The sequence below is a fragment of the Strix aluco genome, chromosome 2 (assembly GCF_031877795.1).
Source record: "Strix aluco isolate bStrAlu1 chromosome 2, bStrAlu1.hap1, whole genome shotgun sequence".
Classification (NCBI taxonomy): Eukaryota; Metazoa; Chordata; class Aves; order Strigiformes; family Strigidae; genus Strix; species Strix aluco.
Genome location: NC_133932.1, coordinates 72,966,534 through 73,110,712, shown reverse-complemented (window position 1 = coordinate 73,110,712; position 144,179 = coordinate 72,966,534). Strand labels below are relative to the sequence as shown.

Sequence of the window (144,179 nt, the reverse complement as noted above, 5' to 3'; positions counted from 1 at the left end):
CCAAATTTTTAGTTGGCTAAAAGAGATCCCTCACTTCATGAAAATGAGGTAGTGCAGTCATTTTGAGAACCAAGATTAGGAAAAAAGAGGTTGTTTTCTGAAGAAAAGGCTTGATTTAAAACAGTTGCACAGGATCTGACTGCAATATTACTACTCATACATTTAATTAGAAATGTCATTTTGTAGAAAGAAAGAGTTTCAGGGAAGAGATATGTGCAAAAGTCCTATGAAGCTCTTGTATTCCTGAGATATTTGACTACACACAGAGTAGTTTCTCCTGAAATATGACCCTCGTGTTCTATGTCCTCTCATAGTACAAGACAGCAGTCCTAAATGGGATCATGGCACTTTGGAAGGTAGCAAGATTGACAGGGGAAGTTTCATCCAACAGTTATCCTGGGATTTGGAGGTCATGCCAGATGATCAGTTTTCTGTATGTGTCCCTACCAGAAACATTTCAGAATTGCTAGAGCAGCTCATTACCCCCATGAGCAGTACAATGAGACTGAGAGAGCAAAAGGCTGTACAGCAAGTGCAAGAGTTTGCTTAATGTTATTATTTTCTTGCTGTCCATCTGGTTTTGACCCTACCTTCCTTCATACCCTTCCCTCTCCATTCTTGCCATAGATACTGGGTCCTGACTGTAAAGCTTTTGTGCCTGGCCCCTGAGCACTGTGGTGAGAAGATCCTTCCGTGACACCTTCTAGCCCTTGCTGTCTCTGTGATGTCTGCGCTGCATCTTTCATTGTGCAAAGAACTGTGAAGCAGAAATGACAAATGATGCTTCAGGAAAAACTCAGCACCCAGAAACCTGCCTATATTTTTGTACTCAGGACTTGCATTCTTGGACTATTCTTGCCTACTCCACCATTATGTCTTCTAGCCCCAGAAGCCCTAAACATACTGAAGCATTGTTAATCTTTCTTAAACCCAGATCTACACAATAGCAGCATAATCTGTTCTGAAAGTGCTATGGGATGCACCTCATACTTTGCTTCACATACCATGTTAAGCATAAATAAGGGGACAGTGTCCTTAACTACCAGATAGTGAACATCCTAGAATGAAATAAACACAAATTGCCAAAAGAAATCACACAAATAGCATATGCTTTTGTATTTGAATGTTAATGATTTCATTTCCAGTAGAGGAATTGATTCTGCAGATTTGATTTATTGTTAGCTCAGCTCAATAGCATTGATTTAGATATTGAGCATGATATGTGCCACTGCAGTTATTGTTTCCCTGAAATAATTTGTTTTGATATATATACATTGATTAAATTTTTACTATTTTAATGGTACCAGTCATTATACTACTGGCATGACACATGCAAGCAAAATATACTGATCTTTATTTCTTGAGCTAGTGATATGTCATGGGTCAGAGTTACCAGATGCTGTGCTTTTTACCATTCAATATCATGGCAGTCAGCAGTCAGCACCCACTGCTACACTGACTTTGTATTCTTTTTGAAAATCAAATGGAAATCACACATTCATTACCAGCTGATACAGCTAGTTAATACAACCTGATAGAGCAGGGAAGACAACCTGACAGTCTTAAAAAGGAAAGTGTTCTCTCCCTCTTGTAGAACACATTGAGTAACTAATGCTTCAAAATCCCAGGTCTCCTCTGGTCTTCTGAAAATGTCCCACTCCCCAGCCTGACTACTGCCAGGGGATCTGTCCCCTGAACCTGCTTATTCATGTCCCTTTGCCTTGCACAGCGTTCTGGACAGTACCAAGAAACAAACTCTCAACTTTGGTATCTCTTCATTGTCTTCTCATTATTGTATCTATGAAAGGAGAACACTCAGCAGTTATACATATTTTTGATACAACTGAGAGAGGTATTATCTTAATAGATTGCCAATGACTCTCTCCTTGAAAACTAATATTTTTTCTAGATGATCTAGGACTATTAGTTCTAGCATGAAGGGCAACAAGCTAGTCCAGATATTCCTTGACTTCTGATTTCCTCACAACACCATCTTTTGCAGACACTTTCCTCACAGGGCGGAGAATCATCAGATACTTTCTCTTTTCAGCCTACAAGTCTCTGAACTGATGATCTTTGTGATATTCTGTGTATGGTTCTCTGGTAAATTGCTATGTCTTTCCCTTTTTAAATTAAGAGCCTGCAGGGTTTGCTTGGCATTTGCTGTTTTTTGCTTTGCAAAATTTCAAGTTTTATTCAAAATAGAATCACTTCTCCTTGACAGTGTTGTGCACCTGCCCTCACATTTGCTACAAGCAGGTATTTGCCCTTATTATCTGACTCTGTGTGTAGTTTTCATTTGCTGCAGCTTAACTGTTCTTAAGCACTTTCACTTTAAAGAATACAATATTTACTTCTACCTGTTCTGAGCAACTTCACGTCCATTTCTCACAGGGAATGCTTTGCTTTGATCTTATTGCCAGTTCTAATGCTTTTAATTTGATCTCTAATTATTCCCTATAATAACTGTTTCAGTTCATGTGTCTCAGCTTTAATATAAGGGTGATTAAGCACTCAGTGATCCTGCTTGGCAGCCACCTTCTAGTAAAGAAACATACCATTCCCTCACAACATTCCTACAGGAGTCTAAGTGCTCTTAAATTTTATAATGATTTTAGGAACATATATCCTCCTTCATGTTCCCAGGGTCTGAGGTATAGCTCAGCACTGTGCTGAGCCCACCATAAATACCCATGTGATATACTTCTGGTCTTTATAATTGCACTTGCTTTGCAGTGCAACCACTTTTTCTTGATCTGCCTTTCTGAGTTGTTTTTAAACATTAAGAAATGATTGTGTAACACATAAGAGTGCTCGTTTAGAGAGAACTTTATATCCTGTTTTTCCCAACCTTCGATGGACTGAGATTGCAAAAGGTTATGGCCCTCTCACATGTCATGAAAAACTCTACTGACTATTGTAATGCTATGAAACATTGAACTACATACATTGTTATAGATGGGAATACCATAATGAATGGAATTAATTATAGCTTTCTAACTTTGTCAGTACATGTTTCTATAGCAGTAGCTAATACTTTATTTTTGACATAGAATAAACAATTGTAAGTTACAGATGGGAATTGAATTTATGCAGCTGTTAGAAGGCACAGACCTGTAATTTAGAGACAAAACTGAGACTCTCCTTTTTCTTTCCTTTTTATCTGGAAAGTGGTTTCATCTTTCAAAAACAGAGAGAGAATTTCACCTTAAGGATGTTTTCCCTTGCAAGATTTAAGAAAATATAAAATTCTTCTACTTGAAATTATAGATTAGAAATACATGTCAATCAAATATATTTATGCAAGTCAGAGGTACCTTTATGCAGAGCTATGCCAAAGATATAGATAAGGGTATCAATACACATGCATATTTTTTAATAAATCATTTTGTCTTTATAATCACTCTAAAACAGAAGTCATTGGTTTTGTATTGACGCTATACTCTTTACAAATAAATAGTTTTTCCAAAAGCTGCAAATCTATTTGTAAACATTTTCAAACACCATCAAAGGAAAAAGTTACACATTCTAACTTTGACACACTTTCTTTTTTCCAGCTCAGCTGCAGCTTTTAATTCCCTCTGTTGATAAATCTTTTTGTCAAACATATCCAATGGGAATTTAAAACAGATGCTTATTTCAATACAGGTTTATGAAGATGTGATAGGTCAAGGTAAATAGATTATAACAAGAAATAATATTGAAATAATGAATGGCACCTGTTCTCATAGATGAATTCTATGTTTGCCTCTCAGGGATCAAGATAAATTAATCACCTCTTATACATTCTAGACATTTCTACTTGTTCTTTTCAAGGGAAGATGAGTCAACATTTGTCAATATTTAATTATTTAATTGTTGCTGGATATTTCCCTCTGTGAAGACTGTGCAGTAGGACAGTTGTAAGTACAGCAATAAGCACTTGTGCCTGCTGCTTTACCAAAACTCTTTATTACCTTTATTCTTGCACCCATGGACAACAGACACTGTCCCCTTGTGGGGCTTCTGTCTGTCATCCCTCTCTAGACTATCTCCCAGCTGATCTTCTCTTCGTAAGGTAGTGTACCCTTTCCCACACCCTGCTGCACTGAAGAGAGCAGTCAGAAGTGTTGGTGTTGGGTATGTGCTCTGGACTCAAAGACATGGGGCTGCAGCAAATCCTGACCCTCTTTTCCAAGCCTCTGTCAGAGAGAAGCTACATCTCAAAGAACAAATAACAGCTTTCAGTCTCTTGTCAAGAAAAATCAAAACACTGAGAATTAGAGCCCAGTTCAGCAGTCAGTGAAATACTAGAACACATATGTGCTTTTAAGAGGCATTTAGATTATAACTGTTGTGCTACAAGGACCATCTCTTTGTTCTGTGTTCATATGGCTATCAGCACCACAAAGTTGCAGCCCATAATAGGAGCCTGTAGATGTATAGTCTGTTGCAATAGACAGGTAACTATTATCTTAATGACAAGTGCTCGAACTGTCCCATTGACCTTCCTCAGAGCAAATGTACAGATAATATTCTGCTCCAGCCTTTCAGAAGGGATGGTGTCAATGGTAGTCAGCTCTTGCGAAAGGAAGTCCAAAACTAGTTCAAGAGGAAAAACAGTGTGTAAAAGGAGATACACAGGCCAAATAAAAGAGCAGGTAAAGATCATATCTTGGCCTCGGTGTTTACAAGCCTATTCTACATGTAAGAGCAGGTATGACGACCACACAGTTAGCACAGTATTGTAAAAGAGTGGTGTGCATGTAAATGTTTCCAGAGAAGAGCTCACAGACCAAGCAACGGCTGCTGCTTAAAGGAATCCTCAGCTAATCTTCAAATTTCACTTTTGCAGTAACTGACTAGAAATGTTCTCTTCGGTGAATCTCTTCGGTGAATATCTGGATTTACAAGAGCACACTTTTCCACTTTCTTGGGAACTTCCTGGTTGGGCGGGAAACTTTCAGACCCATCATGTTGGGATATGTCTACTATTTTGACTAGTTTTTTTCTTCATTATAATCTCTCTCCCATTCTTCTGCCTTCAGATCTTTTATAAGCTTTATAAAGCATAGCTTCTCTCCATTGAAAAAGAAAGGAATTTCAGTTCTCTCTCACAATTTTGTGCTTCTGCAATTATTTTGTCCCAGACTCTTGCACCTCACTTTCCCATTTATGTTCTGCTGCTAGTGTCATAGAGGAGCCTATTCACCTATTTTCTATACTAATGTGCAGGTTGCTTTCCCAATCTTTTTATAACCTTCCTTCTTCCACATCAGATTCAGGTTCCTTGCTTCTGTCTTTGATGTCATATCATTCTGTCCTGTGGTAAGCCTAGTTTTACTTTTTCTATCCTTTTCCCACTATTTCACTTTCTTAGTCTCCTTCCCATCCACTTTTCAGCTTGTCTATGTTATTTACTCATGTGGTACAATTTATTTTAAATTCAGCTGGATAGGAATTTTATTTTCCTATGGTTGTAAACTGCTCAAAACAGATGAAGATATAAATGGTGTAAATATTTATTAATACTAGCTGTTACTTATTCATCACCTGCATGACTAAAGTCTTCTGCATTGGCAATAGCAGTAGGTCCTGTTCCTCTTACAAGCTGCAAATAAAAGTAGCTCATTATCAAAATTTTTGTTCTACAAGTCTTGAAAATTTTAACTTCTGATTTTGTCCTAAAATGACACCTTACCTTTTGATAGCAGCTTTGCAAAGTTCAAACCACAGTTGCATTCATACACAACCTGACTCAAGTTTCACTTGTCATGAATATTTTTGTGTTCTAAATTCATCCAGAGAATGTGGCTTTTCTGAGCAACCCAGTAACATATATCTTTCAAGTGAGCCCTAATTGCTGTTCAAGTAAAAATTCTGAAATCCTTTTTACAGTATCTGTCTAATGTCAATGCATTAATTTTAAAAGGGAGATAGGTATGACAAACAGCTACATCTATTTAAAAAGACAATAATTTATTTGTTTACAATGGCTGGATCTTGAAAAGGAGTTTTCCCCAAGTCTGCACCAGTCTCTATCAGAGAAAAATTAATATGTAGACATTTTCTAGTTAATATTTTATTACCCTTGTATATATGTATATAAACAGATATGTCTGGGATAAGTTTACAGTGTGCCCGCAAGGCTTATTCTGAAGTGTATGGGCCCAGTCTGGGATTGCCTAACAGCAAGAGAAATAGTCTTGCAGCTAAAATGACATCTCTAGCATTTTGCTAGCTATCTTTCTAAATCTATATTTGGTTAATACCTATGCCCTCTTGAAACTGGCAGAGAGTTGTTTTGATTGGGCATAGTGCCACCCCAACAGATGGTCATAGGCGAAGGCATGCCAGAGAACCAGTATGTGCATCACGTTTGAGTATTAAGTGATGGATTTCCATCCAAGAATGTCAAAACAGCAGTCAATGCAGAACATCTGAGCCTATGGTTAAGGGGATATGCTGACTATTCCCCCTCAGAGCTGGATTAACTTTCAAAATTATGATCTTTTTTTAAAAAAAAAGGGAAAAAACCTTCTCCAGCTGTGAGATTTTGGCTCTACACAAACCATGAAAAGAAGGAAAGAAAAGTATTTAATGAAATACCCACCTTTAACAGCTCCCTACACATCAAGCACCTGAAATCTCTCCAAGTAAATAAAAATAGATTTCCATGGCATGGCTCAATTTCCTGGTGAATAGTTTGACTGATGGCAGAAATTAGACCTGCAGGTTATATATCATGGTAGCCCACGTCTGCTTTCTGTTAAACACAACACAGTCCTGTTCAGGATATGTCATACGCCATGTCAATTCAAACTGGCACACACTGGTGCATAATACTGTGTTCATGCCAAGAAGGTTTAGTGCATCTATAACTGACAACACTCTGCACTAGGAAAATTGAAATTACTAGTTCAAAAAGAGTAATTGCAAATTATATATTCTACAGCTTTCTGTTCATTTCTTATACTGATCTATAGTAGAAATAAAGCCCTGAAAGAAAAGAAAGGAACATATTGAGTAGTTTCAGTTGGATCAGGGTTAACATTTCTTTTCAGAAAAAAAAGACATTGCTAATAAACAAGTTGTACAGTTCTAAGGATTACATCGTGAAGGTAAAAGCTGATGCTGTTTGAGGAGAAAAATATTAAGAAAGTTTGCATATTCTTCTTCGAGGACTTGAAAATTAAATTATTTTTAGAATTTATTTCAAAAGTCAAATCAAATTTGTGGATCAGAGAAGACACTGAATACCAGAACGAGAAGAAGCTGCCATTAACTACTGTTGAGGTCTACAGCCTCTGGGAAAGGGGGACTACTGTGCATCCTCTCAAGCTACCAACCCTGCATCTTGCCTGGCTTGTTTTGCCTGGTATCTCTGATGTTTTAGGCTATATCTACACAGGAATATCATGCTGATCTATTAATTTAAATCTAGGTGTGGCACCTTAACTCTCATAAACATTCCACTTTTCTTCCTAACAATCTATTGTCCTAGGTAATCACAGTGTCAATGAAGCTTTGTGATTGTGCTTCTTCATTGCAAGCCTTTGCTAAAAAACCCAGTGAGACTATTTGGTTCTGCCAAAGATCACTGTTCTGATTTTACTTGCCATTAGCCATAGCATTGGTACTTAAAATTATGCAAAATCTGAGGTAGAAAGTTAGGCTAACAAACTGCCTGACTGCCATTATTTTTGCCAATATAATTTCTGAACTACTAAAGCATAGTGGAAAACAAAACTCTGCTGAATGTCATCATCAGCATAATCATTGTTAAGGAGTAGATAGAGCATTTAGGTCTGCTGAGAGCACATTTTCTCACTAACAAAAAGCAGAGGTAAAGTATTGCTTTCTCAATGCTAGCCTAAACAATTAAACAAGAACAGGATTCAAGGTTTAAAGCATAGGAGGACTATGGGGGGGGAAAAAAAAAAAAAAAAGAGTACTTGCAAACTCCTGTATATCATGTATCTTTGCCATCACCCACAGGGTTAATGTTTGGGGTTCATACTAAAATAGACATCCTGTAGGACAATTCTATAAGGTGTGATCTCTGTACCATGCAGATTAAGGGAAAATGGGATTTTGTCCCATGCAGGAAAAGGTGCTCCAAACCAACGGTTTACGTAAGTCTCTTTGGCCTCCAGAGTGATACAGGCATTTTTCACCTTTTCCACATTCACTGGAAAAGTACCTTTTCACAACTCTGCTTTCACAGTTATCTGAAAGCATGGCCACCTCAGTTCCTAAAACAGCTCTTCAGCTGCTTTCTTCCATCCCTCCTTCTCTCCCCTGCAGTTCATGATGTTTGAGATGCTCTCTACATGCCTCTCCTCTCGCACAGACTGAGGAATGGCAAGTAAAATGGCAAGGGAATTGGAAAAACAAGTATCCATTGACTCCTGTTCCTAGGGAACATTTACATTAGAGTTTAAAGATGCATTTACAGATACACATGAAAGAAGTTAACACAGGTACTGATTTCATCAAAACACTTGATCCCATCAGTCCCTGTAGGAAGGAGACTGACTTTTAGCCAGGGTGCAGATGAGATTTTCAGCTGAGCCCTGTCCTGCTGCACAGCATACTGTTAGCCATGGCTGTGTTAGCTAGGTTACACAGAGCTGCTCCAGTGCAGACATCTCCTTCATCTTTTTCTGTGATGATAGTTTTCATTTCTGTAGATTTGGAATGCTATTTCCTATGACTCCAGATGTGATAATGTCCGTATTATTTCTCCCAGAATAGATTAAACATTTGGGAAATTCTGTTGATTTTAGGTAGGTGAGATAGTTGGCAAGCAGCAGGACAGTAATTGCATACTTAAACATGTAAGTTGTCTTTCTGCAGGGAGATATTTATTACCCAGAAAACATAAAAAGATTCAAACAAGGTATTCAACTCTGCCCAAAATAGTCTGAATGCTTCACAGTAGTAGTTTTCCTTGCCGTTATACTGTGTTATAGCACATAAATAATGTTCAAAGTTTTCCTTTGCAGCAGATTCTACAGAAATTTGATTTTCATATTCACATTATATGAAAACCAGGGTCCAGGTAACATTTGTCCAGTGGTCTACTGTTGAAGAGAAGGGTGAGGACTGCTTGTTATAAATGTTTTCTAGACAAAGAGAATTAAAGAAATGAGATGAATATGGAGCCATGGGAACTGAGCTGCAAGGAGAATGAGAACTCTCCTCTGGGTTGAGTGTGATTGCCTGTATGCAACATTTCTGTAACATCCCAAGTTGCTGGGGATGGAGTTTTTGATTGCCCTGACAAATTCTCTCCTGTTAGATCCCCATATCAAATAAACAATGTTGAGAAAGGTCTGGGCAGCTTGTTGAAGGCAGGCTTTTTTCATGGGGAGCTGACCACAGCCTCTGTGCTCCTGTCGCAGCACTCCGCTTTTCAGATGGCAGCGTTTGCTAAAGAATGGTCTCCAGTTCCTCATAACAGGCATGTTATCAGAGCTCCTTTTCTGCCCTCTTTTTTCCTAATACTCTTTTAGCCTTTCCTTGCTCTTCTTTCAAGCAGTGCCTGGCTCCAGGGGTGCTTCTACGTCTAGATTTGCTTTGATATACCAGCATCCACATCCTACTGAATCTGGCCTAGATAGGACTGAATGAACAATTCTCAGAAGCCCAGGACTTCCAAAACAACCTAGGTCAAAGCACATGGGAATTCATCAACGCATTATATGAAAAAAGGGGTTTCTGAGAAGTAGTTGGCAGTTGTACACTGTTACCTATGAGTCTTTCTGAGTTCTTTTCTTTTTCTTTTCTTTTTCATTGTGCAGTTTTTTCACATCTCTTCTCAAAAATGAGCACCCTGAAGTAAGAAGACACTTGAAAAAGCAAACCTTGAAGGCTCAAGAGCTGGTATGAGCCTTCTGAAGCTCTTCCCAGAGATCTGACTTTTGATAAGGACATTGTCCTCAAATGAGGTACCACTCATCATTTGTCCTGTGTCCTAATGTTGAAAAGACAAGAGCTACTCCAGAGAAGTGCCTCTTTCTGGAGGAAAAGACTGAAAGAAGAAAAATGAACATGAAAGAGAATGCACTGAGCTGCAAAAGGGCGATTTCAGGATGTGTTTATGTTCCTGAAGAGCTCAGAAAACTAGGGAACGGAGTAATTGATTAAATGTAACTGCTCTTTTACTTGGAATAATGGTGGTTCATTTTTTTCATGAAGAATAAAAAGATCTGATATTAAGGAAGCACACATCTGTTTATCTTGCTTTCATGTGTTAGAAAATGAACATGACTCCCCACTGCAGAGCTCCAGTTTTACAATAATATACCTCCACTGATTTTTCAAGCAGTTGGTAACACCTTTGAGTAAAATGGCTGTGGAACAGATACAAAATATGTGTTATTTATTATCCGTAAGGGACTGTAAATGGCAGCATATACATCCTTTAAGAGTGTGGAGCTGTGTAAAGATTTGAATAGTTTTCATAACATTTTCCCAGTTTTGTTTCTCACCTTTCAGGATTTTCATATTTCAGCAAACATTCACAAAAGAGTAAACTGCCTGCAAATCCCTGCAAAGTCAAAAAGATCAGTTATAATGATTTAACTTGACAACTGACACACCTCTACTGGAAATGATCCACTTTTAAGATGAAAACTATGCAAAAGTGGAATTCATTTGCAATTTACAGCAAATGAGAGTATTCTCTAGGTTTGAGGGTTTTGAAACTGAATCTGAGCAATGACTTCCCTGCAAAATATGCGTGTTTACTGATCAAACCGTTTACATGATTTCCTACTCCTTCATTGCACCTACTAACACTTTTTTTCCACTATAAAAATGAGAAAAAAACATTGTATCTGTGCTTTATTTATAGAAAAAATAATATAAAAGCAGGTGTGAATCTCTACTGACTACTTTTTGTTTTTTTCCCAAGACTTTTTAGTTGCTACTTTCTGAGCCATTTATAGTCTAACCTATTCACAGCACAGAATCACAATATCTAAATCCTGATATGTGAAAAAAAAATCACTTCTAAAGGCTTAAAGTACCAGCATGCCTGAGGGTGAGGAAAACAGTATGGGTCCAGTGATTTAAGGGATAAGAAAGGTTTTTCTGGATTAATATGTAGTGTATGTTTTTTCTTCCAGCATTATATGTCACTTGCCAGAAATGTCTAATGCTGTGAATTAGTTGGGATTTTTAATTTCATGAATAATTCACAACTCACTGCAGTGATTCCAGAAAGTCATAGCACCTTATCATACATTCATATCAGTACTCAACACTGAAGGGAATATTGTTTTGTTTCTAGAAAGTGTTGTGATATCTTGGAGAGTAAGTGTAGTTCAGCTAAGCATTATCAAAAATTCTTGTGTGCTTACATGCATTTTCTTCCTTCTAATCTTCTGTATAACCCACAGGTAAACATCTTTTTTAACCACAGCACCCAGTCTGAAGCTACTTCATGGCCTGTGCCCAGGATTTCATCACCTGTTGTGCATTTCAATGGCATTTCATCCATTTTCTTGAGTTATCAGAATTTTGCCTTCAGGGTACCAAACACTCAGGTATTGTAGTAGCTAAAGTAGGTGTTGCAGAACCCATCTGAAACTAAACTGAACTTCAGAAAATATTGCTGCCACCTTTCTTTGCAGATATGTACAGAGAACAAGAGACCCAAGTAAGTAGGCAGCATAAATCAGGAGAGAAAACGATCCTGAAGTGGAAGTTCTACCACTGAGAGGGCCAGAATTTTATCTCTGATAATGACAGTCTGAGCTAGTAGGGAACAGATCTTCAAATACTCAAACTATGTTTCTAAGCCTTCCTTTGTGAGATACAGAAAATCCATGCTGTTCCAGGGCAAGGGGAGATTAGATTCATGCAGGACAGGACAGAACAGGAAGCATCATAACAGAGCATGTGTGAAATAAATACTTAATAAATGTAGTTATGGACCAAAGAGAATCCTAGAAATGTGGGGCCTCACAATTCTTATTTATCCAATATCTTGGACAACTCCCAGAGTAGGGAAGCAGAAATGTACTAACTTAGAACTCCAAACTGATGGCTTCAGGGAGCACAGATGGGGCTTATCCTCATGTGTTGTGACAGATCAGTTCCCCACCACAGACGACTTGCTAAGTTCACAGTAGGTCTCAGAAGTCTGAAAGTGAGAGAGTCAGCTTTCAGCATTCAAAGAAAGACTCGTTTTTAACTTCATACAGAGGAAGAGACATATCTGTCCTGCCACAGTACCTGCAAATCAGGGTCACTGGGAAAAGTACAGAGGCTGATTATCTGCATTTGGCTGAATCATGTACAACTCAGCAAAAGGAGGGTAAAATGCAACTAAATTGGAATGGCACCATTTCATGCTTTTTTTTTGCACTGGTGCCAAAACAAAGCACAAAAAAATAAAGGTTTTAGTCCAAGATATCTAGCTAAATACCTGAAATCATTAGCACAGAGTCTCAGAACTTCTTAGTTATTCTTAACTCACTGTAATGAATTGCCTTTGTTTTCCATAGAGTCTCCTGTGTTTGGGGGGTCTTTCAGCAGTTAAAATAGTTTTAATATGGTATGATTATGATGTTAACACAGTAAAATAAGGAAAGTTAATGGAATTATTTGCCATTGATGACTAAAATAAATTAGGCACTATTTGGAGTAATAAATATCCATGCTGGTGGGTAAATGGTAGTGAGTTTCAGGGTCCATGTAAATTATTCAATGAATAATTAGGAGTCAGATCACAGTTTTAGTCAAAACAGACACAGGTTTGCTTAAGAAATTCCAAAATGCTAGAAGAAATCTACCCACAACACTGCAAAACTGTTCATTGGAGCTAGTAAGATTGACTCAAACCAGCAGACAATTGAACTATTATTCCTTCGAAAATAAAGGATTAGAAACTCTTGCACCCAGATGTGGTTTTGGATGCAACAGAGAGACAGAATTTGGTTTGATAGACAGGGAAGGGAGTGCCTCTCTGTTCCTGACTCTAAGAAGTTAAATAAGCCCCTAGAATAGCATTCGCGGCAGGTTTTCTCTGTGTGTAAGACAGTGATAATGATGAGAATAATAAATTTCCCTGGTAGGGTTCCACTTAGAACACAGTGTTCTGTTCTTGTCAATTCAGATTAAACAAGATATTGCAGGATTTGAAAAGTATAGAGGGAAAGTGCAGTGAACTATAAAGATGGAATTGTACGAAAACAAGTAAACGTGTGTCTTAGAGGTTCAGGGAAAGCTAAAGACATAACATCTTGAACATGTGTACAATATATCTGACAGGTGTGACAGTACAGTTCCTGTAGTCGTGTGCGAATGTACCCATCCATAACAGTGTTCCATAAATATTATAGACAGAAACTGAATACCAATTATGTTTAAGGTGGCCCAAATACCCATTACAAGATAATGTTTTCAGTGAATTACTAAATGAGCCATTCAGATATACAGTTTTATGGTTTTTACTTTTCAGATATACATTATACACTTGCCCCATGAAAGTATCGGGACGCATTTCTGCTAAGGGTTTGACAGTTTCCAAGAAAAATATCATGAAAATACACATTTTTCCCTATTTAGAAAATAATTTTAAAGTCATTTTACTGTCAATCTTCAGTCTTTTTCATGTACTTCAGAGTGAAGGCTTGAAATGCATTTGAGTCGTTCTGCTGTCTTTTGCTATCCCCAAGAAAACTTTCAGTGTCATAAAAGAATCTGGGAAATTTTGATCTTATGAGGACTGCACTGAGTTGACGAGGATTGTGATGGAGTTCAGAATCTTTGGATGAACAGAAGAGTCCATTTTCACTGAGCTTTTCATAAGAGGTCCTCCACATAGTCAAACTGTGTTTGCACGTTTTTGCAGAGCAAATACAACCTCTGGGATCACTTTCACCTGCAAGGAGGGTTGCTGCACTCAACTGCAAGGGGCAGTCCCTGGTACAGAGAGTGAGACCCCATTCCTTCTTCTCTTGATAGCCTCCAGGTGTGGAGGAAGATAGTGCTGGATGAGAGGTAGATGAGCAGCAAGTAGGCATCATAGACCAGGAGAAGATTTGAACCTGTAGATATGAGCTGGGGATTGGACACAGAGCTGGGGAGAGAGACAGGGAGGAAGAGTGGAAGAAGGTGGCAAAAGGTGGGCTAACAGGGAGCCTGATTTGGAGAGAAGGAAACTGAGTTGAAGAACAGGAGCTGTGTTGAATGACTGTTGGGTAGGAGGAGAACAGGGATGGAGACATGCTGTTTGCATAGGGAAGATTGTATATAGTGTGCTCTTTTCCAGAACTTGAAACGGAACCCAGAGGACATGTCTGTGCAGTGTGTGACAAAATACATTGTTCTATTCCATTCTAGTCTAATCAGCTACCTAAACAGCCATTAAGGGCTCACAGCTGCCACTGGCTTTATCGTTAGATGATACAACAGAAACCTAGGCAGACAGGAGTCCAAACACTGTTCAGTAAATCCCAGATGAGAACCCAGTATGATTCTGTCTGATTAGATATCTATGGGAAAGGGGCTGCTTTTTCCTGTGGGTGTTTTATCAGCTTATTTTTAGGTAAAAAAACCTTACACCTTTTAAAGAATTTTAAGCTTGCAAAGTCAATTCAAACGTTGAGAGAGACCAGAACTAACATTGCTTTTGCAGTCTGGTTTTTACAGTATCTTTAATTACAGGATTACATATCATCTTCTACAGAGCCCTTGTCTCAGTTAGGATGGACATGATATGTGGATGAACCAGGATGTGTGGGAATTGAGTTATGGTGCCATTAGTGTCTGAGTGTGGATTCAGACCACCCTGATTGCAAAGCAAAGTACATGTATTTAAGACACTTGTCCTGAGAGCTTAAAGATACTCAGTGATGAAGGTTAAAGGGTGAAGATTAAGCCAGCAATGTACAGTAGATACCTTTACTTAACAACAAATATTCCCATATTTGAATTAAATTAATGGTGTATGTTTCAGTTTTATCTACAGGCCACCTTCCTAACCATCATTAACTGTCTCATTTCCAGAGTCACAACAGCAATTGTTCCTGTGGAGAGTTTTTAAGAGGATATCCCATTATACCCAATAGAAAATGTCCATTAAGTCACTAATTGAAAAGACCTCTATCCAAATTGCTCATTTCTCTTGAATGCACCATTTTACCTAACAGATCCAGAAACCTTTACCCAAGATCTGCGTGCATAAAACACATTTTCTTTTCATTTGAAGGGGAATACTGAACTCCAGGAGCTGAGTTCAGCTTCCAGTTATCATTTTTAAATTTAAAAAAATCACAAATTAAAAGAAGATGCAGAAGGAACATGGAAATTCATTTCTATTTTCTGTCCTTTTCTATCCACCCAGCTGTATTCATAGCTACAGCTGGTACAGAGCCCAAATAAATGTTCCTGCAGAGAAATGTATCCATTTTAGTGGAGTAGCTTGTGTGATTTCTCATAAATGCTTTACAATAATGACAGCCACAGCTCGGAAGCTATCATGGTCTCTTTCCCTGGAGAGCAATATGTGAACCATACTTAGTGTTTAACCTTTTCTGAGAGGGTAAATGAAGAAGGAGTCAGGCATAATCAAGAACTAGAGGGGGGAAACTATATAATCAAACACATTTTTCAAAAATGTCATTCAAATAGTTTGTTCTGGTTTATTTCAATGGGTCCTTTTCTTGATTTTGTTGGGGGACAGGGGGGCTGAAAAGAGGGGCACTAGTTGGAAAAACACTTCATGACACATCAAAAAAAATAAAGCTTTTCCACACTAATTTCCATATTGACCAGACAGTTACCTCACTCGACTGAATCACGGACTTCCCTTTGGAAAGTCTTTCCCCACACGGGGCAGAGGTAATATCAGGTTTGTACAGGCACATGCCCTCCACCTGCATGTGTCCACGGTGCTACAGCACACTGGGGATCTGCTCACACATTTGGCCTTGCAACAGCGAAGTCTTCAGTAGGTCTTGCAACTGAGTTCAGTACATGCAAGATGAAACCACTCATAAGTATGCAAAATACCCATGGACATCTCTAAACTTGAAAGAAAGAGCTCAGACCCTAAATAAGCGATCCTAGATTCATTTGCAGTATACTGTAGTATACTATGTTAATGGTAGTCTGTCTTTAATGCTAAAGAGCACATACGAGTTTCTAATCTGAATACAGATCCTTTATTAACTCACTGCTGAGCATGAGCCTTTGTGTCTGGAACAAAGTGTTGCTGCGGCAGCCAGATACATATGAAAGACCCATAATGGCCACTGCTAATGTGTTTTACCCTCTCAAAAATCAGAGCTATTTCTATATATTTAGCAAGTTACAAATACATATCTCACATCTAATTTGACATTAAAATTGTTGTAGTTGTTATACTGGGGGGGATTTATTTGGTGGGGTTTTTTTCCTTAAGTGCTAGGGAGGTAAATGAGAACATAATTACATTGTCAAAGTCAATAATAGCAAGCAGCCTCTGTCAGGTCTTGCTGTGCTCAGCACTGTTTCACAGGAACTGCTGGGGAGCTCTTCCGCCACCAATCCATTTGGCTCCATTTAAGAACTGAGTACAGGAAGGTAGTTATTGTACAAGATTAGTTTCCTGTATGCTGCAAATTGGCAGTAGCAGAAAAATACAGGATGAATTTATTAGCTTGCAAGGTCAGCTAATAAAAAGAAAACTATGTAACTCGGACTGTTGTTTACTCTAAGTTCAATCGCTTATTAGACTTCATACAAAATTTAAACTAGTTAACTCCTGCATTTCCAGCCTGCAAAATCATCACAGGAGGAAAAAAAAAGCAAAAAAAAACTTTAATACAAAACCTCGCCTGGATGTTTCTATTCAAGGAATTTAGCAGGGTTAGAATGCCCTGCTCTTTAAAAAAACTGTACTAAATATACAGACCTTGAGATTCACAGGAACTGTATCAGTTGTGTTTTGTCACTACTGCAGAAACAATATGATGATAAAGATGATCCTATAAGATTTCACTTGTGCTATGTACACTAGTATCGAGTTTTGAGAGAGATTGATGTTGCTAATGAGATTGAGATTTTGACCATAAAAGCATTTTTTAATTGAAGTTCAAGGGGGGAAAAAAGCATAACTTTTGGACAAAAGATAGTATTTGAAGAGGATAACAACATAGTGATGTTCCTGGGGCACAATATATGATGTAAATTTGATTTATTGGTGCCTTTTCTTGCCACAGACTGCAAATGGATTGATAAAACAGTACTACCATTTCAGAAAAAAAGTAACTCTGTGCTTCAAACAGCAGATAATCGGGGTCAGTTCAGCTTGAGTTTTCTCCAGAATCTGAACACACATACACACTCACTCACACAAGTGGAAACCTGGATAAAAAGAGGGATTTTGAACTCTGCTTTAATACCTGTACAATAAACTTACTCCAGATTAGCAGTCAGAAATTCCAAGTACTTGAATTGTTTAACTGGATTTCTTTAAAGCTCCTAAATATGTTAGGTAGTCATAGCAGTTAAGTGCCCAACTTACTTTGAAGCACTTTGAAGTATATGAGGGACCTGTTTCACATCACTCGTTTCCTCGGGGAAAGATTTAGGCACGCTAATGCAGGCACTTTTCAGCAGCCCAGCACACCTAACCTGTGTTCCTCACTGAGGGATAGTTTCACCTGCTCCTTGGGCAGCAGGACACCAGGACTTAAACTTTCCATACAGCCAAGGAAGGATCAGCAAGTGCTTCTGAAAAGCACCAAAGGGAGATACGATCTCCCTATGTTAACCACTGAATTCTTGCTATTGTGGTTATAAGGCGGAACAATGGCACACATTACCTGTCTCTCTTTACTGAGTCTTTCTCATCTTATCCAGGGATCAACACTCAGATCTGTCCCTTCTAAATAAGTAGGTCGGTGTCTCTGCCTCCTCCACGTAGTACAGGCGTATATCCCTCTGCGTGTCATGGATACATCCCTGGGAAGTGAAGTGGTTAGAGTCTTGACAGATGGCAAACCATTATTATTTTTTAAATCAGAATTAATGTCATACAGGGGATGCATGCAGGAACTTAATACACAGTTTAAATATACATGTGGTGGAGAGGCAGGATCAGGATCATCAAGACTGTCAACTGCCAACTCAACATCTGATAACAACACAAGAGTTGTTAGAGATGCTGGTTTGTGGTGACCGGCTTCGTGGTGGCCAGAGGCACTGCCTGCTTTTTAAATGAAAAGACAAGGAATGACTGCTTGCAGGCCTAAAATGTTGACTGGCAGAAGTCTTAACAGCATGAGATCAAATTTTGCTATGCCCTGGTGATCTTGTTCAACTGGTCTTACATCAGATGGTTATTCTGAAAGGTATTCCTGAGCCACTGCACCTGTGACACCAAACACCCAAAGTCAGTCTTTAAGAGCAGGCATTTTCTCTGCCTCTTTCTAAAGAGAAACATCCAAACAGTTCGTCGTCTACCTCAGAAGCTCACTGCTTATCAGATTCAATTAAGACAATGAAGGGTGAAGGATGGAAAAATAGGGTTATGATGACAGTTAGCAGATCAGAGTACTAAATGAAAGCAGTAAATAGTGTGAGTTACTGTACTTAGTATACTGTTTAGGTCTGTAAGAGACTGAGCTTTCTTCTTCTTGAGGCTCAGTGTCCCAGCAGGGTGTTATAACAGGATCCAGAGCACACTGATACATCTTTGGGAATGAAAATATGGGCCACCCTGTAGCCAAGACAGTGAGACCTGAGGCAGAGCAGGCAAAGACGAGGCCGACTTTCAGTGGGAAAGGGTAAAACCAGGCTACTAGCCTCTGCTTTCTGGGTGTTAACATTAAAGTAATATAGAAAAACAAAACCAGACATTTTCCTGGGAGGAGGAACCATCGTCCTTTCTATCTGAGGAAACCTAGGACTTCAGTTGCTTATACTGCTGTCTGCCTTTCTGTTGGGTGCCTACTCTTAGAGGAAAACCCAGTTAGTATCATGAAATACAGGAAGAGAAAGGCATAAATTCCTCTGTCCTGTTTAAACACACTTCTAGGCTGACTTCCCACATGAAGGTACATACTCTGCCTCTAAGGTAAATGTGCAGCTCCATTGCTCCGGCAGCTTCATGTAGCTTTACTGTCCAGCCACACGCAGAGGAGCTTCTGCGTGCCCAGGTGTCAGGGCATGCCTTGGCTGTGCCCTGACCTCATATCTGAGTAATGCCTACCTCGTAGTGACACCAGCCTGCACTCAGGGAAAGGAAACTCAGGTGGGAACCACATCATCAGGGAAACAGGACTTTGATGTGCTCTGTGGTACAGCCAAGCAAGTAAATCAGGGCTTGGAACCCCAACTAACCCTCCAGAGACACCCCCTGCTCTCCACCACTGCGCTTTGGTGGTGAGGCTTTCCTGCCTCACTTAGATATGCTCTGAGTCACTCTCCCTACCTGAGCCAGCCCCAGGGTGGGATCCAGCCTTCTTAAACCAGGACTGGAATAGACTTCATCTTCTTCCCAGCACTGCCCCCTTCCCCCTGGAACCCCCACTCCCACAGAGGCAAGGTAAGGGGATGGTCATTTTCCATCCATCCAGTCTAAGCCTGGGTACCCAACAATGTGAGTGGTAGGGGGCAGTGAGAGAGTAAACAAGGCACTGTTCCCAGCACTGCTTATGCATTTCTTAATTAAGAGTCATCAGATTAATCTCTCCATTCAGATCCTATAGTCCTGGACTGCCTCAACCCTGAAGCCTCAGCCATGCCTCATGTACCTTGCATGCCCACCCTGCATGATTTAGTCGTGAGGACTTTGCCAGGCAGTTACTGATTTGCTGATCTCCTGCGGCAAATGAATCAGAGACGGAGTGGAATGTGAATCTGTGGAAATAAGTCACCTAACATGCAGTTTTCTGAAATGTCTCAAGCCACTTCTAAAAAAGGCAAGGAAGACAAATGCAAACTCTTTTGAGAGTAAGGAGTGTAATGCACAGCATCAGATAGCGGGGCTAAAGCAATTTGCAGCACACAGGACTTCAGTACTCAATCTCTATTACCCTTAGTCAGCAGAGGCAAATGCTATGCCCTTAGCACTATCATGCTGTAAAACTAGAGATTAAAAGTAATGGTGTCAGAACCAAACACTGACCCAGGGTTTCAAACTGTTTCACAGGCCAAAAGCACCAGCCACCCAGGGTTTCTCTTGGGGAATCAGCAACTACTTTCATTCAGGATCTGAAGATCTTCAGCAGTCTTCAGCAAAATGCAGCTTTTCCTTGACCAAGTCATCTCTAGGAAAGGAAAAAAAAAATAGAGGGAAATACTGTTTGGCACATAGTTACCATAGACCAGATATAAATTCACTGATGTAATGAAATTATTCACCAATTCCAGTTCATACTACCTGATGATCTGGACTTGGTTCCTGGGATGTCCAATGCCTTCTGGAAGATCTTGAGTGAGTCATAATGTGTTGAGAAGATTTCATCAAAAGGGATTTTAGGGGTTCCATTTTTAATGTAAACAAAGTGGATTTAGAGGCTTTGGTAAGTGAGGGCAGTCAAGAAATCAGAGGTAACTTTCATTTTCATGTGGGTTGCCCTGGAAAGAATATTGAAGAGTGTTTTGCAAATGCAAATGCAGAAAGCTTTTACTTGCACACCCAGAAAAATAAATGAAAACACTCATTTGAGAGTTACCTCTCAGAACAAGAGTTGCCCACAGCCTGCTGTGCACCAGAGCCACATGGCTGTAACCTGAAAGGCAGAGGGTAGGTGCCTCTGCCTGCTCCTCTCCATCCTGAAAAGTGGGAACCTTGGATCAGGATGGGAGTGACCAAGCATGCCCTTCCTTCCCCCATTCTCTCCCAGAGGGAAGTGAGATGGCATCTTGAAACCCTACAGTAGTGACCCACTAAGGTTTATAGGATTTTAATCAGTAATTTCATCTGGGTAAGTCTTAACAATGTAGCCAAGCTGGTCTACGGCAGGAAGTATGGTAGGTCTTCCTTGAGCCATGAGGCGCAACAAAGTGATTCCCTGTTTGGGTGCAAGGAATTGTTACAAGTCTACCTGCATCGGAGAGGAGAGTCACAAAAGAAGTGATCTTGCCTGGTCTCCAGTATGGTCAAGTAATTGTGAGCAAGCCATGACATGATGCTGAGGAAGTAAGATAAGCAGGAAATGGTTTGCGTTCACCTGAATGAGGATCGAACAAAGCTTCCTTTCTGCTGTTTAGTTATCTTGGCCCTTACAACTAAAGTAAGTGAAAATGCAGGCTCTGAGGTAGCAAGAATTTGATTCAGCTTTTAATCCTAACACAACCTGCCTTTTAAATTACAAACTAAATCCAAGTTTTATCAATCTCAGCCCCACAGTCTTGCTGAGATTTTTCACATTCCTTTGCCAGCCAGTTTAATTAGAATTTTAAGGCTTTCATGTTCAAAGTGTCCACTTTGAACTGATGGGGTCAGCAGAGTTCAAAGGAAAGGATGAAAAACTCCAAAGTCTGAAACAGAAACAAGCTCCAAGCCTTATCCCAGCTTCACAAATGCTGAGAAGGTTTGGATCTGGAGGCAGAGATTGCAGTTTGAGTTTGTAGGCAGAAGGGAAAGTTATATTTTTCACACCATGGGGCATCTCCACATGTTGTGAAGCTGATCAACCTTTCCACAAATCCTAAGCCAACAGAGTTGCTCCAGAGATATTTAGTCTGGAAAAGAGAATATAGCCACTTGTCTTGCTTGCTTAGTCCACCACTAGGCTGAAGATTGATACTTGGAGAATTTTTGTTAGCACTACAGAGGTACACATATTGATGAGGGGGCACTTGAATATAGGGGGTCATGCCAGGCATCATGTGTGAGAAATATTAGCACTATCTTCTTGTTTGTAATTATGACTTGTCACATTTTCCATTAAAAATGACAGATAACATTAAAAAGTAGAAGAAATCATTAAAAAACCAGAAAATAAATGCAAAAATTAGCTTTTACAATATAATGCATGTTCAGTGACCTGTTTGCACATACATACCCAAATTGTTACAAGTTACATGTCTGATTTTGAAATTCCTTGTGTTTATAGAGTAATATGGGACATAATAAACTTGGGTGACAACATTTCTAGTATTATTCAAAGAATACAATATAAAGATTTATGCCTACCCACTAGTGCAGAAACACAGAGCTAAATGAATAAAAGAATGAATACACACACTATAAAAAACACTCTTCCCTCTAGGCGAGATTAGATACGTGGTTAAACTGCTCTGCATGAAGTCCATCATGCGTAGTCATGCACACTCTGTATACAAAGAAAACACTCTCCTCATCCCAGCAAAGAGGGGTGAACCATACCAACAGGTTCTGAGTCACCACCCAAGACAGTCAGGTTTGGGAGTTTTTTACCTGTTCCAAATTTACAGTTCCCTGACAACTAGAAGTGGATATACCTTGTGTTTACCCTGAACCAAAGTACATGAAGCAAAGTACAATGTGCCATTGGTACATAAAGACCAATGTGTTATATCAATATACACTTTCTGTAAACACTGATGTCGTAGCAAATGTTACAGTGGAATAGTAGAGCTACATCCCGCAGCTGGGGTCAGAGCAACTTTAGTCAGGATCACTGTGTGTATACCAAGACTTTTCAGCTTTTCCTGACAGAGCTGTATCCGTCAGATATAACACTTTTTACTGCCACGGGTGTTTATCTGGCTGGAGTTCATAGTGTTACCTGGCTTAACAGGAGAACAGCCATAGTAAAGTCATCTATCTGGAGATGGAGAATATCCAGAAAGTTGCAGTACAATTACTGTCATCCCAGTTTTCCTGGTCAAAGGGCGTAACAAGTCTCCCAGCTTGTGAGGAGTACACTCGGAGGAATGCATCTTTTGGCCCTGAAAAGATACACAGCAGCCAAAGTCCAAGAAAAGGAATAAAAAGGCTAAGGAAAGATGTTGCTTGAAAGAGATATTAGTGAATATTTGGAACAGAGGAAGACTGCCAGAAGGGGAAGTAGAAAAACTCTTATCACAGTCCGGACTAGTCACATAAGACAAGTAAAAGGGATGAGGAAAAGATGTAAATGGTATGGGCAAAAGCGATATGGTTTTCTCCCTTTGGATCTATTATTCTTCTCTTCCTTCCTGTATCTCTTTTTTTCCCTTTTTTTTTTTTAATAGATTGTTCTATAGATGTGATGTCACAGATGTAAATTTAAATAAAAGCCAAATCAAAACAAGGTTTCAGTAACTGTAAAGCCAATCTATCCTGCTCTGTGGATAACTCTACAGCAAGCTGGTCCCTAAAAATACTACAGGGAGCGGTGACTCATGCTCACAAGCATTGACTGATCAATGGAAACTTTGAGGAGTCTTTTGTAGGTATTTGTGTATGAGAACATGCACATAAGAGAGACAAAGAGCAGGAATGTGTTGCTATTAGATACCTCACTGTGTCCTGATGAATCTGATGTGTGAAGGCAGCACTTATCCTGCACTCCAGAAGGCATGCTGTGTTATTCCTCTGATACAATTGTTTTGGTCCTCTTATCAGAGCATATGTTAATAGCTTTATGCTACTTACACTGAGAGCTGGAAATTGCTAAGAATTTCAAAGCTCCATCAGTAAGGAGGTAAGAATGGTAGATGCCCCAGAAACACCCTACAGAGAGATTTAGCTCCTAGCTGCATTTTTACCTTTACACTGTTTTTTCAGGCACTTACTATTTTCCTTCAACCAGAGACACCTATTTTCAGTAACATCTCCCAGTGCAGGAAAACAATGCTATGCATATTCACTTATATTAATTAACTGAGAGTAAAATCTGCTTCTAAAATAACAACAAATTAGTAGAGCAGAATAACATATTAGCTTGAACACATCAAAGTGCTGAATGAAGCTGCTCAGCATCTGTAGTAAAGCATCTTATATGCTTGCTTTGTAAATCACAATAAAGAAAAAAGTGATCTGTACAGCACTTTTGACAGCTTTTGTGTTTTCTATCATATATTTTACCTCTTTATTCCTGTCACAGAATACTGTATTTATATTATTAAAGCCTTTAGAATAATGAAATACGTATGAGGAAGTATCAGTAAATACAATTAAACACTACACAGTTGCATTAGAGCACTTTCTCAGAAAATTAAAGAAATCATGTGATCCGCAATGGCATATTTCTGTCTACCTTTTCTTTTCAGCATTTCATGCCTCCTGATCACCCACTGCAAAAATCATCCCTGGGAGGAAAAGAAAAAAATAGAAAGCTTCTTCAAAAAGTGATGAATTTGTGAGACATTATAACCCCTCTGAGAGATTTCATGGACATGTGTTTAGAAACACTGTACAGACTAACAATGTCAGCTGATGTGATATGAAAAAAAAATAGTTAATGATCCCAATTCTGTCAGGTTTAGGAAAAACTGAGGCATATGAATGCTCTTCAAGAACATTATATGTGACTGTGGTGGATAGAACAACCTCACATGCAGCTTCTTTGCATGGATTACTTCTCAGTGCAGAGTAGACTTTGTTAGATCAGGAAAATGATTCTCTCCTCAGGTAGCCCGTATCTCTGTTCGCTTAGTAGCCCTTCACAATCTCCTGGTTTGGCTTTGTATTTGAGGGCATGGGGTGGGCAGAAATCCACCCTGCTGAAAGGCAAAAAATGTGATGGATTGCCATCTCTGCTCAGGTCATTCTATTTTACCAGAAATCTTCTTTGACCAGGGTCAGCAGCAGGAGCAATTTGCTCTCTTTTAGGAAATGCCTACATAAACAATCAAATGAACCCTACTGGGGCCAGATTCAGACAGTTGTGGCTTTGATTCACTGTCCGTATGAGTTGACGCAAGAAAGAAAATGCCACATCAGGAAGTGCTACAGCAGAGGGATGGGTAATAAGTGAAAAGAAAGGGGTTGCAGACATAACCTCAGGTAAATCTGGACCTGATAATTGATCTCCACCTATAAAAATCCAAATGTCCTCCATGCTCAATAGTATAAATCCATGACACCACTGTATTTTGGAAGCTCCATGCAATTCCAGGCTATCACCCCGAGAAATTATGAGATAGCCCAGGAAAGGCTCGCAGAAAGGAAACAGAGACTGGTAAGGGTGTAAAAGGGCTACTCTGTGAGAGGAAATTAAGTTGCCTGTGACCTCTCAGCCTGAGAAGGAGGCAGAAGAATACGACAGAAGTCTTAAGAGACAGGAATGGCATAGAGGATTGAAGAGGGAATGTTATAGTACAAAAGTTATTGTTTTTTCAAAACAAGTGAGTTTGGTTTTTTTCATGTGGCACGTAATTAAACTATGGGACTTTTGGTTGCTGCCGGATGGTGGAAAGTCAAAAATATACATAGCTTTAAAACTAGCTTCGCAGACTCACAGAAGGAAAAGCTACTGTGAGCTACTAAAAGGCAAGATATCACCTTTGTGACAGGTGGACTCTAGCCCACTGCTAATGAAAGGCATAGCTAAGGAGCATTCATTATACACCTCTTGTTCTTATACCCTCCCCTCATCATCAGTTACTGGACTGTGTCAGAGAGAGGATAGCGAGCTTATCAGACTCCTATGGTCTGTTTCAGTATAGCTTGTTCCCTACATCCTTGCATTACCTATATTTACAATGCAGGAGCTCAGATGCAGCCGGCTCCCATATCAGTAGACTGGCTGTTGCTTGGACAGTAAATGACCAGGAGGCATGGTTATACCTAAAAAGCCGGTTCTTTGGCTCCCATAACATCAGAAATTGCTGGCATTGAGAAATATCTGTATATATACCACATATATTCAGTACATATCTACATACCAGTTACATCTTCGGCTCAGACCAGCCAAACAGTGTGTATGTAGCTCCAGGGCAAGCACTGATGCCTCTAGTCCATCAAGCAGCAAGCTAGGTCATGTAAGTGAGCATGATAATGAGATAATGAGAAGACAGTAAGTGATGTAGTCACAGCAAAGCAAGGAAAAGGATATGTGTAGGAGCTATGGAATTGTATTTTGGGGAAGGCAGATGTTTGATAAGAGTTTGAGGTTTTGTGGGAGGAGAAGGAGCTGTGTCTTGGAGCTTGTAAATCATTTCATTAATTAATCCCTTTTCATGAGTTGGAGAGTTCAGTTTGTTGAATTAGTATATTTTCAATCAGCATTGATATTACTGTCACTAAGAAAACAGGACCAAATCCTAAGAACATGGAATTTATCACCAAAATATTGGCTAATTTAAGTCCATTTAGCATCTATCTTCATGAGTTACCCCATCTGCAAAAACAAAAGAATTATTATACCTCGCTGTGATATCATCCTGATCAGTTTCTGTTTAAATAATTTTGAGATTTGTTGTGTTTATCAGCACTGAAATAAGCTTCATGCAAGTGTAAAATAACCAAGAAAGAAGAGAGTTCAGAACTTTAGAAAAGAGTATGTACCTTATTTTTTCCAAATAAATACTTTGATAGATTTCACATAAAAATGGCTTAGTAATTTCCCTGTTCAGTTCAATTTTCTCTGAAATTAAAAAGCACCAGAATACAGCTGAGAAAATAAGCTCTAGCTAGTTGCACTTTGTTTACATTTTATTTATGTGGATCAGCTGTAAAACAGTGTTAGTGCTATCCCTCTTTAATGAACCTTTGTACTAAGGACAGGGAGTTTATGAGGACTGAACCCTGTGAATATTATTGGACTTCATAACTAAGACAGCACAGTAGGACTAAGATGCTTTATTGGATCTTATTCACAAAAGGTTTATACTATACCGCTGATATCTTCCATTTTAATCACTTTCATGAACACAAGCCGAGCCCCTACTGCAAACTGCCACCAGAGAGCTTTGCAGTCTAAATGATACTTCACTGAAGCTTCAGAAAGTCTCTTTGTTCTGGAGAAAACATACTAAATCACAGCAACCTAACCCTCTTGGTTTCTTATTTGCATTAGAAGCTATTTGTCTCCACTCTTCTTTGGTGGGATCATATGCATGAACAGAGACGTTATTGAAATGTACCTGTCATTCATCTGTATTGCCGCAGCCTGTATTGTCTTTAGGTAACTCAGTAAGCACAAGGTCATTTATTTGCATTTCCTCAGGGCAAGAAGTTTAGTAACAAAGTTTTGTAACCTAGGTGATCTTATATTAGTAATATTATTACATCACTTTTATATTCTATAGACACCATTGTGGCACTTGTCATTGTCACAAGTGTCAATAGGTATGTCCCAATTTATGACAGTAGTTAGACCTTTCAAGTAGTGTTTATTTACACAAGCACTACTTTACTTGAATCGTTGTGTGAGCAGGGGTCTGAGGGATTTGACAGGACACCATGTTTGTACTAGGGAATTAAACATGCCATGAGCTGTACTCTGGCATCAAGACCAACTGGCCTACAACTGATCATGTTCACACACCTGAATGCTCTTGGCCTCCAGAAGATCTTGCTCACACTCAGACAATATATGGGAAATCATCCCAGACCCATAACACCCAGACAGCCTATAGGAAATGATCCCAGCCCTATAAAGCTCCCACGGCATTCCCAGAGACTGGGAAAGTGCCAGCTGATTTAGGCCAGAACCAGGGCAGGAAGCACCCTAGCAATTCAGCAGGACAAGCAGTCGCTGGACTACTAATAAAGATACAGACTTCGGCTGATTTGAGCTTGCGCCTCAGTTCTCTGTCAGGGATCGTGGCACTTCACTGGAACATTTTGAACCTCCAGATAATGACGATCATAAGGTACTCAGATGAAATAGTAACAGGAAGGGGCAGCAGGGCCATAGAGGTACCAAAAAAATAAGACACTCTGTACTGAAAATAGATGTGCTATGTCTTGTAAAAGTCACTGAGAATAGAAATACTGTCAGCTCAAGAGCTTCTTGGTAGTATAGTGAAAAGCATCAGCACACTTTAACTTGCACAAGGGTGCAGGAATGCATCTCTAAGGAGCTACAGTGCATTCAGATCACAAAGGGAATACCCCATGCAGTGCACCATTAAAGAGATTTCATTCCCTGTTGAAGAGCAAGAAGAAAAAAATGTGTACACTATCGTGAAGAGAATCTTCTTAACAGAAATATTCATTTTAATTGGCTTTTTGTAGTCATCCTCTTCAAATAACATTGAAAGTGTCTTCTGACAGTAGCAAAACTGCTCCCGCATTTATTAATTGATGATAGTATAAAAGAAAGTAATTAAAAATTCCATGAAGCCATTCATTCTGACTGTCCCACATGTAGCAAGACATTCTTTCCCACTGTGCTAAAATTAACTGTTTCAGAGAAATGCGTAAACAACATGAACTACAATCAATAACATCCTCATCCGCCAGCACCATTGCCAAGTGACAGCCAATCTAGCCAGCACTGGGACTGACCGCTCAGATTACTTTCAGCAGATTGAATCGTGGTGATCAATATCAAATATTTAACACTTGTACCTCCTGCTTTGCTCAAGCACTAAGAGGAAAGACCAAAACCAGTTTGCTGTAATGGTGCTCTCTCATTACTGGATTTATTTAGTCAAAAGCATACATTATTGGATCCCAAGAACTTCCCAAGTTTCATCGCCACATTCCACAGATTTTAGAGGGAAATAGCTGGTGAAGTCTCTAAAAAACAATCTTTGTGAGTATTATCATATATTCCCAAAGCCTGACATCTGCTTTTGCAGGTACTGTGAGTAGCCTGCTCTTTTTATTTATTTATTTCTAGTAATCCCATTACCTTTTCTACTGATCAAGGCAGTCTGAGTCTGCCCAGCTGATTAGCTATTATTATGTCAAAATACTTTGTAATCCTCTCTGATCTCTTTTTAACAGCAATGATACTCTTATTTGAATACTCAAACATGCAATCATAGGAACAACACAACATGCTTGCCAGTTTTTTATTTTTATTTCTTTATATCCAGAATCACAGACCAGTTTAGAAAATAGTATTTGATGCTTCTGACTTTCCACAGGGGCAAGACAGACTGAAAGGCTGCTCCAGAGATACCTGGGGCAGGGGGAGAGAGAACTCAGAGCTCCCTAAGTCTCTGGTCCTCAGCTGCCCACATGTTTCCTTTCCTTGGCTAACAACGCATGGGAGATGCTACTCCTTCATGTCTTCCCTTGGTGTGGAGCTGGGATCCTGCTCTTGGATCCAGAATGTGTGAAGCAAGCTCTGATTCTCTAATCCTCAGTGTTTCTATTTCTTGTGTTTCTGTGCCTCAGAATAAGTAAATCAGCAGCTGTCCTGCCTGGAAGTTACTGTTGGGCTGTTGCATCCTGGGTCTTAGCCACAACAGACAAAAGATGTAACACAAGGGGAAGAAAACAAACAAAATTTAACATGAAATCTAGGAAGACAAAAACACTGCAGTGCCAAATTCTCCTTTAGTAAATCAGCATAGATTCATTGTTGTTTACATCAGCTAAGCAGAAGAATGGAAAATGCTGACAGAATGGGAGCTCAGAGGCACATGAGTCACCACTCATTGAATTTCCATACTCTCATGACCTAGTAATGTTGTTGGGGCATTCAGCAGAAGATGCTGCTTAAGATGTTTTTATTTCCCAATTAATACATTTTTGCATTCAGGGTGCATACATGAGGTTTCCAGAAAGCTTACAAATAGTGAAGAAACAATTCGGACTATCAGCTTGAAATCAGTCAGCCTGCATCTCAGGCAAAAACTACTTGCCAGGGAGATCTGCTAGGGTAAAACAGACTCCTAAGGGAAGCAGTGGAAATTTCATATCTTGACGTATCACAAACTACCCTGGATAAAACACTAGTACATGCATAAGAAGAAACAATCTTGCTTTTCACAGGGAGATAAGTTCAAACATTGAGCTGCTGAGATACTTTGGAGACAAGTGTGATGTGAGGTCTAAAATAAACAGAGCACTTCATTGCACTATCAGCAAAGAACTGTAGAGAACTATCCTGGTGGTTGTAGTCTGCCAATAGGGCTCTACCCTGTAAGATACTGAACACTATAAATTCTTGTTAGAGAGAATATACCGCATTTTCTTGGGGAAAAGAAGAAATATCTCTGCAATTAAAAAAAAAAAAAAAAAGCAAAACCCAAAAATAATTACTTAAGTAATCACACTTCTGAAAAATAACTAAAGAGCAACCATATTAATTGAAAATCCACCGCTGAAAGAGTGTAATTTTAAAGACACTATTCTCTTTAGTGTACGTTTCAGTTGCCTTCATATATACACTTCAATTACCTTTAGTTTCAGCATGTTATTTCGATGGGATTTATGGTCAGTATGTATACATTTCAATACCTCACTTTACCTGATTCATAAAAATTCTTTCAGTGTGCAAAAAGTTTGCTCTAATTTGGGCTCATCATTCACCATTTTTAGTAGGTCTGACTGTCAGTACCTAAAAAAAATTTCTTCTGATGCAGGAGAAGTTGGAATAAATGTTCCAGCTATTTCAAAAAATTAATATAATAGAATTTGAAGGTAGAATATTGGACTGACTCCTGAAGTAGTTGCACATAGTTTACAGAATTTCTCAGTATAAAACATTTATCCTAAAATCCAGAAATCCATACAAAGTCCTTGGTTATTTTCTAATCCTTCAGTAATGCTTATGGTTGCCTGAAAAGCCTTTCAAGGAACATGGGCAAGACAGAATAACATAATTTTTGCTGTAATTAAATATGACATTGGGAACTTAAGAGTTAACATACACACAGGAGAGAAATCCCTTTTTATTTGTTCTGCTTTGTCATCATTTTTCTTCAGATAAGAGCAACCTTTCTTACCAAATAATTTATCAACGATCCTTTACTTAAACTTATACTTCCTGTCATGGACTTTGGTACATACAAAGAATATCATTACAACTTAAAGTTATAATATAATAACTTCGAGCATTTTGTGAAATAAATAGAAGTAGCAGTTAGACTTGTCCTTTGCATCATTCATAAAGAACAGAGAACTTGGCAATTCTCTGCTAAGGAACAAGAGACTGAAATAGAAAATATTTCTGAGATCCTTTCAGCTGCAGCATATATGGGTACAAGCCTTAACATTGTTATGCAATCATGACAACAGGTTGATATAGTCCCTGAAATCTTTCAGCCTTGCTAAAATTGGCTTAAGCAGTTCCCACCTTCCCTGTCCCAGACCATAGTTCCCAGCCTTGCACTACAGCTCATCATTCCCCTGGTTATGTCTACAGGACTGTTTCTGTGATGACACAGTACTGCAGTTCCATCAGTAGCATAAGGACAAGAGCTATCAGTAACAGTTGTATATTTCCATGGTTTGAGGCATCCATGGCCACAGGGAAAAAAAAATTCTCTCAAATAGATTTTTAATTTTTTTTTTTTAACTGAAAGAATGCTAATATGATAAAGCCTCGTCCCCAAAAGATGTATCATTCTAGCTACATGAAGCTGGGAAGCTAGTGCTTCTTATTTCCCATCACAATCAAGTGATATATTGGCATGACAGTGGATGAAAATATTTTTGTTGCCTTTACAGAAAAAGTTATTTACTGTATTTTCACATTTCTTACTACAAATCTTTTCTCAACTTTTTTTTTTTGAGTCAAATTAGTCTTATTTTAATCATCTGTTCCATTTGTATGCAGGCCTCCATCTGACAGTCTTCTGTAACCAACAGACACACTCTTGATTGACAGCCGGCTGAACATGAGCCAGCAGTGTGCCCAGGTGGCCAAGAAGGCCAATGGCATCCTGGCTTGTATCAGAAATAGCGTGGCCAGCAGGGACAGGGAAGTGATCTTACCCCTGTACCCGGCACTGGTGAGGCCGCACCTCGATGACTGTGTTCAGTTTTGGGCCCCTCACTACAAAAAGGACATTGAATTACTCGAACGTGTCCAAAGAAGGGCAACGAAGCTGGTGAAGGGTCTGGAGCACAGGTCGTACGAGGAGCAGCTGAGGGAACTGGGGTTGTTTAGTCTGGAGAAGAGGAGGCTGAGGGGAGACCTCATCGCCCTCTACAACTACCTGAAAGGAGGTTGCAGAGAGCTGGGGATGAGCCTCTTTAACCGAATAATAAGTGATAGGACAAGAGGTAATGGCCTCAAGTTGCACCAGGGAAGGTTTAGACTGGATATTAGGAAGTATTTCTTTACAGAACGGGTTGTTAGGCGTTGGAATGGGCTGCCCAGGGAGGTGGTGGAGTCCCCATCCCTGAAGGTGTTTAAGAGGTGGATTGACATAGCACTTAGGGATATGGTGTAGTTGGGATCTGTCAGTGCTAGGTTAACAGTTGGACTGGATGATCTTCAAGGTCCTTTCCAACCTAGATGATTCTGTGATTCTGTGAAATATTGTGATATGTCTTATGGTAGTCACTGCTATCTGATACATGCAAAATAATTTGTCCACTCCTTCCACAAACTGATAGCTTCTACCTTTCAGTAGGTGTACCCTGGCTTCTCGTCAGAATGTGCCTACTGAGTCAGTGGTCAGTCACAGTCCACAAGAGACTGTAAGAAGTCAGCCGACTGAAAATACAAAAATTGTGATTCAGCCCAGTCTCAGATCCCTGTCACTTCTATCTGTTTTGCATTGCACAGGACCAACTTATCCCAGATACTACATATACAGCAAGTAGCAAGTGTTGTTCCCATACAGCAAGTTTTTAGCCTGTGTTACACATATGGAAAGTAGCAATCTCCATGTACCAGAAGTAGTTGAGCACAGAGGGGAATCTAGTTACAGTTCTCTGAGGCAACACATTTCTAGTTTAGTTTCTCATGTTTCAGCAATGATTTGATTGTTTCGGTATAAAGTCTGCAAAGAAATATAACAATTTTTGGTTTTAAAGGAGTTACATAAAATATAAACTGCTGTTGGCTGTTATCAAGTATATAGACCTTGATTTCAAGTCATAATGTGGCTTTGATAAATTAAATGACATTCAGCAAATGTTATATCAAAAAGCTTAGATCAAATTACTCAACTGTTGCTCTGAGTGAGTGAGCACTCCTGGTACCATCCTGGCTTACCCCCCCCCACTCCCCACCTTTCTCTAGCCAGATCCTTCAGCCTTCAAGCAGTGTGTCAGCATGGAAACTGGGAGAATCTGACCACATATTTTTTTATAACGAGTATTTTACCCCTGTCCTCTGTCACCCTCCCCATGTCAATACCTGGAGATACAGGGGAGCCCATTTCTCTCTCCAGATTCAGCCAGAGCTCCAGACCCAGCAAGGAGCTGCAGTTCTTCTCTAGCCATGAGCGACTGAGCCAGGTGGAGATTTACAGAGAGCTCCAGTAAAGATCCTCTCTTAAAACATCCTGGCTCTGACAGAAGAAGCTGTCTGGACACCACACATCAAAATTCTACCTTGTACATAGTACTCACTCATTTCACAACTGACCCTCAGGTGTGTGGGTGCGTCAACCATTTGCTCTTTATATAGCTGTTAACTGAAGTTTCCTTGCTTGCCTGAAATTTCTTGTATGGATTACAAAGCAGAACTGTGAAACAATATTATGTTTTAAGCAGCAATCTGAAACACGAAGCCACATCCATGATTATTTTTTTCAAAGCATTCAGTTCAATGTAATCTTCAGACAACACAAAAAGAATAACCTTATTTCTTCTGAGCTTGATAGTTACTTTTTGTTAAAGGATTTCTCCCAGCTGAATTTTGCCCTTAGAGCAATATTTAATCAACACTTACATTGCTTAACATTGCACTGTGAATGTCTGATCATTTGACTGACTAATCCAATCTTCTCTTTCCCTGTGCAACACTGAAATGCAGGACATCTTTTAAAACGGGAAGGCTAGTCCCCTGAAGGGCCCCATTCAGGAGAAAATGCCAGTCTCTTAGTGTACAAGACTGGCAGCCACCCTAAGTGACTCAGCTGGAGCTCTGGAGAGCACCCCACCTGAAGAAGGCACAACATCCTCCATATCATAAGCAGACAGCTGCAGCAGTGTGTGGGCTCTGTTCCTTGGCAGCCTACAAACCTCTGCTGGTGGTCAGGAGGAGAGGTAGTGGGAGAGACCTCTTACCCTGCCTTCTCATTCTTCTCTCAAAGATGCTTACTGCAGCAAAAGATGCTATTGTGGCTTGCACTTTGAACAGAGGCACATAAGACAAACTTCTGCCATCGCCTTCTGCCTTCTCCTCTACGCTGTGGCATCCCCACTGACCTAGCCTAATCTTCCTACTTCTGCAGCCCTACTTCAGTCATGGAGCCATGTGGTGCTTCTCTTTACCTGTGTCTGCAAGCAGAACACTTCCCTTCCCCACAGAATGACTCTGAGACTAATGTCTGCAAATCATTTTGAGTTCATGAGGAGCAAGGTATAGTTTTAGCATAATAATATATCTACACAAAGCTCTATCTAACACTGCATATCGACTTGCTTAGATTTTCCACTTAATGTTAGTGTTCATGTAATTTACAATTAAACAATTCAGCTTTGTCTGCCTGTGGAATTTCCTTCACCCAGGTGATGAATCAGACATACACTACAAAGTATTTTGAAAAACTGACAGACTCCCATATGCACATCACTGTACAGGCACATAGAGCTCCAGAATCGTGCACTTAGAAAGGGATTTCTGCAGATCATCCAGTCCAAACCCCTGAGTTTTTAATATCTCCAAGGACAGATTTTCCAGTCATCAGGAACCTCCCCCAACTGCCATGAGCTCTCAAAGATGACAGAGAGGGACCTCATAAGGACAGCAAACAGCTCCACAAGCACCCTTGGGTGCTTCCCGTCTGGTCCCATGGACTTGTGTATGTTCAATTGGCTTAAAGGCTCCCTGTCTCTATCCTCCTTTGTGTTTCACTCCCACAGACTCTTCAGAGAAAGGAAACAAATATTTCTTCACTATTCCTTCTAACGTAAAATTAGGAGGACAGGGCTGCAAATGGGTTGAAAAAGCAATTAAAGAAAGTCATGGAATAAAAATCCATCAGGACTGTTCCATGCTGAGATACTGATACCAGGCAGTCCTTATTCCAAAGATTGCAAGACAGTTGGATACCAAACACAGGAAACCTCACAATATGGCAACCATATTGCTTTTCTTTTCCTTGTGTACCTGTGCCCAGGCACCATTCTTGTTGGCTTACACTGAAGAATAGATCTAAAAGACTTCCACACCACCAGACAACGTCCTGGACTAAAGGACTTTTGGTCCAACGCAGTAAATTCTTACCCAGTATGTTTAATGTTTTTTCTCTGCAATCTGAAACATAAGTTTTAAATCTTCCACTTCTGGTGAAGAGTTATTATTACAAGTACTTCAGCGATACAGGCCTAGATGTGAATGCCTGGTCACTCAAATGAGCAATGCAGTTAAAAAATGGTTTTATTGCTGTAGCTGTTCACCGGCACAAGCTATGTACTAACTAGACTATAGCAGCAGAAAACTGAACACATTTTTAAAAATAGGTTTTAAACAGCCAACATAAACTGCACTTGCAACACCTACAAACACTGAAGCTAATCACAGCTAGCTGTAGCCTCTTCCGCCACCTTCTCCCACCCTAGCAAGGCTTCTTAAGTAAGTGTTATCAGCCATTTGAGTGCTAGGTAATTGCAGAGGGATCTTGAGTCTTTAAAGCTGTTTGTTGATTCCTGACCTCGTCAAAATCACACAAGATTTAAATCCATCTCCACTTTAAAATATTGTCATACCCTCAAGCAACAAGTGGAGAACTCTTCTCATCTCAAAGTTAGTGGCTTCATGAGGATGGCAGAAAGTGGAATATGAGGTTGTGGTTCATACAGATAATTATCTGAAATCATAGTGACCTTTGCTGAAAGCTGCACTGAAGAATAAAGAAGCATTATATAAACTGTGCATCCTTAAGAGAAGGCAAAGGTACATAATGGCATCAAAGTCCATTAATTCCTAATAGATCCTGTCACAAAGGGGACCTTTGCTATTAAATGACTAATTCAGTCCACTGAGTTATTTTTATCTCTAAAACTCTACCTTAGCAGTAATTTTCATACAAAAAGACCTATTCTGATCTTCAGGATTTAAAAATGTGTATATTTAAAATCTCATTAATATTCTGAGAGGGTCACATGTGGAGGTCAGCAAGGGACTGTGCTAGCACTGCCCTCTTTAATATGTATATTAGTCACTGGTGGTTGGGGAGATTGCTAAGTGTACAGCATAAGCAATTTGCCAAAGCCACAACTCTCTGCTGCTCTGCCATCAAATGTAGATGAAACAGGGTTTTTCTTTACCCTGTAAAACAGACTGTCTCCAAGACTGAAAGTCAATCCAGCTAAGGAACAGGTACTGGAAAGCTGCAAAGAAAATGAGAGTGAAAGAAATATAATGAAAAATTGAAAAATAGTATTAGTGTTAGTTAGCTATATGTTATTTATTCTCTTCAGTATAGGTTTCAATGCAACATTGACGGAATACAAATTGACACAAAATTCATGTAAATTTATGTAAATGCATATATAAATGAGTTGCAGCCCTCAGGCTCCTGGCAAGTTGCCACAGTGGCTCTGAGCAGAGGAGAGACTTTGCACCACTGTAGTACTCTGAGAGGTGTTATTGTGAATTAGAGTGTGGATTTCTGAGAAACATTAGTGGCTTTATCAGTTTCTGCATGGAGTTTGCCAGGGGCAAAAGAAATACCACTTTGTGAACTTTTGGCTTCTTATCTGAGTTAGTAATAGCACTGAGACTAGAAATAGCTCATGTGTGACCATTACAAACTCTTTCACTTTCTCAGCAGAGTTTATAGTTACTGTGAGACAGAAAGATGCAGCTCATGAACATGATAAACTTCACTGGCATTTCTTTGGAATCTGTAATAGCCATGAACTCAGAAATAGCTGGTTCATGACCATTATAAACTCCTTTGGCTTCTCAGTGGAGACTTTCTAATAGCCATGAGCACAGAAATAGCTGGTTCATGACCATTAAAGTCTTTGTCAACATGTCCATTGGGAATATAATGGTTGTAAGCCCAGGAACAGCTAGTTCACAATTTTTACACATTTTTTTGACTTCTCCATACTGAAACACATCCATGTAGCCAATAATTTTCCAGTAACAAATAATGCCATCATAGGGCTTACTTAGCCATTTAGCGATAATGCAACAGAATAAAACATAATATATTAAGGTAAATGGCAGGACTAGATTTGGGTAGATTTCCAAATCTTGTGGCTTATATCTGATGATTTTCTATCTATCTGTCATGGTATTTAGCCTCACTGGATTGGCATTCACAGAATCCAATCCCATCTCCATTCACAAGGGGAAAAGACAGCTCACAGGAGGTGTCACAGACAATAACAAGAGCAAGGATGAGATACTGGCCTGAAAGTGTGATGGGCTGTGCAAGGAGGCAGCTCTTCTTATCTTTTCCATATAAAGGATCTCAGGATGAATATGACACCTCTATGGCCTGTCTACAAAGATACCTGTGGCCAAGTCTATAGGGGTACTTGCTGGATTTTTCTAACTGAAGGTATATTGAGTCTAGCTGGTTGTCTGTTGACCATATAGTCAGATTAAAATAGCTGACATGATGGCTCATTGTCTGCATGCAGACCCCTACCTCAACTCTTAACTACTCACACACATAGCCTGTGCTCAGCCATATTATGATGGGAAGGGAATCTGCTCACGGCCCTCTTTGGGTCTTTGGGTCTTTTACACCTGGTCTTTGCAAAAGAATCTCCTCCACTTCAGAAGTCTTCCAGAGCAAGTGTGGGAGGCGTTTGGGGTCCTCATGGGTCCTTTGTTAGAAACTCTGTATATTCGCAGGTGCCTACATGACAACTGAGTATCATTTGCAGGCTTTAAAAAAAACCAAAAATATGTCAAGCCCTAACTTCTAATTGTCAAAATAGAAAGGAAGCACAGAAGCCCATTTCCTTTGTGACCCTCCCCACAGTCTCTGGCTCCACACCTTTTCCTTCAAATTCCCCTAGAGCCCTCTCCTATGAGATCCTCTTGTCACTGATCTCCCAGGGCTCTCATTTGAAAATACCTCTCTGGTAAGAGAGATTTTCTGGGGGTCCTTTTCCCAGCTCACCATAGAAAGGACTGGGTGAGGGCAACAAAGTGTAAAGGTACAGGTAGTACAGGGGAAAGCATTTAAATAGTTATATGGTCTTCTCCCTACTGCTTTGGGGAATTTATTATTTCTTTTAATAAGACATGTTTGTGCAAATCAGCTCCTCTGGGGCCATGCTGTTGTAGTCTTGGGACCTAATTCTGTTCCCACTGAAGTCAGTGGCCAAATCTCTATTGATTTCAAATGAAGCAGCCCTGGGCTCTTTGATGTTTTCTCTATATTTCCCACTAAGAAACTGTTTTCTTTAAAGCTCTGACATCACATGATGCAACTCACTGTAAAAATGATGCTCTTGATGTGTATAGATGTACAGAAATGGAGGAGGGATTGTTCAATGATAATGATAGTTCTCTGTGGCACAGCGATCATGGGAGCTGAATCATTTCAGGATAGAAAGCCTCTGGAGAAAGCATGTACTAACACATCAGGCTTCAGAGAAGAGATCATGTTCTAGCAATTAAACATAAGAGGAATCAACCATTTTAATTAATTTTACCTGAGTTTTCACTGTTTAAAAATCCCCAGCCTTTGGGAAGGAAAAAGACAGATGGGGCTTTCAAGGAATTTAAGGGATGAAATAAAAGATTGAATGGGCAAATTGGCAGGAAAACAATAAGAGAAAGAGATGCCAAAGAGTGTTGTTATGGTGGTGCTGGGAAAGGACATTAGTCCCAAGAGAAGAGAGGAGGAGATCAAGGGCCTGATCCTACAAATCTTTATTTGCTTATGTGAATGATCTCATTGATCTTAGATGGACTCTGTGCCTGGGAAACTATTTGTGGAATCAAATCACAGAGTGTTAGAGAGCAAATGCTACCTCATTCATTTCCTAACCTGCAAACATTTAGCCAGAGGGACAGATCGGGGGTAGAAGGAGGAGGATGAGAAGGGGGTGCCAGCATAAGAAGATAAAGTAACACAGCTGGAGAGATTTTGCTCTGGTGTTAGCAGAACGAGGTCGGTGATGCCATCTTGTCACCTTCTAAAGATGTAAAAGAAAGGGGAGATCCAGGTACTTAAGAATGAATTTTTGAAATTAAATGCAGTTGCTGGGTTGAGGTTTACTTCACCCAAGGCTTAGTCCAAGGAGAGGTCTGAAAATAAAGTTATGAAAACCCTCAAAACGTAAGAAATCTTGATACAAATATATCTAGCCTGGTGTAAAAGCCGTGTCCTACTGATATATCATGCTAGGCTATGATGTATGATGAAACTGCTAAAAAATAAATATCGACTGAAGAAATAAACCTGTCAAAGTAAAAATTTTGTGTTAAATATTCATTTATTGCACTTACCTTGTACTCATTACACTACCTGCACAGTCCCAAATTCTAAAAATGTATTTGAATGCCTGATTCCTACTGAAACCAGTAGGAGCTAAGCACTTAAATGTCTTTGAGGGCTTGAGTTCTAGTTCACTATATTATAAATTTAACAGCGCTCTACCTATTTTCTCTTAATGATGCTTCATCCAGTTTCTGATTGTTTATTTTGTTTCACAGCACTGGTAGCACATTAATAATAGATATTTATATACAGGAGTTATCAAGAATGTTTTCCAGTGAAAAAGATTTTCACTTCCAAAAGCTTTGGTCTGAGTAATAAGTTACACACACATTAGTTACTGAAAAAAAAAAAAAAAAGGTATTTATGGCAATTGTATTTTCTATAGGACCACAGATCTATATTTGTTATTAGGTGTTAAGGTGCTCCTGTCCTTGATGACATAAAAGGTTACTTTATCAGCCCTTAGAGAAAAAGCAAAACAGTATGTGCAATGTCTTCTATTCTATTGCATAACCCGCTGCTAATCACAGAGCAGCTTAATTGCCACAGTAAGAAAGCTGATGATTTTAGGTCTAGCATTATAGACATTGATGTTTTTCAGAAAAGGTTAGAGAAAGGATTTCTAGAGATTTAAAACAAGAAAAAAAAATATGCAGAAATTTTTCTTAAAAAAAAGGTGAAAGTTGCTTAGTTTGACTATAGGATTTACTGTGCAAAAATAATCTACGCTGAAACAATTGCAATCACTTGCTGATGTGCAATCAGAAGAAAGGCAGACAGAACAAATCTATTTATAAGTCTAAGAAATAAAGAATATTCATTTCTAATCCTCTCCATGTGGTAGGCAGGTAGGACGGTGGACAGAAAAACAGGAAAAGACAGGTAGGTGACAATAGTGATTTCTTTTAAGGTCCTGAGCAGTATAAAATAAATGGGGTGTTTTTTTCACATGTAAGTTTTGTCTCAGAAATAGCTCAATAATGACATCATGCCAGAGAAGTCTGTCCTTTCACCACCTGAAGCATAGTTCAATCTGTCTAAGTCCATAAGGATAGGTTCTATTTTTAGTAAACATAATGCTAAATAACTTTCTTTGCTTTAATTGAGATCATTGGACTAATCACTAAAGATAGGAGGTCAAGGCACCGTTCCTTAAGAACTATAACTGTAGTAAATATTGACAATATTGTCAATCTTTTCTAAAATAGAAAAGTATAATATTATTGATTCTGATTTCTCCCTGGTTTTGCATGAATGTAAATGTAATTCTGTGTCCTCACTAGAGTTTCTCCACATTTACCCCAACATCAGTAAGATCAGAAACAGACTCATTTATTCACCATTCTGAGGAAAATATCTGGCTTTTCATAACTTTTTCATAATTTTTTTAACCAATATTTTTGTGACCAAACTTCTTTCATGAAATATTTATGGTTATACCAGGAGGTACAAAGTGAAACCCTAAGGCACAGTTCTCACTGAGTTCCCAGAGCTAGAATCATATATAAGAATCATATAATTTCCTGTTATCAATGTGAATAATTATTTGGATTTCTTTTCTGTTATAAGGTTTTGACTATTCAGACTCAAGATTGTCTAAATGCATAAAGTCTGAAAAAAGCACGTATCAAATTTTGACACATTTCCTTCCCTTTATCAAAAATTCTTGTCATGAGGTAGTTTTTTTCTTAAGCTATATTTTGGAGGTTTTCCCCACCTCAGCTATCTATCCTCCCTTTACTCTTGTCAATAACTAAAATACTTTCCAAAGGCCCTATAGAGCACTTGCTCACGAGTCCTCCAATTTACTAAAGGGTGCCCACCACATAAATATAGAACAATGTGTACTTGCAAAAGATGCTCTGGGACTAGTAAGTAGGAGTGGGTAAGGGATAAGGTAGAGCCATGGTAAAAGAGCAGCTTGCTCTTTCTGTGAAGGTGTATCCTGGCATTTAAAGGGAGGTGCGGCTCCAGGAACCCTTGCTGTGGTCGGTATCAGAACCACATTCAGCACCAGTTGGCAACACAGAGCTGAGCTCCACATTGTTGCCACCAGAAGTAGGCACACCGGTAGCACCTCTTTCTTTTCTGTTGCATAAAAGATGGGACACAAGATGACAAAAAAAAGTGAGTTATGTATATGCAGAACAGTTGACTGTTGCCAGTCATACTGCAGGTGAGGTGAAGTATAAAATTGCAGATTAGGCCTAAAAAACAAGTAAGAAAATTGTGCTTTGATGATCAATATAATGACCCACTGTGCACATAAGACAAGTGCTGAGAACATCCATATTTGCTGGTAAAAGCTTATTGAGATATCTGAAATGTTGTTCCATATGTTTAGAGGGGCCACCATTGTGGTGGCGATGGGCATCCTCTCAAAGACTGTTTGGAGATCACTTGACTAAACACCAAAGTCTCCTCTAGGACCCAGTCCAACCGCTGCCCACATGTCCCTCCTTGACTACTCAGAGGAAGAAATGATGGTGCCCAGGTTTGTTTTCTTTTTAATAGCCAAGCAGTTAGACCATTCAGCCTTGTGGTAGGAGATTTGGTATGCTCGTATCCTACTTAATCAATACAGCTATTCATACTTATTAAATGAAGCTCATTGTGATAAAAAGACAGAGAAAGACTTATGATGAACAGGAGTCTCCACCTCAAATTAAAAATGTCTCATTCTCTCTGTGTGCTGTATAAATCTGGCTCGTATTTTGGAAATACCTAATATGTGTCAGTTTCAGCTGAATCTTATAATGTAAATAGGCGTAAGAACATTTGGCAGATAACCCTAATTACAGCTTCGCCACTGCACTTTCATTAAAAAACAGATATATTAGAAAACTAATCTGCTAGGAGGTGTGGAACAAACTGATGCTTGCCTTTAAGCTCTTAGAATACCTGAATTGTAGAATTTATTATTACTATTATCTTAACATATTTAAATTAAAGTCAATCAAGTGTGTATCTGAACTCTAGAATGAATTATTATCAGTGTGTCACTGCCTTGAAATCTGTTAATTATCTAGGAAGGATCCATTTGGAGACTTGCTGCACAGATAGTTATGTACCTTATGCCTGATCTGAAGACTTTCACCTGTCATTTAAAATAAGATTAATCTCTTGAATATCAATACATGAGTGCAGGGCCATGAATCTGAATGAAATGATTCTAAGGCAAACTCATAATAAAATTAAATTCCAGTTTCTTTTTCTGGAGGCTAAAATGATAAGTAGACTTTGTTGTCAGGTCTGATGTTTGATTTAATCAGTAATAAATAAATAGCCCCTATCACAAGAAGGCTGCCAACTCGGAATCTGCATCAGTCTAACACCTGTGTGCAGAGTCCACCTATTTTCAAAGTAGTTTTCAAAGAAAGTAGCTTATAGGACATGTGACAAAGAGGAATAGGGAATTAAAGTCTTGCAGGGATCTACAAGATCTGGGGACATTAGCCAGTAGAGAAAGACTGGAAAGCATCTGCTCTACGGTGGAATTTAGGACATTCAACAGGCCAAATATTTAAGGTGAAATCCTGACTCCAGTCAAGTCAGCACCAAAACTCCCTTAGACTTTTAAAGGCCAAAATTTTCCCTTATCTCAATATAAGTATCTTTGAGCCCACCTTTGTAAGATGATGGACACCCAGAAGTAATGACTACTCACAGTGCCAGAGTTACGACCTGATTGCAGTTCAGGCATATCTGATACATTTCTTCACACTTTATAGGACAGGAGATGCTCTGTACATGTGGGAACAGGTTCTTCATAAACTAGCAGTAAAGCCTGTCTTCCTTATCAGGCTATTGGTTAAGTATTCAGAGGGAGGAACAAAGCCTCAAAGGAAGGAAAGTCCCCTGCACTCATTTCTTCCATCCACCTTCCTCTACCCAGGAGCAATGAAAGAAGTTCTTTTTGTTACCTGCACAAAGCAATTTTCCTAAGAACCTATATTTTGATTTTTCCTTTAACAAAGTAGAAAAGGAACAACAAGACAATTTACGTCATTGGTTACTAGTCTCCTAATTACAAAAAAAAAAAAAAAATAAAAATCATAGGACAGCAGCACAGTAAGAAACAAGGAAATAAAGCAGCTCTGCAAGGAAAACAAGCAATAAACCATTTCTATTGATTTTGTAAAACAGTCCCAATTGTTCTTGGAACCTGATTCAGGGTCGATTGTGAGTTATGGGAAAGGGAAAAAGGACAAAGTCCTACTAACAGATAGAAAACTGTTTCAAATATGGTCTTTAGACCCTGAGAGGGAAGGAAAAAAAAAAAAAAAAAAGGCAAAGGGTATTATGCAAGATGAGAAAACATGTTTTTTATTTAAAGGACAAATATGATGGATCGATTTCATTCATTGTTTACATCCCTGGATTAAGCCAGCAGGGTTCTATGCAAAACCACACAGGGTTAATTCAAAACCACACAGAACCCAGTTTCAAAATGCATTAATTTTTTGGCTGGTTAAAAAAATTCCCTAGTAATATTGTAATTTCCTGCTAACTCTCTCCTGAACAACTTCTTCAAGATGTCCAAACAGGGTACATTTTTACTGCATTCCTACTCTCACATCTTCATTTGCTCTTATTTCCTCAATGTTCAGTCTTATCTCTATTTGTTAGATCTTTTTATCCCTATCTCATCTGGGGATTTATATTCACAAACACAAAAGCTTTCACTTTTAACAAGTTGTCTAACATGGAATATTTATAAACACAGGAAGATCTCTGCTAGAACAAACCAGAAAGCAGTAGTATAACCTGTTTTGACCAGTCGTCAGCAAAACATCTCTCCTAGCTTTCTAGCACCTCTTCCCCTACAAAATTGCTTCCACTTACAGACCTTGCTAAAATTGTGTAGTAAACTAGGTGTCATCCAAAGCAACTAGGCGATATCCATGTGTCCCCACATGGTTAATTTCTCACTTGCCCAACAACAAAATGTTGATTCTATTAAGTTTCTGCTAATGTTGGCTAATGTGACCTGGTAACATACCCCTCTGCCAGCACCAACAGCCTTCGTGTTTTATGCTCTTTCCCATCACAGCAGCATCTAAGAACTCTCCTTGCCAAATCAGTCACATTAGGAAAATAATTCTCCTGTGAACCACACAGTTGCAGCTACTTTTTTTTCTCCTTGCTTTGAAGTTTTGATAGCACATATTTTATACCTTTGCTAGTTTTTAGTGATGACTTGCATGTTTCTTGGGGCTTGAAAAATAAGTCTTCATAGCCCAATAATGCCTACAATAGTTCAAAGCAGCAGACCAAATAGCCAAAGAAATTCTTCCAAGATCTTCTAAGATAGATGAAATAACCTCGCAGATACTGTTTTTTCTGAATTCCACCTAGGTAACAGTGATCCTAAAGCATTAGGGTATGTATCTTTGATATTTTTTAGCCTTTATAATGTCACTACCATGGTTCTATTCATAAAAATTACAAAGCTTTTTATGACTCCTTGGAAGCTCTTGTTTTCTACAAGAAAGAGCTCGACAGACCTGTTCAAAGAGAGCAAAAATGAATTCTAACCTCCACAGAAGCTTTCCAAAAGGATTTTGCTAAGGTTGAGGTACAGATCAAAAATTTAACCTTAACTCTTTTAATAGACCTTAGTATATTGAATAGTATAAGATAGCATTAGAAATAGTCTGAGATAACAGTATTAGTAACAGCTGAGCAAAGCATGAGTAACAGTTGTAAACTGTGCCTAGCGTAGCTTTAGTCATGGTAACAAGAAATAAGATGTCTAGAAAGCATCGGCAGTGAGAACATTCAGATTTTTAAAGCTGAATGAGAGCTTTCAATGGGTGAAGGTCAGAAAGCAGCTCTGATTGTAAACAAAGGAGAGGTCTGTCCCCTCTGGCACTGAACCTGTATTCCTGATTAGATTCCCATCTCACAGGCCCTAAAACCTTGAAACTCAAATGCTGAACTGAGGTTAAGTTAGGTAGAATGCATCATAAATGTCATACACCTACAGCAATTTCTAGAATAAATATTATCATAGAAACATAGAATGGTTTGGGTTGGAAGGGATCTTTAAAGACCATCTAGTTCCAACCCCCCTGCCATGAGCAGGGACACCTTCCACTAGACCAGGTTGCTCAAAGCCCCGTCCAACCTGGCCTTGAACACTGCCAGGGAGGGGCAGCCACAGCTTCTCTGGGCAACCTGTTCCAGTGCCTCACCACTCTCACAGTGAGTAATTTCTTACTTTAATGTAAATCTACCCTCTTTCAGTTTAAAGCTATTACCTATCACTATGCCCTTGTAAAAAGTATTTTCTTGTAAAAAGTCTATTCTTCCTTTTTGTTTATTATTCACAATTACAGATCTAATACGTTCTTTATTACTGTTATATATGTTAATAACAACTAGCCTGCACTGCATTGTTCTTTATTTGCTTATTTAATCATGTGTTTGAGATTTTAAACAAATTTCTTTTAATCTCTTACTAGGAGAATATTGTTCATCTGTGACCAGTTCCTTGACACATCTTTGTTTCCAGTCGTATCTAGGGTTCAGCACAAGCTCTCTCTTGTATCAATGAAAGACTTTAAGACTCTGGCTAACACTGCTTATTGAAAGAGATTTTATTTGCTCTATGTTTCAAATTATTTTAATAAATTAGAGAAGGAGCACTAACTCTTCAGTCCTCCAAAACATGTTCACTGTGGTGATGGAACAGAAAAGTGATAAACAACCCAAGATTTAAGGGTCACCACATCCAGAGGAAAAAATGCCTTGGTGTTTGATTTACCCTTAAATCAACTTTATCCCGAGACAGACATTATGAAACAGGTACAGAAGTAGATGCAGAAACAGTTACAAAAACCAGCTATTTACTATGGTTCAAATAGATACACACTGATTACTTGGTTGAAATTCAAATTCAAAGAAATAGAAGGGAATAATGATTATATATGTCTGTACTTTAGATCCACTCAATGACATTTTTCTTTTTTGCTTCAAATACTGCTAAGATGCTTCCATGCATGCTACTCTTAGGATGAAACTCTTCCACTCTCAGAAGAAAATCTTGTTGAAGGTAAAGACTCCTGTTGAGATCATATTCAAACTCAAACCTTTACCCCACCACAGCTACCTGTGATCTGCAATTTACTCAGAGTGATAATTTTGACACTTCTCCTGAAGGATTATTGGCCCTCCCCATCTAACCTTGAGACTTATTAATGTCCCTTTCAGGTGGAGTCATCTCGCTGTAAACAGAAACTTGCTAGGGACTGTTCTGTATTTAATATAAACAACTCATTAACCCCCTAGGGAGACAATGTTCCCTCCTGCCTGGTGTTCAAAGAATTCAGCTCCCAGTGTATATATTCTTTACAAACAAAAATCTGTATCTCATGTAAACATCTGAGAACTGTATTTTATACAAGCATATATATTACAGTGTGAAGTGGCTTATTATGTGTTGTTGACTGAGGGTGGACATAACACTAGACAAATGAGATAGTAGGTGTGAAGGTTTCCTCAATCTGGATTTTGGAGAACATCATACTGTACTTCACATTCTCCTATGCCAAGCAATCGCGGCTATGATGATGAGCACTTCTTTCATTCCAAACCTAGAAAATGTTCTTTAATATATATTTTCTAAGTACAGGTCAGTCAGGTGTAACAAAAAAGGCCCACAACGTCCCACAGAAAAATTGCTTCTTTGTTAAAGTTGGATCCCAGGAAAGGCTGAACTCTTCCCAGCTGGCACGAGTTTGCAATTTATATGATCAAAGCTGAAAACACAGCTGTCACCTTGATGTCCTTAGCCTCTTGCTGTCACTGAAAAAATTTGTACTTACATCAGTGGTTAGAAGTTCTGCTTCATCTATTGCTGAACATTACCCAGTTGTGTTCACTGCAGCCTTTACTGAAAACAAAAACTAAATCCACATAACTTAGACATTTGTTTTCTCTAATGGCAAAGCAGTGTAAAATAGTTTGTTGCTTCCCTGTCCCTGGACACTTGGTTCCCTTCTTTTCACACTCACCTGGCTCACGGCTGCAGCTCAGTGCCCTCCCAGCTCTGCCAACTGAAAGGACTGTAGGGCTGCTCTGGGCTGTGCTCTGATCACAATCACTAGAAGGATCAGAGGGATTTTTAGGGTTTTTTAAAACTACTTTTGAAGAGAGATTTTGATCATTTCAGTGATCTGGGTTGCACACATCTCTACAAATAGTTGTACCAGCACAGATAAAAAAGTAGTAGGAGAAACATTGCAGAGAGTGGGAACAGGTAGAGGAATAGTAAAAAACAGAATCTCTTAAGCTGGCTTTGCTGATGAGAAAAATGTTACTGGAAAAATGTTACTGGGATGAAGTTTTTGGGGTATGGCTTTGTTCAGCAGGATGAGCCAAAGAACTGTTTTGCTGCAGGAAAAGAGAAAGCCTGTGCTCCCTTGTCATGTCTGGACACCCACGCCTGTCGCTTAGCTTGTGCCAGCTCTGTGGCTCGTCCAGTAGCACAGAGGGACAACCAAGAAGTTTAGTGCATTCAGTTTACTAAAATGATACTAAAATTCAGTGGAATAGAAAAAGTAGGGTTGTTGGTTTTTTCCCAGCTGAGGGAGTTAGCTTAAAGAGAAAGGGAAGGGAATTATGCTTCTGAGTGGGAAAATAAATGAGAAGATGTGGGAAAGAGTCAGGGCAGGAAAAGAAAGATGTAGAGAAGTAAAAGGGTGAAATGCAGTCTGCCCCTTCAGGGCTAGCAGTTATTCATTTGGCTCAGATGTGTCAGGAAAAATTGCCATTACTCTGAAAAAATAGCAACACTAATAAGAAGATAACCATTGTAACCAATAAAAGTTGTTCACTTGCAGTCAGGCTTGTTCTAAAGACAGAACTGGAGCATTGTTACTAAGCAAAACTCCTCTGTGTGATGTTATTTTCACAGACTTGTGTGTTCACACTGCTGGCACTTCAGCAGGTGGAGACGAGGGGCTGCACCCCAACCTGGCCAGGCTGGACTTTGGAGCAGGAGATGCAACAAAGCTGTAAAAGTGTCCATTGTCTGACACCACACTTAAATCTGTCTAAGAAGCAACTTTATGACATTGAGCCATCCTTCAGGGACTCATCTTCCTTCCAGAACTTCCCAGCATACAACCTGCTTTGCCTTCAACTCCCCCTAACCTTTATTTAAGCCTGCAGTATTTGTTGCACGTGGTTCCAAAGCAAGAGCAAATAGCAAGATGCCATTGCCAGAAATCACTGCAGTGCTGCTGTTAGACAGGTTTTCTCTCCTTTGCATCACCTACCTGATTCATAATAAAGATAGACCAGGCTATTTCTTTTGCAATAGTAACAGCCTTGCATAGGAAAAGGGAGTAAGAAACCTGAAATCACTGACTTCTCACTGGTAAGATGATGTTACCATTGATAAGTTACTAAAATTCTTGTCTGATACATATCTGACATTATATGAAATTTTTGCCATCTGATTTTTGCCATTTTCATAGAAGAGACTTTGTTTTTCATTGCATGCTCCATTTTCATGCTCTGTTGCATTGAAGTTAACCCCTGATGGAGCAAACAGTAGTCAAACACACAGTAATTTAGCATGGGGTTAAGAAACCCAAAACAGATGATAGAATCCAGGCAGTCTGAGAAATGAAACTGAAGCTTTGTTTCCACAAAGAATCAAGGTAAACAGCAGCAGGGTCAGTAAATTACTGTGTCCTTTAGTATGACTGTGCAAAATAGCTTTACCTATTGGCAAAATTGTCCATGGGTCTGGAGTTCCTCGCCTACAGCTTATTAATGATAAATCCGGGAGTCATTCCCTAAAGCACTGCCTCATCCTGCCATTGGGCTTGATCCTGAGAGCATCACCTGATTTTCTATTGACCTCTTTGAACTTGGGATCCAAGCAGGGCCATAAGCTGGATAATGTTCAATGGTTTTACTGCAAACAAGTCTGCCTTCTGGTGGATTATTATTATTATTATTATTATTATTATTATTATTATTTTACTACTGTTGCTGCTTGTACTACTAGTACTACTAATACTATTACTATTACTATCATGAAGATCAGCCTACATCATTTAAAAAGATAATTTTCTCCCTGGAAAAAGTAAACAAACCCCAATAATTTCCCGTTAGGAAAAATTTCTTCACTCTCTTTGTCAGCACGCATCTGACTGCTGCTGGGGCTGACACCGATAGCCTTTGCTCTGTTTACTTTAAAGAATAAGCCACTGTTGTTTGATTTAGTTTTTCATTTTTAATGTATAAGCCCTCTCTTGATCCTGCATTCCAGAGAAAAGGAACCAGAGTTCCTTTAAATATTATGAGGGGTGCCTCTGAAGACAAGAGTTGTAGATGTAAATCTCCCTTGAAAATTTATATAACTGAGATTTGGGGGGGGGGGGGAACCCAAACATATGAGCACCAGCATTAATGTGACAGGTGTACCTCAGCCCAGCCAGTCACTTTTCATTTAACTGTCAGTATACTTGTTTAATGCTTCTAGCTGCATTGCACCAGTATAGCTTTTTATTCTAAAGGTCAGCCACCCATACCAAAGTTCAAAAAGATATTTAATGCAAACAAAAAATTAAATCGAAGGTGGTTTTCATCAGACCTGACTTGAATTATCTAGGCAAGATGAGGCTCATTAATACACAGTTCCAAATCTTAAAGAAAAAATTATTGTCAGGGTCATATGAATTGCAAAATGAATAAGATATAAAGACTTATGTTCTTCCTTATGCTTGTATCAGTTTGAAGTACTCACAGTATCAGAGATACATAAGGAGGGATTTGTATATTTGTATATGGAAAGAAAAAAACACTGAAGAATTGGACTTAACATTTCATTCTTAAGAGAGAAATAAGGACCCTGATCTTCACTCAGGAAACACAGTCCAGTTGATTAGGGTGGCCAGAAACTGGTTTTAAGTTATATATTATGAACCCTCAATCCCAGGTCCCTGCTCTCAAGTCATCGTACTGGAGGCGCCTAATGAAGCTGTGATATAGCCACTGCGTCATTTAATATCAAGAGAGTGATGATCAATCCTGAGCCCTGCTATCTGAGTCTGCCAGATTCTTCCCCCCTATCACTGAGAGAGGCAGAAAATGAGCTGCAATGACTAAGTTAGATGTCAATAGAAGATGTCTCTATACAGCTCACATAAAGCCAGTCTAGAAGGAAAAAATATCCCTTCCCTTTCCCTTTCCTTTCCTTTCCTTTCCTTTCCTTTCCTTTCCTTTCCTTTCCTTTCCTTTCCTTTCCTTTCCTTTCCTTTCCTTTCCTTTCCTTTCCTTTCCTTTCCTTTCCTTTCCTTTCCTTTCCTTTCCTTTCCTTTCCTTTCCTTTCCTTTCCTTTCCTTTCCTTTCCTTTCCTTTCCTTTCCTTTCCTTTCCTTTCCTTTCTCATCTCTGGAAGGAGGTGGCAGAGGAAGCACACCACTTCCCAAAAACTGGGGATCCTGATAGGCGGGAATATTCCTTCTCTAGCCAAATTGCCTGGGTTTTATGCTGCCAGATGAACAAAGCAGCCACTATGTCCAAGAGGATTGGAAACAGGGTAACAAATGTGAAATTAAATAGGTTTTTGTTTTAGTGTGTTTTTGTACAGGACCAAAATACAGCAACAGCTGCTGGAGATGTAAACACAGTCCTCTTTAGCATGGAAACCACTTATACAAGTTGTTTGAATTGGCTGATCCTCAGCAAGGGAAAGAAGATGTTTATATAAATCCTACACTTCATCCCAGATAACAACAATGTGACATCTTAATCCACATGACATGGGGCCTGATCTTTCAGACTCTTTGTGTGAAGACTTCCTGATGAATTCCCTGTGTCAGAAACAGGTTACTCATCTATTTCTAAGAGCATTCATCTGATGCAAATATTTACAGCTCTTCATTAGGCAGCTCCAGTCCTTGGGCCTCTAACCTGATTTCATCATACCCTGCCCACACGGTGATCCTAGAAACACCTCTAGGGGTGTACAGAAGACATATATCTGACTATGCTAAGGTAAAAGCAACAGATTTTCAGGTGGTTTTCCTGTACTTTAAAACTTACGTAGTCATGGAGCAGAGGGCTGAAGCACCTCCCTTATGAGGACAGGCTGAGAGTTGGGGTTGTTCAGCCTGGAGAAGAGAAGGCTCCAGGGAGAGCTTATAGTGGCCTTCCAGTACTTAAAGGGGGCCTACAGGAAAGATGGGGAGGGACTTTTTACAAGAGCATGTAGTGACAGGACAAGGAGCAGGGGCTTTAAACTGAAAGGGAGTAGATTTAGATTAGATGTAAGGAAGTTCTTCACTGTAAGGGTGGTGAGGCACCAGACCAGGTTGCCCAGAGAAGTTGTGGCTGCCCCCTCTCTGTCAGTGTTCAAGGCCAGGTTGGACGGGGCTTTGAGCAACCTGGTCTAGTGGAAGGTGTCGCTGCCCATGGCAGGGGGGTTGGAACTAGATGGTCAAGGTCCATTCCCCCAAACCATTCTGTGATTCTGCGACTCTATGATTTACAGCTCCAGAAAGCAGGGATTGCAAACTATCCTTCTAAAGGATGGTTTGTCTGAACAAATCTGAATATTGACCTCAGACATGTTGAACATGAGGACTTGGACTCTGTCTCAGGAGTCACCATATCTAATCTTCAAACCTTTCAGGCTGGTTTATATACCACAAAACAGGAAAAGCAAGCAAACAAACAAACGAAAATTCAGAGATTTATTTTCTCTTCATTTTCATGTATTTTTTAGTTTGGATTTAGGGCCAATGGTGATCTTTTTTTTTCTTCCTGGGTAAAAAGAGTTCAGCTACAATTTGCTTAATTTTTCATGTTTTGTGAGAATGAAAAAAAAATTCCATTTGGAAGCTTGGGTTTGAGTTTATTGTTTTTCTTCTTGTGGAATGTCAAATGATGTGAAATTTTGCTATCAACTGAAAAGCCATTTCAAGTTGAAAGCAACTTTTAGTGTAAAAATTTCATTAGTTCCCTTTTGAATGCAAATCTTCAGAATGTTTATACAAAAATTCTGTGCATTTCAAGGTGCATTCATAATTCACCTCCTTCAATAAGGCTATGGAGAGGCTAAACTTTAAGTGTTTGTTCAAGTGTTCTGCTGCAGAGGAGCCTCTGAGACCTTGATGGCAGAAGGCATTGTTGTGGTGATTTCAGACCTCGAGGCAGGAAGGAAATTGCACATGTGGCATCTTGCGAAGGACAGAAAATAACACTGGCTTTTTCGGGAAATATATAAGCAGGCTTTTCCTTGGGTTCTAAATGGCCAAATTAATGGTCATCAGCAAAGGCAAGCAGAGGACAAGAAAAATGATAGAGAAAGCGAATAACAGAAGAATAGATGTCTTTCTTCTTACAGGCTTTACTGAAATGCTTTTAAACAATTGCCTTTGGATCAAGAAGAATTCCTGAATGATTTTGCAAAACAAAGTAGAACTGCAAATGAAAGCAACTCTCAGACAACCAAAAGAGATGTTTCCCAACTCAAATATAGTAAAACAAAAGGTCTGGGGTGGGAGCGGGGGAGAGGCGGAATGTGTGACTCTATAAAAGAAAAGAAATAGAAAAAGGTTCTTAGAGGGATGGAAATGGCTGTAAAGATGGGAAAGCACTTTTATTTCCTGATGTTTCAGTGGTACATCTATATTCTCAATGTTTCACAACCCTAACATTGACTGGTGTGGTTTGTAAGAGAATTTGCGTTTTCATCCTACTGCTGCTGTTTTGCATATCAATAGAAGTGTTTTCTTCCAGCATAAGATGTCCATACATTCCTCTTATTGAACAAAGCCAGAGGACTAAACCAGTCTCCCATTGCTGTACAGTCCAATTAGAGGTGTCTACAGAAACCCAAGACCATTTGCAATGCCTTCAAACATATCTCCTCCATGCACCTGAGATGCCTGCACTTCAGCTGAGCTGCATTGGGCTACACATTGCTCAGCCTGTTTTTGTTGGGGGCTGTCTGCCACCTCTGCTAGATGCTTTTGTGAACAGGGACTCACTTCTTTCTTACTTTCTTAAGCCCTTACCCAGCCTGTAAAACCCATAGTCCATCCCTACACGTAGGGCATCTGGATTGGTTTTTTTATTTGGGATTTCTGAACAAGTGATTGTGCAATGTTTGGAAGATTTCCATTTTTGTGCCAAATTGCACATATTTCCACTGAGGACTGGCCATCCTGGACCTTGCCTCATATGTGGTTACCTCACTCAGAGGTATTGTGCAAACAGCTCTAGTCTAACAGTGTGGGGCAAAAGCTGTGCTTACCTGTGCATAGACGCCACTAGCAAAGCCAGCGAGTGTCTGAATCATAACCATCTAAGTACCTGACAAAACGCCTTTTACTGCAGACCCTTACATTAACCTCATTTTCTTTCAGACTGGAAGACCGTGGGAAGAACCACTCTGAGAAGGGCAGCAGCCAGAGCAGCTTTCAGAAGGGCAGTCATTTCTGCTGCTCTCCAGTTGTCTCCTGCCCACTACACGCACGCAAGCACACCATGCTGTAGGCTTTGTGCTTGGAAATACTCAAGACCCCAGCAGTGACCACTGCAGGGCACTGTCAATTCATGGGGAGAAGGAAGGTCCCCAAAAATGTGTGAAAATGTGCGTGTCCATCCCTCATATCTCAGTTTGGAGTGCAAGAAAAGGGAGTGTAGCCTGACTCAGACTGGAAGAGACTTGCCACAGTCAAGTACTATTACACAAACTTTTACAAAAACAATAAAAAAGAAATATATTTATTGCCTGTATTCCAGGAACCTGACTGAATAAGCAATGGATGTTGCTTACCGTAGGCCAGAGAAAATTCTCTGCCAGAATAAGATTTTATTCATGGTTTAACTACATTAATTCAAGAGATCCAGACCTGGCACTCAGAGACTTTAGTTCCACAAACACTTTGGTCTGGCACTGAGGCCAAAAGAAGCAGTCCCATTCTCCCATCACCTTCATTTTTTTTCTGACTCAACATTGCCCTCTCCTTTGTTCTGGCATCAGAAGGTGAGTGTGGATGCAGAGGACCAGAGCAGGGAACAGACCCATGTTTGAGCTAGCCAAGCCCCTTTTCCTGGCATAGCTTTCTCCTGGATGGATTTCCCTGACCAGCACACCATGCAGCAGTATGAAACCTCGCAGTGGCACCAGGGATGGCATGACATAGGGTCAAGGGGGAAGTATGCACAGGGGTAAGGAGAAAGCAGGACCGCTTATTCCAGTAGCAGGGCTGCCTGCTAGCTTAACTTGGCTGTGAATGACTGTGGTATGAGAGTCATTCTGTCTTGCTGTAGCCTCCAAATTCACTGACCTGTTTTGGAAGTGCATCCTCCACAGTGCTGTGCTGTAAATGGGTAAGAGGATGTTACTTATGCAGGATATTTATTAAAGTGACTGCAGAGAGCTTACACAAAGAAAATATACAGAACATGCAGAGAGTATGCAGCATACATATATTACACAGGTTTACAAATGGTTTTAACCATGTTAATGCTGAATATCCAAATCTGGAGCTCAAAAGGCTGCATTTTGCAATCACTGGCATAACAATATGTGATCCAGAATGGGAAATGGACCTAGGTTAAGACTGATCGTTTAGTTCACTCATCATCTATGGCTACCAATAGATACAGTAGAACTGCTGTTGAAAAAGACCTAGTGAAAAATACATGCCAAAATAATTAATCTGATTTTAACAAACAGTTTAAATAAAGAATGTTTGTTTTTCTCAGCCAAGTTCTGGAGAGTCTTTAATAAGGGGAGGAAAAAAAGACTCCACAATATTTTTCTGGGACCAAAAAGCAGCAGTTCGGCTTCTGGCAAGAGTCCCTGTAGAGTACACAGAAGAAGAGTGAAGAATTAGGCTGTGCTATTTTAAAAGGCTGCTTTCATTGACTGCAACTTTATTCACCGGACTGCAGCACATTAACACCAGGATAGTATTTGACCTTTTTTTTCAGTTCTTAGAACTTTCACATGTCCTAGTACCAGTCAGACTAAATATTACGTATTTCCTCTCTGATGCTGATTGTTCTTCTGCACTTCTTCCTCTGCCCAGGACGGACTGATCTGTTCACAACCAACTTACCTGGGCATATACTTGGGTTTACACATTGACATTTGAATCTTTCATGATACAGATACTACCAAATGCCATGTTGCTGGTGGCCCCTGGTGAGAACAAGGGTATGATGTCTCCTCATTAACACCTCTGTTTTCCAGACAATGGGAATTCCCTGGCAGACTTCACTCCAGAGTAGAGACTGCAGGAAAGTAGTACCATGAGACCTGTAACTCCAGTGCTTTCTCTTCTTCTTCCTGTCTCCTCCTCTTTTCTCCCCACACCTCTTTCTTTCTCTCAGCCTATGGCTTACTGAAGTCCCCTCTTCCAATCTGGCTTCTTGCTCTTCTCCTTCTTCTGGAAACATGGACAACCTTACCCCCACCAGTCCCCCTGTCCCTACATCCCTGGTCCCCATCAAGACACACCCTAGCCTCCTGCAACACCCTCCTGGAGAGTGGCTCAGTGACATGGTTGGGGGACAAGCAAGGGATCCCACTTCCAGTCAATCCCCATCATGCTGACGAGGTAGAGGACAGTGCAGGATACATCTTACAGATTCAAAGGTGTAAGACCAAAGAGGATAGCGGTGGGGAGAGAAGCACTGAAGGTGGGCCACATGGCTAGCACACCACAGCAGCAGACAGGTGTTGCAAAGGCTACACAAGCATCAATCAACACCTAATAATTTTCGTACTACTTGATACCAGGTATGTCTAGAGCTGCAGCATGCTGCCTAACACTTCTGGAAATAGGAGGGGGTGGGGGAGAATTGTTGCTATTGCTTGGGATTTTTACTGTCTTCTAACTGTTTTTTATTTTCCCTTGTAGTGAGCAAGTAGAGTGGTTACTGCACAACATAAGGCTGACTATTAACTGACAAGTAGGCACACTAAATCTGCTTCTTGTCCCTTCAGGCAGTGGTCCCTAACTCTTGGCTCAGAGACAACATGTTGAGCACCAGATTCCTTAGCATTACTGGCAGCCATCAGGGAAAGCGGAGTATAGCATCAGACGTCACTTGTGGTGCATTACTTCTTCAGTACATTACTGAATAATACTGTTAGTGGAAGTTGGGGTACTCTGCTTGGGCTTAGACATTGGCCAAAAAACACCAGAAAGAGAAAATAACAGAAGATGGAAGAGGAGTTGGGTGATCACAAAAACAATCTTGCCCAGTACCCGAAAGTTCATCTTTTCACTGCAGCAAGCCCTCAAAAAGAAGACTGGGAAATTCTTTGCTTTCAGTGCCTTCCACAAATTCCTTCCTTAGGTTCGTAAGAATAGAGAGATCATCTCTGCAGTAGTTACGGGCTCCTGGTGCCACACTGCATTTCATGGTGTAGCTAGGAAAGCCACATCTTTGTTTATAACAAAAAACCCCACAACCAACCAACCAAAAAAAGTCTGGAAACTTGAATTCAGATCACACAGAGCTATTCACCTGGTTTGAGATTATTTTTTTCTTCAGTTTATAAAGAATTATTTAAAATATTCTGGAGCTCAGACTAGCCCCACATGTCTATTTATGTTTTTTAGGTTTGAGCAGAAAAGAAAATTATCCATGAAATACTAGTTAGGTTGCATGATGATGGAAAGAGGCTACCTGTTCCTCTGATGTAGAGGGCAGCAGCAGTAATGCCTATTCGGCAGAAATGAAGGGCTGTCCAAGCAAAAAAGACAGATACACAAGTTTGCCTTGCAAATAAAGTACTACAGGACAGCCAAACTTGAAGTAAACCATGCATTTATGGACAGTATTGCGAGCATGCATGTGCCTGACACTCTCCAGATTTGGATTAGAAAGGTTACACACAGATGAGTTAATCCTCTTCACTTCACAACCCGATTGTGGCTAAAAGAGAGTTGATCTATCTTAAGAGATCTTATCTTTGAATCTCTAGTCTGCATTCAGGAACACTCCCCAGGCTGGGCTAACAATCTTGTATAGACCCCCTACATGGAAGAGAAGGAGAAATACCTTTAATGGCATCTTGCAGCTATCTCAGTTGGGTCAATGGCTATCTTCTCAAGTGTAATGGGCTCCCTCAGGTTCACCCTAGTACACTGATGACGTGCTCTCCTTCCTACTGAGCAACTTTTTAATACTCTGCAATCTCCATGCATCTTTTAGTTGTGCTGCAAGCCGAGTACCTGCAGCAGCACAGCTTGCCTTGCAAGTTGCCAAGGCTACCCCAAAAACTCTTCCCCCCTTTTCTCTGCTTCATGTATCCTTTTCTTGGTACGCAAATGTCAGCAGTTGTAACCTACTGTAGGGAGGCATCTGGCAGTGATGGCTGCCACAAAGGAAGAGGCTCTTGCTGAAGATGCTCTGCCAGCAGCGTTATGCAGACTCCCCTTCTCAATTCACATTTTCTTGGCACCTACACCCCTGTCTGACTGACTTTTAAATGGGCAAAGAGTCAACCCAACAGATGGGTTAGGTGGCAGGCAACCAAGACGCTATGAATGTACATTGTCTGGGTGTGGAGAGTCAAATTGCCAGTCAGGAATATCCAAGTAGCTGCCCGTCACACAGCTATGTGACGACAGCGCAGAGATATGCCATGAATAGCCAAATTTGAACGCCTTCCGTAACAGCAGAAGTCATAGACAGAAAAAGTACAGTAAAGTGGTGTTGCAGCTGACCACACTTGGGAGGAATCCAGGAAGGAATTGTGATGGAGAGGCGAGTCCAGCAGAAGAATGACTTTCCTCTCACGAAAGGACTCTTGCCATCCCGTCACGATACGTTCCAGCAACACAGAAGATTTTATGCAGGGCAAGGCAAGCAGCAGAGAAAGTTTATCTTTTGTCTCTCAGGAGCCCTTTAAAATTACTACAAAAAATCTAATGCATTAAATGTTTTTGCTAAATGGCTCAATAAGCTTTGTACGGTATGTGGTGCCCTTGCATGCATGGTGCGAGCAGACTAGCCTAGCAAGTCTAGTTACCAAGGAAACAGGTTTTAAACTTGAAACATAGGTAGTCAGGATGACAAAGAGACTTAACACTTTTTTGGAACATGTCTCTCTTCTGAGGAGGGAATGTGGAAGCCGACTTTCAAAATCCTCCTCACTGTGGTCACAGGGCTGGTGGAAAATGTTGCATTGCTGACACTGACTCATTGGTCTAGCAGAAGAGGAAACAGAATATATAACAAAAGATCATTATGCAGCATCGCTTAATGCTTTACCTTAAAAGAAAGCAAATGGGGGTGTTAATTAGACAAGGACTTCCTTTATTTGAGGGAGACAATCAATCACATTTTTTCTGTCCTGAAATGAGGAGAGTTGGGTTTTTTTGATATAAATCTTTTAAGTCCCAGTGCTATGGCTTTATAGGAAGAGGAAATTGATCTCAGCCATTCCCCGACATAGTGGCACTGAACATAAGTGTCTTTCTTTCAGAATGTATTCATTAGTTCCTCCTCAATCTGACCTTGAATGCATTTGATTAAATGATTAAAATAATTTCATCCCAAAACGACAGTTTATAGGACAAACTTAATTAAGCTCCGGGAATGAGGAACGGAAAAGTGTGTGCTACGCTTCTTGCTTTCTATGAACTCCTATGCTTAAATAACCACATAAGGGCCATTGTAAGCCCCTGCAATATGTTGGGCATCTGGCCTCCCTGATTCCTCTTCACCTGATGGGCTCTCCAAGCCCAGTCATCAACTGGTTACTGCTCACTGCCCGCTGCACTGCTCCCGCACTGCTCCCTTCCCTAAAACCAGCAACTCTACCTGCACTGTGAGCAGAGTCACTCAATAGCATCTTCCCCTTTCACAGCCCCTCCAGAATAAACAAACTGGCCACAGAGAGCTTGAAAGATAATTTGGTGCATGTAACAAAAAGGGAAAGAATTCTGCTAACTTCATTGTCATCTTATCATTTAAAAATACAGAAAAAAAGTTACACCCTCTGTAGGATAGCACAGTGAAAGTTGTGAAATTATTACTTTCTTGCCACTTTGTTTGATCTGCCTGTCTACACCATCAAAAACCTCAATCTGATTTCTCTAAAATAGCACCACCGCTTTTGGCAGCAGTGTAATATTAATGCAGATTGAGATCTTCAGCATTGTTTCTTTTAAATTTCTGAGGTTACCTTATCCTGGCAGTTTAGAAACACAGGGCTTCATTTGCTAATGTTCACACTGCATCTAATCCTTTTGCAGGGCCATTGGTGCTAGCGGTGGTGGATATATCACATAAACACACCCTTTTAAACAAGGCTTGAGCGAAAATTATAGCGGGCTTAATATGATGCTCAGTCATAAGTAAGCAATTCTATTGACTTCAGTGGGGTTGCATAAAAAGAACTGCTAGCAAAACTTGGCTCAGAAACTTAAAAAAAGAAGAGAAATCCTTAAACCACAAACAGTATGTGGTTCATTTTGCAAACAATTACTTAACTCACCAATATATCAATGATAAAAACAAACCTCCCCCATTCCCCAGCCAACAAAAAAAAAAAACAAAAAAAAAAAAGGACTAGGAAAGCGAAATTGCCTACGCAGGGTAAACGACACACAAACAAACTAGAACAGGAAAAACATATTAATGAATCTTCCTTTAAGAGGTAAACAAAATGCTGGCTTCTCGCCAAGGAGGCATGCATCGAAATCAAGCAGGGGATCCCAGAAAGCACAGCAAAGCAGCCGATAAAGCCTCTTTAGTGCTGCAAATGAGGCAGACACAGTCTGAGCGATGGCTGTGCCACACACGCAGAGTGGAGGGGCGAGTGGCGGCCTCTTCGCGGGGAAGCTGTGTGTGCGGCCCGGCCGGGGGGGGCACTGCCAGGGGCTGCTTTCTTCCAGCAGCCGCCTTTGAGGAAGGTGCTAAAATACCTCGAGAGTCCCGCTCTTGCCCTCTCAGTGGGGAGAGCACAGTGGCGGAAAGAATCAGCCGACGCTGAGTTTGATGTTTTGTGACATTCCCCACTGGTGCGGCTGGTTGGAGCGGGAGCAGCTTGAGCAGAGCCCAGCAGCTGATGCATCCATCCCATTAGCTCTCCCCGTCCCAGCGGCAGGGGAGGTCGGCGACCATTTCTACACTGCTTTGGTTCGGTACCCACCACCATAAAGGCTGTGGTGTTTCCTGTATAATGATACATGTCACTCTGTGCTTAACTGGAGGTTTTTATTTCTTCCCTTAAAAGGCTCCTGAAAAACCTGAAATGCAAAAGGAAATACAAAAAGTTTCACTTCTCTTTTCCTTGAGTCAGTCATCTTCCAGAGCTACCTTGCAGATTAATGCAGTGAGACAGGGGTTCAAAAAGCCCTTTGCAGAGCCCTCGCCCTCACTACATCTCAGTCACACAGATTAATGTGACAATTTAAACAGATGCGCTAAGCGAGGCGAACAGCCAGTAGTTCAGGCTCTGAGGCACTAAGATGAAGTCTTTGGTGGGTGAGAGAAGTTGGAGGTCTTTTTGAAATTTCTGTTTTCATTCAAGGGACAATAGATTTTCGCCTTGTGGATCTTCCGTGCTAGAGGACAAGTAAAACAGTCACTCACTTATTAGCAAAACAAAACAAACAAACAACATCCTGTAAATACATGTCAATTGGTGCACTGACATCTGTCAAGCTATATTTGAACGCACACAAAACGTGAGATTTCTTGTGTAGTAACAAGTACAATTAGGCCTTTATCACAGTATTCATTGATAAAAAGAGAGTGCTGCTTCTGCAGAAGAGAAGAACCAGGGCATTTCACTGAACAGCATGGGAGAACTTCACCCACAGAACGATGATGCACCTCCCATACCAAGAAGGTACATCGCTGCTTTACACATCAAATTGAGGTCAATCATGGTGTAAAATGACGGAATTGCTGGAGCTTATAATTTGTCACAGGACAGACAGTTCAGTGGCTGGAGAGTGTAAAAGCAAGTCCAAACGTAAATGAGGTTCTTCTGACCATGACCCCTGGATGTTTCTCCTAATCTAGATGTCTGTAAATGAAGAGCAAAGATCACAGATATAACCCGGCAATGGAATTCTCCAGGTACATCACATAACCAGTGTACTTGTTAAACAGCTAAAGAGCAGGTTTCCAAAAAGAAAATTATGCTGGTTTGAAGTTCTTGGCAGTACTGCTTTTCTGGTTTTGAAGGCATTAGACTACAGCTGCTCAATTAGAAATCTCATTTTTTTTATTCCTTTAGAACAGGAAAATCCCGGGGTCTGTTACTTTCTGAGAAATACAGACAAAATCAATAAAGTAATGAAATGTTTATATTGTCCAAGTATTTCCTGTGAAATAGTAAAAAACATTATTTGATTAAAATAATATAGAATCCAGCACTGGTATATTAATCATGCTGCATCAAAGGCAGAGAAGGAAAATATTACTCCTTTTTTGTCAAGTCTGTTACTAAGAAAAGACTCTACTCAAAGTAGAAACACTTCAATATTTGATCTTTAGATAAATAAGATTAAATTTTAACTTTTACTCTTCTGAAACCCTTAGAGAAACATTCATTTATCTGTAGCTGAAATTAATATTGGATTGCTTTATTGATTCATTAGCTAAAGGCACAGAGTAGCCGTGAAAATACTCTGCCTCCATTGACATATTGAACAGGAACAAAATAAATGTCATTTAAAAGCAGCTTAGCCTTGAGAAAATAGGCAGTCATTGTAAGGTTTGGCATTCTAGAAAAAAAAAGTGTTTTTCGTGTATCCCACTTAAGAATCGAGATACTCATATAGAACAGCTTGATGGACATGATAAATAACTGACTATAATTACATTTCTTGCTCAAAGGCAATCTTATACCACAACACAGAAAAGCCTTTAGAGGGCATAAGATTTAAAAAACAAAATATAAAAATATATAAACAACCTTGCAAACGACTCTAAATCAGAGCTTCAGTTGCAGTAAATCACCATGAATGCAATGGTGGCCTATTCCTAATCTGCAGCCAATGAGACTGGGGACCCAGGGTTTATCTTTGTGCAACAGCTTGTGATATTTAGACCGCAAATTGGCAGCAGTAAAAGGGCAATCGGTGAGTGTGTTGTAGGTGATCTGGGTGACCCTACTAAGGGCGAGTTTGGTCTGAACTTACTTCGCAGTCTCTGTTTATACCCTGATCCCATGGCAAGTGTGAGATAATTTCAGGTAATCACTGCTCTGTAGGGAGGGCTAAACACCTCTCAGTTACCTCTGGGTCAGATTATGTAAAATGATAGATATGACAGTGTAGTTGCTGTATCCCTTATTTCTCCCCTCTCTGTAGCTTGTTTAAGCATATACACATTCACATGAACCGTAACAGCTTCACCTAGATTTATCACACAGCTGAAGTAATGGCGTAACACACCACTCCCCGCACCTTCTGGTCCTTTTGCAGGATGGCAATACTTGTCTGAAAGGTTCGATGAGAACAGGCTGCTTTGTCACACAGACCAGCTTCACCCCTAATGCCCGAGGAGCAGTGGGAGCCCTGCGTGGAGGCCCCTCTCTGCCCTGAGCCTCATCAGCAGGGGGGAGTTGCCAGTCTTCAGTAACACGCAGGGTGGTTCCTCTCCCCATACATGGAAAGCACTCCTGTCTCCTGATGGGAAATGATACTGCCCGCAACTGTCAGAGAAGGCGATCATGGTGTTGCTTTGTTTTTTTGGATTCATCATGTTGAATAAGGAATTTCATCTGCAGTTGGATAACAGCACTCCTGAGCAAATGATATGAATTTTAATTGAGAGTAACCAGTCTCACCAGTTCCTTTCTCTTTTAACATCTGCATTTAAATCAGGTCAATTGCCAGTAAACGGTTGATGTTACAGAAATCATCACTATTTTTTTTCCAGGAGTAACTGCTCTGTCAAATAGGGTCATAATGGATTGTAGCACCACAAATTTAGACTGTCTTGAAGACCTCATAGGGGACACCTGGGAGACGTTTCCACAGTCATTTAGTGTACAAAGTTGTCCAAAAAAGCCATTATGCCTGGGTGAAAGTTTTTAAAGGAATTAGGAGCATATATTAACTCTACTGTTTTAAGGTCAGACTTTTCAAACAAAAATATTCTAGCGGAGATGCAGTAAATTCATCCCTTTATACACATTTCATCATTTCATCTGATATTTTGAATTAAGGGTACACTTAAGTTCTTTTTTTTTTTTTTTTTTTTTTTTAAATCTGAGTCATATTACAAGATCTAAGTCTGGACCCTTTTGCTTAGGCAAAATTTCCATGTCAGAGTTTGTCTGAGGTAGAATGGTAGGCCTGGATGTTCACCTCTGCAATACAGCTTACTCAGGGTAATGAATGAATGGGGAAGTAATAACTGCATTGTTGGGTACACCCACATTTTCAGACAGAATCCTTACTTATTGAGAAGGAAAACTATTTTAGGAGCAGTAGCAGAAATTTCAAAGGTTGAGACAGAGTAATATATTGATGTTTAATTCCTGTCAAATGTGGGATTTCAATTTGACCGGTCCATCTGCAGCAAGTGTTTGCAAGTAAGGAAATTCTGTTCCTTTATCTAGATCCTCATCGTATTTGTATCAATGGATGTTTCAAGGTGTGTCTAATTCCATCTTCTGCCTCCTCCATTTACAATATGCAAACATAGCCTGATGTTTATATCCTCCTCCTTGTGCAAGATCTAGTATTTTGACAGTAGTGCTCCTCAACTTCTAGACATACCTTTTACACTCAGTTTAGTACTTACTGATGTACTTTTATGATTGTGTTTAATACTCACTTTAAGCAGAGGGGAAAAGAGAAAATGCAAAGAGGCCCTGTAAGGAAATACTGAGGATCAAGTAAGCTTTCCAAACGCTTTTGGCAGCCACACGTTCAACACATGACACTATGTTGCTTAATAATACGAAAAAAATTATATGAGGCCATGGCTCATATGAAACAATGTTATGTGTCATATTCATCCCACAGGCCATAGTTTCCTCATCCCTAGCTTGAACATTGTAAAGCATATGTTTAGTCTGATATATAGATTGGACACATCACAAGAATAAATTAAAAAACCCACAAAACAACTGGGATCTATGTTTTCAAAAGTGAATGGTGATATTTTCTGTCCCTATTATTTTGGTAGGCCATTGAGATAGTTCAATGAAGTCCTGTTTTGACAAGTCAGATTCCCATTAAATGTCACAAAATATACTCTTAAATAAGAAATATCTACCATCAACTGTAAGTTAAATATTTGTGGCTCCTAAAAAGCAAAAACCCCATTCATTAAATCTAATCTCTGTTTGTAGACCCTTTCAGAGACTCTTGCCCCCCAGGTAAAGCCAGATGCAAGTCAGGTGAGTCTTACAGTGCATCTGGACATCTCTGCAAGAGCTGGCTGAAGTTCTTCAAGGTGGAAAAGCCATCTGGGAATGACTGAAGCAGTAGTAATATACTGAAAGACTTGGTAGGTGATTCACCTCCCACAGAACATGAAGACTTGGAGCTCTGGCCAAATCTGTTCCCTTTGCACTATTCAGCAATGCCTCTCCCAAGAGCAGACTCCAAGTTGCATTTCCTCACTCAGAATACTCACAAATGAGTTCAGAATTATTGTAACAAAGACCTGAACCCTTTCTTCTTCCCATCCTCTTTGAGAACAGAAAGCAAGTTGAACAGTAGGAATAGGTGTTGAAAAAGGCAACTTGCTTGTCCCATGTTCATTATTTAAAGGCTATTGAAAGATGATGCCTTTTATAATGGTCTCCAGGGACACTCTGAACTGGAGAATTCAGGAATGCTTCTAAGTGCCAGGGCATATGTAAGTTGTCAAGATAACTTCATTCCATTCTCAGGTGACACCTGGACATGTATCAACCCTTCCCTGAGTGCTGTACCACAAAAAGTAAACAAAGGTTCCCAAGGAGGCTGGAAGCCATAGACTGCTTTGAGATCCTTGAGAAGGATAGTCAATGGACAAGGACTTAAGAGCACCACTCTCAGGTCAGTGCAAATGTTGCTCTGCTTGGAAGCAGCCTACATCACACCAAACTGTGCTGTGAGTAGGCTGAGTATCCAAAGGTTTCCCTTATGCTCCGATTATCAGAAGTTGAACCCACCAGAGAATATGACACTGGATTTCCAATTGTCTTATCAAACACATTCTTCTTCTACGGTATTGTAAGGTATCACTCACATACCCCGTTGACAGCAGAAAAGAAGATACTGTTGGATAGTTGTATTTCTTCAGAGCAATTTGAAAGACTAAAGCAACTGCTCTTTCTCTTCAAGGATGCAGGCACAAGATCCACAGTGTCCCATTTCACCTTCCCTAGCTAAGTCTGCAGCTAAGACAGTCAGGACAGATGAGAGAAGGAACTGAATGTTCTCTCTTGGGCAGCATATACATCATCCATGATTTATGTCTGTACTCTGGCTTATATGGACACTCTGGCAGCCACAGATGATCCTGCTGCAGCAACAGACAGCATTGCTGTTTTCCATTCAAGTTGCTTTCGGAGGAAGAACCACAATGAGTCAGGTTTTGTCCTTTTAAGACAAAGTTGTATGAGTATGGTCCTTCAACCATCCCCAAAACATAAGGTGACCATGAAAGTACCAACCCACTTAGAGGTAGATGTGGCCAGAAGAATATAACAAACATGTCCCAAGACAGGATTTCACTTCAAATTACTTTAAATGTGGTACAGAGAGAGATCATGTCTCCTCCTGCCACCAGCAGGCCTTGCATGTGATCAACAAAGATATGTCACTCAGACACTCCTCAGCTTAAGCAAAGGAGATCTCAGCAAGACTCTGTTGTGAAATGGACATCAAGCTTTTTATGAACTTACTGTTGTTGTCCCCTGCCCCTCAATCACCACAATCCCTGTCATGAGTCCGTGACCCTGGATGCAAGGAAAATTGAAAAAGTGTCATTTACACATGTATACAGGACATTCCTACTGACCAGGGGCAGATTAGGCTACAGTGACCCCATGGTGTCTATGACGGTGCCCCAGAGCCCCTGCACACAAGCCAGCAGATGAAGATACCTACATACAGCATTAGATTCCTTTGCCTTGTACCAGTGTGTCTATACAGCATGTATAGGGCAAGTCTGTTCCCACTAGATCAGCTGTCAGAAGGACTCCCATAGTTTTCCACTGACTTTTAAAACCGGAATTAAAAATTAAGACCAAATCCTGCTCCTAGTTATTTCCTCAAATATACAGACTTTGCCTTTATAATACTGATTTTTTTTTTATTCTTAAACAAGAGTTAAAATGATTTAATGATTTTTCAGGAGTCTTATGTGCATTAAAAGGAAAACAGGTGTGTGCACAGCAGTAAGTTTAATATTCAGAGAAACTGTGTTTCCATTTAAAAGAGGGAATAAACCAATTTCATGTAAACAACCAGAAAAACCACCCCAGCCCTAGAGAAAACAGACACACAAATACTTTACTCCTTTCATAAATAATGTATTTTATTGCATATGGCTATTAAGGAGAGCATCCATGATCAATACAGACTAAATACAATACACTACTCTAGTTCCATTTATTCTGGTCTCCAGCAGCATCACATTTATCCTTATATACAGCGTGTACATTGGAAGACACAGCAAGATAAGTTAAGTCTCTTGTCATATCACAATAGCAAGAAATATATTTAACATCTTGATATCCAGAAACAATACGTACCCAAAAAGAAAACACTGCTTAATAACTGTTAAGGTTATATAGCAAAAAATATTTTAAATTTAAGGTAAGTCAGGCAAAATGTACAAAGACCCAATATACATTGTGAAGTTTTAGCAAACGTAACATTTATACATTTTGGTTCCATTCTGTAAACTAAATTAAGAATGTAAGTATTGCATATGCCTTTGTGAAATATACAGGATAGAGAAGAATTGACTATATTGTCAAGTTTTTGTTTTGAAGTTGCTGTATGCATTTTAGCCATTTGTTTTAGTGGCATGATTTCTTAATTGGTACAGGGGGCTACTTCAAAATAGAAGTTCAAAACATTAAATTCAGCAGATACCACACTCGGTGCTAAGGGGGGGGTTCAGACAGAATATGTCAAAGGTATGTTTTTTTTAGTTCAACTTGAACAAGCAGCATTTTAGAATGTCTTAGAACCATTTATAGTATTATTATTATTATTATTATTATTTAAAAAACCCTCAGATTAATATTTAAATTGATTTTAGTTCTAATATTGTAGTAGCCTATGCATTGCTGTGATTTAAGACCCCCAAAATTACACTGAAAAATAAAGTGTTTCATGGGGTAGGGAAGGAATTAGTTCACATTCATCTTTGTCTAGTAATACAATCCTCAGTTCTAAAAATTCAGCACGTAAGCAGGAAGACCGCATTGCCATTCATTATATTTGTAAGACACGGACTCTCGTCTTCCTCAGAAAAAAAATCCCAAAAGATAATGCATTATTAATAGTGAAGAACAGGTTCCACCTAGCACAATGATTTAAAAAAAGAATAAAAAAAGTCTCACGTAACTCAAATAACTTAGTAATACTTACATGTCTACCAGAGCAGGCACTGGGGAGGTACGCTTAAAATGTATATGAACTCTTCAACAAATTTATCGAAGAAGAAACAAGGTGGCATGACATTCTGCTAGTCTGGTGCAACAGCTGTATGTGACATTTGTGACAGCTGCCACCACATCACTCAGATTTTCAGGCTACTGGAAACATGATGCATGGGTAGCCTTGAAAAGAACTCAGGATAAGTGACTGCAATGGTTCTTCTTCCCTGTAATAATGCCTGCAGCTGCAATGGTGCTTTCCTGGTAAAAGGCAAATATCAGGACTTCCTAGATGGCAAGATAATACTGTGTTAATATTAGTGCTTGAATCTGCTCGATACCCATTATCATCCCTGCATTCCTAGCATGCCTATGTGGATTTTTGGTTACAAGAAATGCAGCTAAGAACAGGGTTAGCTGACAAAAGTGAGCTTGTAAATAGAAGAAAAGGCTTCTGCAATCTGAAGTACCTATATAAACACCTACATAGAGAGGATTAAACAAGTGTGTCAAAGGTACAGAGAGATACCCCCAATACAGTTTGATGTTTTAAACTTACGTTGCTTCAGTTACACATTTTTATATTTTTTCTTTTTTAACTACTCTGAATCCTCTGTCCCAAGTCCGATTCACGGAGTTTCATTCCATTTTAGACTTTCCAGTGCCCTGGTTAGGCTTCATCTGAGAAGTAAACCCTGCGGCTAGTGATTCACAACCCAGCAACAGCAGCAGCTGTACGCGTTGCAAGTTCAGTAAGGCTGACGACTGTTCTTGAGAGACTCAGCATAGAGATAAAGAAGGTCCTGTCGTACACCAACACCACAAATCCGGCTTTACTTTGAACTGAGGTAGTACTGTGGTAGGCTTGAAATTATGCCAGTAAATACCAGATCTTACTGCTTCAGCAGGTGTTACAGAACCCCCTAATATGCCGAAGAATAAATACAGTTTGTCTTTGCAGAAAAAGTAAATGAAGGCATTGGCCGTTAGTTAAAGAGGCCGGCAGAAAAGTTCCTATGTTCTAAAGAGCATCTCCAACTTCTGTCGAAACAGCAGCAAAATGATACCGTAGATGCCATGGTAATGAGTTAGGCAGGTTGCTTTCCCTTCCTCCCAGATTTGTTGCACAGTTCAGTCCACAACAGTTAAGTAACTGTCCGGACCAACAATAACAACAACAACAAAAAGTAAACCTTAAGCAGCTTCAGTTAAAAAAAAAAACAAAACAAAACAACAACAAAAAAAAAAAAACCAAAACAAAACAAAAAAGGTATATGCCGAGCAGCTTCTTTGAATGTTGTACTCTGTTGTTTGAGGTCATGGTGAGAAAACTAACTCCTTCACTCTGAAAAGAAAAATGAAAGAAAGTCAATAAAACCTGAAAAAAACCCCAACATATTTATGATTTAAACAACACAAAAAATACCATAAAGAGATTATTCAGAATGCGTTTTCATGGAAGAAAAAAAATTGCAATAACTGCTTTCAGACTTATATACATCATAAGGTATTGCAGAGGCTATAAAGGGAGTACTCCCCAATCCAATACCACCTCCTGTTTTTTAGAACATTTCAGGTGGTGTTCTTCAGATCAGCAAACCACAGGAAACAGAACTGGTTAGAAAACCCGACACAAAATCCCCCCAGTTCAAGTTGTGACCATCACTGTTTGCATCAGTGAAAAGGAAAAGGGGTTGCAGAAAGTAGGTACAAATTCAACTGGTTTTTTAGTCAGCTGGGTGTTATCAAAAGCTGTCCATTTCCAGACATTAGAAACAGGTTTCTTGAGACTGTGTTGTCTTTAGGGAAAGAGTCTTCTAAAAACATAAGCAAAGTATAGAAAGAACCTTCTAATTTAGTTATTTGACTTACTGAATAAGTAGTATTCCAGGAGTAAAGATATGGGTAGGTATGCAAATGGCAGGAATCTTCTCCAGATTACTGACTACAAAGCTGCTTTAAATAGTCAAGGTGAATTATTCAATAAAATAGAAACTGATTACGAAGTGACCCATCCTATTTTAAAGAATGCAGCTGACTCCTTTCATGTTTTTTCACTGCAAAGAATTAATGAATAGTATGTGCCACTACCATAAGGGGACATTATTATATTAACTCACTACGTTAAGATGATTTGTTAACATGGTTATTAAAAATCAAAATTTCCTTAGAATGTTGCTTATTGCATAGATTTTTCCTGTTTGCTGTAATATTTGGAAAGCAGCAGTACACAAACAGTAGTTATCAATGCACAAAGAGTAGTGATTAAAACACTGAGACTGTAAATTTTACATGACAAAGCATTGGCACTTCATTTCGAAAGGTGCCAACCAAGTGGTAAATCCTGATACAACATCAGGCTGCAACATTACATTCATACTAAATGCTATTAATAGTGTCTAGTTCATTTAATAGTTTATAGAAACTTTTTTTGTTGTATGTCATCCCCAAGTTTACAAGTTAGATCAAAATTTTAGTTTGAAGATGTATTACACAAGTTTTCCTAAACAGTCAAGCTATCTGGAACACTTTGGGAATTAATACTGTAACTTTGAAAAGTCTATAAAGGACATAACCCATTAATTTTGACCATATTGATACAAGAAATCTGTATTCCTGTACATTTTTAATTCCTTTGGGACCATAAAACCAAAATAAATTATAAAGAAACTTGGATGTCAAAGTAAACACAGTGCATATCTCTGCAAGTTTCAATCCATATACGCTTCTGATAAAGCAATATAAAGGCTTTTCCTTCAAGTCTAGACAAAAACAAAGGTTGACATATCTTGGCATGTATGTGAGAATTGCTTTTGAATCTCTCAGAGCTAAGGTTTACTTAAGGAATTAGTCCTGCTGGAGTCAACTGGAGCCACTATATGATCAGATACTTAGTATATTACTTAGGATTTTATTTCATGACACAGCTTGAGATGAATTAATAACTGGCCAAGACCAAAAGGAGAGCATCTCATTGCCCCCATCCATTGTCATTTATTTGCTGCCACTTTTCTGATCAGAAACTAAGTCAAAAGTACCCACTCAATCTTCAGAAAACAAACTTTCATTGTTTGGAGTAGGAGGGTGTTTCAAATCAAGAACTTGAACTGCTTTATGATGCAGTCATGGAAGCCCCAAAACTGCCACCACCATCCAGTACAGCTGTGTGGGAGAACGTGTGGCAGGTTGGATGGCTCTTGGAAGCGAGCAGAGATTCCTCCTTTGAGGAAGAGCCACCTAATAAACCACTTTGCTCCAACTTTTGTTCAGGGAAGCAGGATAAATGCATCATGTAGGCAAACAAGTGTTTAATGATACATGCTGACCCTGTGTTACTGCTTTCCTCCTTCAAATGAAAACCAATCTGACAACTAACTTTAGGTTCCCAAAAGCAGCCACATAATAGCGAAAGCCAAATAAATAAAAATAAAAACAAAAACAAAAACATGTGTACAGATAGGGAAATCAGAGGAAGATATTTTTGCACATGCAAAGAACACAAATAAGTGTGTTTCCAGAAGTATGTCAGCCTAGTGCGGTCATGACGGAGGATTATTAGCAACTGAGCAAACCTGCCATTGTTCTTACAGCACAACAGGTACTTTCCAGCCAGAATTAAACTGTAACAGGTGAAGTGGTCGATGCTTCAAAGCACTTTCACAAGGTTTTGTAGGTGGACAATGGGACTGTGGGCACAAGCTTAAGAGTCTATGATGCAATAAACACGCCATCCAATGAGTCTATCCAATGCTGACCCATAATTCAAAAACTAACCCAAACATAGTCTTCAATAATGAAACAATTTCCTATGGCTTTGAATCAAGAAAGAAAAAATAACTACTTGATCCACATAACAGCAATGTCAGCTTCACAGGAAGCCTACTTGCAAGAAGTAAGTTGCAGGTTCCATGCTAAAGTAAAATAAAAAAAAATTACATCAATAATCACTGTTAATTTTTACTTCAGTGATTAGTATCTTTTACTTATTTCAAGTCTCAGGTCAACATTACATGCTACACAGCAAGTCACACCAGCATACATTGTTTTTATCCAGGAACCAAACAAAATTCCTACAGGACACAAACATATTCTTTGATAACCTCATTCCCCATGGGCACGCACAAATCAAAATACAAAGTCCAGCACTGTGTCAATACTGAAGTTTCCTCTTGGTTTTGGGCTTTATTAAGAAAAGCATCCATGATCACTGCTGAGTTTCCAAAACTACTTAAAGTCATCTGATTCCAGCAGTGCTTCTTGGGGAATAAATCAGATAATAAACACACACAAATTGTTAGGAAACTACAAAAAACTCAAAGACTTGTTAAATATACTGTGAAGAGAATACAATGGTTAGTCAATTAAAGTAGATCTAGTCTGCTTATAGATTTTCAAAGTCAGTAAGCAATGAATAAAAATTTTCTTAATTCTTAAAAAATAATTCTCATCTGCTAACAAGCATACAGACAGAAACAGCTATTCATGTGGCTCATGGCAAAACATGTTGCTGGTTATGAATAACCAGTAAATTTATTCCACTGGCAGCGCGACTGCCAGAGCGGATCAGGCATCGGACACAGAACCCCCAACTCTGCCACAGGCTTCTGCCCTGACTCCAGGCAAATCACTCAGTGGCTTCGTCCCTTTGTTTCTGCTCCCCACACTGGCTGCCAAATCGATTAAGGCTCTGATCCCGCTAACTATCTTTTCCTGGAAGAGCAATCCTATTGATACAACCAAATCTGGAAGTTAACAACGTGTATGTCTGCAGGCATCAGGCCAGGCCATTAGACGGCACAGACCAAGGAACCACATCCCACCTGAAGGGAGATGTCTTTGGCTCCCCAACACCCAGGAGGAGATGCATGGCAAGGCACCTGGCCAGCCAGAAAAGGCAAGTGTTCCCCCCACCAGCAAGTTGCACTGCCCTCCCTACCCTTCAGCACTGTGCACTGTACCCATACCCGTACCCCGCAGGACACGGGCTTACAGGCACCTGGGCGGGTTGTAGCCTTGCACCTCAACAGCCCCTTCCCTACACCCAGAGCAGCTGGTGTCAATAAGCAAGTGGACCAGGGAGGCAGGCAGCAGGGGCTGAGGGGTGGAGAGGGACAGCATGGGTCCCGACGGTGCTAAACCCATGCCAACCTAGCCCCGACACCCAACAGGAGATGGTGCGAACCACCGTCTCCGAGGGCTTCTTCACAGGAAGGATTGTGGGATGCACATACACACATTGTAAGGTCATAAATTTGGCTAAGCATCCCAACGCGAATGCAGCCTGCCTGCTCGCCAGGATGCACAGCAGGAGCCAAATCTTGACCTCGCTCTGACTCTCATTAAGCAATTTAATGAATATTATTCTTAATATTAAGTACATAGGTAACCCTGCTAAACAACTCATGTGCTGAGCTATGGCTCTCCATAAGTAATTTCAGGGAATGTGAGCTCCGCTCAGCGGGACTGCTCATACCAAATAAAGCCGAGCTCTGCCATCACCACATGAAAAAGTTTCAATCAGGGCTTAAACATTTGCCTTACCAACACTTCACAGGAAAACATAAAGTAGTATGCTCTAACAGTTTATAAAGCCCATGAATAATATCCACCCAAAGTAAAATGTTTCCACATTTGATGGGAAAACCAAGTTAAACCATGAAATGAAAAGGCCATGTTGTTGTTGGGTTTTTTTAAACAAGTCAAGGTTGATCATAATTGGAGACATACTGCCCCAAGTAACTAGCTCTTTTGGTATGTTATTCCACTAAGAAACAGTACAAAATGTTGTTTTGATATGTCTGTTTTATGAATTTAGAAAAGTAAGCATTGGGTCATCACAGATTCTTTATGACTGATAATAAAAAAAAAAATCACTGAATTTCTCTAAAGTAGTAAAGTAGGGATTTTGTGGCCACAGTTATTTATATTAAAAGGAGCTTTATAGTACTTTTAATTCTTGCGTCAAATAGTTAAAAATCGTAACATCTTGAATTGCATTAAGATAACCATGGGGAAAGATATTACTTTCTAAAGTGGGAAACAAAACACTAGATTATCTGGAAAAAGATGCTGCATATCAGCACCTGCAAGTACTTTTTTTTTTTTTCCTAGCATACACATGGGAGTCTAAAATGTCCATCTGATGGCATGAACAAAGCCCCACAATTTATAATGAGTTGTCCTGGTTTAGCCAGGATAGGGTTAAGTTTCCCCAGCAGTGGGAGGAAGCTCTAGCCAGGTTATTCATATGCCATGCTGACGGTCATGTCCAGGGCCAGAGCGCGGGAAGAATCGGTGATCGCGTGGGTTGGCGCAGCCGGTTCTGTCTTTGCTGTATCGGTATATACTTTGCTCTGTTCATTGTTATCACTGTTATTGATATTGTTTGTTGTGTTGCAGTTGCTCTGCTGTATTAAACCTGTCCTTATCTCAGTCTCGGGGCTTTGTATTTCACTCCCTTTGTGGGGGAGGGGCAGCGGCCACGTGGTCTCAGACCCCGGCAGGGGCTAAACCATTATAACTTTGGCACTCCAACGTGGGGCTGGAGAAGACTAAGATAAGGACAAAAGGAGAAGGCGTGTTAGAGCAATCTGTTAGGTGTAATTTTTCTGTTTTTATTTACATTTGTTTGATAAGAAACGTTTGCAATGCTGGCCAATTTGCTTGCGTGGTGGGGCTGGATTAATCCTTATATCCCCTGTGTGTTCCCAGTGCTGGTGTTTGTTCTCGGTGGAAAATGTATCAAGGGTCTTGTTCTGCTCTACTGGTTACTGTCTGCTTATAATGGGCTCGTTTCGCTGCTTGTGGGGGTGCACCGCTACCTGTTTGCTGCCCGGTCTTTTGTTCGGGGTCTCACCCCCTCTGTGGGTGAGCCAGGGGAAGAGATTCTCTCGGTGTTTGAGAGTTTCAGCTATCCCTGGAGGCTCCTGGCCACTGTGTTCATGGTACAATGCTTTCTAAATGTCTGCCAGATCTTGTTTTGGGCTATGCGGTACTTCTCCAACAATAGCACCACCCGGAAGCCTGCCCTGAGGGCAGATAGTTATAAATGGCTAGGTATGTGGGAGAAGATGGGCAAGTACCTGAGTCAGTGGTCACCCCCAACGTTCTGGGATTTCACTCCCGAACAAGTGCAGAGTCCTGGTAAACTGGTGGAGTGTTTGGAAAAGGTGTGCAGCCAATCTGACAAACCCCGGGAGATGCAACTTGCTGCGATGTGCTGGGGGCTTGCCCATGCTTACCGCATCACCCTTAGCACTGATCACTGCCCTCAAGGGGGAGAAAGAGCTGCAGGATCTGAAAGTGAACCTGCTGGTACAGCAGCTGGGCCAGGGGGACAGGCAGCGCCAGTACCGGTCGCCTCCACCAGCACAGCAGCTGAGCCAGAGGGACAGGCAGTACCAATATCAGTTGCCCCGATACAGAAAACCAAATATACCAAAAAAATCCCCTCGCAGTGCACAGGGTGATAATGAACCAGGCCCATCACGAGAGCAGGAGGAAGAGCCGGAGGTAATCATCCGATCTCTATCCCTCAGTGAGTTGCGAGATATGCAGAAGGATTTCGGCCGCATTCCAGGCGAGCAAATTTGCACCTGGCTGCTCCAGTGCTGGGATAGTGGAGCTGCTGGTTTGGAATTGGAGGGGAGAGAGGCCAAGCAGGTGGGACCTTTAGCCAAGTAGGCTGGTATTGACAAGGCAATAGGGAAACAGGCTCAAACCCTCAGCCTTTGGAAGCGACATCCTGCTAGGATGATGCTCTATGTCGGTTAGGCAAGTGGACCGACATGGAGAAAGGCATTCAAAACCTCAGGGAAATGGCTGTGTTTGACATGATCTATGGTGATCTGAATGATGAGCAGTCACCAATGGATCCAGATCAGGCCCCTTGCACACAGTTGATGTGGCAGAAGTTCCTGCAAAGTGGACCAGAGGGACATTCCAAAGCACTAGCAGTAGCGTCCTGGTGGTAAGACACCCAGACTCAGACAGTGGACGAAGTGATTATCCAGCTCCAGCAATATGAGGGAAGTCTCCCTTCCTCCCAACATGCTTTGGTTTCAGCTGTAGAGGAACTGTCTCAGAGGCTCCAGAAAGTGGAACAGGACATGTCCTGTGTTCCACCTGCACGGGCCAATGTCTCAGCTATTAGAAGCAGGCGCTTCCCCACCCAAGAGAAGGGCAGTGGAAGACACACACCACGGGGCACCCTGTGGTTCTTCCTCCATGACCATGGGCAAAACATGAGAAGGTGGCATGGACAGCCCACTTCCGCCCTAGCTGCACGAGTACAGCAACTGAAAGGAAAGACCACCATGAAAGGGGAGTCTTCCAAGAGAGATGCAGCTCCAGTGTCTAGTTGGAAATCCCCCAGACAGAATAGAATGGCCAACTGTATGCTTGACCCTCTTGAGGGGACCAGGAAGTCATTCTTGCAGGAGTCACTCTTAGATCAAGTGAGTGATGGTGAGCAGGATTAGAGGAGCCCTGCCTCCAGCCAGGTGGAGGAAAGGGATAATCGGATTTACTGGAAGGTGTGGATCTGATGGCCTGGCACATCAGAACCACAAGAATAAAAGGCCTTGGTAGACACTGGCACACAGTGCACCTTGATGCCATCAAGCCACAGTGGGGTCGAATCCATCTGCATCTCCAGAGTGACAGGGGGGTCCCAATAGCTGACCCTATTAGAAGCTGAAGTAAGCTTAACTGGGAAGGACTGGCATAAGCACCCCATTGTGACTGGCCCAGATGCCCCATGCATCCTAGGTATAGACTACCTCAGGAGAGGGTACTTTAAAGACCCAAAAGGGTACCGGTGGGCCTTTGGTATAGCTGCCCTGGAGGAGGTTGAGCAATTGTCCACCTTACCCGGCCTCTCAGAGGACCCCTCGGTGGTGGGGTCGCTTAAGGTCGAAGAGCAGCGAGTGCCAATTGCTACCAAGACGGTGCATCGCCGACAGTACCGCACTAACCGAGATTCCCTGGTCCCCATCCATCAGCTGATCCGTCGACTAGAAAGCCAGAAGGTGATCAGCAAGACTCACTCACCTTTCAACAGCCTTATATGCCAGTGAGAAAACCTAATGGCGAATGGAGACTAACTGTGGACTACCGTGGCCTGAATGAAGTTACGCCAGCGATGAGTGCTGCAGTGCCAGACATGCTAGAGCTCCAGTATGAGCTGGAGTTGAAGGCAGCCAAGTGGTACGCCACGATTGACATCACTAACGCGTTTTTCTCCATCCCAGTAACACCAGAGTGCAGGCCGCAGTTTGCGTTCACTTGGAGGGGTATCCAGTACACCTGGAATCGATTGTCCCAGGGGTGGAAACACAGCTCCACCATTTGCCATAGACTGGTCCATACTGCACTGGAGAAAGGTGGGGCTCCAGAACACCTGCAGTTCATTGATGATATCATTGTATGGGGGGACATAGCTGAAGTCTTTGAGAAAGGAAAGAAGATAATTGAAATCCTCCTGAAGGCTGGTTTTGCCATCAAGCAACAGAAAGTTAAGGGGCCTGGAAGGGAGATTCAGTTCCTAGGAATAAAATGGCAAGATGGGCGTCGCCACATCCCAATGGAGGTGATAAACAAGATAACAGCCATGGCCTCACCAACCACTAAAAAGGAGACTCAATCTTTCCTGGGCGCTGTGGGGTTCTGGAGGATGCACATCCCAAACTACAGCCTGATTGTGAGCCCTCTCTACCACGTAACCCGCAAGAAGAACGATTTTAAATGGGGCCCTGAGCAACAACAAGCCTTTGAACAAATTAAGCAGGAGATTACCCAGGCAGTGGCCCTCGGGCCAGTCCGGACCGGGCAGGAGATTAAGAACGTGCTCTACACCACAGCAGGGGAGAATGGCCCTTCCTGGAGCCTTTGGCAAAGAGCAGATGGGGAATCCCGAGGCCAACCTCTAGGCTTTTGGAGCCGGGGATACAAAGGCTCTGAAGCTAACTATACCCTGACTGAGAACGAGATACTGGCAGCGTACAAAGGAACTCGAGCTACCTCAGAAGTGGTCGGCACTGAGACACAGCTCCTCCTGGCACCTCGACTGCCGGTGCTGGGATGGATGTTCAAAGGAAAGGCTCCCTCCACACATCATGCAACAGATGCCACGTGGAGTAAATGGGTTGCGTTGATAACACAACGGGCTCGAATAGGAAACCTTGACCCCCCAGGATTAGTAGAAATGATCATAAACTGGCCAGAGAGCAAAGATGCTGGGATGTCACCAGAACAAGAGGTGAAACGTGCTGAGGAGGCCCCACCATATAACGAGCTGCCAGAGGAGGAGAAACAATATGCCCTGTTCACTGATGGGTCTTGCCGCATTGCGGGAAAACATCGACGATGGAAGGCTGCAGTGTGGCATCCCACACGAGAAACCACTGAAACTGTTGAGGGACAAGGTGAATCGAGCCAGTTCGCAGAAGTGAAAGCCATCCAATTGGCTTTGGAGATTGCTGAGCGAGAAAAGTGGCCAAGGCTCTATATCTACACTGACTCGTGGGTGATGGCAAGTGCCCTGTGGATGTGGTTGCAGCAATGGAAACAGAACGACTGGCAACGCAAGGGCAGACCCATCTGGACCGCTGAAGTATGGCAAGACATTGCAGCCCGGGTGGAGAACATCGTTGTGAAGGTGTGCCATGTGGATGCCCATATACCCAAGAGTCAGGCCACTGACGAACATCAACATAACCAGCAGGCGGACCAGGCTGCTAAGATCGAAGTGGCTCAGGTGGACTTGGACTGGCAGCGTAAAGGTGAACTGTTCATAGCCCCGTGGGCCCATGAGACATCGGGCCACCAAGGCAGAGATGCAATATACAGGTGGGCTCGAGATCGAGGGGTGGACCTCACCATTGACACCATCGCAGAGATCATCCATGGATGTGAGACGTGTGCTGCAATCAAACAAGCCAAACGGGTGAAGCCCCAGCGGAATGAAGATCAATGGATGAAATATAAATATGGAGAGGCCTGGCAGATCGACTACATCACACTGCCACAGACCCACCGAGGCAAGCGCCACATGCTGACAATGGTGGAAGCAACCACTGGGTGGCTCGAAACTTATCCAGTGTCCCATGCCACTGCCCAGAATACCATCCTGGGCCTTGAAGAGCGAGTCCTGTGGCGACACGGCACTCCAGAGAGGATTGAGTCGGACAACGGGACTCACTTCCGAAATAACCTCATAGATGCCTGGGCAGAAGAACACGGCATCGAGTGGGTCTACCACATCCCCTACCATGCACCAGCCTCTGGGAAGATCGAGCGCTACAATGGACTGTTAAAAACTACATTGAGAGCAATGGGGGGTGGAACCTTCAAACACTGGGACACACATCTGACAAAGGCCACTTGGTTAGTGAACACAAGAGGATCTGCCAATCGAGCTGGCCCAGCTCAGTCAAAACTTCCATGTGTTGTGGACGGGGATAAAGTCCCTGTGGTGCGCATGAGGGACCTGCTGGGAAAAATGGTCTGGGTTAGTCCTGTGCCGGGCAAAGGCAAACCCATCCACAGGATTGTTTTTCCTCAAGGACCTGGGTGCACCTGGTGGGTGATGCAGAAGGATGGAGAGGTCCGATGCGTACCACAAGGGGACTTGATTGTGGGTGAAAACACACCGTGAGTTATACTGTGCTTTTGTTAATTTTTCTTTGTCAATGCTAATTGCTAAATGGCAGCTGGATGTGACGCACATGGTATAGAATAAAGGGGTGGATTATGTCCTGGTTTAACCAGGATAGGGTTAAGTTTTCCCAGCAGTGGGGGGAAGCTCTAGCTGGGTTATTCATCTATCATGCTGACGTCACATCCTGGCACGAGCGCGGGAAGAATCGGTGATCGCATGGGTTGGCGCAGCCGGTTCTCTCTTTGCTGTATCGGTATATACTTTGCTCTGTTCATTGTTATCACTGTTATTCTTACTGTTACTGTTTGTTGTGTTGCTGTTGCTCTGTTGTATTAAACCTTTCCTTATCTCAGTCTCGGGGCTTTGTATTTCACTCCCTTTGTGGGGGAGGGGCAGCAGCCGCGTGGTCTCAGACCCCAGCAGGGGCTAAACCACTACATGAGTGTCAACTTTTATCCAAAGGTACTAAAAATCGAAGTAATCTGTATTTGATACCCTATATTTATACAACTAACACTTATTTTACCTGCAGTCTTACACTAGAGTTTAAGCAGCTCAGTCTACAGTAGAAGTACAGATGGTGAGGAGGGCTATGCTTAGTTGATTTCAGAATCTGATATAACTTGTGTTTCTTATCATTTTGTCAAGGTTCTTACAGATTTTGTACTATGAATAAGTAAACATTAAAATGTAATTATATGGAAAATAAAGGATTAAACTTACAAATGTCATTATAATGAATTTATAGATAAAGTGCTGGTCCAGAAATATATTTCCCGTATCAATTATAATAAAAATAGGCACTTCAAATTTAAAATTAGGGAAGTAGACATGCTCATTTTTCCAGGATTAATTTAATGCAGTTGCTATCTCTTAATTTCAGAGCTACAGCCACTGTGTACTATTAAAAAAGTTTGTATAAATGTGATTTAATCCATGATTAAGGATAAAATAAATCAGACAAAAAACCCTCAACATAGTACTATCTGAGATTTGTTCAATTATTTTCTCCCTTGCAAATTGGGTATACAACTGTTCAAAAACATTACATGAAATTAAACAAAAATCAAGCTGCTTTTTCTGAGCAAACAAAATACTAGGAAAAAATGTTTAGTCCTTTTGGCCTTCCATCTGGAGGCTGTAAGAGGGACAGAAACACCCAGGCAGAAGCAGCTGTGGAAAATATATAGAGAATTTGCCACCGAAAAGATTAGTCTGTGTCAGCCAGCCAAAGAGCCACTCAACAGTTCACATGCACATGATTTAACTATTGCGGAACAAGTAGTGATGTTCTTGGTTGATGACCTTTATCATGCAACTGAAATTGCCTCCCACCTTACAACCATCACCATCTCTTTATCAGTGCAGATTCAAAACCTGCCACTGCAAAGGTGTCCTCAATTAGGCGGTTGGCTTGATTTTTACAGCTTCTTCCACCACATCAATGAGAGAGTGCAGTTCTTCCCAGGAACATATTGACAGCAACACGCAAACTCCAGCGACACCACTTTGCATACAAAGTGAGGCTGGAAGTTTCTTAAGAGACAGTTTTGCAAAACAACATGCTCACCTTACAAGTGATGAAGGGTGAGGGAGGAAGGGATTGGTGACTAATACACTGAACTACCTACCAACCCCACCTTCAGAGACACAACAAAACCAAATGAATTAGCACATCTGCCTCTACAGCATACACTAGGCAATACTCAGCTAACCTCTGCCATCCCCAATGCGTACCTCTACATCTCTGACCTACTCACCCTATGAGAAGCTAGTCATTCTAGCTCCTTATAGTCAAGGAAAAACAGGTGCTTCTAAGCAATAGTTCTTCTGCCCTATTTCATGTTAGGCTCAGATGAGTAAGAGTTATGAAAGATCTACAAGTCTGTGAGGTGTATGACTTGGTATTCATTTCAGGAGCACAGACCATATCCTTTTACACACCTTTACAATTGCTAGGAAGTATGCTCAGCTGGGATATCAAAGGCATATTTGTCCCTCTTCTAATATATATCAGTAGTCATTAACAAGGGCAACAAGATCTGACAAGAAAGAAGAGCTGTTGTAAATAGAGCTCAACATTCCCACACAACTGCCAACTGAAATACCATCAATGTTGGTGGACCTATTTCAGGCAGGTAACAGAAAGGGGGGAAAGTATAATCAGATTTCTGGTTAGATCCACAAGTGAGAACCTGACTGCCATTCTAGATATCAATGGCCAATACCAAAGTCCAGTAGCTGCTTCTGAGCCACTAGGTTACCTCCACCCACATGCCTGAACACACAATGTTAGAGAGCTCTCAAAGAGCTTAAAAGCATGCTTTTTCTCTCTCTCTCATTTGGGAGAAAAAGCAGTCTTTTCCAGTGATGAAATTGAAGAATTATTCATATTAAAAATTTAAATATTCATGGGAACAGTTGGATGAGGACTCATGTAAGTTGTGGGAAGACATGTTCACTCTCCCTGTCTATTACAGTGGATATCCATGAAAGCAGCTCCAGTAAGAAAGAACGAGAGCACTCTACCAAGGAATATATATAGCTAAGATGGGCTAGGAATGGGGAGGGAGGAAAGCGAATTGAGATTTTTTTTTCAGCCAGAAAGGTACTGCATGCTGGTCAGTCCTGGTTGAGTGTTTTAGCCATGTAAATATTGTGGGCAGGGAAACAGAAACACTTCATGCAGTTACTCTTTGAAAGACTGATCCCTGTCTCCATCATTGCCAAAAGGGCATAGGCACCTAATACCAAAAGAGGTTTCAGATTTACAAAGTCTTTATGGAGACTGAAGCATTCTTCCATCCCAGAGGAAGACATTTATCTTCCAGAGAGCACCATGTTTTAAAACACAAGGCTCTTCTCAACTTTCACAGTCAACTACCCACCTGTTTTGCAAACTGACTTTCAGAGCGCTTACCAAGGAGACTGAAACACCCCTAGCATTACATACATTCATTTATGCATCTAACCTGCCTTCTAAATGCACTGGATGGTCACACACTAAATGTTAGGCTGGCTGCTGCAGCTTTTGGACTTTCAAGTTAAGAGGTATGTCCAGAGAGATGCTGCTTCTCACAGGAGGGACACAGGGGGAGTGAAGGGAGAGAAAAAGAAAGCACGGAAGGGCTAAGATGAACAACCTAGCATGCATGGGAGGGCAGTCTTTTCCCTACTGCTTTCTCTTGTTGTCACACCCTCACTTAAAACTCTGAGCATCTGGTAGTAAGATAGAAAAAGATTTTAAAGGATGATTTTCAATTTCTGTCAATGCTTTTCTAGAAATCTTTTGTGTTCTCACCATTGTCAGTGTGAATCAGTCAGTAACAGAGCAATAAGTGAAAGACAAAGCCAGGCAAGAAGTTGCAGACTTCACGTTCCGTGACGAAAAGACACTACCACCCCATAACCTCCCAAAACTGTTTAGTGACATGAGCAATACAGCACAGAACAGCTGCACTGAAGTAGGCTAAAGACTCCTCTAATCCAGTTTCCTCTCTCTGACAGTGGGTCAAAAGCAGCTGCTTAAGCAAGACTATACAAACCAAGACAAGAATACAGAGATACCTGCCCAAATTCTCATCTATCTTCTAATGATTTACCTGCCAAGGACCTCCTGCATTTTGCTTCCTTTCATGGAAACCTTTAGTACTCTGTAGCATGGAGTTTTACATCTGAACTACAGGGTGCAAGAAGAATTATTTCCTTCTGCTTCTTCTGGACATGTCACATGTTAGCTTAATGCCCCCAATAAAGCTGAGGTCTTACTTCACATGTACAGCTAAGATTCACAGTCCATGTATCATCACATGTTGTCCTTCCTTTATTCTGTATATTCAGACACGCTGCAACAGGAACTGCAATTGCCCCGTACGGATGTTTCCTATCTACAACCTGAAAGCACAACACAAAGGCTCAAAAACACAGCGCCCAAGCACTTCTATACAACCCTGCAAAACCGGGATGAAAAGCCCTGTACAGCTGGCCAACACTTTCTGCAGGATTCTTGGGAGGAGAAAAACTATGCTCTATGTTACCTGAAAAGGTTTCTGACACTTTGATGGGAAATCAGTTGCACTGTGTACACGGACTGTGGTAGAGGGAGGGAAAAGAAATTTTCTGTGAGAAGAGAAAAAAGTATCCACACACATACAGTGTTTCTCTACCAAGGTCTCTATTTTGGCCATTTACTTAAAGTCTGCTCTTTAGGACAAAAAAAAAAAAAAAAAAAAGGGAAGAGGTATTCTCTTTTTACATAATTTCCTAATAGGTTCTCAATATTTGACACAGATAGCTCCTACAATTTATTTTCATTTTAACCAAACCTTTCTCAGTAGGTTTACACAAAGAAAATTGGTTTTCCTCTAGTTTTTTTGAGGTTTGTTCTGTCAAGTTTAAAGAGGTTTTTTTCCATGAGATCTGGTTAGGATCCTTTTCTCACACTGAAAGAAGAATGAGCTGGTGCATTTTGGGTAACATTGCTTAGAAAATGTAAGAACAGTTTACTTTCTCAATTTTGGATCTTGTGAAGTATCATCACCGAGTCATTAAACTGATATATGTTTCACTTCAGCTATCAATCTCGTTGCACGTAATATTACCCCAGTTCTTGTAAAACTATGTCTTGTAGTTCGGAGTTGTTAGTACAGCAGTACAAATCAGGTTAAGCCCATAACCTTTTTGCTTTCTTAATTGCACTTAATAATTCAAGCTTCTATATACAAATGTTTGTATCAAAAAAAGAGAAAATATTTTTATGACTAAAGCCAGAGTCTCCTTATTCTAAAGGGTTTTTTATTCTGTAAACTTTGGGGTTTTTATATTGCTGTTGTTAGAAACCTCTATTAATGGAGACTATAGTTTCAGGCACCGTGCATGAACATAGGCATAATATATTTTTCAGTAGATTAACTGAATAGAATTGTGATTATGACTTATCAAACGTATTGCTCCCATTAGCAACACATTAAAGAACTAAAAAAAAAAAAAACCTCCAGAAAAGTGCTTGAAAACAACACTGCAAAAAGAATTTGGAAGTCTAAATTTGTGAGAAAAAGCTATTAGAACAAAACCTTGTGAAAAGGTGAACTTCCTCATACTACCAGACCACTTACAAACCTTTCATGATGAGGGGGAGCTAAAGCCAAAGCACAGCTTTACCAGTTCATCACACATTAGGGACAGGGGTCCCAGTTGCTGCTCAAGCCATAACCAGCTTGTCTTCCTCCAAGCAGAGGAAGCTATTCCTCATTGCATCACCCCTGAGCACATTCCTTCACTTCATTTGCAACACACCTCAGTACTCATTCTTCTTGTGACACCCAGCCACCAGCGATCACCAGGTTCAGTATGCCATCACGGACACACTGCACAACACAAAGATGAGAAACTACCTATTTTCTGTGAATAATTTTTTTTTAACCCTTAAAAATATTTCTGCAGGAACATTATTTCTGACTGTTTGAATTACAAGTTTAGCTTATCACTGGTCAAAAGCATTTACAGATCTACTTCTGCTCCTTAGAGTATTACAGTTGCTATTTTATAATCATCTATGTGTCTTGCTGTATTCAGCTATACTCCTTACCCCTGTGGCATCTGTTAAATGTAATCTATGTAACATAAAATGAAAATACATAAATTCAGTCTTAGATTTAGACAGAGAAAGCAGTCACAATTTAAGATACTCAGAAATGATTATGGCTACACCTGAAATGAGGCAAGTGGGCTCAGCTGATAGCCCTGAAGTCCTGAGCTATAAGCAAGATAATTATGGGAAGCCACCAGAGAACTCACTGCAGTGCACAGGGACTCCCTCCCTGCCTGAGGCTGGGCTTCCCCCCTAGATGAGTACCAGGGGACAGGACAGGAGTTGGGGGATGATGCAAACCTGGGCCGCCTTCTGTCACCTTCCATGCAGTCAGAAGGGGTCTGGAGTGTCCATGCCATGAACCCAGGACCTGGAACATGCCTTGTTCCCACAGTTCAGACATGGGATTTGGGAGACACATCCCAGAGCCCAGAACCAAAAGAGTTGAGTTTAAGCAAATACTTCATAATACCTCCACAGGGAATGATCAAAACATCTTAACCTTTTCTCAGGTACACAGTGGGGCTATGATCCATCTCTCCAGATAATGTTTATAAAGGTACTCTTAGCCAGCTCATTAATGACCATGAGCTGAGCTCTCATTAACTTCCTTGGGACTATAGGCTTGCAACCCACAGCTACGCTTGGCACAGTGGATACTGTCTGAAAGCCAGATTCATAAATTTAGCGAGGTGCCCTGTCCCTTTTGATTTCAACAGCTTCATCTGCTTGAACCTTAATACTTATCACTCTACAGCAACCCAATAAGCCTTCTTGAAAACAGCCACTCTTTCTCTAACAGAGTCCCCCAGCAGACGTTTCCTACTACTCCTTCAATAAACAAATGCCCTAGTAATCAAAACAAAACAATGTCTCCAAGAACTTATTTGTAGATTTCTTATTTACAAACTGGATTGTATTCTCCCTTGCATGAAATGCATTTCTAAGAAATGTTAGAAAAATTAAAAAAAAAAAAAAATTATGTTGCATTTTTAAAACAAACAGGGGCACCTGTAACTTCCTGCTCTGAATTTAATCTTGAGATGAATTCACATTCCTTTCTGAAGCTGATATGGATTGTATTGCATACAGAAGCTAGTATTATGTTAAAACATAAAAGGAGAGGATGTATTTTTGTCACATGGGCATCATAAATATCATCCATATATCACTCCTGGAGGTTAACCGATACTCTGTTGGAAAGCAGAGGCAAAAAGCTTAGTAAACTGTTTAGAAAAGTAACATTGGTGGTTAAAATTTATCTTCTGAGAACACCAGTTTCAAAAATTGGAAGCTGGCCATAAAATAACTTGTGATAGCAGAAAGCATATAGAGTAATTACCTCCTCTGGTAATTTACTCATATTTTACTGTCTTTCTCAAGCAAGAAACACAGATTGTACTGAATGAATGAGATTGTTCCCAGCTCCATCAGATGCACCTTGAATCCTCCTCATCTGATAGTTTACTGCAGAAATAAAGTGAAGCAAGCCCACATTCATTAGCTCTGCAAGACCAAACAGATGCTAAAGCTTCACTTTTAAGAAAGGCAGCTAAAAAAGGTGAATGCAGAATGTCAAATTTTACCTACCCTAAGGAACAAGAGTATCTGAGACATGCAGTGAATCTCAGCTTAGAAAACAGCACTTATTTCATCATTTTTCAGACCTGCAGTACAAAAGGTTACCTTCCCCAAGAAAAAAAATAATATTTGTTAAAATATGAAAAATACCATGCTGCCAGAGTATAGTGTGCTTTCACAGCACTCTTCTCAAAACTTCAAAGAGACTTTAAAAAAAAAAAGACCAAAAACTTTAGCAACATTTATGTGCTATATTGCTAACTCCAGAGCAAGATGCACTTTCTTCTGTAATTACAAGAGCTCTCAGTAAATATTTACACAAACTGAGCTGTACTCTACTGTTTCACCAGTTCTGTTTTTCCTTCCTCTCCCAAGTGCTCTCACACAGGTATCTTTGTTTTGTTTTATTTTATGGCTCCCCTGATTTGTTGCCAGTAAATATGTTTATTAGCAACCAATGACACTTAGTTTTCTTAAATAGGCTCATCGGTACCTCATATAGCATTTTTGAAAAATACATTTTACTTATAGCAATATATCTGACCACACGACTATATAACTGACACTGTCATCTTTTTGAAATTGTATTATGTTGCTGGGACTGTTTCTATAAAACAGATTAAAAACTATCTTTGTCACTTAAGATGGGATACTTAAGAGTTTGGCTCTAGTCCCATGATGCTCAGCAGAGAATTCCCCTACGCTTCAGGGAGGTTTTCCAGTACGTAAAGACCTGCGTGTATTTCCTCCCATTGACAGCATCCCAGCTCTTTAAAGCTGCTTAGGACATCTCAAATAGGTGTGATGAACACTTCAGGACCTCACATTAAGGAACTTTAACTTCCTGTAGGATACCATGCAGTAAGTGAGACTTTATAAAGTGAAGATGGTGTTTCAGAAGGATGCTCTGCAAAGAATGGAAAAGGAAAGATCGCAGACAACACGCATCAAGAAATACATTGCAAAATACCAGCATTTCCTCCAAGGCATCTGTGCCTTTAAAGCCCGAGTTTGCTTCAAGTGCTAAGGCCCTGATACGACTGCATATTTCACATATTGTGATTGACCAGGAAATATATTGAAAAGCATTCAGCCAACAGTGCAGCAGCTGCATAGCTAGAGAAAACACAAATCCCTTTTAATTTCACATTTACTGAACAAGTACAATACATCATCAACTAACTAGAGTACAGTCCAGGTCAGGCAGGAATACTTAGCTATGCCAGCTGATCCACATATGAATATCAGTCTCATTTCAAGTCCTTCTGCTTAAAATAGACTCCACATAGCAAGTTTGATTTCACAAGCCACAGACCTCTGGAAGTTAGATGTTCCATTTACGCCAAGTGTATAGGCTCCCTCTATAGTCAGGGAAGACAGATTTGTGCCAATCTTCAAGTCTGGCTTTGACCAGCCTCTTCAATACTTAAAAGGCACCTGTATCCTTCCAGTGACTACTTATGGATGCCAGATCCCTATTTTAAGAGGACTGTTTCGGTAGGCTCCTATAAGGTGCAAATGAGGTGTCTACAGAACGGGCCAAACCTCTCAGTTCTACTTAAAATGCAAGAATACTGGCCAGACCAAAAAACCCACCATGTATGTGGAAATCTAAAACAGGAACATGGACCCTTAGGACATACTGGAGACACTTGACCTGGAATGTGCAACACAGGAGGCATTAAGCAGCTTCACTCAGAACACCTACATTAAAGTCCCCTAAGATTTTGAAGTCCTGTGGTCATCCTGCGGCCTCAGACGAAGATATTTCTGCCTTTTAATTATACTTTTGTGTCCATCAGACCAAAACAGAAGCCCAGCACAGCTGAATTACACAACACCTGTCAGGAAAAGCATGGATAAATGGTCTCCTCTGGAATATTCTCCCTCAGCTTGCAAATAATTCCATTGCGTCTGTGCTAAACAACCCTACCAAAACTTTTCTGCAGCAGTCACAAGATACTTGTTTACAAGGAGGAAAAACCAACCAACCAATCAACCTGAGGCACTAATAAAAGGCACAACAATTTTGAGAGTGTCTTCCACATTCCACCTATGTTTGAGACAAGAGACGACAGATACACTTTCCTATATAGCAGGAATAAGACTTGGGCAAAATCACCCATAAATTTCTATAAAACACACATAAGATAAAACCAACACAAACAGGCTGTAAATGACTAGTTCCTCCACATCAAAGCTTTCCAAATTACAGTACACGGACTACTTTATACCATATCAGTATATTTCCAGTAGCTATTTTTAATTAAAGTACATTGAAAAAATTAATTCAAGCTATTAATTATCACTATTCCAGAAAGATATTATGTGGTCACAAATGGCCCAAAAAGGGACCCAAGACAATACATGAGAAAGAGAAATGGTTCCAAGCCTCCCTATTAATATCTCGTCACTGCTATGAAAAATCTTGGAAACCTCTGTCAAATAAAAAGTTACCGCATTACAAAAGCAGAGGAGAAGTTTAAGAAAGGTGCCACCACATACACCAAGACTAACACACATACTAGGAGAAAAAAAAAAACCTCTGGTAGCATCTGACCCAATGAAGAAACAGAATTTCAGAATTAAAAGACAGATGGCAATGCTGTTCATCCGACAGTTACAGTCATAGCCCCACTATGCTGTATCCTGTACTAATATGGGTACCACTTATTTCCAGTGTTTTTCCTAAACTAAATCACAGAATTTGGACACGTTTCCTGCTCCTGGATTAACTAACAATTACTGAATAGAATTCTTTTTAGGATGAGACAACAGGCTTTATGTATCAAATACCCTTTACTTCCTTCTCCCAGATAAGAATTTGCTTTGTCTGTATCTGATGCAAATAACAAGTTAATATATTTTAAGACACACCAAAATGTGAAATGTTTCTTTGACTTACAGAAGCCAAATTAAGATCTTACTCAGGTACATACACATACACACAAAACCACAGCTACACTAATGACTGAGATGAAGCCACTTCACACTCCAATAAAACAATGGGTTTACATGATTAAAAAAAATATTAAAAGATTGCAAAGAAAGAATTTAACATACGGTTTCAATAAAAGACTTATTTGTCTACTGTTTTGCCATCTTCAGAATTTAATAGAACTTTGCCTCCAGAGCCGCATGAAGAAGCGTCGGCTGCTTAAATAGCCCTTTACAAAATGGGAAAATGCCTCAAGATGACAAGCCTGGTAAGGGGCTGGGATCTAAAGCAAACTAACAGGAAATACCAAGAACATCTTCAGAGTTAAGATGCCCGACTAAGGACAAGATGTCTACACCTCACTCTGCTCAAGGTGGAGAGTCTAAAGTTGTCTCCTACACATCAATCCTCCAAAGAGCTGACTATTTTCCAGGTACACGTTCTAAAGTCCCAGCACATTTTTTTTTTTTTTTTTTAAAACATCAACATTCTGTTCTTCCTATGTTTAATTAAGGAAACAGAGCAAGCTGCACTATAACGATATGGAAATTATTAGTAAAAATCAATACAAGTATTTTCTTTGGCAGAGTAAAAATAAGTAGAATATAGGCCTGAGTCTACATGACCAGAAACACCATGTAAATAACTCTCAATATGTTTTTTAAAATGGTATGGTTGAAATGTTACCACATTGTAAAAGCGACAATAGCCATTCTATGAGTACAAAGAAAATGGAAAACATCTACTGAGGAGTAAGAGGAATAGAAAATGTTGCAGTATTTTCTTTTAATATGACAACACAGCACCCACACGGCCAGTACGGCAAATTAAAGCTTGCCATGTTTGTGACCCATGAAACAGACTCAAGATTTCCAGAGTCTTCTGCGAGTCTGAAATGATTCCCTAAATGACTTCTCGCAACAACTCCATCAAACAGCAGCATGGTATTTAAACATCCTACACAGCTCATTCACAGCACAGACCAGCTCCCTCTGCATCCAGGCACACCAGTTTGACCATGCTCACTCAAGCTGCAAGATCTAAGTCTATTGTTTCCACTTCCTAGCATAGTCAAGTATACATTTATTAAAATAAAAGTCCATCAATTTACTTCCTGAGGGCTGAATTCTAGTTCTACTAAAAATCAATAACAAAAAAGTCCAGCTATTTCACTACTATCATGTTACGATTTTTTTTCTTTTTTTAAATAACGGATTGACAATCTCATGTTACCGTATCTTACATAGCTTTTAGTTTACTGTGACTTGAACATTCATACTAACAGAAAAAAATTAAGAGAGGACCTGGATTAGAAATCACTTAGTGCTAAAATACATTGCTGCTTTTGTATCTGGAAATCATCCTATTGGCTATCATTCAACAACTGAGTACTACCAATTTATTTATTTAGAACCCACACAATCTACTATTTATTTAAAAATACACCAGCTACAGTTAAAGTTAAAAGCTTATATTGACAGGATTTTAATTTGACAGTTAAAGATTAAAACAAAACAGTGTAGTAAGTTACCTTTCTTTAGATATCCAAAAGCAAGCAGTGTAATACTAGCACTCACTGGTGCATGTCAGAATCTCTCGGTGGTATTTGTGAGAGTAACTGTTAGAGTATTGGGATTATAATGTAGTAAGTACTAACCATTTTGAGTTTATGGCAAATTCTCTCGAGTATTCTGTGCCTCGGGATCATGTACATTTTTTATTACATGTTTATTCCTAATGCTTCTCTACACAGTCATTTCTCTAAGACATGAGCCCTAATTCTGTAACTTCATCATTGAGGGAATGTGCTGGTTTTGGCAGGGATTGAGTTAATTTTCTTCAGAGTAGATGGTAAGGGCTATGTTTTGGATTTGTGCTGGAAACAGTGTTGATAACACAGGGATGTTTTAGTTATTGCTGAGCAGTGCTCACACAGAGTCAAGGCCTTTTCTGCCTCACCCCACCCCACAGCGAGCAGGCTGGGGGTGCACAAGAGGCTGGGAGGGGACACAGCCGGGACAGCTGACCCCAACTGACCAAAGGGACATCCTGGACCATATGACATCATGCCCAGCATATAAAGCTGGGGGAAGAAGGAGGGGGGGGACATTCAGAGTGATGGCATTTGTCTTCCCAGGTAATGGTTACTCGTGATGGAGCCCTGCTTTCCTGGTGATGGCTGAGCACCTGCCTGCCAATGGGAAGTGGTGAATGAATTCTTTGTTTTGCTGTGCTTGCATGCGTGGCTTTTGCTTTACCTGTTAAACTGTCTTTATCTCGACCCACGAGTTTTCTCACTTTTATTCTTCTAATTCTCTCCCCCAACCCATCAGGGTAGAATAAGTGAGCGGCTGTGTGGTACTTAATTGCCAGCTGGGGTTAAACCATGACAGGGAATTATGTATTAAGTTACACAAGTTTAATTCCAAATCCAAACATAAATGTTCAGTTTTATGCTATATCAAAACTGATTAGTTGTAAATAATTATTATAATAAAGTGACTTTCCATAGTTCACAAACTTTTAATATTAATCACCATCAGAAATCTTTATCAATAGTTTCTGTACAAGATTGTTACAATAAAAGAGTAACTTTTTGTTATGTTAAAGAGACAGTATTCCTATAGTTATATTTCATTAATTCTGGCAGAAGTAATTGCTCAGGACTGAAACCTGTTGTAAAAGATGCAAATCCACCCTCCTATAAACTTTTCCAGATGGTTACATTGTAAAAAATGAATGACATTCTAACACAACCGAGTGCAACCACCTTACAGAAGAATTCTACCTCCATCTTCCAGATCCAAATCTCATAATTCTCTGGCAAGGAGTCTCTTTTGGGTATCAGTGAAAGTTTTGGTTAGACACATAACCTGACATTTGGTCTGCCTTTTAAAGTAAACTGGAACCACTCACTGGAGTTTTTGAAAAAAAAAAAAAAACAGTATCAGAGAAAATGATAAAAAGACTACAGAAGAAATTTATACCATAACTTCTCAATAATTCAAGCACTGGCGAGACCACGGTAGTTGAAGCAGTCAACTTGGTGATGTAAAGGGGTTTTGCATTAACTAGCAAACTGATGCAGTTTGCATCCATTTATCAATTCTATTCTTATTTATTTTAAATAATGCTAAAATGTAGCATTAACAGTTATTGCAAATAACTTTCTATAACCTCAGTTATCTCCATCAGGGAAGGCAGACTAAGCCAGCATCATTATTGCTTTCTTGTTCTTGAGCAAGTGTTCAACACTACTGTCTGCTACGTAAGGGTTAAGCCTAACTCTCCCCCGAAAGACTGTCAGGTGTCTTGTTCATTCAGTCTTATGACTTCTGGTGAGCAAAAGCCTGGATCCAAACAAAAAAAAAAAAATCTTCTGAATTCTCATTCCATACATTCGTTTGAGAATGCTACCCAATTTAATGAGGGGTTAAACCAAACATTAGGACTGCCTTAAACACTGGTTTTAAATAATACACTGCCTAGGAGGACACAACGCAAGAGGCAAATCTAAAACTGCTTAGATCTTATTTCATTGACATGATTTTCCCACTGTTACTGGAATGATTTATTGATTTGTCTTTGACTGAAGAGAAGCAAAGTCCTCTGCTTGAAGTTGCACTTACAGTGTTGTTCTTAGTCTACTTTAAAGTATCTGTGAAACAGATTTGGAAATTAAGACCCAATGGAACAATGAGTTTCATACCTTACACTCATCATCATGGCACGTATCAAACAAATTTTTCTAAAGCATCACTTGGAAAAGCTTGGAAAATTCTCCACTGTGCTCTACTGTTTCTAAGAAACTTAGGCTGTTTCTGGTATCAGCAAGTTTGCTGTTTTGGCATCATGCTAGAGCCCCAGTGCCTCCATTTCTGACCCCTTCAAACAAAAACAAGCAGCTCAACAATGTCTAATCCATGCGTCATGTAATCCTGCTTAATACTCTACAAACTCTGGGTAATATTTGGGTAGTTTTTAAATTTAGCAAAGAACATCCTGGCCTACTTCAAAGAGACCCTTGCCTTGGGTAGCGTCCCCTAGCAATATCGCCCACACTCATTTCAAAGAAGTAAAGCAAGCACTCATAAACATGTAAGAGAAATGAACAAAAGGTAAAGTTAGACACGCTGGCCTAATGACATAATAAAAACATATAGTATTACAAATCAAATGATTGAAACGGGAATGCATTATGCAAGCACCAAACATACCACTCAAACAATTAAAGAGACATTCTGACTCTCTAACAACACCACTTTGGCCCCATTTACCAGCACAAGACAGAGCCCTGCACAAGCACATACGACCCCCCGCTTCCCGCACACAAGCCTTCCTCCCACCAACACAGAGCTATTAATATAAAGTCAGTGATCACTCCGCCAGAGAAACAGAAAATCCTTTCTTTGAGACATCGTTTGTTTTCTGCAGCATCATCTTCAAAGTGGCTCGCACTGCACACACTACTGAAGAGGTCTAAATTAAATTCTATTATAATTCTTCAGTATACTGTCCTGACTGTCCTTCCTAAGATCTCTCAGACCCTCGCTGAAGGACAAATATGTTCCTATTTTGTTTAGGCTGTCAGGCAGACAGTCTCCAATCATTAGCCTCTTGTCAACAGCGATGCTGGGGTAGATTACTAGTGCGTAGTGCTTGTAATGGCAGGTGCATGGCCCTGGGGCTGCCATCTGCCAGGAAGGAAGTGTTCTCCTCTAGGATGCTGAAGAGATTGACAAATAATGTAAACAAAACACTGAATCATTCCTAATCTATGGAATCAAGCTATTGCATTACTCTTCCACAATGTAGATGTTACCATCAGAGGTGGGGGCTTAGGTCTAGGGCTTGGTTTTTCTTTTTCTTCCCTCTTAACCATTTCTGTGATTGATTTACTGAGATAAAAAACACACTCTAAAATAACTTTTATTTAACCAAGACAGGCAAATCTGGATTTGAAAACAAACAAAAAACCATCCTAGTATTAAAGATGTTTATTTTGGAAAGTACTTCCCCACTATTAGCTTGAATGCATCTCTTTCCAGAGTGTATTGCCCTTCACCATGCACAAGAACTAGATTTTTTAATTACTGGTTTTGATAAGCCTATACACAATTTTGGCCGTCATCACTGATGAAAAATTGAGAACATCTGTTTTGAAAAAATTTTTTGAAAGTAAAAAAACCTGGATAGTAACAGAACTCCGAGTATTGTTCTTGGTCTTTTAAATCGATTCCCAAAGGGATTTCTCATGATCAGATTGAACATCTTTCCTAAACAGTGCTAGTTTAGTGGCCCATTTTTCACCTCAGCTACCAAGCAACAGCACAATTCCATGCAAATGTGCACACACTTACCAGACTAGTTGCTGTGATCATTCCTATTTTTTAGGAAAGTTATTCATTGCTGTCTAACTGGCAACACAGAGGAGATTACACACTACATCCATCTTTCAGTGAGCCCCAAAAGTTACTATATGTGTTAGCACTATTTTTTAGGTGAGCCTCTGCAAAGATGTAAGCAATCTCTAAATTCATTTCTTTGTGGTTTGGATCGGGCTTGTAATACTAAGCCTTAAAAGCTTGCTTTAAATACAAACACTTACAACCCTACAACTAAGGGATTCATCCTACCTAAATTAGCGTGGAAACTGCAAATACAATCTAAACCAGTAATCCTGGTTTCCTGTTGTCCTGGTTTCAGCTGGGATAGAGTTAATTTTCTTCCTAGTAGCCGGTACAGTTCTGTGTTCTGGATTTAGTATGAGAATAATAGTGAAAATAGCGTGAGCCAAAACCAGGACACCTCTATAGCCGACAGAAATGCCAGGGAAAATTCGTGCTACTTTATAACTTGTGTTTAAAAGATGTGGGAGCAGTCACCCTTGCTGCTTCTCTTTACTGCTGCTGGTTCTCAAAAGCACCTGGAGGACTGACTAACCCAAGATACCCACATGCTGGATAGCTAAAGGCAGTCGAGATAAGCAAGAGTGTAAAAAAACAAGAAAAGTTTTCCTTTGGAAAGGCTACAGGAGGAAAACCAGTCTTTACAACAACTGTCAGCAAGGGGACAACTCAGCTAAGTTGGCTTTTCAAGGCTGCCACTCTTAACCCCCTACATACATATGCACAAAAACTTTAAAAATAACTACATGCCAGACAACAGACACACAAACAAAACTTATCAAAACTTTGGGGTCACTACACCTCTTCTAAAAACTCAAGGGATGCTACTGATTTCCATGTGTACACAGATTGCTTCTAAGCAAACACTGTAAGAAACTACAATAAAAAGAGTTGTGAAACCCTCATAATTAAACACCCCAATTTATCAAATCAGTCACTATACTCACTTTAAATTGCTATTACACACATGTCGTCAACATAATGTTAAAACTTCCACAAACTCTGCTGAAGTGTATCATGACTAATACACAACACACCTAGGCACAAAGAGAAAACATATGGACAACCAGTACAAAAGCATATTATAGCTCCACAAATTGGGGAAAAAAAAGATCCCAGATATAGCCATTTCTTTGTGTGTTTATTACTTTAAAAAGAAACATATTTATGGTGCTTTAGAGAAAGTCTGGTATAAACAGAAAATACCTGAATGTGCCTATGTTGCCATTTAACTGTTGAAGAGGGAGGAAAGTTAGATTACATACACTAACTCTAGCTTAATTTTTCTGTGGATGCTTGCTGCGTTTCAACTTTTAAACCACTTCAGCATTCCAGTGTAATTAATGCTCTTTAAAAATAATAGTAAATCAAGTGTAAAGAAACCCATATTCTTCTCTCCTTATTAAAAAAAAACAACCACCACCAACATAAAAAACATGTCCTAATACTCTTTCTGTTCAAACATTCCTTTATCCATTTTACTTACAAGCAAACGTTAGTCTCTGTAGCTATCTTGAAAGAAATCAAGTAATCAGAAGCAATCATCAACCTAAGCATTTCCTCTGCCTTGAGCAATGACTGTACTGGTTCATTTTAGAACAAACCCACCATTCAACTTGGTCTATAACAATTTATCTTAAATGACTCAAAGTAACCATGACATTCTTTCTACGAGCAGTATAGCTAAACATAATTTAAAGTATAAAGCAAAATAAAAGTCTAATAGATGTCACGCATTTTAATACTCTATCTGCTTGTAAAAAGCTGACATCCGTATAATCAGCATAATTTAAAATATCAAAGGCTTCATTTTAATCTTAGATAACTTCAGTTTACATTTTGCGTTTCATGAGTGGCACTGCTAGGTTCAGACCTAACCATTTGGGTTTGGTTGGCTGTGAAGTGCAATCTGAGAGACAAGATGTGAATTTCTAGAGGTTGTAAAAGGAAACCTCAAATTTTTAATTCTAAGCATAAGAGGTTAAAAAGAAAAATTAAACTATGTAAGGTATTAAAGGTAGTTCAGTTCCTTCCGCTGTTAATTTTTATGTTCTCACAGAACTTACCAGTAAGAGTATTAAATTACTAGAACTAATTTATTCAGAAAAACTTTAAAAGATGTACAGATTTCTAACACAGCATATAGTTCTTTCAATACTTTTAAGAAGTCATTTTAAAATGAATACAAGTTTTGTTAATGAAACAATTAAACATTCTCATGCTGCTCCGAGAACCAAGACTTCATGGCAGTTGGCATATTAGAGGGGAAAAAAAACACCTTAATAATATAACTCATTGTGCAAAGTAATCCCAAAGAAAAAGGAAACAAGGATTATGTCTTCAATAATTTAAAATGCCATTAGAAAGACACAGAAAGATATTTCTTAAGATAGGCTTTTTATTGTTTAGGTGCAATCATAAAACCCTCACAAAAGTAAAAGCTAATTGACAAGGCGGGGGGGGGGGGGGGGGGGGGTGTCGTTATTATCAAAAATCACCTTATTACGATCTTAAGTAGATGCATTACAAGATGATGACTTCTTTAAATAAATCAAGACAAAAGAAACTAACACAGGAGGAAAACAACCCTCAGGTTTTTTTGCACCATTACACATAGTATCTCTTCAATTTTAGAAAACTAGACCAGCTACTAGAAACATTTACAAGTTACAGAGCATTTTGTTAATGGAAAAAGGAAACAAAATTAAAGATAACCCATCCAAGTCTGGTGTTTTCAATTAAGCAAAATTCCCTATTACAAACCCACTAAATTTAATGGGAATTTTACTTAAGAATTTCATGATTACACACAAAGGGTAAAATCTTAACTCCACCGAAATAGAGACAAAACTCCCATTTGACTTCAATAGAACCAAGATCCATCATAAAAAGGTCACATAATTATTGGGTGCAATCTGTCATAAATATACTGGAATAAATAATTTACACTATATGAGAAAAAATGAGTGTTACGTATCTCCATAAATAATGAAAACCATACACAGTTCATATGTTTTTAAGCAAAAAAAGCAGTTATAATTTAAGAACAAAAGGCTAAGTATCAGCAAGTAACAAGTTTTAACCAGCCAGTAACAGTATTATTTTATTTACACATCAGATGAAGGCAAGTGTTTCTCCAATTCTTAAATATTTGCACACTTTTAGAACACAGAAAAACTAAACGAACCAATAATTTCAAGCAACCTTTTAATTTTTGTTTTGACAGCAGCTGTGGATGCACTCACTTGCTCTTGCCACAAGATCATACGGACAGAGATTTCCAAAAGCACAGCACTCCCTACAGCAGAGGCAAGTTACTGATAGCAGAGACACAAGCTACACGTGAAAACCAGCCACCTTTAAATGATATGAATAATTTCCCTTAAAACACTTATCCACACAAAAACACATCTACTGCTACAGACCTTAAGGAAGATTTCAAACTGTTTTTTTAAAAATGTATTTTACTCAAATCAAAATAATAGTTACTGTGAATGCAATTATAAGGAGCTTGTTTGTATATCCTGTATCTCTGAGATTCTCCTGTTCTAAATATTAAATATATGTGGAATCTCCATTGTTTTAAAATTGCTAGAAACCTCTCGGGTTTTGGAGAAGTTTTTAAGGAGTAAAGCTTCTCACTTTAAAATAAAATTTGAAAAAAGTGCAAACAACTAAGTAAACAATGCGGATTATATATAAACTGTCTCTTGTGCAAACCATTAATTTTTACAAAATTAGATTCTCTCAAATCTACCTGAATTACTACTGTGTTAAAATAATCTTGCTTATGCTCAAAATACAATTTTCTTTAAATTGCATATGTGTTTCTCTGTAAACCATTAAATTCTTAGTAGTCTCCCAAATCACAATGTTTGAAATTCAGATACACTGGCACAATACTTGGTGATTTTTTAAACAGTGGCAGAAGTCCTTCCGTAAACAAACTTTGGTGTGAAATCCCAATGAAAACCAAAAGAGAAACTGGGAAATTTGCAAAAGTTAATGACTTGATTCGACTTACACCTACAAAGTTGTCTGCGATATATTTCTCCTTTACCACACTATGACTTTTCCAGTTTGCCTGCCCCAAGTGCAATTAACCTGAAACCCCATTTTTGGTACCTAACTCTCCACACTGCTGACTGATGATGCTCGTGTGAAGTTTTTCCTTACCGCCTTGGCCTGATGTTGGCTACATTAATTCCTGAGCCCCGTAGCCCACCCCGCTGGCATGCAGGCATCTGAGGGAAGCAGGGTGGTGGTGAAGACAGCCTTGCCTCCTACAGAAAGAGTAAATCTCAACGAGCTTCCCCGCACCACTTGTCGATGTGGGCTGCGTTTAAAAGCTTAGGGGAAAGAGGAAAAATAAATATGCATGCAGATTAAACATTAAAATAAGGTAAGGCTATGACCACCTTTTGACAAATACAGAGCAGAACTGAACTCTCTCTGTACGCCGTGTACCAAATGAACACGGCTGTGTTTATTGTATTATTCTTTTGTTTACTGGATGGTAAGGACAGCAGCCGGTTGCCCCTGCTTATCTGACCGGCCGACTCTGACATTCCTGCTTTTTGCCTGGATGGTGGCCGTGCTCCCATCCACTCCAGGTTTTCTCGGTAACTGGTGCCCGCTCCCCTCCCCCCACCCCCCCCCTTTAGGGTCAGCAGTTTGGTGAACATTGTGGAAATAGCTCTTTCCCAACATGGGGCTTGGTTTGCAGTTGGGGCTGTAGGTGGCTCAAGAAAAACTCCTTGTTTTTTGTGAAAAAGCAGTTTGCAAAGGCAGGGGCACGATAGTTTGTAGGTGCCCAGGAGCGCAGTCCCAGGGCTGTACAAGGAGAGAGGGAACTGCAGCATCCGCAATGGTCTAGGTCAAGCCACAGGGATCCTGAAAATGACCCCAGCAAAACGAAAAGCAACAAATAAGGCTCTGCCCTCAACCCTTCCAGTCATTCAGAATAAGCGTTCATCCTTTCAAACTCTGACATTTCATTCAACAATCCTCTCGTCTTAATTAGGTTCAAAGCTTGCTCTGCAAACGGTGGATCTCTCATCTTTTCCATCTTCCTGTACTTCCTATCAAAAGAGAAAATATTTCTTCTTCAAAATCAGCTAGCTACTAAGAAAACAGAAGAAAAAAAAAACTGCAAGTGGTTCTTACAAACTGTGGCTGTTTGCTTATCATTGATGACCTCTATCAGCACTGTGAATACAGAAGCAATACCTATTCACCTCCAAGCAACTGCTTTTACGTGGTACGTCATTTCACCTAGCTAGACCCATAAACATGTATTACAGCTCTGTAAGCACACGGGTTTAAAGTACCATGTCTTGCATAAATTCAGGAGCAAAGAGAATCCCTACAGTGTCTCACCATTAACTTTTAATCCTTGACAGACTGGCTGTTCTGTGCCCTCCTCAACCAGCCCCCACTTTTGTACAAATTCTGGCTAAGAGGAGGCAGGCTGCTATTTTTTGGGGGGTGGTGGAGGCGTGGTATTTCTTTGTGGGTTTTTTTTGTTTTGTTTTTAAAAACAGCTTAACTAGCACCTCAACAAAGGAACAGCTACGTAATTAAAACCTGAATTCTCTCTCACCCTAAGTTTCAGATTTCTTCGGTTTGCTTTTGTCTTTGAACACCGAGCATTTGCAATCCATATAAAAGCAAGCCAACCAACTGGTCATTCACACTGGGACTGAGCCGCCAGCTGGAACATAGTTACACACCACCATAGGGTGGGCCTTCAAGCGAAATGTGCGATATAACATTCAACAGCTCACGCATATAGTGACTTCTGGAAAGAATTATATTTTTTTTCAAATTCACATTCCATGCTCACCATGATTTACTGTTAAACTTTTGCAAGAGATAAGGTATTTCAAAACGAAGATATTAAATCTATCCTTCTCATTTTGGTATGATTGACCTTCCCAGCTAGAGAGCCAAGGATTTTTTTGTGATCTGATGTCCTTAGTCCAAGAATCCTGGTTTTTAACTAAATCATTTTACATTTTTAAATAGTATTTAGAAACTGCATTAACATAAACTATTTTGGTCGCATTTTCCAAACACTTTCCAAGATCTTACATAAGAAAACTCTGAAGTACAACCCAAACACAGTAACTGTGTAAACATTAGCTTCTATTGGGGTACCCAGAAGTATATACACTCATAATAATAGCATGGTAGAATTCAAACATGAAGAAATAGCCCCAAATTAAACTTTTCCTCATATAAAAAGCCCGCAAGTTCCTCCAAAACTGTTTATTACAGGACATGTTGGGGGGGGGAAGATTTTAAGAAATCGAGGAGGAATCTGCTCTAGCCAACAAAACACGACCCCGCGGTGAAAAACAAACACTAAGCACCAACACACATGGCAGGCACTGTCAGACGTAGCTACTCACCTTTCACAGCACTTGCTTCTTTCAGGTTGTGAGACAGAAAGTCTATGCTGGCATAGGCGCTCATCTCCACTCCGTTGACGCCCCCGTTCAGGACGTGCCTGGCTTTCGACCTGGCTTTGTCACAGTTTGCCAGGGTCCCATCCACCACGTCGATGGCGATGTAGTTGAGGCCATTCTGGAAGCCAGCGGAGGTCTCCCGGCACATGGGGCTGCTACCCTGCTCCTCCTCCAGGCCTTCGCTTTTCCTGAGGGACACGTTCTCCACCGAGGCTGAGTTGTGCCGTTTGGGGTTGTGCGCGAAGGAGGGGGACACGGGGGTCACAGTGGTGGTGGAGGAGAAAGTTTCCGAGCTGTGCCTCCTGCGCCCCTGGGGATCCGCCCGGATGACCTTGGCCCCCCGGTTCGGGTCTGGGGGAGGGCTGGTGAGAATGAAAGCCTCCACCCCAGAGAGGGTGAGCCTCTTCACCCCAGCTGTGGGGCTGTTGACACGGGCACTTTCTGGTTTCTGAACGATGGGTTGGGGTGGGGTGGTGGCCATGCCAAAGGTCATCTCGGTGTAATCCCCGCCATCTGACGGGCTGGACGAACAAGCCACCCCCACAGCCGCCTTCAGGTAGCGCCCATCTGGCTGGCTGGTGCTGGAGGAAGAGCCTGGTGAGAGCGCTTCCAGGGAGCCCACCGAGACTGTGCCTGACTGGGAGGGCGACTGCGACCCAAAGTCAATGTTCATGTAGTCAGAGAGAGGGGAGCGCCTCTGCCCCGTGCCCGAGCCCAGGGAGGAGGCTGGGCTGTCGGCGGGCAGCGAGGGGGGAGAATAGACGGCAGCGTCCCCGAAGTCGATGTTGATGTATTCGCCGGGGCTCTTGGGCTCCGGCGGCAGAGGGTGCTCGTTCATGCTGGGCAGCATCGTCCGCAAGGTCTCCAAAGAAAGGCGGCTGGGCCGGGCGGCCCGCTGGCAACGCTGGCTCAGGAAGCTCTCGGTCCGGCTGTGCCGCAGGGGCGAAGGCACCGTGTGGCTGGAGGGGGCGAAGGTGCCGGCGGGCGACTGGCCCGCTCCGCACACTGCCTCCTCCGGGATCATCCTCCCCGGGGAGTTCATGAAGACGTACTGGTCGCTGTCCTTCCCCAGGCCCTGACTCTTGTAGGAGCGGGGTAAGGAGCTGTAGGAATAGCAGCCGGGCTTGGGGGGCTCGTTGGACCCGTGCCCCGAAGGGGCAAAAAAGAAGTCCGGGGGGGTGAGGGAGGGAGCCTGGGGCCCGTGCTGGGGGTCCCGAGGGGACATATTGATATAGTCGCCGTTACTCAGCCTCCCATCCGAGCTCTCCACGGACAGCTTGGAGCCGCACCACATCCGCATATAGCCGCTATCGTCGGGGGAGCTCTCCCCGGGCGAGCTGGTCTTGTAGCTGCTCCCGTTCCCGGGGGACCCGCCACTCACCCCCGCCCGGGGCTGCAGGATCTGTTTGGGGGCGGACACGCTGGTGGGGCTCATGGGCATGTAGTCATCGCTGCCCCGGCTTCCCTGTCCTAAGGCTGCGGCCACGCCGGGGGTCATGGGCATGTAGCCGTCATCATCTCCCCCTCCTCCTCCTCCTCCCCCCCCTGCCGGCGGCCCCAGGTTGGTGCTGCTGCTGCCGGAGCTGCGGTGGGAGCCGATCTCGATGTCCCCGTAGTCCTCGGGGTAGGGGGTGTAGGTCACTTTGGGGGATGCCCCGGCTTGGCAGGAGGGGAAGAGGCGGCCGGCGCTGCCGGCGAAGGTGGCCCGCATCAGCGTGTACTCGTCGAGGGAGGCGGAGGAGACCTGCGGCGGGGCGGGCCGCTGCCGGCACGGGGTGGTCAGGGAGTAGGTCCGCTTCCGATGGCCCCTCTCGGCCGCGGCGTCGGGGCAGGGCCGGTAGCAGAGGCGGCCGCTCGGGGGCCGCTCCATCGCCATGTAGCCGTAGAGGTCGGTGCCGCCCCCGGGGTCCCGCACCGGGGGGGTCTCGGCCACCGACTCGGGGGTGTTGCTGCGGTTGCTGGCGGTGGAGGAGGAGGAGAAGGGCCGCAAGTCGCCGCCCGGGCTGGAGCCGTACTCATCGAAGGACATGAAGCCGGCGTCGCTGGGGGAGCCGGAGACGGAGGCGCTGCCGCTGGACGGGCGCTGCGGGTGATGGGGGTGGGCAGGCTCGGAGCCGAGGCCGCTGCTGGAGGAGAGGCTGATGGGGCTGGTGGCGGAGGGGGGCGAGTGGGAGGCGGGCATGGACATGGAGCGGCTGCTCTGGAGGCCGCCGCCGGCCAGCACCGGCAGCATCTTCCCCGCCTGCCGGCCCCCGCCGCTGCTAAGCGTGTGCGAGCGGCTGAGGGGGGTCCGCACGGGGCCCGGGCTCATGGGGCTGCCGGCCACCGAGCCCACCCGGCAGCCGTCGCCCTCGCTGGCCGTCCGCACCCGGCACGGCGTGCACTTGGTGCCGGCACCGGCGGCGAGGCTGTCGGTGCGGGAGCGGCGGAGGAGGCCGGTCTGGCTGGGAGGCAGGTTGACCAGGTGGTGGTGGCGGCGGCCGGGCACGGTGATGGGGTGGGTGGCAGAGGCGCCGCCACCGGGCCCAGCGGCCCCCCCGGAGGAGGAGGAGGAGGAGGACTGGCTCTTGCTGCGGGGCCGGAACTCGGACAGCTCCTTCAGCGCCTTCATGGCCTCCAGGATGGTCTCGTGGATGTTCTGGGCCACCACCGAGTCGTCCGCCTGCATCCAGAGCTCGCCGGGGCCGGTGGCCGCCGAGCGCCCCACCTCGATGAAGAAGAAGCTGTCGGAGTGGCCGCAGCGGCGGATGTTCATCAGCTGCAGCGTGACCGAGGGCAGCTCGCAGTTGAGGCGCACGAAGCCGATGGTGCGGGCCGAGAGGCAGAGCCGGTGGACGCCGGTGAGGTTTTTGCTCTGCCCTAAGCCCTTGGGCTTCAGCGTCACCTGCCAGACCTCCCGGTAGGCAGCGGCGGCCGGTGTGATCAGCCCGTAGTTGAGGTCCTCGCCGGCGGCGGCCAGGGAGGCGGCGGCCGCGCTGCAGGAGGCAGAGAAGGGGGAGGCAAGGTGGCGATGGGGGGACCCCAGGCAGGCCGCCTTGCCCTCGTTGAGCAGGTCGGTGAGAGCCCGGTACCAGCCCTCCTGCTCCTGCTCGTTCTCGGCCGCCACGGCGAAGTACTCGTCCTTGGTGTAGAGGGCGATGAGGTACTTGTGCTTGGCGTCCGCCCGCTTGTTGATGTTGAGGCAGGAGTCCAGGGCGATCACCCGCTTGGGCGCCCCGGACTTGTTCCTCCATTTCTTCTCGCTCTCGTAGTACTCCAGCCGGGCGCCCCCCGCGCCCGCCGCCGCCGCCTCCTCCCCGCCGCCCGGGCCCCGCAGCACGAAGAAGCGCTTGTGGCCGTGCTTCTGCTTGCGCAGGTACCCGCACTTCCTCACGCCCTGGTTGTTGTTGTTGTTGTTGTTCAGGTTGGGGCCGGGAGGGGAGCTCAGGGGGGGCAGTAGCCCCAGCACGGCGGGGCTCGCCATCCCCGACCCCGCAGCGGGAGCGCCGCCTGGCTCCTCTCGCTGCCGCCGCCGCCGCCGCGCGGGGCTGGGGGGCCGAGCGCCGCGGGAAAAAGAGCGGGAGAGGGAAGCAAGCGGGAAAAATAAAGTTATTCCTTCGCGGGAAGAGCGCGGCCGCCCGGAGCCGCAGCGAGGTCCTCCGCCGTCGCCCCTAGGCAGCGGGTGCTACCGGCGGCCGCCCGGCGTCCTCCCCGGCTCGGCTACCGGAGGCGGCGCCGCTGCCGCTCCCCGGCCGCTGCTGCTGCTGCCGCCGCGGCTGCTGCCGGCGCCGGCGGGAGTTTCGCCGTAAGTAACACATCGCGCACCGAGTGCCCCAACTAAAGAGCAAAACAACACGTGACCGCCGCCTTACCGAGACGCTCACACACCGAGACGGGGCGGGGCGCGGCCGCCGCCGGCACCGCCCCGCATTGGCCGCCGCGCCACGCGACGGGCGGCTCCGCTCGCCAATGGGGCGGCGGGGCGGGCCCTCAAGTGCGAGGCAGCGACGCGCCGTTGGGCGGCGGGAGCCTCGCCCCCCCACCCCCCTCCCGCCCCTCCGCGAGGGCGCGTTCCCGCCCACAGCCTCCGGCCCCCCTCGAGCGCAGCGGGGCCCGCCTCCCCCCGCCATCCCCCCCCGGCCGCTGCTCCCTGCGCACACAGCCCGGAGCGTGCCGGGGGCGCGGGCACGGCGGTCCCCGGCGCTGGTCCTCGCCATCTGCCGTAGCCCCGGCGGGCGGGACACGGCGGGGGGGGCACCGGCGTAGCTGGCGGCGGCCATCAGGTGCTGCCGACCCGCCGGCCCCCCGCCCCCGGAGCGGAGCTTCCGAGCGTGCGTGTGCGCCCGCCTCCCCCCGCGCACCCACACACACGCGTGTGTGCGTCAGCTTTCCTCGCACACGCACGCACGGCGGCTCCCCCCCCCAGCCCCGCCGCCGTACTCGCACTCCTCCACCTGGTGTGTCAGCCCGCGCCCACGCGGCACGGCGTGCGTGGCCGCCCCCACGCCACCCCCCCCCCCCGCCACCGTTTCGCTCCCCCTCCCCGAAACACTCGCGGAGTCGCCGCCCGCCGCCCCCGGCCGCTGCCGTGCGGGCCCGGCTGCTCCCGCCCCCCGCCGCGGCTATTTACGTGCGGCGAGGAAATGCCACCTAGGGAGGGCGGGGGGCACTGTTACTTGGTTTTAATTAAATAAATTAATTTATCCCGGCGTTTCGCGTTAGCGGTGAATAAGAGCAGCGTCCGCGTTTCCTCTGGAAACCAACCGGCCCCGCCGGGGGATGACAGCACGGCGAGGCAACTAAGGAACGAGCGGCGGGGGTGGGGGGGGGGAACGCGGCCCCCGGCTCCGCCGCCACCCGCGCTCCTGTACGCGGCGTGCGGGTTCTCCGCGGGTCCCTCCCGCGGGGCGGGGGTTGGCCGGGGTGGGCGGCCGAGGTGCCTCGCTCGTTGACCGGGGATCCGCGCGTTATTCCGTGGGCCGGCCGTGCGCGGGGATCAATGGGCGCCTTTCTCTCCGGGCCGCCGCAGGGAGGTGAATGGCGGCGGGCGGGGAAGGGGCCCCGGCCGGGGTGGGCGGCGGGAGGGGCGGGGGGCTCGCCAGTCCCCTTTTTCCTGTGTGCGGTGGGAGCGGGGGAAGGCAGGGGGAGCGCGGGGGGCCCGGGAGGGGGCTGTGGGGCCGGGGTGCCCGCCTGTCGCCCCCCCGGTGTGGGCAGTCGCGGCTCCTCACGAAGCGCTGAGCGCGGCGTGGCGCGGGGAGCGCAGTAATGGCAACAAAAATCGGGGGGTGGAGGGGAAGGCTGCGGTGAAAACGTCCAGCCCGAGCTGTTTCTAATCACAGCCACATGCCCCCGCCACCCCGCTTCGCACACGCCCGGGAGGAGAGGCGAGGTCGGGGTCACCCGCGCATCCGTCCGCGCTGCCCGTTCCCGCGGGGCCATCGGGACGCGCATTCGTTTGTCGGCCTGCGACGAAGCTGAAGCAGCCGCGTTTGCGTGTAAAACCGCGGCAAAAAAAAAAAAAAAAAAAAAAAGAAAAAGTAAAAAGACGAAAGTGATGCGGCACCTCCCTCCCGCTGCCGCCGTGCGGGGCCGTGGCGGGGGCCGGGCCGTGTTGCCGGCGGAGCCGCCCGCAGCCCGCACGTAACCGGCTCCGCTCCCTCCTGCCCGAAATTCTCCGTGGTTTGGGTCATAATAACCTATTTAGAAATCAACAGCTGTAACCGGGCGGGAGGGGGGTGTGTGATTGGAAAAGACCACTGTAAATACCGGTACGCTGCAATAAAGCAGCTTTTGAAGAAGGACCTGTCCCTTCGTTTTACAGGGAAGTATTAACATTTACATACAAGGTAGTAATTACCTAAGGGGTTTTGGGGGGGGTGTTGGTTTTTTTGTTTTGTTTGTTTGTTTGTTGGGGTTTTTTTACAAAGGGGGGAGCGGAGGGAGAGAAGTAATTGGAGATCTGAGGCACCGACCTCTCCGCAGGAGCAAGAAGCGTGCCTGCAACCTGCAGCGATTCAGTGCGTAACCTTGGGCAAGTTACCTCTGACCTTTCTTAACGTGTGCGCTTCCTCACAGAAAACGTTGCTTACAATCTTTACAATCCTGGTAATGTTCTTTGATTTCTGTATCTGGAAAAAGGCACAGAATTGGTAACAGTAAAATTATTTTACGCATAATGATTGCATAACAGATCTCAGTAAGGGAAGTTTCATATGAAAACTTGGGAATAGTTGATGTTCTGTCTATAACTGCAATGGGCCAGACTATCTGCTGTACTCACACTACTGAAGACATAAGGGGAGTTTGTTACCTGAACAATTTCTTGCCACTCTGAGTGATCTGGGCCCATAAACACCAAGAGGAGCCCTTGTCTGGAAACCCTTGGATTTTTCCAGACGTTTATGAAATATGCTTGGTGACCTTGAGCAAGCATTCTTAGGTCTGACATGTAAAAAAGATGAATATTAATTCATCTACTTGATATTTCCATATATGTTATTCTTGATTGCGTTTGATGTACTGGCTGTAGCAGCAGAATTAAGTTTGCAAACAATTTCTATGACAAAGGTATTAGGATAGATTAGAATTAAAGGTTGAAGTTTATACTTTTTATTTCTGTATTGGCATTGATACAAGGAGCTGCTTTAGCAGTTCATTTTTAGCAGCGGCCAATTCATAACAAGTATTATTTTTTCTATAGTTATGCTTGGAGTTTGTTTTTTAATGTATAACTGGTACAGAACACAAGTGGGACTCAGGTGTGCGTAAAATTCAGGTTAAAAGGTACTATTGTTTCATGACCAACACTCTAGAATGAATGACCTCAGTTTACATAGGTGATCTGTCTAATTCAGAACTCCTCTGAATTGCTTTTCAAAACTATATCCCTTCTGGAAAATTTTCCTGGTCGTTTCAATGTAATTACAAGGACATTTAATTAAAATAAATGCACTACCACCACTCATCCATCCCACCTCTCAGCTACAGGTCACTGTTTCTACAGGCTGGCGTGTCTCACACTTCAGCTATTCCTATGCGTTGTGTAGCATATTAGCTTTCATTCTGAAATAAGTGGGTTTTCAGTGGTACAGTGGGCTGCAAATTTGGACAGTTGAAGCATAGCACATGCTGTCTTGTTCCACCAAGTAATTTCAGGCAGAACATAGGGGTGGACAAATAGGGACAGCAGCATCTTCAGTAAATGCAGTAGATTTGCCAGAGGATGTTTGCTTAAATCATTTCTGTAGAATAATTCCATCATGATGAAAGAAAAAATGATCACATTTTACCTCTCCCATTCCTTTTCTTCTGTCATATCACCCTGCCTCATCTCTTATTTCACCACATTTATCTTCTGGTTTGAGGTCTCTGCTGGGAATGCTTTGCTAATATACAAAGTAGACAAACAAAATAGTGCTAATGTTAGCATCTTTCCTGTCTGCTAAACTATGCTTTTGCCAGCATACTTTGATTCAGCGATCTCCTTTTCCCTCTAAGAAGAATAAACTGTGCTGGGTAATGGTCAGATTTATCAAAATATACTATGTGAGGGGCATTTACCATCAGTTATGTCAGTCATAAGATGCTACCTCCGTCCACCCAAAACTGGCAGAGACGTGCCTAGAAAATTATAGACCTTGCTTATGAAAATGATGAAGTTTAATCTAGATACAGCAAATACAGTTTTGCTGGCACAGAGCCTTACTGATTTCACGTTTCCATGCTTCAAGTACTTGGGGTTCCTCAGCTATATGTAAAAAAAAAAAAAAAAAAAAAGTGTGATTATTTCATTTATGTATAAATGTATTTTACCTCCATGGTTTTGGTTATTGAACTATATGGATGGATGATAAACAGTAGCCAGCAACAGTGTGTTTTGCAGCAATGAACTTCTCAAGCCATCAGTGAATTTTGCTTGGGAAGACTGTTTGCCTGAATAGTAGTTAAATGGTCAGATAAAAGTAGTACCTCCAGGGGTATGCAACTGGTTTTAGTTACATGTGGAAGCTTGATTCTACAAGTCTAGCACATGCAGGGTCCAGCTGTTGTTGTTGTGTTGTGTTGTTTTGTTTTGTTTTGTTTTCCCCACATTAGGGAGTTTGGAGCACCAGGACCTATGAATATGTAGCTATATTTAAATACTGTCCAAAGTCCCAGCCGGGCTACTTACAAAACACTTTCTGAGAGGCTGGATGCATGAGTAGGTTGAATTTCAAAATTTGTCACATCCTTTAAAATTACATTTTTGTTTTTTCTTAGTCTAAATCTCATTTTGAAATATCTTTCAATTTCAGGACAAGGAGTAAGAGTTGAAAGGGATGTGCTTGATGTTTGGCTTGGCTGTTGCCTTCTACCTGTTGCCAGGATCACAGAGCTGATGGTAGAGAAGCCATGGGAAAAAAGTGTAGAGAAAGATTATGTGCGTCAGCAACACTTTCTTATACTATCAAGAGTACAGTTACGTGTTCCAACAAAATAGAGTGATTTATATTTTGATGTCCTTGAACTTCTACATAAACAGGTGAAGTCAGTTTATTCCCTTGTACATTTATTTGCATACTTCTGATACAGTGTCATTCTGGTTATACATTTCATAACCTTACTCTAAGAGGACATGAACTCCCATCAACTTCTTTCTCTCTAACCTTTGACTGCTAATGTACCATGACTCTGGTACTACCCAGTTGTGAACTCTGTGTTAGAAGGGAGGACAGGCCATCTTTCCAGATAGTTTCATAAAATAGTTTGTTGATACTACTTATTTAGTAACTCTCAACAGCATGTTTTATTCCTCTATAGCCAGAGTAATGCTAAGGGATACAGTTGCCCTACCCCCTTAAACTGGGGCTACAAATTTGCTGCCATTTTTTTTTTTTTCCCCCTGGTCCCATGAAAACAATTATGTACATGAGGGAAAGATACTCAGAAATCGTAGACTCTGAAAATACTTATTTCTTAAGTAAAGATTACTTGGCTGGGTAAATACTGCACCACAGATTTTCAGAGAATTCTGGGTTAAATAAATTTGGGTTACAGTTATGCAACTTCGTGCATATTCAGTAATTCCCGAAGCTAATATTATTATTAGTTGTTTAAAATATATACTGAAACAATATCAACCTTTTTAGCTTGTACATTCTTATATGAGAGGGGAATAAAGCCGAGGAAAATCTGGAGCATACCTTATCTTCAGTTTATTATTTTTTGACAAAGATTTGGATAATTTTCTGCATTTAGGTAATTTCTTCCTCAAAATTTGTATTTCAAGTGGCAGGTTCAGATCCCTGCAGTCCATAAGCAGGCTGATACCTTGCGAGTATTTTAGAGAAAACACTGAGCAAAGTTCCTGTGGTCTGAACAGGGAGACAGTTCTTCTTCACCTGACAGGTGTACCCCAAAAAAGGCCGTTTTGGGAACACGCCTCGATTCAGCAGCGTGTCCCCAGGCGGGCCGGTGCCCGGGCCAGGCGGGGCGGGGAGCCTCCGGGACCACCGCCCGGTGGGCTCCGCGCCTCTGCCGTCTCCCGTGGAAATCACCTCCCGGGGCGGGGGGGCACCAGCTCCTGCCCCGCTCCCGCCCCTCTGCTGCCGGTGCGAAAATTACGCACTGGGGGCTGAGATGCGTCAGCGCGTCGCAATCACCAGGATTTTTTTCCTGGAACATCTTTTTTTGTCGGTTGCGAGTTTTATTTTGGTTTGCGTTTGAGTCCCCGTCCCCCACCCCACCCCACCCCGTTCCCGCCTCCCAAACGCATCGGTGCTGCCCCCCGCCGGCAGCGCCGCGACCGCTGCGGCCTGCGGGGAGCGGGGGGGCCGGGGCCTGCGGGGAGCGGCGGGGCCGGGGCTGGCCGTGCGGGTTGCCGGGGCCTGCCCGCCGCCCCACCCGGCTGCCGGGGCCTGCGGGGGGACCGGGGCCTGCGGGGAGCGGCGGTAACGGGGGCGGCTGCGGCCGATCGGGCGCCAGGGGGAAGCGAAGGTGCGGGGAGCGGGAAAAGCTGCGGGCCCCGCCGCCCCTCAGGCGCCCCTCAGAGAGGCGGGTGTCAACAAATAGGTTTTAAATGATGGGGGTTTGGGGAGGGGGGCGGGGGGATGCTGTCTTTCATTCCTTCGGGAGTGATCACCAATCTAAAAAAATACTGTTGCTTATTTAAAAGAAAAAAGCCTGATAGGATATAACAGATCCTGGTTTAGAAACAAAAAAAAGGGTTCATGAAGCACTAGAGCCAAATATTTTCAAGCAATAGTTGAAGTCTATAGCCCTCTTGCATATCAGAAGAACGGTAAATATCTAAGAATCACTGAAAACAATGCCCCTTTTTTCTTTTTTTTTTTTTTTTTTAAAAGAGATTTTGTAATGTACCTTTCCAACCTGCATGGATAGCCAAGATCTAGGGTCCTCCAGGGTATTTCTGTTCAAGAAGAGACCGATGATAGAAGTCAGTATGGTTTTGATGCAATATTTACAGAAAATTTACAAAGGCCTATTTGCCCAAACACAATAGGACTCCAACGAGAGGGTTTTCTGTGGTCTGCTTTTTCCAATTCTGTTTCTTTCCAGGTAGCATTCTGTTTGAAAATCTGTTTACTTTCTTCCCTTGGCAGGTTACTCCAGCCTCTCTTTCTGTTTGTTTCATACTGCTCTTGGAGGCTGTTTCCCAGCAAAACAATCCCAGGCATTCAGCTTTCCCCTCTGCCCTACAATTCATTTGGCTATTTGTCTTTGTTTCAGATGGCCTTTGCATCTGCTTTAGGTAGTAACTCTTTTTCTTCTAGCATTTTCTTTTTTTTTTTTTTTTTTCTTAAAAAAAAAGCAACTTCAGAAGGGAGCCTGACTTCCTCTGTCATTTATCTTGACATCAGGATAATTTTCCTAACAGCAGGGGTAATGCAGTCCTGGAGTAGATTGTCAAGGGATTTTTATAGAGTCCCCATCACTGGAGCATTTTAAGCTGCACAAATATTTATCGGGAATGACACAAGTACAGTTGTCCTGACTTAGGGCAGTGTGATAGTTTAGATGATCTCATGTTTACTTCCAGTCCTGTTTTATTGGATTTCTACGATATATGCACCTTATAAATAGCTCCAGGATTATTACTGCTGAAAGGGAAAAAACAGCCTTCTCTCTCTTTTTTTTTTTTTTTCCTTTTCCTGTCTACTTATTTGGTTGTGAAAAATAAAGAGTATAAAACTAGGATTATGAATTGTCGATTACTCTTAGTGTTTGAGATAAGCTATTGGTGCAATTCTTACTCATGCAAGACATTTGCTGGTCTAATTTCTGCACACGCAAGACCACCAGGGAGATAAAGAAACATTTGGGGGAAATAGAGTCACTACAGAGGAAAATCTTGCCTGCTTTTTTTCAATAAACCCCTTCAGTGGAAGTTTTATGTGAATAAAATGAGGAAGGCTTGCCCTCAGAATGGTCTGACTGCTTTCAAGGAGAATTATCATCTATCTGCATTATTTAGACAGCGTCTGGGAAACTCACTGCAGCCTCAGGCTCCCATTGTGCTAGACATTGTGTAGATGAGTAATTAATGGTGGGCCTCCTTCTGTTTTCTTTAATGTATATATTGTACATGTACAATGAATGGAGGAGGATTGCCGATGTGGGGAGTCAAATGGGAGAAAGGCGATTCTGCAGTCCCATGAACGGTGTTGCTGACAAGCAGCCACTTCAGCTTGCCAGTTGCCTAACTGATGGACACTGCAGGCATGCTCAGCATTTAAAGGAGAACTGAAAAGTGTCAACCTTTCATATTTTAGTGGGCTCGTATGCATGGGGAAAGCACAAAAGGCAACACGTGTGCTGATGGAAGAGGTGGAGTATCTTCAATATATTTTTGGAAGCATATTTTTTCTGACGTACAGCTTAGGTGTAACTATTAATTTCAGACAGATTAAGCATCACAACGACGAGTACAAAACTGCTGGCACTAGGAATTTTTGCAGTTTCATGTGCCTACAAGAGAGGTTGAATAAAACCTTCTCCCAGTCGGTGAGCATCATGGCTTAAACACCACACTGACTGGTGCAGGCTCTGTCATGGATGGCTGGATTGTGGGGCAGAAGAAGGAGGAGTGGGTATCTTCAAGATCCTTGTTGTAGCAAGCACTACTGTGATGGGAGGCACAGTAGTCTCCCATCTGTGTCTAAATAATAATAACTTGCTAAAAAAATTACTGTCAAGTATTTTCCACAAAAAGAAATAAAAAAGATTCAGGCATGTTCTCCTGAGTGCTCATGGACACAAACCAAAATGGTCACTTAATGTTAATAAAATATTCATGTGAACATTAGATTTTCATTACTGAAGTGGGAGACCACAAAATCAAATACAAGTGAAGAGAGTGCTTTCAGTTAAACTGCTGATTAAGCAAAGGAACAGCATTTGTAACAGGAGAGAATGAGGTAGACATGGCAAATTAACATGTTTTTAATTTAATTTGTTGCATTTAATCATACAATAAGGAAATGTTTCTGGGTGCCTCACTTCATTCCTATGCACTTGTCTTTTGAGAGACTTTTTGCTGACTTGTAAAATCTTTCAAGGCTACAGAAGTAGATTTTTAAAAGGTGAATAACTCCAAAACACAGATATTGCAAGAGTTGCTGTCATCTCTCAAAAGCAGCTGTCACAGAAGTGGATCAGTGAGCTAGGATTCAGGCCAATATGGTGACCAAACCAATTGGACTCCAGCTTCCACTGGAGTTGTATAAGGACCTGGAAGAAGCCTCAGAAATGAAGCCTCTTTTCCTTACACCCTCCAGTGAGCTGAAAGGGCCTTTCATTTCTGGTACAAAGTGTTCTGAGTTTGTTTGCTAACAAAACCTTCTTCTGTCCTAACTAACTTGGACCTGGTGAGAGATCCCTGGACTACACTGTAGTTTGGCCTTTGGTTTACCTTTCCCAGCCGATATATCTACCCAGCAGTTTCCTCTGCAACGATTTCCTGAGAAGGTGTCCCTCTTTGTGACACAATTACCTTCTTTGCTTTGTTTAGAAATGCATAAGCACAACAAATGTGCTAAACATGTAACTGTATCGCAGTGGTATAAATTACGCTGATGCGATTTATTGATTGTGGAAAGATCAGATAGTTTTAAAGTCAATGGTTGGCTGTCAAGTTGTTAATTGAACATTTGCTGAAAAATGCCTATGGGTAAGTGATCTAGATATTCTTGTAGGATAATCAAGTTTAAAAACAACAGTTGTCTGCTACCCTCCTGTGTTAGCTGTATTTAAAGAAATACCAGCAAGTTAAAAATCACACTCCCCAAAACATTCACACTCAGACATCCTTACATTACCAATCCTTTAGACTGATAATACTGAAATAATTTTACAACCCAATTCAGTGAGTTGTTGATTTTAATTGCTTTTTTACTTTCAGTTGGGGAAAAAAAAGGTTGTTCAGTTTCTCACTTTCGAAGGCTGTCTATAATTAGTTTTGATTTGCTTTTTCCATGTGCAGGTTCAACTTTGTAACCACTCTGCACACATACATCAAATTAACGTATTATTTTAAACAGGTATCTTGCCTCCAGTTGGATTTCAATAATTTAAAAAATCTTAAAATCTTACAAACCACTCCCTCTGAATTGCTTCAGCAAGACTCAGAAATGCACAACACTTGATGAGGCTCCCTTCTTTTTGAAAACCTGACAGAACTGACAATATTTTATCTCAAGTTCATTAGTTTCAGTAAATTAATCTCTGTCCCTCATTATAAATTTTTTAGTACTGTACAAACCAGGGGTGTTTTACATAAATGATAGAATCACAGAATGGTTTGGGTTGGAAGAGATCTTAAAGACAATCTAGTTCCAACCCCCCTGCTATGGGCAGGGACACCTTCCACTACACCAGGTTGCTCAAAGCCCCGTCCAACCTGGCCTTGAACACTTCCAGGGAGGGGGCAGCCACAGCTTCTCTGGGCAACCTGTTCCAGTGAAGAATTTGTTCCTTACATCTAATCTGTATCTACCCTCTTTCAGTTTAAAAACGTTACCCCTTGTTCTATCCCTATACTCCATGATAAAGAGTCCCTCTGCATCTTTCCTTTAGGCCCCCTTTAAGTACTGGAAGATCACTATTAGGTCTGCCCAGAGTCTTCTCTCCTCCAGGCTGAACAACCCCAGCTCTCTCAGCCTGTCCTCATAAGGGAGGTGCTCCAGCCCCCTGATCATCTTCGTGGCCCTTCTCTGGACCCACTTGAGCAGGTCCATGTCTTTCTTATACTGGGGGCCCCAGAGCTGGACACAGTACTCCAGGTGGGGTCTCACAAGAGCAGAATAGAGGGGGAGAATCACTTCGCTTGACCTGCTGGCCACACTTCTCTTGATGCAGTCCAGGATGCGGTTGGCTTTCATGGCTGTGAGCACACATTGCTGGGTCATAGTCAGTTTTCCATCTATTACTATTCCCAAGTCCTTCTCCTCAGGGCTGCTCTCAATCCACCCATCGTCCAGCCTGTATCCGTGCATGGGATTGCCCTGACCTATGTGCGGGACCTTGCACTTGGCCTTGTATGAACTTCATGAGGTTTGCACAGGCCTACCTCTCAAGCCTGTCAAAATCCCTCTGGATGGCATCCCTTTCCTCCAGTGTGTTGACTGCACCACACAGCTTGGTGTCATTGGTGAACTTGCTGAGGGTGCACTCTGTCCCACTGTCCATGTCACCAACAAAGATGTAAACAACAGTGGCCCCAACACCAACCCATGAAGAATGTGTACTCTGAGGAATGTACTCTGCATTTCCAGAAGTGATGTTATATCTGTAGAAAACCATCACAGTCCACAAGACCCATTTTCTCTCAACAAGCACATTCTATTTTGGTTTTCTTGGATAAATTTTATACTTTTTCTTAGGCTTAATGAGTCACTTAAGAATAGATATTCACAATCCAAGTTGTATTTGTTATAGCAGCATGGATTTTAAAGCAGACTGTAGGGTTCAGTGATCTGATGTTCTCTGCAGCACAACTTGTGATTGAGCTGCATTATAATATTAAAGTCTTCCTATACAGGCCTCAAGTAGCCATTAAGTTATATGCATAAGTAATGGGATAAGTGAAGAGATGCTGTTAACTCAGCTGGATTGAATCTCCCTGAATATTTGGTGAGGTGGTGTTCATCTCAGATAACCATAGCTGTCTAAAAGTTGGATGACTAATGCATTTTAGCATCTAGAGTTCCTGCAAAGTGACGAAGGGAGAATTATTCATCCTTTCGTCAGGTAGAGCTGAAGTCTAACAGTGAGTATATTCACAATATAGTGAATCTGGGTATACGTTTCTGTTAATATTGGAGGAGATAATATGTAGCCATATGCTGTAGGTATTCATTTGAACAATTGCAACTAGTAATTCAAATTTTTTACAAAGAATTAACTTTGTACCGGGAAGTTTATACCTGGTCGGATGCCACCTGCTCTCAGCCCTCACCTTCATGCCAGTTAGGGCATCTTTAGAGCTTCAATAGGCAGCATTAAACCCTAATGCCAGCATGGACTCAATAATGTATGCTCTGCTCATTTAACAGGAACATTCAACTTATTTTAAAAGAAGTGTTCAAGATATGTTTAATATCTGTTATGTTCATTTGTGTGAAGCTTTGGTATTAATGATCACAAAACAATGGCCTAAAAAAGGTATGACATATTTCCGTTAGACAATAATGGTCCCTCTCCATTTGCTGTAAAGGGACTCTGGAGAACTAGCTTACACTTTCCCCTCTCTTTTAGATGATCAAGATGAATATACGCATTTGGTTGCTTGCCTGTCTGGATACAATGTGACCACTTTGGAATTTATCGGAAAACTTGCGGAAACATTTTAGGCATTATGGGGCAAAACCCTGATGATTTTGCTAAAAATCAGAAAACTGGAAGACATTTGTACTTTAAAGTTGCTCATTGCTCTCCGAGTGCTGTGTGACAGCTGTGGGACAGACACTTAGCCAGCAAGGGAAGCCATGGGGGAGCAAAATGGAGACATTTCATTTTTCCCTTCTCCCTCCTTGCAGACGGTCTGTTGATGGCAGAGAAAAAAGGAAGACACCAGCTGTTGGATTATTGTTTCAGAAAGGGCAGAATTACAGGCTATTTAGAAGAGGGATTAAAAACAGAAGCCTACAGTATCCTTAGTGTGGTGGTGAACATGCTGAGGGACGAGGATGTTATTCATCAGTCTTTACTTATAACCTGTCTATTTGATCCCTTTTCATCTACATTGATCGTCACATTCCATACAAATGTCAGTGATTATTAGACTAGGTGATTTTTTGACTCCTGCAGTCTCCCAGCCCTGATACCGCTCCTGCCCTACATTTGCCTCTCCATTCCCAGTCTGCTAGATCTCATGCATTAACCATGAGATTAGTATACTTGCTCCTGCCTGACACTTCTCTCCATTTGGCCAACATCTCACCCATTTTTGCTGTAGGCTCTTCTGTTTCATGAACTGATGTACTAGATGCAGCTGATTGACAAACCTCTGGTTTTTCTGCTCAGATAGAAGATCATGTGTCAGATCAGAGAGGAAAGGCATCAAATCAGCATCAAAGTGTTTTTGTATATGCTTTCTCCTTTCCAAACTACAAAAGTGGGGTGAGACTTACAGAGATTCTTTATCATCATTCTTTTTTAAAGCACCACAGGAAGGGAAAAAGGAGTGGAAAATTAGTGTCTTTCTCTGATGCTCCTGGAAAAGGGAGACTGGAGGAAGAAGGAGGAATTAAGGGCTGGGGAACAGCTGTGTCCTCCCGTGCCAATGATGACTGCCCCAAAAGGGACCAGGGGAGCAATCCACCTCTCACACAGCAAATCCTGGGGGACCAGGAGAAAGGGAAATAAGCAGGACAGTGTCATGATGGGTTTTCCATTAAACATCTCAAAAATTTCAGCACTGTCTCAGGTTCTTGATTCACTCTGAGGCTTGCTTTGTGCTTACTAAAATCCAAAACCCCTAAACAAAAACACCACAAGGGCTAGCAAAGTTGTGCAATCTTATTTACAAATAATGTAGCCAATGTCTTGTTTCCCCAAACACAGCGATGAAAAACTCCCTGCTGTTCTTCTGTGCCTTATTTATGCAGATGTACATAACCCCCGCTAACCATTTCTCCATCCACTGTGTTTGCAATATATCCCAGAGAAATTGCTCTGTTTGTACAGTCCAAAACAGAATAATATGTGTTTGTAGGGTGATAGCTTTCATTGGTTTTGCCTTTCTTTATGGGGAGTTTAATTTGGTCTGACCACCATACCCATTAGAAGACCATCTCTGACCCCTTCCAGAATAAAACTGTGGATCCCATTAGCCAACTTCATGTTATTTTACACTAAAAATTGATCATCCACCATTGCCTTCCCATTTTTTTAGAGCCATTACTCCCCTCAGTCCTGCAAGCATAATCTATATGTCCTCATCCCAAAGAAGATGGCCTTTAATTGGCAATATTAACACCTATATTGTTTCTGCTTTGCTAGAAAGTTAAAATTACTTCCTGCTTGTAATCTGTCCTCATAATTTCTCTCCTTTTGTAATTTGCATAATTTAGAGGCATTACTAGAGTTTAGTTTATGGGGTTTTTTTCTCGTGCCATAGGTAAAAGCATTGAATAACAGTGTCCCAGACATGAAAGGATCCCTGTAGCACCACACTGGCACTACTTGGTAAGTTTCAGTTAACAGTTACACATTAAATTTCCAAGTTATACAGTTTAGTCTCATTTAATATGTTTTCTTGGGTTTGTTCTGGTGCTAATATTTTAATCAGGGTGTCATGTGGTATCAATGCTTAACAGAAGTCTGAAAGACATGGTTTTGTCAACATAGTTACCTTTATTAAACAAATCAAATAATCAAAATTCTTATCTCATAGAAGTACTATGCAGTTTGTTTAACTTAACCTGTTTTACATAAAGTCATGTTGACTAGCAGTAATTATGTTACCATGTTTTATTTCCTTATGGACAGGGTCCCATATCAGCTGTTCCATTCTTTCACACGGAACCAAGGTCAAATTAACTCATCTACAGTTACCCTGGTCATCCTGTTTACGCTGTTGAAATATCAACACGGCATTAGATTTTTCCAGGCCTGTTGGACTTCTCCAGTATGCCAAAGCTTTTTGCCAATGAGCAGCAATACAAGATTCCTTTCAAAAGCTTTAAATCAAGTTATCTGGTCCTGCCAGTTAAAAAAAATTAATAGATGCTCTTTACCATCCACTTAGGAGAGTGTCAGAATAGATGATACTTTGGCAATGCAGAGTCTATTTTCCTTTCTAAATGCAAACCAGAAATCTTCAATGAGTGCTTTTTCTTTTCCACAGCTAGCAATGAAACTGTATCATCACTAGTATTTCTATTGTCCTGAATAGTCCTACAGAAATTCATAATAAAACAAAGACATGTTCTTATTGTTTTTATCCCTACATTTTCATAGATATATTTAGTTTGCATACCAATATACTGCATTTATTAATGTATGAAATTTATTCATTTATATGACTGACTGTTGTCTTTCAGTTTTTCTTAGCTACAATTATTATCTATAATTTAAGCATTCTGTTAGTATGTGTATACACACATATATGTATATATACACGAATATACTAATGTACTGCTGTATGCAGTAATTATAATACACATACTAATCAGCACTGAATTCTGCATGCACATCTTTAATTATATCATTGCTATGTACTTCTTGACAAGTGTTAGTTTTGAGTTTAGTGAGCAATCACTTTCACGAGTCAGAATGAAGGATAATGCAGTATTATAACATGTTTTCCTTTGTGATAGAATTTTCAGTCTTTAAGTTTTAGAGGACCTAGGGCATTGTAGGGAATATGGAACAAGAGCTTTAGCACATATCATTGTATTAGAAGCCTTTTTATAGAGGCAGTGTTTCTTTCTTTATAGATATTTGTTCTTGGTCACAAAAGTTACGTGGGGTGGAAATCATATCACCTTACTTGATAACATAGATATCCACATCTAAGCTAGTCATTCCCTAGGGTGACCATGCCTCTGTCCATAGAGAAAAACAGACATTTTAGAGCTCAATGAATCTGACCTAGTTTAGATGCCTACATTACGGTGGTATGAATCATGCCTTAAAGTGCTTTTTCTCTCTTCTCTTCTTTTTTCCCTTTTCCTTTTTTTTTTTTCCCCACAGACAATAAAAGGAGCCCAAGTTGATTAGTTCTGATACAGTTCTTTGCACTGCAGACTTCTACATCTGGCCATCCATACTGCATTTTTCTTTCCTAACTGAAAAAAAAAAAATAGTTTGTTATATAATCATGAGGAAAAGAAGCAGATGAGCCTCTGAATCTTCAAGATACAAAAATTACTTCAAACCATTCATTTGCTTTACAAAAATTGCAAGCCAGACTATGATTCTAAGAAGGTTTTTTATTATTTTTAGTTAAATTTGATGAAAGAACTTAAAGTTCTTAACTAAACAGCTTTACATTGAAGTAACGATTATAAGTAGATATTTAAGGTTACTGTACGTCAAATGAATCACACTAAATAAATCAAGACATCATTCTCTAATTCAGGTAACTATTAATTAAATTCATTTAATCTCTTTTTCTTTGCTTTACCTAAGTATTATTTTTTATTTTTACTACACTTGAAAATGTTAATCTTTAAGTTTTTAAGGATTTAAAATGTGTTCAAAACTTAAAGCTTAAAATGAATTTGTTTCATACTACAATAAAGCTATAATGGCATGGATGATCCATAAGAAAGCTATCTGAAGGGATATGTTGAAGCTGATTTCAAATAACTTGTCTTAACCTACCAATTTGGTAAAAGATTTCAACATGCTGAGTTGGTGCAAATAGCTAGCTGGGTACACAGATTGCTTCAAAAAGACTTTGCCTAGTGGGTGAAGAATTTCTTTTACATTTGAGAATTCTGCTCTAGTGACGAAAAGACAGGAAATCCTGAAAAGAAACTGTTTTTTGCAACGCAGGTTTTTAAATTCACTCTTGGGCTCACTGAAATACTTTTGATAATCATCAATGCAGCTATTAAGCCTGTAATTTGAACAGAGAGTATTCTTCCTGGATCATAAAGTAGGAGACCTCTAGAAATAACAATACATTACAAACAATCTGTAAGTGAAATTCCAGTGTTAGAAAATACTTTTCCTGTCGATGATATTTGCTTGTTTGCTCTAGGGATTGAAAAACATTTCAAATAAAATAATTTATGTAAGTCATTTGCAATATTGACCAGTTTCACTCTTTTTATGCAGGCTGTGCCAACAAAACCTGTGGACAAGCCGAAACTTTCTCACTTTCTATCACCATATATAGGAAATCATGGCATGCAGGCCTTTAAATGAATGCCCCAAAGGCTTAAACATGCACAGCATCAGAGGTTCTTGTTGCAAGTGTATCTCTAACAACCAAGGACTTGAAGCAAGCAACAAATCTTACGACATGTATCATTTGTTACAAATTATGCAGCTGTGCCAAATGCTTGAATACCTCTGATATCTTCTGAAGCATAAAGCATTATGCCAAGGGCTACCCACCTATCTGAGTGGTGTAGATATCAAACGTAATTGATTTTGTTGATGCACTTATAAAGTATAGAATTCTTTTGTTTATACAGCTAGCTACTGACTCCTGATTCTCTCAGTATTGGTGGTACTTAGACTGGAGCCTTCCTGTGCTAATCTGGTTATGATCACACTGTCTCTTCCAGTGAGCATGGTAAGAACTAATACATTTAAGAATTAATGCATGCCATGCCTTGTAAAGACACTTTCATTTATATCTAATATACAACATTTCTATCATAATAGATGCTTTGTCAAAGGTTACAAAATACATATGCATCACCATTTTACACAGTCTTCAAGAAGACTTTTGCACATCTCTGCGGCCTCCAGAATTAGCTGGAGTGCTCCTGTCTTCCATAGGTAGGAGCATTCAAGGGGTATTATGTGCATCATGGTTGGTTCCTTGACTCAGATTACATATTCCTAACTGAGTTGAGTGTGGGTAGACTTCACCACAAATTCACAGCGGTTCTTGAATTTATGTCTCCTGATGGATAACAAGATGCCCATCCATTTCTGACTCTGTAACACTTATGGCCTCCATACTAATGTCATCTTCCTTGAATAGCTAGTGTCTAACTTCACTATTGGTTAATGAAAGTTGACACTGATTTTTTTTTTTTTTTTTTCTGAAGAACCCACAGTAGAAGCAAAGCACTTAACTTTGGAGTTGAACACTAAAGTGCCTCAATGTACAAGACCTCAGTCCCAGTTCTTGTGAATGTTAAACAACTCTCAGATGAAGTTTGCTGAACATCTCTTCATCATTGTTACCTTTCTCTCCCATTCTACCATTTACCTCAGAGTCATACATACCCACTGGGTCAGCCCTGTGTGGCCTAATGAATAAAAGGCAAGTTTACTGTAACAGCAGGTACAGGATAATAGAAAATGTTAGAATAAATTTTCTGGCTCATTTTCATTATGCCTTCAGCTTTCGACTGAGTTGTTACAAAATAAATCACCCAACTCTGACTACACAAATATTTAATAACTACAGAGATTCTGAACATTTTTTATCCTTGGTGACTGCAGAATTCTGTTTATTTAACAGATGAATTTATACTGACCTATGGCAATTAGAAAATAAATCTTCAGGAGTACTTCAAGATATTACTCTATTTTGGAATGGATATTGCGCAATTAAGGAAAGAACAATATTTTATTATTCTTGGCACAGGGGCTATTTCTTGGGCAATGACTACCTGTTCCTTTTTATCTTTCCCACCCATGCCACATTGCAGCAACCATGGCCGCAGGTGCCTACACTGGATGAACACCTGTCCAATCTACGCAAGAAGGAAAGGAAATGAAGGGATGGCATGTTTACTGATTTTGTGTACACAACACAACAGAGTGATAAAAAGATAGAGAAATGGAAAGAAAGTTAAATTTAGCATGATTAAGAGGAGAGAGAGTAGAGGAAAATGGACATGACCCTTCAGAAAGCTTTTGCAGGAAACAGAGAGCAGGTAAGTCTAAATATGCTTTTTTCAAAGACAAAGCCCTGCTCTCTGTGTCTGTCAGCCTTTCTCTGACAATGCATCTTTTAACAGCAGTTTTCAGGTACAAATTTGTCCTTCCACATTCCACATTGCAAAGCAACAAATGGAATGTGCATAGTGTGAGACCCCATAAACTCATTCACCTGCCCGAAGGGATAGTGTATTTCTACAGTTCCGCAGAATATTTTCTGCTGCTCTTTTGCCCTAACTTATATCTTCTGAAATGATTTTTGTAACATTGTTTGATTATATAAAAAGCATTTCAGAATTCAATAAAATCCTTGGATATGATATATTAAAACGCTTCATGTATACGAATTTCCCTACTCCTGCCCTGAGAGGGCATCCATTTTGTTCACAAATCTGCATTAATTTCACACTTGAATTGTAGGGCATCCCTGACTGTTGTCTTCCTGATCAGATGGAGGAATGCACCATCACTATTTTTTTTACTACTCAAAATGTCTCAGTGTTTCTCTGTTTATTTTGCTGTGAAAGAATCTGCATAACACAGAGGAAATAATTCTCATGTGAGGCAGATATTGCCAATCAAGCACCCAGTTTTTGAGTATTGTTAATGCACAATCTAAAATTACCCACTTGGTTCTGCATAAATGATCCTTTCTTTAGTTAAGCATCCAGTGGAAGGCTTCATAAACAGGGGAAACATGGGTGTATGGGTATGCTAAGTTTTTCAGACAGATAAGAATAATCATAGCACTATTTTTTTACATATTTGCTCTTAAAGAAAAAAAGTTGTATTAAATAGCCCAACGTTTCTAAAAAAGGTAGGTTTCTTGGACCTACTCATCACATCATTCTAATATTAGTAAGCCTCCCATGGTGATCATCTGTCTTTGCTACATCATAGAAAAATGCTGCCTTCTGTTAGGTATGATCTGAAGTGAGAATAGCCTTATTGGTCACATTAATGACCTAAACACAATTAGCTACCTTCAAATACTTAAACTCATCAATAAATGCCTGTTCATTGCCAACTCATATAAGTTTTTTAATTGTTGTACATAGCTCCTTCACAATAATCCTGTCCATTTTTCCTGTGAATTTCTCTCCACAGAAATATTTACCAAATGAGAATGGCGAGCCTTCAGATGAAAACGGATGAGTATATTTCACTGTGCCAAGAGAAATTCTTATGAGATGTTCCATTCTTACAGTTGCAGGGCAATTTCTCCATTTAAGGCTCTTGAAAGTTAATATTCCCAAACCCTGTTGAAATTGCTGCCTGTCCCTGTTCTGCATCACTGCTGAGCCTTACCATTTCATGCATTAGTTCAGTCAGTTGTCTCTGCTTAACTTCAGCTGTCCCTGTCCCTAAAGATACACAAATAGCACCAGGAACCTCCCAGTGGTCTTCAAGGCTTCTTGCATGATGCCCAACAGTCCTTTGAAAATGGAGCTCACTTAGAATATTGTGATGAAATGAGAGAAATCATGGGAAATACTCCAGTACCTTCTGGTGGGATCTTTCACAATGAGCAGCATGGAAAAAACCAGAGGGCCAAAGCAATAAACCACGGAATCTTCCAAGAATGCAAAGCAGCAGTGTTGTAACAGCTGTGTAGACATGATTATTCCAAACGCAAATTGCATCACCAAGGGTAATGAAACATCTGACATACTGCTCCCTCTTTCAGAAGACTTGTCATATATATAGATGTCCACAGTGAACTTCAGTTGTATGTAGAATTTAGGTCTCTAATAAGCTTTGTGCTGTGTGGAGGGTGGACTACAGAATTGCTTCTGAGGTAACACAAAAGCAGATTATAAAGACTAGGTCTTTTCTGCTAAAAAAAAAGATACAGTATTTTTGCATAAAAGTCAGTAATATATGTCAGATATGCAAAACTGGAAACACAGCCAAGTGCTGGATACTTTAATTTTACCACAAGGTTAATTCAGCAAGGTCAGCTCTGTCCTCTTGCCTGGGACTGACCTTGGAAAATTCACCTCAATGAAAAATTAAAGCACCTTATCTTGACTATGTTTTTAACACAGGAGAGCTGACGCATGTTGGTTTCTCTGAGGTTAAAGTCCAAATCAATAGGGTCATCTCCATTAGGGTATCTCTGCAAACCATGTGTTACCTGTGTTTTTCTATGTGTTCACTATTGCATTAGAACATGATTAGTAACCATAACGTAGACACAACATTGCATTAGTGTGGCTGGTGGTGGCTTTATGCAGGACTAGTCTTGAGAATGGCATATTATAAAATAAAGTAGATGGTGTGAATTTAAACAGACATAGAGGTTGGTGTAAGAAGTACCCTTGGCAGCTGTACAAATGACCAGTGAGGTGCTTTGTCTTCCATCCTTTTTATACTGGTAAAAACCTGAGGGGAAACCCACTTATCATGACACAAAAGTCATACAGCTTATTTTGCACTTTTGCACTGGCCTATGTTACATAGGTAAAGCACTCTTCTTTCTCATACAGGCTCTCTCTGTCTTAAGAAGGCTTGCTGGGAAGGCTATTCTGACAAATCTTTCCTGGCATGGATTTGGCCCTAACTTTGTACCAGAGCAAACTTTCATGTGTACACTTCTATGACAGAGTAAGAGTGATTTTCCCATTTATCTTGAATATATTACTGACAGGTTGAAAATGAAAAACATCCTCCTATACTGAGAAGGTACATAACATGGGCAGGCACTACAGTAACTATACTGGCTTCAAAGCTAATTAAATTTACCTCAGTGCAGCTTTCCCCTGTAGACAAACCCAGAAGTGCCAACCCCATCAATCATTGCCTCACTCACCTCCCTGACCTATCTTTAAAACTAGAAAAAAAGCTGATCAGCTCCTCTCCATTTCAATTTTGCGCTCCCCAGCCTGAAGATCTTTTTAAGTCCTAGCTTCTGGCATGATGCCTTCCAGTCACTGGTCAGATTCAGCAGTGGCAGCTGCTAGCAGAAAATCCTCCTATTCAAGAGATGACCTTATGTGCTCCAAACACTGCTTTCTCATTCTGCCTAAATCGTTTATCCATGTTCAATGCCTGCACTAACACCATGATGCAGACAGATAGGTTGCAAGTGTTCTGAAGCAAAAGGTACTATTTAAAAGGTAAGATATTTTATATTTTAAATTCAAAATTATGGTGAGACAGTCTTTTTACTAAAAGAAATTAACAACATTTCACATATAGCATCCAAATTTTATATTGAAGTCAATGCCACAGTATCCATCCTGATTCCCCTATGAAAGATCCACTGTAAAATCCTGTAATGCCTTGTGAATAATTTTAGTGATTCACTCCCATGCAAATCTCTTATTTTCCAATGCAAATATTGCATAAGGGTAGCACAGTACTCTTAAACACGAACAAGACATAAACCAATTTCATTCAGATTATGTTTGTGTCATAAATAAGGCTCTGTATCCACTCAGTTCAAATCGGCCTCCTTAAGCAGGCTTGCACTCGTTAAATCCTGTCTATGACCTCAGGCAGCCTGTTCTAAATGCAAGACTCTTGCATGTGAAGAGAGGAGCTTGGAAAATAACACTGAACTGAGCTAAGGCTAAATCTATTTGGATTCATTACATCTATGACCAGACTGTCTTTGTAAACAACACTTATTTACATATATTTAAAGAACTGTCAGTTTTGCATATGGAAAGCAGAATCACAAGAATATGAAAAACTCATTCAAGTTTAGGTGACCCACAGTCGCCAAAAAAAATGGCTGTTTCTCCCTTCATATTTTACAGAAAATACGCAGTCAGTGCATGCCTACTAAAATCACTACATTTCTGCCGTCCCTGTTTTTTCACACCATTCTTTTTTGGTTTTCTGCTCATCATACTAGATTGAGTAGATTTTTACATATGCAATTCTCTGTGTGTGCGTATGTCTGAAACGACTACTATCACTGAGTGACAAGTATCCAGGCACATTCTGATGCTTTTTTTTTTTTTAAGAACTTAGGAATTTTCCAGCATCATGAAGTATGGGAAAGTAAAAAAGGTTAAATACAGGTGTTACGTACAGTTACATACAGGTGACTGTTTTTGAACAAATGTCTTCAGATAGTTTTCCTCACTAAAGCATACCTGTAAGGTAAGAGTTTTTCTAGATGTGAACCTGATTTTACTCCTGTTCGAAAAGGTTCAATTCTGTCAGCTGTTGAATTTTCAAATACAGGGTTTTTTCCTTCTTTAGACTTTGCTTAGGAACCCCAATAAAGTGCTATAGCTAGAAATCTGTGGTTATGCTGCCACAGTTAAGGGATTTGACTCATGCTCACACAGGACTCTGACTCAGGAGCAAGAATGGCTTATGCTGGTGTGGCTGTAATGTTTCCCTCTCACAGTCATCTATTTTGGTCTAGCTTTCTCCCCTCTTTTGAGTTTACTCACTCTACTGCAAGATGGGCTAGGCTTTTTGGGAAGCAGCCACAACCCCAAAGTTTTTAGGCCTGTCAGAATAAACCTGCATTGATACATGGTTCTTTAATTCATGGCCATTAACAACTTCATTCGTAACTTAATCACCCCACAGTAAAGGTGGGAACAGAGAACTGCATCTGGGAAATGCTCTATCTTGCCCAGTGTCGGTCACTATTGTTCCCCAGTTTAAGACCTTAACTTGTGGACATGCATCCTCTTCCAGGTCTGTCTGTGGTGTCTGAAATTACTATCACCCATAGCCATGTATTGGCAGGTTGTGTTCACCAAGCCAGTTTTACCTAAGAAAGATTAAAGGAGGTAATGGGGGAGAACAGGGGGGTGCCTCTCCTGAGAGGATATTGAGGATCTAGGAGATTAACACATTATCAGAGCGTGCTGCTGTTTGCAAAACATAGCCCATTATAAGCAGTGTCGCGACCTGTGCAACAACTGCTCAGACAGAAAACCATCTCCCAGCCAGGAGTTAGGTGGATCAAATACAAGTCCACATGTTACCATGTCAGTCCAAATCCTAACAGTTTATTAAGTTCACCCGTATCAAAAATTTATGCTGAGCTCACTGACTCTGCTGTAAACTGGCTGAGGATCATTCACACATTCTGTACTGTCAGTCTCCTGAGACAGTTGTAATCTCGGTCAGGGGAAAAAGAAGGGGTGGAGGACCAAACAGCTACAGGTGACAACCTCTTTAAACGCTACAGTTCACTTGTCATCCCTCTACATTTTCAATGGCAAGAACAGGATCAAATGGACATCATGTGACTGTGTGGAGATCCTAAAACACATACCACAGTTAGCGTGCAAGCTCCACCCTCTGCTTTTGCTAGAGGTTGGAGCTTTTATGTAGGGCATACTTAAACTGGTACAGAAAAAGCAGTTTGAATTATCTTGGCCTAAGGGCTGACACCCATCTAAACGATGACAGATTTTTTTGACAAATTTAATAGGTATACAGTTTGGTTCTAAGTGTAACCTTAGACGAGTCAGAATGGATTTTTACAGTCTAGACTTAAGAGTAGATTGGCAATTCAGGTAACATCTCTTACTGGGAAAGGTAGTATATGAACAGGATGGATTAAATTGCCAGGGAAGATGAACTAGATGAGAGCCTCTAGAAAATGTCTGGTTTGTTCTGTGCCTTATTTTTCAGCAATTTACTAAGAAACAGGCCTTTTACACTACTGGTCTTCTTATGAGAACACACCAACCTTCTCAGGAAGAGGATTCATTAGGGCTACTGTGCTGGTAAGGCCCTGAAAGAGAACGACGCAGAAGGTAAGAAAATACACATGATCACTGTGTGAAGGCGATTTGATTGTCCAGATCATCCCACATACCATTTGTTTGCCACATGAAATGCTGGAGACCAAGCCTCAGGCTCTTTAATGCTAACTTAATCCTCAGAAGAGAGTTAAGCAAAAGGCTGTTTTCCTCATGAACAACAGCAAGCGAACTGCGTAAAGTTGCCTTAAAAGTAGGGTGCCACCAGGAAACCTGTGGTGACTCATGCTGGAACAACTTCAGCAGGTAGTGCTCCCAGCCGTCTGCTGCACCTCTCTGTGGAGTTTACCACACTCCAGCAAAAAGGGCGTTTTATTCCCAGCCACTGGGCTACACCAGCCCGGTGGCTCTGGTAGTCTGCTCTCAGTATAACCATAGCAATGTGAAGCTGTGCATCTGAGACATAGTGAAAGATATCTTAATATATGTTCTTCCAAGGAGTCAGTTGATCCAACGTGAAGTACAAGCCTTGTGTCCATTACACAATATGTTTTGACTGGGAAACCCTAGGGAAATGACCACTGATATGAAAAAAAGGTTTCTGTAGGCCATCCGTGGTTACTCTGTTGGCTAGATAGTGGCCACCTCTGAGCTGACATGTTTTACATGTTTCAGGTGGTTTCCCCCTTCTTCATTATGAAGATTGAGTGCACCCCCCTAGTTCCCTGCATAGGAACATCACATATTTCTTCTCTTCACATTTAGGAGAGGGGGCAACTTTTAGCGAGGTGTCCTTACCAGGCATTGCTTCAGAAAAATCAGTGGAAGCATTCCTTAAAACACAGGCAGACAAAAAAACCCCAAACCTTCTTAAAACTCTCAGATAGATTTCAATCAATTAATTTATTTCAATTCAGTCCAATGGATTGGCAGTCTATGAAGATGAATAAAAGACTCTTCTGGCAGAGGTCCTATTACCTTCAGGAGAAGGGCTCACTGATGCATCAAAACTTAAGTTTGAAAATCCTCACACAATTAGAGAAAGTTGCTGTTATCACATCAAAGGCACGGTATCATAATCAGTTTAAGCCAGTTTGAAAAGTCATAGCCACTGATGGAGCACATTCTTTCCCCTTGCCCCTGGCCACACATGCCTGCTGCCCCTGCCATGCTGGCACACAAGGTGACATGGATCAGTTTGCTGATCTCACTAAATATCGATGTTACCAAAAATCAAAGGTTGTGTTTCAGCTGGATCAGAGGAGGAGATGTGAATGCATTGTCAGGACAAAATCACCACTTCTGTGAACAGTGCAGTCTTAGATCACCACTCCAACAGAATGGCTGACTAGTGACATTGTATTCAAAGAAATCTGGGCTTCCTGTGGTTAAAAGTTCTTCTGAACACTTTAAAAAAAAAAAAACCTGTATATTCAAGTTGGTTTTTATAAGCCCTATGCTTTCTAATATAACAATTAGAGAACTTATAAAAATTTCAAAAAATTACTAGAATTCTAAATATTCTAAGTCTTGGAATATTTATGATGTTGTTCCACAATAATAAATACAATACCTTCTCTTTATTATATCACTCAGTGAAGGAGATGTGATTTAAATCAGCTGTGGGCCTATGATCATAACTGTTGAACTACTCAGAAAAAAAAAATGGGATTCAGGCTGACTTTTATGCAAGTGTGCTGGCTTTATGCTAATTGTCAGCAATTAGCTTATACAATTAACAATTGTTAAACTACTCTCGGATCAATATTGAGTTCCTAATTATATTTGTAATTTTTCTGTCTAGCATATCTGGTGCCAGGAGATCTTTGGAGATCTACCAATTCTTTGGCATCGGTATATCAGAATTTCATGACAGGAGTAGCCAAGTTAGGCTTGTCATTTTGGCCCTGAATAAGGCTGGCCCAAAATATATTAAATCAATAATATATTGCTCAAAGGTACCATTACTTCACAAGGAAAATGTTTAAATATGTTTTAATTACTATTTTACTGTCTAAACACTGTTCAGATTCTCATCTATTAGTCATTGTTGTGCTTAATACTGTTTGTTCTGTGGCTTAGAAACTTTTACAACATATAGTCTACTTGAGTACATGTATTTGAGTTAGTTTTCCTCACTGTAAAAAATGGCAGTATAGACATGGGAATGGAGAACCTGCCAGTGTCTTCTTGTCAGGATCCTCTGCTGTCACAAAAACCTCATTGCTATTCTCAGGTGACACTATCACATTGGCATTCTTCTTCAAAACAGTTTAGCTTATTAATCCGATTTATCCCTATTAAATTATTGTTCCAGAGCTTTATTTTTCTAATGGTCCTGATAATTGTTTGATTTCATGAAGTGGCGAATTGGAGCACGTTGTCCCGTTTCATTGGGAAGACATTGCAGTATATATGTTTTCTATGATGAACACTATGAGCTCTAGTTACAAGAGAATTTTAGGTGGTTTAGTTACAAAAGAACTGTAGCAATAGCAAGACCTAAATTTTTTTAACTCAGATTGAAAGGTAATGCATTCATCAACAGCTTTGTTAATTGTTACACTTCTGTAATAAAGTTAAACGACTTGTGAATTGTTCAAAACAATGCACTCCATCCAGCTTGCATCAAGTTATCTCTGTTGAAAACCAATGCAAATGAGGTGTAGCAACTAATGACAGAGGTCTTCTCTTTCCTAATATGAGGCTGAATTTTTCATTGGTAAATCATAGTATGCCTGGATCACTGATGGCATAATGGGGAATTACATTTCAAATTGACTTTAAAATTAGTTATTTCCTTTACACTTCCAATTATTTAATAACTAAGCACTTAAATCTTCAAGTGATCATTTGTATTTCATTGTCCTTCCTTTTTAGTACCAGGTAAGAAATAATTAGAAAGATATCTTCTTTGCAGCTCCTTTCAATTTAAAATAATACCTATTATTATGTGTGTAATCAGAAGTAGAGTGGGATCATTTTAAATATATGAAATTAAAATTGTATTACATCTCATAGCTCAAATTAATAAAAGGAACGCTATGACTATTTTTTGCAAAAAGATTCCTTAAAATTCATCTTGTATTTTATTCTGTAACTTATATTAGAAATATATACATATATTCTTTAGGTAATTTTTGCCTTATTGACAATAACGCTACTATAAGCTACAGAAAATAAGTAATAAATTTAGTGTGTATCTCATAAATATATTAAAAGTATAAAGTTAAAAAATCTTTTTGAGTGACAAAGCTAGGAATAGTTACAATTTCACATTTATGAAACAGAAGCATTTTGATGAAAACATGTTCTAGTTTCAAAATGAATGCAAAATGATTTTTTTATATAATTAGCATACATACTTGCAAAGGTTCAGATAAAATTAGAATTCAGTCAAGATGAAAAACTACTTAACATGCACAAAAAGGGACGCACAATTAGAGACTGGAAGGGGGTTAGACACAATAGTGGGAATACATAATTCAAAATGTCACTCAGCAATCTACTTTGGAATAATATTAGTTGTATACTGATTCTCCTGTTTGGCAACTCAGAACATACTTTGGCTCAAAACAGGAAAATAAAAGGTACTGCACATAGTTCTGTCTTGGGAGGATGGTGACAACTGGAATATTTTCTGACTGTTTCAGGAGAGATTGCTACCAAATTAAATAAGGCTGCTATCTTTCACCTGATTTTCACTCAAAAAACATAATTCATCGATGCATAAAATTCAGTGCAGATTTCTTAAAAGTCCTCAACAAAGTTGCCCCAACATTTTAGCTCATTAAATAAAAAGTAACACAGCTTAACATGGACTAGTTTGAAAGAGGAAAACAAAAAGCAGAGGGAAAAAGCAGAGAAAGCAAGTTAAATGAGCACCCTATAGAAATTCTAAATCTTTTCAGGAGATAAAAAATAAAAGTGCAGTTAACTTATTCTTAGCTTGGAGTTTTATTCAGACGTTTCTACAAGGCTTTCAGAGAAGGAGAGTTGAGGGGGAGAGAGAAACACACTATGAAATAGCTGGAAAATATAGCAGAAGTGACAGTATATGTGTCATGAACGGTTATGGAAAACTGGCAGATAGTGACAGTAGAGTCAATTGACAAGAGCAAAGGTCAGCATAAAAGAAATCAGTATTAAGGCCCTGAAGCATGGAGAAAAATGTCTACACATTAAACAAAACTCTTTACTTAGTTTTGATTTATAGCTGCGGCATCATGAATTTCAGTTAGCTACATAAGACAACATTTCTTTTCAATCCAGACCTTGCCAGTAAATGAAAATATCCGATTTTCAAAACAACCTTTCAGAAAGAGACTATTAGGTAACATAGGACTGATGAGTAACTATAGTGTTATTAAAATTAATCTAATCTAATCTAATGTACTCCCTAAATCTAATAGTTAGTCATTTAGTTGTTACACTCTCAAAAGCTGAAATAAAAAATGATCTAACCAAAAACATGTTTAAGAAAGGCAAGTTTAAAAAGACCAAAACATTATATAGCTCCAAGCTTGGCCTCATGTTCACAAGTAGCAATCAAGTTACTTGCTTATTGATGGCAAGTGAGGTGACTGACCATTAACCTTCCTGGATGCTATCAGACACAGAAAACGCCTTGAACCCTAACTAGTATCATCAGGTAGTAACATCTGAGAGCTCTTTAGTTTCTTGAAACCATTCCATGTTAAACTGCTCTGCAGCCACAGGTAGTTGTTTAAGCAGTTGTTCTGGCCAGAGGTTTTTCCTTCCTCAGCTCATTATTTTTGTCTTTTACCCAGAGCTTATCATAGAAATAGCTCTAGGGGTTTGCACTATCCAGACTGACTTTGACAGAAGCTGAAGAGCACTCACACAAGTCCTTCTGCAGACGGTGTTACAATAGCCAAAGTCAGAGCCCTGCTGTCTCTCACACAGTAAAACTCACAAGTCATCTGTTCATAGGCTGAAGTTTGTATTGTGCATATGGGATCAACTTAATAATTTAATAAATTAGTGAAGTAATGTAAATACAGGTACATAATGGCTGAGGGAAGTATTGTACAGAAGCCTTTGTCTTCATTTTTGTAAACCTGTGAATAGATGAGAATATAAAGAGTACCATTACATGTTTTGGACATTGAACAGGTAGGACACACCTCACAGACCTTCAGAAAGATATAAAACAAATTCCAGCATTTAGAAAGTGTTTCTTTAGCAGACTAATAGTTGGGCCCACTGGGACATGGAGACATGTTCACTGCAGAACACATGGACTTAAGACTTTTTCACTTTCTAGATGCTTAGCATCACCTCTCTATGAGATATCACTTCCATGGCAGAACAAACTGTGTGAGTATTCTTCATCCACTGCAGCGCAAAGCCACTTAACTAATTTAAACTAGTTTTTCACTGAAGCAAATGAGGTGTATTCATATAGTCAGTTCTAACATTGCTGAACACTAACCTCCAGTAAAGCTTTTTGTCAACCAAAAGTGGTAACTGTTTAAAATCGGTACATTGAAATTCAGTACTGGTTATCCAGTCTACAGATGATCACTTCCTGCAGGTCACTGCAGAAGTGTAAAAAACAGCAATGTCTTAGCAATACCTAAAAGTAGGGAATTTACATCTTTGGCAGTTCCACCTCTACTCTCATCGATAGCAAAGGTGATAGTTGGAATCCACCTTGCCTTTTATCAAGGTGGCTTCTAAAGCCATAGTGAATGTTGACCACCAAGGAGTTATATTTGATAGTGTGTCCTTTTATTTATTGATTTCTTTTCAGCACTGATTATAGGATGCAGTAGACCTGCTTAGTGTAAACAGGTGGCAAAGTATTTGCCTGATCAGGGATACAAGAAACCTAAGTGTTTAGTGAATGAAGAAAACAAATGAAAGGACCAATATAAAACTGCTATCTTGAGTTGCTGTTAGAAAATAAAATGCAGAACTTCACCTACCATGAAAATTTTATAGAATGAATATTAATGTTATGAAGAGAAGTAGGATGGATTTGCATTATGCATTTGACTTGTCCCTGGAGCACAGAAACTGACACAGACTTGTGACTGCATTAACTATAGCCAAATTTTAATTGAAGATGATTGATTGTTGAGCATTCTGTTAATTAACCTCTTTATTCTGTATTTCCTACACAATCTGAAATGTCCTTTCAAGGTAAGTTTTTGAATTTAACCATCGAAAAACATGGACATGATCTTCATTCACAAAAGATGACTTGTAATAGCAATCCAGGAAAAAGAAAAGAATGAATGGCAAATATAATACAACTGGATTTGAGCTCAGAAATGGCTTCACGAAAGCCAAAAAATATTTAAACTCAGGCTAGTTACTTGTCATTTCAAAGCTAGAAGCCCAGTCCTCAGAAGTTCATAAGGGACTGGTCCTCATAATACAGAGGTAAGCTCTCACAGCTCCATTTTAATTACAAAAAGACAATAAATTAATTGTAAAAAAAATCAAGTCTAGAAGATTCTTCCCCCTCCCCCCCCCCCTAAATCCTACCAACTTTGTTTCCTTTGAGCTTTTATTTCTCCCCTTTATCTTGGATTTAAAATTAAATACATGTTCAACCACAAAATAAAATTTCTTCACCAGTTCTGCATTATTTGCTAACAGGTTTGTGCAATATATCTGATTTCTCATCCTGGCATAATACAAAGGTCAGATTTGTGCTATAAATGATTAAAAAATCATTTGCCCAAGATAAGAAAGGATGCTTGTTTCCTAATGCAAAACAGCCTCTTTAAATCACATACTTTTCTCAGTCTCATGTACTATGAGGAACTTTCTACATACAGTGACATAGGGAAAGGGAGGGATCCTTCTCCAGTCGATACCAGTCACCACAAGCAGCTGTTCTACATCTACTCAGGCATCATTCCATCACTCTCCAGCTGCCCCACAAATGAAATCTTTGAAGCATCTCGTCAGTGGCAGTCTAATGCAAATTTCAGCACCTTTACTTTACAGTTCAAAACAGATCATGATTCACAGGAAACTAGAAGGAAAACAAGGCAGTTAAAATGATTTACTTGTTTTGGGATGGCACACTGTACCGTTCAGATTGAGATTTAGGGAGGGATTAATCTAAACACTGAAGTCATCTCAATGCTGGAGGACTAAGCCAAATTGTTTCTCTGCACTCCTTCAGTGTGTGTCCAGGAAAAGAGATAGACACCACCAGACGGTGATCACCTCATCCTAACACAGGTGTCAGAGGCAGTGTGATGAATTGCTTCCTAAGGTACCTATCTTTTTTCACTGACTACAGGGGAACCACAGACTAGACATCTTATTTTATAGGCTAAAATTAGGTGAGATTAAGGCTACCCAGCTGCTCCAAACTCAGACAGCACTTATTTCCCTTTTACATACTTCATGGGAGGTACAGATAGCAGGATCAGGAAAGGATGAACAGAGTTCAGCAAGTGGGTAGTTGTTTAATATTTCTTTTCAGACTCATCTCTCAACATGTACCCCATCCATTATTTACTGCACACCATCTGAATGCTGCACTGAACAGAGAATCACTCATTTTCTCATGGGCTTTTCCCTACTGCTCTCATTGTAGTACTCTATTTATCTGCAAACATTAACGAATTTATCTTCCCAACACCCTGGTGGTATTATTATCTTCCTCTTACATGTTGTGAGTGGGGATGCTGAAAAAAAGTAAAAATGGTCCTCTAATATTGTTTCCCCCATGTAACATGCTTTCCAGCTGGATTTTTCAGAGTACTTAGCATTTTTAGCCCTTTATAAGGTCAAAGTACAGTTTCTGTTCTCTTCTGCTGCAGTTATTGGTGCTTAGCATTAAGCTGAGTAGTCCCCAGTTGTTTTAAGATGGATACCCAGAAAAAATAAGAAAAAACAGGGACCTAAATACCTTTATTTGAAGTTCTCTGCCATATTTATGACACACTTTCCAACATTTGCAACCAAGCAGATTCAGGCCTTTTCCACTGTTCAACTTTGATTCATTCCCTGTCTGAATGCACTTCCTTTATTTCCCCTCCTGGCTGGGAGGTCCGTGGCTTTTAGGGCTGCTCTCTGCTAGATGCTTCATATATCCTCAGACATAAACAGCTACAATCCAAACCATGTCCCAGGGCCTCTGCTGATGCGAGCAAGCTCTGTAAGACAGTGCCTAGACATCTTGGCAGGTGTATACTGTATTGGGGACAGAGAGGGGCCATCTACAAGTTAAATAAAGAGGCCCATAATCTGACCTTGAGCACTAGACCTCTAATCACTGACATATTGCTGGCTTTTCTTTCCCTAAAAGAAATTCCCACATGAACAGGGGTAATTATGGCCTTGGACCTCTGGGGCATCACAGAGCTCACAGGGCGATGTGCTTTGCAGCACGGACACCCATCCTGCTTGAGGAGCTGTGCCTGAGCAGCGCAGGCATAAACCTCTTGGTGCCACTTGGTTTCAGCAGCAGGAGTTGGTCCTTGATCCTGTTATTTAGTAGAAATACTTCTCCAGGGCTGTGCAGTGAGAGCGGGCCCGACTGTGAGACAGAAGGATCTGCCAATATTAGGCCTAAGGGTGTGACTCTTCTCTCCGGAGCTCTGCCTGCATAGTGTCAGGCTTGAAATAAATGCATTGAACAGTATGTACGCTTGTACTACTTTGTTATGAAAACACTGGTAGTAGTGTTGTAGCTGGGATGGGCTAAAAACACAAGATCAGGAGGGTTTGCAGGAAGAAATTCTATTTTTTAATAATTATGAAATAATTTAAAATAACTTTTAAATCACCTTGCTCTATAAATCATGCTTATATTTCAAAACCATTTTTTTTCTGTGTTAAACAGCCCCAACCCCTAAAAAATAACAAAAGGAAGCCTTTTTATTTCTGAAAAGATTGCTGCCAGAAAATTGGTTTTGCCAGTGCTGTGATCTGTCCAGGCTGTGTGGCAGGGGTACACCAAGCGGATATGTCAGCTGAGTAAGCTTTATTATTTTAGTGAATTGCAATTACTCTGTTAAAATAGAAAAACCCTGTTGCACTTAAGAATAAAAGAAAAGAAGTTATAGGAAAAAATTTAGAGTAAAAGTTATCATACCATGGTGTGATTTTCATTTAATCAAACTTAAGATAAGCACAACTGATAAGAACAAACAGCATTTATTAAATCAGCTTAAGTCTTGAATTGTATATTAATATAAAAATAAAAAGTGAATAGGATATTCAGTATTTCCAAGCAAGTAGATTTCCAAAGTTAAATATGGGATCAATCAGAGTCCATTAATCTTAATTTTCCATCTGATCAAATACAAAGAAATTTTATTTTATCAGACTCATTGATCATTTTTATCTTTTACATTTTTTAGCTTGCACAAACCACTCGTTTATTGCTACATTCCTGCTTTTAATGGGAATATCTGTAGGAAACTGTGCAAAAAATAGATTTGACATTGCACTGCTTCTATCTTCACAAGTCCTTCTTTATCTCTGCATCCATTAGCTGACTGTTTGCAATATGGATTTATTTCAGTCTGCTTCTTGCACCATCAAGGTCTTTAAATTAAGTTCTGCCCCTGTACATGAAAAGACTTCTTAATTCGTAGTTTCACATTATACAGAGATTAACTGTAGAAGGTTATTAACAGTGCAAGGTTATTAAGAGCATGTTTAATATTATTTGAACGATAGCAGAATCCCATGAAATCCCATTTTGGTATAACTTTATTAGCGACAGAAGTATTCAGCTAATTTCATGCTTTTTCCTAGAATGACCAGTAATAAATTACTGCAAATCAGTATGCATTTTAAGCTCTTTTTCAGCTAACAGTCGACAATTTTGTGGTCTATTACAGGCCATGGTTGCTCAGTGTAAGCGTTGAGAAATGAATGCACTTTCCAATGGCAAAGCTAATAATAGCATTACTATTATTGCACAGAAACACATATAATCATTGCAGATACATTTGGGAGTTTTTGAGTTCAAGCCTAGCATTCACTCAGCTAATTTCCTAAACTGATGAGAGCCAGATCCCATCACGTTTCACTTCAGTGTAATCCAGGGAGGAGGACAACGGGGTAAGCACAGAGGCTCTGTCAGCTAATTTGGTTTGTAAGGTGCTAGAGGTGATCATTTCTGGATCTAGCTGGGGCTTACAATTAGCCGCTCTAAGCTTTGTTACTAATCTTCAGCAGAAGGTCTTTGCTCCCCCAGAACGAATCTGACATCAGGGATAGCCCAGGGGTGTTTCCCCCTGCCTTGCCACAAGCACTCACATGGACATTAGCCCGACCAGACCTGTGACTAGGAAACTTTCAAGATCCTTCACAACACCTGTGCTGGAGGATGGTTCCACCATCAAACCACATGTCAGGTGTAAACATCTTAAGCTGCCATGACTGTTCATAAAGTAATCATAAATCTAAGCTCTTAATCAGCGCCTATGCTGAAAACACCGTAGACTTAGGGGAGTCAGCTAATACAGTGAGAGCATACACCTGCACATCCCAAACAAAATTCTTCTCCTAGCCCAGGTAATACTTTCACCATAAAGTTCCAAAATCTCACAGTCGGTCTCAATTCTTATTCCTTTGTGATTTTCTCACAAATTTATTGCAAAACCAACTTAGATGTGCAAATATGCACTTCTTTAAAAACACTTGTTCCTAGTTTTCCATTAGAAAAATAAAAGAATGATTTGCTGCTGAAGGATAGACTTATTTTAATTTTGTAACCAAACTATGCTTAACCCTAGGAGCCTTGTTTTAATAACACTTTGTTTGTTTATTTAAATTCCCTGCTGTTGCACAGCATCTGCAGCATATCCTGTGGGATGCTCATATAGATGAGCCCCTGGCAGCTATCAGTGCTTTTTAATCTTCATATCATCCAGCCCTATTCAGACAAGGGCTGTAGTGTAGTTCCAGACTTCATTTTCTCTGGTGGCAAAACCAATTTAATAGATTTCCACCCTTTCTCACCCCAGTTAATCATTCCTTCCCTTGTACAACAATATATCACCTCCTTAGCCGTGCCCATGTTGCAGGACAATGCATGTTCAATGCCATGATCTAAATTAGATTAGTGAAATAATCTGGGTTCAAAAGACTTTTTTTTTTTTTTCCAGCAGAATCTTTCTTAGCTTAGAACGTTTTGCTGATTCTATTGAATAAAATCTTATCAATGACTCTGCTGGCAGAACTGAGAAGATAAATATCAGTAAGGAATGGAAACAAGCAGCTAGAGAGGAAAACATTGTCAGAGGGAAAATTGTTCATGGCCCTCCATCCTTAGATGCTGTATGTTTTAGTTCCTCCTCTGGAGCACCAGAACTCCTGTTTTCTATGATATAGAAACACTGCAGTGCAAAGAAATCTTGAGAAAAAAATTGGTAATAACTATGAAATCCACAGATATTACAGAGCTCTAAAAATCGCCAGAGTACTTTGGAATTTTATTCAGACAAGAAAATTGTTATTTGGTTCCTAATTTTATTGTCTATTCAGTTTTCGCCTGGCTCCTGAATTTGCAGCTCTGTGAGAGCTGGCTTTGCACTTTCCATTTAAAAAACTTTTTCTGATTCAGGAGAGGGTTTTGCTCCACCATCGTGCACAACTTTTTGTTGCCTGGTTTCTTTTTAGCCTAAGAGTGTGAGATAATTAACACAGAACAGACAAAACCTTGAATACATAACCTGTGACATTTGTGAAATCCACAGTATTTCTATAGACAGTGCATAGGAATAGCCAAAAAGGAACTGTTCAGCCTGTGGCTGAGATCCCCACAAGCAATGAAAATCCTGGAGACACCTCACCTTTAGGCATGGGCAATACGTATGTAGGGCATACCTACCCTGTTGGAGTAGTTATATTTTGAGACTTGTGTTGAAGTATGGATAGCTTTGCCAGTGGTTACTTTGCAAATACATATCTGGGTAGTTCAAGATAAACTGGTGCACTACATGACCACAGTCCCTGAGGAAGAACAGAAGTTCAGCAAAATTATTGAAGGAAATGGTGAAAAATAGAGGCCATTTTAGCCAACACATCACATGTGCAGAAATAAAAAGGAAGGTGAGGCCAAAGATATGACAGGCTGGGATGTCAGCCTGCAGATGGGGTCAGGATCAGGTCTGGTGAGGGGAACCAGGGCCAGGCACAGCCGGGAATGGCCGGAGAGGGCCATGGGGATGGGGACAGGCCAATGGCAGACATGGGTCCGTGGGTGGGCCCAGCTTGATGGGGCCCGTGGTCGGGCAGGGCAGGGCTGTGGGCAGCTGGACACAGGCCCTGCTGCTGCTGCATCGCTGGGGAAGGGGCTGACAGCTCCAGGGTGCTGCCATGGGGTCCTGTGCTGCGGACAGGGTGAGGGGACAGGGAGGTTCTCAGTGCCCTCAGTGTCATGACAGCCAGCGAGACAGGTCAACAAGTGAGGGGGTGAGGGAGGATAATGTCGTAAGACAAATCTGCCAGAACTCATTTGCCATGGGTTAGGTGAGAAATTACAATGAAAAAAAACCCAACCCTGCCAGATCTAACAGCTTGCTGAATGCAATTTGTTATGATATTGACATAGAAATAAAACATACTCTACACCTCTAAGCCGCTGAAAAGCAATCATAAAATTACTGCAACCAATAAACATACCACAATGGAAACAGAATGTGAAGTAAAATTTTAAGGCCTTGTCTTGCCCTGTGTGTGAGAGGAGTCTGCTCTAGTGTTAAAAAACATCACAGAAAAGATTTTTGAGACAAAAGTTCTTGCAAATATGTTTTCATTCAAGCCTTCCTCATCCTGCCTCCTTCCTGCTCTCACTACATTCCTGATTAAAAAAGAACAGGGTTTGATATGTGGCGCTCTCACTTCTTGCTTTTCCCTCTTATCTTGTGAGTCTCTGTGGGCTATTAGCACCCAAGGGAAAGATATTTTTTTTGCCCCCTTCTGCCTTATTTTATGAATAGGTAAAGCTGTTTAAAAAAAAAAAATGTAAGTAGAGATGCAATAAGTTGGGGTTTTTTCCTGCCTTGAAAAATAATTTCTCATTTTTACTGAAAGATTTTCTGAAGGACTGAAAAGCTCTCTGCATCTTTCACAGCAGAGGGATGGGCAGTGGGTTTCAGAAGGGCAGCATCTGGGTGTTCAGGCAGGCATGCCTGCCCCGATCCCTCCACTGCCTGTTTCCCACTCGTCCAACCCTCGTCTCAGTCGCTGTGTGGCAAAGGAGACTGAGAAACTGGAGACACTTACTTGCACTGTTACATCAGCTTGTCCCTAGCAAATGTGTCCATCTACAAGCCTCCAAACAGGAGCGCTTGGTCTGTTGAAGCACTGAGATGTGGGAAGGATCTGTCATACCCATTATACAGCTACATGTTTTATTGTGCTTCCTTCTGAGTTCCCTTCATTCAATTTTTTTAGAAAAGAAAACATAATCTTGCTTTTCTCCATTATAAACCCCACTGTACTTTGGGGATGGTGATGAGAAGAAGCACTTCTTCTAAACTACAGGGTTTAAAGTTTTATTTTGAATTTGAGGTAAGAATGGGTCCTCTGCAATTCTCTTACTGCTACTTTTGGAGAGTTTATATTTTATATGAGGCTAGATCACAAGAAATAACTAAAATGTGCTTTTTCCCCAGCGATAGTTTCTAATTACTGCTTAACTATAAAACTGAATGAGGAAATAGATGGGCAGTAGAATGACAGAGTTCAACATAAATATTCAAAATGAAAAATAAACTCATCCGGGAATGGAGAGGAGGAAAACGATGACATATGCAACCCATTCTATAACTCAGGACAGTCTTGAACATTTCAGCTATTGCTTCAGCTTTGCAGAACTAAGGCCAGAAAAGAGCAGATTACTAGAACTCTCCAGCTTTAAGGTGTGTATGAAGATGAGGTGATTTATTTTGTTGACTTTCTCTACTGAGCTTTATGTTCTGATTTGTTGATATATAATTCTCATAATGGTTCCATAGGTCTAATGTAAAAAATTCTTTCATTTCCAGGTGTCACTTTCAAGATGTCATTTCACAACATGCTGTTCCTAACCACTCATTCCTGCCTCCCCATACTGTACGACCTCCAGAGCTGTGTCAACACAACTGTTTGTGGAACTGCAATCTAACCCGGATCACTGAACTGATTTGGATTAAAAATAACATTTGCTTTGGAGGGGAGAGGGCATGGGAATGAGCAACTGGGGGCAGAAAAGGGCTGACTGAGATGGGGGGAGGAGAAAGGATGGGAAATTATTAGACTAGCCTTACCACTGAAGCTGAGCTATTGTGAAACTGTGAATTCATACTCACCTTTTAGCTAGCACAGCCATGATTTTCACCTAGTATTAATCAAATTAAACACATTGAACTCTCATTCCCATTACATTCAATGCAAACAAGGGGACAAATTCCATGAAGAGCTTATGATCTGTCAGTCAAGACCACATCCATTCCATGTACTGTTTATACTATACCAGATGAATCAGTAGCAAACAGTGCTACTGCAAATGTCTAACCCAGACCTCATGGAGGTCAGCGAAGGTACACCTTGCTAAACAAGCAAGAGCCAGGGAGCGATCTCTAACCCTGGTCTTAATCATCTCCACAGATTATTTGTTAGCTCACTCCCCAGCTCTGCACTGGCATGTCACATCTTGCTCATTCGAGGCCATACTCATATAAAAAGGACTAGCCTGAAGCAGTGTGGGTACAGGTCAGCAGAGACGTGTGGACTTCAAACTAGTTACTCATTCCTATCTCACTTTTGTTATGCAATATTGAGAGACCTGACTGCCCTTCCTTTGCTTTCAGCAGGCTTTAGGTCAGGATGCAGAAACTGGAATGCCAAAACAAATTATTCATACTTGAATTTCACAGAAAGAGATGTAAGCA

The 144,179-nt window shown here is 41.1% G+C and overlaps 1 protein-coding gene and 1 long non-coding RNA gene across 3 annotated transcripts; one reads left to right on the top strand and one right to left on the bottom strand.

Annotated features, from left to right (window-relative positions):
- Positions 1–66,813: 66,813 nt before the first annotated feature.
- IRS2 (insulin receptor substrate 2) lies at positions 66,814–105,380 on the bottom strand. Of its 2 annotated transcripts, none has more exons than XM_074815319.1 (2): positions 101,501–105,380; positions 66,814–69,256 (listed from the first exon to the last, which is right to left on the bottom strand). In XM_074815319.1, the coding sequence occupies exons 1-2, from the start codon at positions 105,018–105,020 to the stop codon at positions 69,252–69,254; spliced, it is 3,525 nt and encodes a 1,174-aa protein (XP_074671420.1). In that variant the 5' UTR covers positions 105,021–105,380; the 3' UTR covers positions 66,814–69,251. The 2 variants fall into 2 exon arrangements, with proteins under 2 accessions (XP_074671420.1, XP_074671419.1); XM_074815318.1 differs by lacking the exon at positions 66,814–69,256 and adding an exon at positions 97,466–100,168.
- Positions 105,381–106,400: 1,020 nt separating this feature from the next.
- LOC141920235 (uncharacterized) lies at positions 106,401–121,870 on the top strand. The gene is made up of 4 exons (XR_012622266.1): positions 106,401–106,569; positions 119,154–119,221; positions 120,731–121,118; positions 121,823–121,870. It is a non-coding gene; the product is annotated as an uncharacterized LOC141920235 (long non-coding RNA).
- Positions 121,871–144,179: the final 22,309 nt, after the last annotated feature.

Bases quoted from the DNA above. Each gene is read 5' to 3' on its own strand.
- IRS2 (XM_074815318.1), bottom strand. From the start codon at position 105,020: ATGGCGAGCCCCGCCGTGCTGGGGCTACTGCCCCCCCTGAGCTCCCCT. The intron at 100,169-101,500 runs GTGAGTAGCTAC...CTCTTTTGATAG, and splicing joins AGAAGCAAGTGCTGTGAAAG to GAAGTACAGGAAGATGGAAA.